The sequence below is a fragment of the Archocentrus centrarchus genome, chromosome 11 (genome assembly GCF_007364275.1).
Source record: "Archocentrus centrarchus isolate MPI-CPG fArcCen1 chromosome 11, fArcCen1, whole genome shotgun sequence".
Lineage (NCBI taxonomy): Eukaryota > Metazoa > Chordata > Actinopteri > Cichliformes > Cichlidae > Archocentrus > Archocentrus centrarchus.
The window spans coordinates 17,121,258-17,243,153 of record NC_044356.1 but is presented as its reverse complement, the minus strand read 5'-3'; the positions used below and the strand labels follow the sequence as shown (position 1 = coordinate 17,243,153).

General features: G+C 43.2%; 1 protein-coding gene across 2 annotated transcripts; it reads right to left on the bottom strand.

Annotated features, from left to right (window-relative positions):
* Positions 1-1,098: 1,098 nt before the first annotated feature.
* On the bottom strand, positions 1,099-111,997 carry jarid2b (jumonji and AT-rich interaction domain containing 2b). 2 transcript variants are annotated; one of them, XM_030740533.1, is made up of 18 exons: positions 111,453-111,997; positions 60,913-61,039; positions 53,039-53,165; positions 38,905-39,128; positions 26,279-26,491; positions 23,077-23,321; positions 16,389-17,847; positions 13,890-14,494; positions 11,603-11,695; positions 11,197-11,315; positions 10,951-11,021; positions 10,658-10,772; positions 10,377-10,482; positions 10,072-10,254; positions 9,267-9,397; positions 8,272-8,458; positions 4,994-5,101; positions 1,099-3,687 (listed from the first exon to the last, which is right to left on the bottom strand). In XM_030740533.1, the coding sequence occupies exons 1-18, from the start codon at positions 111,495-111,497 to the stop codon at positions 3,460-3,462; spliced, it is 4,386 nt and encodes a 1,461-aa protein (XP_030596393.1). In that variant the 5' UTR covers positions 111,498-111,997; the 3' UTR covers positions 1,099-3,459. The 2 variants fall into 2 exon arrangements, with proteins under 2 accessions (XP_030596393.1, XP_030596394.1); XM_030740534.1 differs by having other exon boundaries at positions 13,953-14,494.
* Between the last annotated feature and the right edge of the window lie 9,899 nt (positions 111,998-121,896).

Genomic DNA, 121,896 nt, shown 5'->3' with positions numbered 1-121,896 from the left:
TCTCGCCAATCCACAGAGCTCACGAGCTTTAGATTTGACTGGAAAAAAGTTCAAATAAAGACCATCAGAGAAACCATATGTATGTTCACGACTAAATTGGGTCTGTAAGTAACAATATTTTTAATATTAATAAATCTGACAGCTAGTACTACAGAATAGTAATAAAAATATTAAATATATTTCTAAGAATTCAGATTTCTATGGAAGCTTGTTTCCATCACTGAAAAAAAAAAAAAAATTTTTTATTCCTGCAAATGAAAAAAAATTTAAGTCAAAATTTTCATCCCAAATTTTCAATTTAACTCAAATTTAAGACTTATTTTAAATCAATTTATTTCAAGTTATTTTCTCAGCATTTCGAGTTAGTGAGTCTCAGACCAGCCCTAACCCTAACCTTGAGTTTCAAGATACCCAACTCAAATTTTCGAGATGATAATCCTAAATTTTGTCTTAAAAAAAACAAACAAAAAAAATAATAATCCCCCCCCCCCCCCCCCCCCCCAGTGGTGAAAACAAGCTTCTGTAGAATTCTGACTTTTTTGCTTTTCTCTGAAAAGAAAAACAAATATTGATCCAAACCCCCACCTCACAGGCCCTAATCCTTCCATATATTACAGTATGCACCACAGTAAACAATTACACACTCTGTAACAAATGCAAAAAACTATTTTTTTTTTTTATGCACATGAAGTTTCTGAAATGCTGTGAAAAGATTTTGTTCACTGAACCAAAAGCCTGCAAATATTAACATATGCTTTAAAAATGTTAAATTACAACTGATTATCTGTCAGATATCAATAACTGAATAAGCGGTTTAGCTCTTGGACGAATACTTCTTGGAGGTAAGTGAGAAAATGCCGTCAATCCATCCGTGGTGGGGAGCCTATTCCAGCCGGACTGGTCGCCTGTCGGTCGCAGGGGTCTCGCTTTTCTGTATCCCTAAAGTATAAAAAAAAAAAAAACCCCAAAACAAACAAACAAAAAAAAAAAACCCCGAGAAGTGTAAATGAGGCCATTTGAATAATTTCTTCTAGCCGTCATGTCATAAATCACCACACCAAGAGACACATGAGCAAGTTGGAAAGAAATGACAGTGAATTGTCAGTAAGTTTTTATTAAACCTTAAGTACAAACTGCAAAAGTAAAAAACTGGTAATATAACCAACATGAGACTCTCTTTCCGAATGGTGGGAAAGGCCGAGTGACATTACCAATAAATTAAGTCAAAGACCCCACTGTGAGCAAAGTAGTTTATACTGTAGAAAATGGAAGAAAAAAAAACAAAAAAACAAAAAGAGAACTGAAGGACAAACAAAGAAAATCCCATCTGAATAAAATATATTGTAAGGCCATAAAAACTTGACAACCACTTTTTTATATTGAAAACACCCGACTTGGTATGTCATTAAATAGTCCTAAAACAGTTCAGTCTTCAGCAAGGGACAACAACCAACAAACTGGATTATAGGATTTTTTTTTTTCCTTGACAGCCATCACTGGCAAGCTCAGTGCAACATGAGTAGCTACTACATTTTTGTTGAATTTTCAGTAATGAAAATGTAAAAACCCATTTTTTGTGAACATGTCTTTTTTTTCCCTTTTCTTTAAAAAAGTAAAGCTAAACAAACAAAACTAGGTCGGGAGGGCGGGGGGCAGTCGTTGGCTACTCAATATCTTCTTTCTTAATGATATAAGCAGCACTTAAAATTTTTATACACATTTACCAGAGCAACCCTGTAAGCATCAAACTCACATGGATGAAGAAAGGGAAATGTAAGGCTTTTTCTTCATCGAGCACTCTCTTCTGCAACACTTTCTCTCTCTCTCTCTCTCTCTTCTATTCCTTCTTTTCTTTCTTTCTTACTTAAACCCAGAAAAAGGCTCAAGTATTTAAAGAAATTTACAGGATTATGTACAAAAAAAAAAAGTTGATGTTTGTTTATGTTGGACTTTTACCTCTTTAAAAAAAGAAAATCACTCCTAATATATTTGGAAAAGGGAAAAAAGCAAAAAAAAAAAAAAAAAAAAAAAGAAGACAAAAGAAAGACAGACTTGGATTTGATATTTCACATTTTACACTCTTTGACTAGTGGCTCTACTTGAGATAACACATCAGATCAACAAAATAAAAAAAATAAAAAAAAACACACACACACAAAATAATAATAATAATATAATATAATAATTAATGTTTACTGGTACAGATGAAACAAGAGGACTGGAAGAATGGAATGTTAACACGATTGCACATCTAGAACCAGAAAAGGCTGGCAGCCTTTCTGCCCTGTTGGGTGGGGGTGGCGTGAGCTGGCTAGACTTAGCTGACAGCAGGCGCCAAACACCCAGATTTTTTTTTTTTTTTTTAATTTTGTGTTGTTCTACAGTAATTATAACCAACAGCACCAATAAAATGGATCTCCTTGCTAAGTATCAGGCACCATTTTCATATGCTAATGAAGAAGGTATCCCTCCATACCACAAGGAGCAAGCAGCTGCAGCTCTGCCCCTCTCACATCCGCCAACGAACGTCCACAATGATGACAAAATAAAATACGCAAAATTCCTCACAAAAAAAACAACCTAGTGACAAACAAAGCTAAAATTCAAAATAGAACTTGGGGGAAAAAAAAATTTTTAAATTGTAGCCAACCAACAGTAAACCAACATCATCTGTCTTTCAAGTTTTTTCTTGCATCTCCAACCCCCATTTCAAAAAATGGAAAAAAAATATATATATATGCAGGAACTGCATCAAGAACACATTAAAAATTATTCCTCTTCCTCAAACCAAGGACAGAGAGAAACTTTGGGCAACTACTTGATGTCATTTTCATTTCATAAAACCATAGGAGAGGGGGCAGGGGGGAAGGCCGCCTTTTCATTCGTCCTGTGTTCACAGTTGAGGGACGTGTGACGAGAAGGGATGGGGGTTCAGTTTTGGGGGCAAGGGGGGGCAGGAAAGAGTGATGCAAGAAAAAGGTAATTATTGTAACCTCCTTTCAGCTGAGGAAGGATGGAGGTGGAGCTAAAGGGTAAAATGGGGCCTGTAAAGCCTGTGAACGTTACACTTAATGCTTTTCATGTTGACTCAGAGAGAGAAAGGGGTGTTTGTGTGTGTGTGTGTTCTAAAATCATCCAAAATAAAAAACAAATTCTTTCACACTAGTGCAAAAATGACATCTTGCTTTTCTTTTTTAGTTCGTTTTTTAATAACAAGCCTGTCATTACTAAAGGAGAGGAGAATTTCTTTTTTTAGAGATGGAGACTGAGGTCAGGCGAGGGGATCTTCAAAGCTCAAAAACAATCTCTAATATTGGGCGTAGGAAAAAGAGCGGTTTGATAGTGATCCTGCTTAATGTGTGAAAACAAAACACGGGGTTCGGAGGGGTGGAGGGGGTGCAGGTGTGGTGGGATGTGGGCACAGCACACAGGGGGGTGGCAATGTTGAGGCTTCCCGCCTCAGGACACAGCGGCGGCCTTGAGCATGTGGCTGGACGACAGACGTGCCACCTCTACAGTGGCGCGTTTTCGGGGGCCTCGCTTGGTCGGCGATGCTTTGGCAGGGCTTAAGCCGTGGCACGGGTCCCCTCCTCCGCCGGTAATGATGACACCTCCTGCGTCGGCGCCTCCTCCATTCTTCAACAAGGCCCGTCCGCAGACCTGGTTCACCAAACTGTTGATCTGCTCCTGTGCGGCAAAAGGAAATGTTTGGAATTAAATAAATGCAGACAAACGAAGACAGAAGGTATGTGTGTGGGAAAGGGAAGAAAAAGTGAAGGTGTGTGTACTGTTTATGAAACACACCTGCACTTGGTTAGAAATTCTGTTTAATAAAAAAAATCCCCCTTTTGAATTCTGAACTGTCTTAATTCTTCATGACACAGGTTCAACAAGGTGCTGAAAACACTCCTTAGAGATTTTGGTTCATATTGACATGATGGCACGATGACCTGCAACTGCGTGACAGGAAAGCGCGACGCTTTCCTGTCACACGGTTGCAGCAGATTTGTTGACTACACATTTGAGCACAATGAACTCAGTCTCATGTTCAAGAAACCTTTTTAAGGTGGTCTGAGCTTTGTGAAGTGGTGCGTTATCCTGTTGGAAGCAGCCATCAGTAGATGGTAAACTGTGGTAATAAAGGGATGGACCAGAATACATTTTCCAGTCTTCTGTTGTCTGACAGGAATGGTGTGGTCTTCTGCTGCTGCAGCCCATCTGCTTCAAGGTTCAACACGTGCATTCAAAGATGCTCTTCTGCATACCTTGGTTGTAATGAGTGACTGAGTCACTACTGCTTTCCTATCAGCTTGAAGCAGTCTGGTCATTCTCCTCTAACATCAATGAGGCATTTTTGCCCAGAGAACTGCCGTTCACTGGACATTTTCTGTTTTTCAGGACATTTCTGTAAACCGTAGAGATCCCAGTAGATCAGAAGCTTCTGAAATATTCACATCAGCTCATCTAGCACCATCAATCATGCTGCATTCAAAGTCACTTAAATCACCTTTCCTCGCCATTCTGATGCTCACTTTGAACGTCAGCAGGTCATCTTACAGTCTACATGACTTCTGGTTGAATATATATTTGTATTTAATGAGCAGGTAAACTGGTGTACCTAATGAAGTGGCTGGTGAGTGTATATTCCTATATGAAAAGTAGGCACAGATTAAGTATAATAATGGGTATGATTGTTTGTCTACAAAAAAATTCATTTGCTTATTGCTTTGCAAGATTTGATGAACATGTCCTTTGCAGCACATGGTCTAATCAATTATTATTTTATGAAAGTTAGTTTATGTTTTTCCTTTTAACACTCACAGATATTTGATAAATTACTCACATGCACTAGAAACTACACCACAGACACAACAGAGTGTAAACATTTTTGGTAATCATCTGCTTTCAGGAGCAGTGAAAACCTAGCTGATGTCTCCCCCATCTGGACAGAGAGAGAACTGAAGCATAGCAGACCCACACAGCGGCAGCTTACCTCATCGTATCGATACATCATCTTAAGGCCTCTGCAGGATTTGTGCTTCTCCACATAGCGCAGGGCACACTCCAGACAAAAGACCACATTGTCCGTCTCCCGAACCACCTAAACAGAAAAAAAGGCTTTTACAAAAAAAATTCTCTTCATGTTGAGAAAGCGGGAATACTGATAAACCTGTATAATGTCTTCCACGCATACTCATCATACTACTAGTAACATAACTGTGAGTAAGTATGTTCAGTACGTTAACCTCTACTCACTATGTTAAGTTACAGAGCATAATGGAGAAATTATACCTACAAACTTAAAACTAAACAACTCAGTTTCTATTCAGGTTTATTTATACAGTGCCAATTCACAACGACAGTTGCCTCAAGGCACTTTATACTGTAAGGTAAAGACTCCACAATACAACAGAGGAAACCCCAACAAGCAGATGATCCCCTTTGAGCAGCACTTGGCGACGGTGGAAAGGGACAACTCCCTTTTAACAGGAAGAAACCTCTGGCACAACCAGGCTCAGGGAGGGGCAGCCACCTACCGCGACCGATTGCGGGGGGGAAAAAGATAAGGGAGAGCACAGAGACCACGGAAAAAATACAAGCTACGGGAGAGAACAGACAAAAGTTAATGAGATACAAAAATGGCAAATAAATGCATCAAAAAAGTTGAATGGAGGAGAGGTCCCCCAGCAGCCTTCAGCAGCATAACTAAGGGATGGGTTCAGGGTCGCCCGATCCAATTTGGGAAACTCTAGGAACCACAACCCAGCCTGCACTCTGAGAGCAAAGTGCTCTATTAGGATAATAAGACAATATAAATATACGGGAGGGCCTGATCCTTCAGAACTTTGTGAGGAGAAGGATTCTAAATTCAACTCGCGATTTAACAAGGTGCCAATGAAGAGAAGCCAGTACAAAAGAAATATGGTCTCTCTTTCTTGTCCCTGTCAGTACTCTTGTGTGTTTAGCATCAATTGAAGGCTTTTCAGGGAGCTTTTAGAACAACCTAATAATGGATATGTGTTTAATGTGCAAAGTAAAGGACATATCCTGGTCAAAAATGACCCCAAGATTCTTTAGTGTTCCTGGAGGCTGAGGTAATGCCATCTAAAGTAAATAACTAGCTAGACACCATGTTTCTGAGATTTTAAGGCCAAATACAATAACCTCAGTTTTGTCTGAACTTAGAAGTCAAAATTAAGACATTACTTAATTGATTTGTATCATCTGGCTAGATAAATATGATCTGCATAGCAATGAAAATATGCAGTGCTTTCTAATAATATTGCCTATGGGGAGCATATATAATGTAAAATGTATTGGCCCCAGCACAGAACCTTATGGAACTCCATTTTTCTGTAATGGTTAAAACTGTATTTGCAAAGAAATTCCTGGAGTCATCACTACTGAGAGTTAAAGAAACATGGAGTTGTTCCTGTTTTCCTCTTGTCAATGACAAACAGTGAGATGTCCTAGTTTTATGGAGGACTTTAAAAAAAAAAAAAAAAAAAAGTATCAAGCTGCTTTTTCCAGGCCTTCTAAATTAGAGGAACACAATTTTCTCTCCAGTTTGTGTGTCATCTGTTTGAGGCGCACATTTTTGTGAACTGTACCAGGGAGTCAAATCTCTTTGATTTGCTGCTCTCTGTTGCAGTGTTGTATGCACTGAGGCTGCAGCACTATTAATAAGATAATTAACACCTACTACATAAAAAATATTTTCCCCAATGCATTGTAGATCATTACTGTAAATGTCATTAAGAAATACCACTAAATGTTCAGTTCCTATGCCATATGTCAGGACAAGATGAAGAGTGTGATTAAAATGCCTTCATTTACATTAAAATAAACTATATTCAGGTTTCTTAAAGACAGGTTAAATCAATATGCTGATCAATTATTACATCATTTACTAACAGGGTCTTGGAAAGAGAGACCTAATGTTAAAAAATATGTATTTCACATTTAATTTTTTTTTATTTTTGGGGCTATGGAAATAGTTTTCATTTGGTCTCTGAAGCTGCTGAGAGACGCGTGACGCTGCCTACACACTGGAAGTGATTTGCTCGTCACTGACAGCTGAAGCTGACAGCTGGTCGCTTGCAGACGTTCCAGTCTCCAGTTGCCCAGGTAACCCTCTAACATATTTACTATCAGGTCATATGTCAATCAATATCGATATTCTTGACTTTCATTGGTTGCCTCTTCAGTTGCTCGCCTGGAAGTTGAGAAGAATTTGTTGCGGGTCTTCACACTTCAGTCACCAAATATTGTTCACTTTTTAATTTTTTATGGTCTCTGATCACCACATTGCTGGGAATCACTTCCAGTGAGTACGTAGCTTAAGACTACAGCTCTGCTTCCTGTTCTCAACTCTGTATAGACTATCCAGAATCAAGAACAGGCAGCATGACTGTCAACTCTGGAGTGTCGTATTTTTGGCTGGTTTTATTAATTCAGCCATATTTCTAGAGACGAGAGCTGCACCATCCATAGTAGGAAGGATGCAGTCTCTCCGAATACAATCATGTTTTCCATAAGTAGTTTTCCAGTTGCCTATGAAGCCCACATTGTTTGCTGGACACCAACCAGACAGCCCGTGATTGAAATACGACATGTGCCATCACATGGTCAGCTTGGGGAGTGGACCAGAGAAAACTACGAAGGCACTGAGACATTGTTAGTAAAGTTACACACTGAACTCGTGCAAACAAATGCTCTGGCCGCTGGAATACATGTGACTACGGGTGGTTCATGTTTCAAATTATGGAGCTGCCAATGACAAAAAATGCAAAAAATGGGTAGAAACGTGAACATGCTGGTGGTGTTCCAAGGGCTTCTCTTTTGGACTATGCTTCCTCCAAGCAGTCACCCAGCCGGCCTTTCTTCCCAGCAGTTCGGGAAGACCTGCTGAGTGACAGCTAATTGGTGCTAAAACCTTCTTTGGCCCGCACTGGCTCAAGGGGTCTGGCTAGCTGTTGTGGCTGCAGGCTTATTTTCAACAGTGCCGAGCTGTGTCTCCAATTCACAAAGTACGGCTTCCAACACTATAAAAAAGTTACAATTATTATATGTAGCATTATCACTAAAGGACACCAGGGAGTAACAGACCAACAATTACAGCCACTCTGACTGGATCTAGGATTTCATTTATAAATATTTAGCATGAATATGTTGACTTGAAGGAAGGAAGTCCTTTGCAGGTAAAATGAATCCAAACCATTTTACATTTGAGACACTGCCATGTTAAACCCCCGGGCCTTTTGCTCTCACCATGGACAGATAGCAGAGATGTTGACAGATCTGGCAGCGCCTCTCTGAGGACTCCAGTGTCAACCATTTGCCACGGGGCTTCTTACGTCCCTCGATGGGTCCCAGGCTGCCATCATGTGTGCCATAACGGGCAGAGGAGAGCAAACCTGCCTTGTAAAGTTCCCGACGTTGGTGCATCTCTATGTTCCTGATGAAAAAGAAACACAATCTGTGAGTAAGAGCAAAAGACTGTTTGCTGAATGAAAACGGAGAAGAAACTATCAGGGTGTATTGTATGGTTGTTACTGTTCTGGGTAAATAGTAAGAATTGAGCCTGAAAGCTTACAGAGAACGGCATTTTTTTAGGGTCACAATACATGGTAAATGGTAAATGGACTAGTTCTTATATAGCGCTTTTCTACTCAGTCAGAGCACTCAAAGCGCTTATACAACACGTTTTTTACATTTACCCATGCACACCCATTCATACAAGCACTTCCATATTAACTAAGCTAAGTGCTTTTTAATTATATAACATCCACACACATTCACACTCCGACGGAACGGTCGGAGAGCAACTTGGGGTTAAGTATCTTGCCCAAGGATACATTGGCATGTAGCCTGGAGTAGCCAGGAATCGAACCCCTGACCTTCCGATCAGTAGGTGACCTGCTCTACCTACTGAGCTACAGCCACCACATAAACACAATCGATATAAAGGTATCACAGCTAACTTCAATGACACTTTCTTCATGTGCTTTTACAAAACAGTACTTTTAGTCATTACAAGGTGAATTAGATCAAACCTGTTTCATCAAACTAAAGTGAATTGACTCAAACAAAACATAGCTGCAATACATCAAACTTAATGAAGTCTGATAAATAATAAGCACAGGTCTTTTTAAAAGAGGACTGAATTACGGTTTATGTGGAGATCTTTAGAATGCTATTAGAACTGGATTTATGGCATTTGGTGTGCTTGCTGTTTGTATGAGTGTGGATTTGTTGCATCATACCTGAGGTCTTTGAGTAGGGTGGAGATGGTGGTGAGGAGAAGGCCGTTGTCCCTCTTGGACTCAGCTGTGGCGATCTGATACAGTAGCTTCTCCATGGAGAAGGGTTTGGCTATACAACGACATTTCAGGTCCTGTGGACGGAGAAAAACAGTAGTTTATTAACCATTTTTGGCCATCTTTCAGTGGGTTACACTCAATCAAAATTATAAGGTGTGGACTGATATACTCCGAGAATGCTGACAATGTCGTTTGGTGTGTAACGATGAGAATATTCGCAGCATACCCAAGGACTCTGCACACAGATTAATTTTCTTGTCCTCTCCTATGATTCCTCAGTAACAGGAATAGTGCATTTCAGGCAGTGCGCCACAATGCAGCACATTTTATGAGTGTCACATTACCCTTCAGGGTAATCTTGATGTGGCTATGGGTATGATAGCATTGCTGAAGTTATATGTACTTCCATCACCGTAATGCCTATAATGACAATAGGGAACATTTCCTTCTCTTCTATTACAGCTATAATGAAGTCCAATTGTCCAAAGCTTTACTCAGAATATCTCTCACACACTCGCAAACACAGAGCAAAATAGACGCACAGCTCCAAGTTCAAAACACTGGCTCAATCAAGGTTCTAAGTTCATTTCAGTGTTAATCAGCTCTACCTAAACCTGTAACAGCTACATTCCACAGCACTGATGTGCTACAAAAGTTGGGGTGAAATAAAAACAGTCATGTAAAAGCTGTCTTTATTTATCTAAACGTCCTTTGGTTCGGCTTTGTTGGCCCTGATTTACATGCTGACCTTTGCGGCCTGGTAACCCAAGTTCATCCAGTGTGGTGTGGCAAAGTGCACCGTCTCTGACACGCTGTAGCCACAGCACACTTTAGAGACAAAGGCACCGGGGAAGCAGACCACAAACTGGCCACTCCGCTGGACAGTACGATGAACCTTGATGCCTTCGCGGCACAGCACCTCTGGAGAAATCTGGAAGGGTGGAATAAATAGTGTTACATTTCCAAGAGACGACAGAGTTTTAAGATCAAAAGCACCACTTACTTACAGTGGATATATAAATTATTATATACGGCTATATTTTATACACTGACCATGATATTCTTCTCCAGCATTTCTAGTCCTGGTGTGCCATTGGCCTGAAGCAGTGTATGGACCACCTTGTCCAGCTTAGCCTTCTCCTCAGCAGGGATAGAATACCTGTCCGAGGAACACACACACACACACACACACACACACACACACACACACACACACACACACACACACACACTCATTTCTATTGTTGTCGTAGCTAGTTTTACAGATTTTTAACATGTTTACAAGTTTTTACTGTACAAACGTATACTGAGGGAACACCTTTGTGCATACTTACCAAATGCAATCAGCACCAGTGTGTAAGTAATCAATATATGGAAGGCGATTTTGGTCTCGAGACCAGCATGAGGTAGAAAAGACCATGCCAATGTTTAGCCAGGGAATGGTCACCCCTGTAGAGACAGGAAGGATAAGTGAAAGAGAAACATCATTAATATCTGCAGGCTAAACAGCAGAAACAAAGACATACAGTGTCTTTGTGAAAAGATGCCGCTAGCAATGTAAAATTATTTAAATTTTTCTAGTACAGAGCAACATTTACAAAGTGTGCAGTGAAAACACAATTCTCACCAGGCACAGCACCCAGATGCCTCAGTATGGATCCAGAGTTATTTGGGAGGACATTGAGGTTCCATCCATGTCTGAGGAAAGGAGACAAAGAACACGTTACTATCTTCATGACTTTTGAGGAAGCAGATAGTTCTACTGTTAAAGAGTCCTCTCCCAAATTCATCAGCTGACCCGTGATCAGGTAAAGACTTGTACTGCAGGCAGAATAATTTATCCAACCTCAGGAGACAGATGAGAGACACTTACTTTGAAAATGGCTCTGACTTTCCTGTGGGGAAACCACTGCCATGTGTACTGGTGTCCACCTTCCCACAATGCACTGCCACGTGGCAGTCTCTCTGCTCCACAATCCTCCAGTACTCTTGCTGCAGGAGGGGAAAAAAAAAAAAAAAAAAACTGGTGAGAGAAAGTATGCATGAAACAGGGTAAAAGGTACGTGTCCCTCATGGCCAGCCATGCTGATAGCTGATTATCGATGAGAAAACTGAACTTTTTAAAAATGATTTTAATCTGCCTGCACATTTGATTCAGCAATATGTTGTTTTCACAGGGCAATGACTAAATGTTTCATCATTACAGCAAACACATTTAACACTAGAAGCTACTGTAGAGAATGTATAAATGTATTTGATTAAGGTGATGGCATGCTTACCTGAACCTCAGCAGCCGATGGTTCCTTGTTAAAGCACATGGTCATGGTGTTCCGGGCTATCCTGAAGAAGTTGGTCAAAGACACCGATTTCCCCTGCAAATCACAAAGAGACATTAAACATCACAAAAATGCTCAGATGGGTGGATAAAAGTGCACTGTAAATATTTATGGTAACGGGGCGGGGGGGGGGGGGGGTGAATTAAAAATTAAAGAAAACATCAGCGAATTCTCCTGTTCCCCCACCTCATGAGTCAAGAGGGAACCACAGGGGATTATGGACAAAAGATTGCACGCCTGACTGCGTGTTTCAACAAGGATCTGTGCTCCGCCCGTTAGTCTCAGACAATTCCCCTGGACTTGACCCTCTCCCACTGACACCCCTGCTACAGAGAATCTTTGAAGGTGACCATAAATCTGCCAGCTCTAAACCTGAAGATGTGCCGACAGGGCTGAAAGATGACCTTGCTCACAGGTCATCTTGCTCACAGCGACAGTTTGTCTTGCTTTTCTTCTTTTTCCTCCTTAGGTGTTTGCAAATAGTATCTGACTTAGTTCTTTTTATTATTACACTAGCTTCAGGGTTGTGAAACAATGCAGTTAAATTACAGTGTAGTGCGCCAACAAGACTTTTTGTCATTCGGTAGCAGCACTTTTCCGAGCTTTTCCTGGCGTAATTACAGTTAATTACACCCTTGACATGCACTTTGTCCTCTTGATGGAAAAAGTGAAACATAAGCTCCTCCTGGGGGGGGGCACTTGTGATGAATAATGCCCGCAAATCTGAGTTGGGCAGAAAAGTGATGAGTCATATTTTGACAAGACTGCCATTTCACGACAGTGACAGCCATTCACATGACACTGTGCACTGAACAGTACTTGTATAACTCAGGGGTCAGGTTTGTTGACAGTTCTTCAGAGGGAGGTCATACAGAGGGATTCGGTTACCAAGAGGAATTGGGAAGGAGAGGAAGAGAAAAAAAAAAAAATCAAATGAGATCCAGATTTGAGATGGGTGGAGTATTGTGCAGTGTGAAGAAACAAAGTCATTTTAATTACAAAAAGAATAACAGTTTCAGTTCATCGAGGTGCTGCTGCAAAACAAATGCACAGTCAGTCACATGGCATACATTTTTGTGCATGAAGAAGTATGAAAAAATTGGAATTTCCACATGCACACAAACTACTGGGGGTAGAATAGCTATGCAGAGCATTTGGCAAGAGGGAGAGAAAGAGGGGGGTGGGGATAGGATTGGAGATCTGGGAAACAGCTAAGAGCAAGGACATGGGCTGAAGGAGAGAACCATGAGGAGAGGGCTGGACCGAAGGAACTCAAGTGTGGTGAAAGCTCAAGGAGGCGGGGCTTTGGGGGGTGGGGAAGGAGTGAGGGGAAGGGCTGTTTTGGGGGCTGCCATTTCTCTGACCTACATTTCAGCCAGCCAGAATCAGCATGGCTGCAAGCAGGCTGGGAAAGTGGGAAATACATCTCATGTAGTCCACAAACACACAAGGAACTCTACATACCACCTTACCAAGCGCAGCTGCATAGCAATATTAAACAATCCAAGAAAACAAAACTGCTGGTCTCTCACTTAAACAGCGGAACACAGGCCTTTGCGATGGCCCACCTATTTCTGCATATAATCAGGTGTGCAAACTTTGCTTAAACAAACCACAAACTGTGGCAGTTAACAGCATGATATTATTGCCAAGAACACAGTAAGAATATCAATAGGCATTCAAATTGTGTGGTTAACAGCACCCCAACAATGTCCCCCGAGTGAAATCCAGTCGTAGTTTGTTGAAACAATATAGAGCGAAGCAAACAGGGATGCATGTTTGAACTGAAGTGACAGAGGAAATAGTCAAATTAAGTGATGACACTACAAAAAGTGTCAATTGTTTACACCCCATGAGCGATATTAGTCGATTCACTGCAAAGCAACAACGCCTCTGAGAGGCGCTCCGGCACTGACAACAGGCCAGAAAAGATGGCTATAACCACACAGTTACCACATAAACAAGACAATGGACATCAGCTTTGACCGAAGGACTAAAACAAACTTGACAATGGCTACCAAAAAAGTAATACAAGCAAACAAATGAAGGAAACTTTATAAAAATAATAGCAAGGGCAGCCATAATAACAAGCGACACCCACATGTTTCCATGATCTTTAAACAGTAAGTCAATAAGAGATAAACTGTGTAAACAGCACTTAAAGACTTATCATAAGAAAAGAGCAGAGAAGCAAAAAATATGCATAAATGATAACAGAAGATAAACTTACGTGACTCTTGTCTGTATGCTTCAAATGTGTGGCATAAACAGCAAATGTCGTCTTCATCCTCACCTTGTAAATACATTTGTGCTGGTCACCGAGAACACCCCTGTCCTCCTCCTCCTGCTCTTCCCCATGCTGCCTGTCCTCTTTGCCTTGTTTTTCCTGAGCGAAGAGCCGGCGCCGGCCCGCTTTGACCTGAGCCTCCAGTTCCTTCAGATGCTGATACACTCCATTGGTGCGGTGGTGCCCCGTTGCCCCTCCCACTATCCCACCCACGAGCCCATTTTTGGGCTCGTAGCGTGGCAGCGAGAAAGCGCTAGGTGCTGAAGAATCCGCAAGGCCCTCAAGAGGGCCACGGCGAGACTCCAGGTCCTTTTTCTCCTGCAGCACCTCAGCCTGCAGCCGGAGGCGCTCCTCAGCACTGAGCGAGTCATAGGACAGGATATACTGGAGGTAAGCCTCCTGCAGCTTGGCCAGCCGGTCCTGCGCAGACTTGGGGATGCGCAGGAGGTCGGCGAGCTTGGTCCACTTCTTCAGGTCCATCACCTGCTGCATGCCGCCCATGTCATTGATGAGCTGGAAAAAACGTGACAGGTCCACTTCACAGCCACCTGGATGGAGACGGAGCAGAACAAGAAGATTTAATAAGAAGAGAAGAAAGTAATGAGCTTGCAAACAAAAATAGTGGAAAGTGGTGGTTTTGGACTGCTTTCAGCAGAACATTTCTACAAACTAACATGAAAATCAATCAAAAGTGATCTGAAATAACATAATTCTGACTCATCCAATAATGTTGCGTGTACATAAAGAAGTTGTCTGTCCTCACTAATATAAACTCGGGTTTTTAAAAGATGCAGAAACCAAAGCTAATCTAGAAGAATGCCATCTCGGGCCATCTGCTCCTTTGGCTAAATATGCCATTTCCTCCTGCCCAGTTCATTTTATTTGAAACAGCCAATCCACCTTTCAAAACTGATCTGAACTCTCATTGTGCCAAACACAGACACAAATTACTGTTAATGTAGAACTGATCTGCTGGGGACAGTAAAGGAAGTCATTTGGAACCGGGATACCCTGGCTGGCTCTGCTGTGGACTGCTGGCTGCCAGGATTCTCTGGCCAACAGCCGCAGACCAACAGTCCTCACACCGGCATAATCTGTATTCAGCCATATATGAAAGCTACACACAGTACAACAGATAGCACAAATTCAACCAGTGTAAAACTACCGGGTTTCAACAGCCACTTGTTTGCATACCTGAGAATTTGCACATACACAAAGCTCACACATCAGATTTCCAGCCTGACCCGAGGCTCTTTAAATACTCATAAAACGCTGATGTCATTGTGAGAAATGGAAGGTGACGGAGCAATCTGAAAGAAATATTGTTTTCACTGGCCGCCAGGCTCCTTTCTGAGATGTTCCACATTGTTACTGTCGCCTATAAACGGCAAGATAAAAATCAGGCCAAATGCTGCTGAAGCTCTCAGAGCCCTGATGACAACAACAGAAACAATAAGAAGTGCATAAGTGTCACAGTAAATAGTTTTATAGAGCAAGGGAGGCAAATCACAGTTAAGCTGCAGAATACCGAGGATGCAAAATGAAGTTTTTGCAACTGTAAATCATCCTCTTTTGCCATACTGCTACTGGCTCATCACCAGAAATAACAGCGTGGAAGTGCTCTGGATCACAGAGAAATTGAATTAGAAAAGTTTTGCACCATAAACCAAGCTGTGTGCGTTATATCTTCTGAGTCGCAAAAGGACTTTTTTGCCATTTTGTTTCCTGTAGTTTTCCTGTAATTTTATCCTATATAGGACTTGTTTATTGAGGGATGTGGATGGCCATGTTCAGACTGGGAGGAGTGTGGTTGTGTTTGTCTGTCTGCTTGCTTGCTTGCCAGCTGATAATATTTCTAATAGAAGGGGGGAAAAAAGCTTAAAGTTTCTTTAATCGTCCACTCCTGAAAAACCAAGTCTGCTCTGATTGGTCAGCTGGCCATTTGAGCATGAAATGAACGAATAGCGGTTACATACAGTAATGCAGATTCTATGAGTGTAGGTGTAGCTGCCAGCAACAGAAATCAGTTACAGTTTTGATACATTTTCCAAATTACTTCGACAAATCCTACCATTTACTCTTCAAGCGTACACAAAGAGAGTGTTGGGGATTGCTTTCAATCTTTCAAATCAGCATAACAACCGTATATCAGGCGTACGTGAAGACTTTTGCATTCAGTCTTGTAGCCAGCAACAAAACATGTGGTGTTATGATAGTTTTTAAGAGTTAGAAGCAGCAGCTGTAAGGGGGGTGGGGGGGTGGACTACAAGGCAGCTGCTTCTTGTTTGTGGGCACCCTAGGCTGGCATTTTTGCAAATGTGTGGCAAAAGACATTAAAACTAAACGTAACTGCCTTGCATACAATACCAGTCAAAAGTTTGGACACAACTTTAGGCTGGTACTGTACATTCCCATTTACATGTGTCTGCCTGTTTCACTTACCAATGACCGGTGGCTCATCCATGGTAATGCCCTGAGATTTAAGGTGCTTACGGATGCAAGCCAGCCGCTGCACATTGGGGCCCCAGCGCCGGCCCAGCATGTGGACCCTCTGCACCTGTGTAACAAAACGCATCTCCTCGCTCAGCTTACACTCTGGTCGCCAGTCTGGGGGCGGCACCACACGACACATGCCAGACATCTCGGCCTGTTCCCTCACTGCATCCAAGTACACCAGGGGGTCCTGAAACTCCCTTGGACCTGGCCGGAAAACAGGGACTTCACCTAAGGCTGCCCAGCCTTCCGACTTGCTCCGCTGGCGATCCCACTCCTTCTCTTGCTCGCGTTCCTTCTGGCGCGTCAGCTCTTTCTCACGCTCCCACTCCTTGTCACGGTCAGCAGGCCGCAATGCTGCTGGTTTAAGCTGTCCAGGGCTGTTGGTGGAAGTAAGAGGAGAAGAGGTGGAGGAGGACACAGAGGTTTGTTGGGGGTCTGAGGTAGTGCTGGCATGACTGGGGTTCGGTGAGTGATTCTGGCCTAATGAGGGGGAGGAAGAAGAGGAGCTGCGACCATGAGACCTGCTCTGCTGCTGCTGTGCTTGTCGTATCAACATCAGCTTGCCAGCCGATGCCCGCTTAGGTCGCTGGTTCACCGGCTCCACATTGGCTGCTGGTGTAGAAGGAGGCAGGGTTTGTTGAGCAGGGAGAGTAGAAGATGGAGGTGGGGTAACAGGTGGAGTTTGTTTAGGAGAAGGGGGTGTTTCTGATTCATGTCCATTAGAAACTGGAGTGGTAGGCGAGGTGGTTTGCGTGGTAGCTTTCTCTTGATTGGCCACCTTCTTGCTGCTGCTGCGGGTCTCCAAAGGAGTGGACTGGAGCTTGGCCTTCTTGGCCTCAGTGCCAGGTGTTTTGGCTTTTTGCTCAACAATCCCTGTCCCCACGGAGTTGAGCACCACCTCCAGACGCCGCTTGGAGTTGCGCAGTCCTTCTCGACCTTGGCACTCCCCCTGGCCCTGCTGGCACGTTTTCTGCCCATCCTCCTTGGCCAGGGTGTTGTGCCGCTGCCCATTTAGCCTGCCGTTTGGACGGCCGCCGGCAGCCACATTGTGCAGCCCATTGGATAGTAGCACCTGTTTGCGGGTTTTTGCATTGCTGTGGTGGGCTGGTGCCGCTGCTTTTCCTGAGTTGGCCAGCCCGTTGCTGGCTGCTGGCTGGCTGTGCTGATTGTGATTGTTCGCTGACGATGGTGCCGTGGCGGCGCTGTTGTGTTTGTTGCTGCTGTTGAGTTTGGTTTTCTTGCCCAGTTCTTTCTGTTTGGCTTTGGTGTAGGTGACGTGGCCCTTGGACACGGTGGCTGTGTACTTCTTCACAGTTTTGGAGGGCAGTCGGAAGTCGCGGCTCTTTTTGGCACCACTGACAGCTTGTGCCGAGCCCGCCCGTGTCAGCCCGTTTACTTTAGAGACCTGAGATACACACAAAAAGCAGGGAGAGAGACAGATGAGCCATGTTAGACACACAGAATGAACCATTTTAAAACAATGACGTGACTAAATCGGTTTTAGAAAAAGGAAAGCAGTGAAACAAAAGTGGGTGGTGTACTGACCGAGCTTAAATCTGAAAAGATCCCGCTGCTGGTTAGGTCACATTCCTTTCATTGTTAAAAATACTATTACAGCCAAGATAGTATAAAATGATTTTCCCAAAATGCACCCACACAGAAAATAAAATTATCAGAAAGTACAAGCCAACACATGCACGGGGCGTGGGCGCACCCACACTCCTCTACGAAGAGGCCAAACACTCAGATGCTAGCTGTGCAGTAAAACATTTGGCTGGTCAGACCAAAGCTATTTGTGGAAACCTTCACTATTCATTAGGGAGCCAATCAACTGTCTAGATTACTATACTTTCAAATGCACTGCACTTTTGCAAACTGCAGCTCAAACTGCTGTCAACACAATGGCTGAGATTTAGAAAAGGATATGTGTAAACCAAAACCAAAGCCACTACATCCTGAGATAAACAACAGTTTAGCTCGAGTAGAGGGGAAAAAAAAGAGAGAGAGAGAGAGAGATGGCAGAATGAAATGGAAAGCAGGGATGGCTCTTTGGTTTCTACTAGCAGATGGCTGGACAGTATGAGGTAGAAGGTGGGGTCGCTGGAAATAAAATCCCATCCGGACATATAAAAATAGCCTTTTATTGGCTATAGCTTTCCTTAAATGCCATAATTAATTTTTTGTGTAATGACTAAAGGTGTTTTAATGTGCAAGATGGAGAAAAGAAGCAAGTGAGTGTGTATTGAGCACATGTGTGTGTTAAGTCTTTAAACCCCAGCTGTAGATGTGAGTGTCTAGTTCCACTGCTAGCTTACAGGGATGCAGCTGTGGGAAGGAACACAGCCACCCTCTCCCTCGGTTCAAAGAGCTCTACAGCTGGCTGAGTACACGTTAAAATCCACTGTGTTTTTGGGGTCTGTTTTCCTATTAGCGTCAGCTTTACAGTATGGCTCTTTCTGATATGCCCACTTTTTTTTTTTTTTTTAAACTCTGCTTTCATTCAGTTTTCTCTCCATCACTTCATTTCCTGCCTCTCTTTTCTTCCAAACATATTTCCTCTGTACACGTATCATTGTCCTCTTCTGCGTCTCATTCCTTCTCATTCCTTAGCTGACACATGATTTTTTTCCAAGACCGTGTGCCTACTAAGATAATATGACAATGCAGTTGAAAAATAATCTTGTTTTAATGTTGCAACAAGTCGGGGATCACTCGTTTTTATGCTCGACTCTGCTCGGATCAGCTGGTTGTTGCATTTGTGGCCTTTGTTTGTATGAATTAGTGAGCTGGAGATCATGATTAGGTAGCAAAAGCTTTTTTCAAATGAAAGCCAATATGATTTTACTGTATGCCTTTCTTTCCCAACTTCAAAGTCATGTATTCAAAGCATGGGCAGTCACATTTGTACTTAGCACATTACAGAGCCCTGGTTTCCATTAGAAAACATGAAAAACAAAGTGCATCTGTATTTTATTGCTGTCATTCTGCTGTGCCTGTCTGTTTAGACGAGCTGGAAGTGAACCACATGAGCAAGAAAAGCGGGAGGATGGGAGAGATGGAGTTATCAATCACAGCCAGGGCGCCACAGGAGGGAGGTGACAGCCGGTCCATTGACAGGTCCGCCTTTGAAGGGCTCTCGTGTCACACTTGTGTGTGTGTGTGTGTGTGTGTGTGTATGCGCGCATTCATGTATTGTATTGTGTTTGTCTCAGGTGGCGGGGGGGCCGACACAAAGACCAGGCCATTAAAAGATAAGGGGGGACTGAAACCTAACCCTGCCTCCGTCAATCACTCCCTGCTCTGCACACACACACACAGACGCTCCCTCTCACAATGGAGAGAAAACCCCCACCCCCCCAAAAAACCCAAAACAAAACAGGGTGACAAGGAAGAGGGAGGATAGAAGGGGTGAGGGGAGGAGGGGTGAAAGAGATACTGAACAGAATGCAGCAGTGATAGGGGTTGATAAAGTAAGCCTGCCTGTTAAACAGTTTTCAGGAGATTTGCAATGTGTATTAAATTTAAAAAAAAAATGTTATTTAAGAACTCTCAAAAACTCCAGAGTTTGGCTACTAAAATAATAAAAAATAAGGCAAATTTCATGTAACAGATTGTGTAGCGTGGCAACAATGCGGAAACAGCTGTCTGAATATCTAACATGTTTATCCAGCAACTTTTGCTGACAATGTGACTCAGTAACAAGCTGTCATGACCACTTCCTGCCACAAGAGGGCTCAGAGGACCACCTCTTTTAAGTGGGGGGGGGTTCTGTTAACATATCTCCCTCACTTTTCTCCCTTCAATTATTTGATGTGGTGGAAAAGGAGGAAGGCATGAGAGTGATGACAACGGAGAATACAAGAGAACGATGCAAACAGAAAGAAAGAAAAGTTCACTTCTAACAGCGACTGGCAGAAAGAGAATTTGAACAGAAATGAAAAGGACGACGAACAGAATAAGAGAAGACAATAAAGCCAAATGGGGGGAAAAAAACAGAACACACAGACAGACACACACAGAGGTAGGCAGGCTGCCGGAGACTGTTCATTCGCACGTGAGTGGGAAGGAGAGGGAGGGAGGGAGGTGGGTCTAGATGACATCATGTGTTGCTATAGCCCAGCTGAGGCCTGCCAGGAAGATTTTTAACACACAATATCTGCATGAGCAGGCCATGAGAAGGCGAGGGAGGGGTGGGGGTGGGGACACAGACAGCAAGAGGAGGCCAGCCAGAGGATAGAATAAGGCAGCAGAAAGTTTAACCCTTGCAATGCTTTGCTGACTCATAGAAGAAAGGAGACGGAGGATAGGCAGCAACTGCGGCCCTATGTGCAAGATTATTGTAGTCATCAAACACTTAAACCATTTCATGTTTTGTGTTTGGTTTTTTTTAATCAGGGTGTTCTAATCACTCGTTAAAAATGTGTCTGTGCATTTGGATGACACACATGCTGACAGTGACTGGTGAGATTTAGCAATTTTGTGTGTTTTCTGATGTTTATGGGTGTTCAAAGCAAAGGCAGTGTTGAATAAAGGGCTAGAAACCATCACCAGGAGTGACAGAGAGCGAATGGCACACAGCGTACGACGTATCCATCAAATGTTACAGTGATGCAATGACAACCAGTGGGTTAAATCCTATTCTGAACTATAAACTGACTCCTATGCTGAAGTGATTTATGATGCAACCACCAGAACACCTTAAAAGTGAGGCATAAATCTGACTTAAGTCTTCCATTTCCTCTGGCTTGCAACGCAATGCGATGAAATCCAGGCCTGGGCGAGCTGATTTTTAAGCAGCTGGAGAAAGGTCACTATAGCCCGGCACTAACAACGTACAGTCTACTAACCTTGCTAGGAACTTGCTCGAAACAATGCAGCTTGAAATAATGGCTTGATTAATGCAACATGGGAATATGTGCAATGGAAATAAAGAGTGGAGGAATAACCTGATTCGGTATTCAAAAGTGCAATCTGCATGCATCAAACTTGATGCCCTACCCAAGTTTATTATATCAATGTTGCACAGTGTGGCTAATAATGACCTTATAAGATTGCTGAAATCTCACGGTGCGTAGGTGCATTCAGGTAGGTTGACTAAATAAAAGAGTCTTCTCCCAAACGATGCAGAGTCGGCTAAATGGTCTTCCGTGCATACTCCACGTGCTGTATGTGCAGCTTTTCTTTTAATTAAAATGGATAGAATCATATTGTTTTTGTAAAAGGTGCATACGGAGTGCTATTAAATTAGGGAGAATCATCCTGAATTGAATTATGATAATACCTTTACCCCAGAGTTTGTTTTATTGCTACATAATCACTTAACCTTTTATATGGCTTAGCCTGTACTCTCACATTTGGTCGTGTGTATAAATGTGTGTGTGTGTGTGTGTGTGTGTGCGCGCGTCTTGAACACACGTGGTTAACACACATCCTGTTCATGATAATTGGAGGGGGGGCTCTAATCTTCCCAAATGACTGCAGCCATGTTTGTCAAGGGCAAGATCCGTCTGTCTGACACGGGAGCAGAGAGAGAGAAAGTGGAGCACGAAAATTTGTTTAAAAAAAAAAAAAAGGAAAAAGAGAGAAATGCTGAATGAGAGTACATGCGGAGGAAAACCAAAATACACTGTGTGAGAGAACTCAAAAGAATCACACCGGGTGCCAGCAGCGTGTGAAACTGAAAGAGAGAGAGCAGAGGAAGAACAGTAGAACAAAGACTGGTGGATAAGTGAGGCTGAAGTTTGTCTTGGCAGGCAGTCACTCTCATTGAGATTCCTTGTTGGTTTTACTGGACAATTCCAGCCACTTTAAAAACCTGAAGCACATGTCTGTGTTTACATCGGCGGCAGCACGATGCAACAACGAGAAAACACCACCACTTTAAAGTGTAGGGAAGAAAGCAGAAAAAGAAGACGAAAGGAGGAGCCAGAGAGGAAAGCCGATCGAACGTGGAGCCTGCTTTTAATTAGCTAATGTGGTCAGAAGAATGCCACTTCTCAAACTGAGGCCATCTCCAGCCTCTCTCTTCATGCTTTTCCTCCTTCACTTCGTGGGGTTCCTTGAAACCTGCTAAGTGCCATGGAGAGGCAGGCAGGATTTCACAGCCCCTAGCCAGCACTACTAAATATAGCTGCAGTCGCAACAGGCCCAAACACAATCATTACTCTCCCAGACACAATGGATGGATGAGAAGACAGGATAAGAGAGGAGAGCAGAGGAGAGGAATTAAAAGTAGGGGAAATAATAAGACAGGATCTGTAAGGAAAGAGTGAAGTAGGAGGGGGGGGGGGGGGGGGTGTGTGTGTGTAAAGAAAGCAATGCAAAGCAGCAAACTGGCACTGAAATCTCAGTATACAGTAGAAGGTAGACAAATACAGCACAGGAGCAGTTAGGAGAGACCACAGTAAGCAGGAAAAAAAAAGAAGGTGGCAGATGGGTAAATTTAATATCAAATGGGTATAAATAGCCAAATGAACACTTTCCACAATGCTACTGCCACATTTTCCAGGCCCTTGTTGGCAATCTATAGAAATATTTCCAGTCTTTCCTGTCTCCTTTCTATGTGCCAATCAGCATTTTCACATTTGACACATTAATGAAAGTCCAACACTGAGCACTTCTAGCCACACACTACCTGCTTGCGTAGGTCCTCAGAAGCTCTCCTCAGTGGCAGCCCGTTGGCTGAGCCTCGACTGTTGGCCAAGGCCTGCTGCTCCCTCGCATGCTCCCGCGCCTCCGCCCGCTCGCTGCGCTCTCTCAGGAGGGGCGGAGGTGGAGGTGGAGGGGGTGGCAGCGGCGGGGCAGGCGCGTCCCGGCCATGAGTACCCGCCTTGGGCCTCGGACTCTCTCTGGTCCCCGTTTTACTGTGGCTGTGAAAAACTGGAAGGGGGGGGGGGGTCAAGAGGAAATCGAGATTTAGGTGTTTTGCTTTTGTGATTCTTAATTTTAATTATTCTGTCATCACAATATTAGCTGGCTTTCAACATCTATGTTTTCTTATGTGTCAAAGGAAAATCAGAATGAAGAGAAGAGAAAAAAAAAACAGATCTCTGCTTTTGAAATTCTGGAGCAGAAAATTCAAGTGTGTGCGAGCCAAAAGCAAATAAACAAATTAAATAATTAACTACTGCACAGAATGTGGAAAGTTCCAAAAGTACAGACACATTATGTATATATATATATGAGACATACAGTATGCTACCGTCTACCTGTGCCAAAAAGCAGAATGGGTTTAACCGACTGGGGGACTAAACCACAACGACCACATAGAAAAGCCTACGCAAACATTGAGGTGACAGGCTTTTGGCAAACCTATAGGCCCCAATCAGTAAAATATGCATGATTTAAAGTGTGCATGAAAACACCTTTGTACTACGTGTCAATGAACCTGTTCAAAATAAACTTGTGCTGCACAAACCCCCCGAGAAGATGCTAAGCAAGCCCAAGAGGAGAGAGGCAATTAGCATACACTGAATGGCTCTCTCTTCAGCTTTTATGAGGCTCAATTTAAAAAGTTTTACAGAGTCTTAAAATCAGCTACAGCATGAACACGTGCACTGCTCAACGTACACAGTATGGTGCATGTATATTGTGAACAGCAAGGCCCTGTTAGCTGCATTGTTAGTTGATCTGTATGTGCAGTTTTTTTTTTGTTTTTTTTTTAAAACGCAACAGTACATGTTGACGTACGCAAATGTGTGCGTGCTTGTTATGCTGCATGTGTGCAGCTCAGTGAAAAATGAGAGAAATCCTGACATTTTGAGAAGTGCGCTAAGCAAGAAGCGGAGCCCAATAAAAGCTGTTTAATTTAGCTATGTCAACATGGCACACGGCCGAGAGCGAGCGAGAGAGAGGGGCAGAAATGGGGAGACGGCGCCTGATGAATGGCCTACAATGTCAGGCCTTTCCTGTCTCTTTACCTCCCAGTTCAAAATGTCTCTCTCTCCACTTCACCATTTCAATTTTGCCTCCCCCTTCCTTTTTCCTCTCTCCACCTCCCTGAGAGCCCATATAACTGTCCTCCTGCTGGAGAGTGGCTCGAGCTGCATATTAAAGTGTCACGTTTGACACCAAACTTAATGCCACAAAATGTACTGAGGTATGAGTGTGTTTTTCTCCATGAGCTTAAACACTGTTAAAGCCAAAGCAATGACCCAGTGTTGACTGTGTGCGCACACCTATGCGTGTACACAAAATGCCTGTTTCGGTGTCCTTAACCCCCTCATCTAGAGCATCCCTTACAAAGTTTATCTACCTATTTACCCCTTATCTATTTATTTAGCATATCACAGTGAAGGCGCCGAGGTGCTTTGCAAACAGTGTTTGAATATGAGATAAGAAAGCAGAATAAGCTGTCCTCCTGCACAGAACAAGCCTGGGTCTGTTCAAACAGGTTTCACTATCCTACTGTATGCGCTACTTATAAGTGCCACACACAGTATAGTTTGTTTAAAGCCGCAGCTACAGATGTTATAAAAAGGATGAGGGGGGGGAACATCTGTGGAGGTAGGAGAACACCGGAGGCCGGCCCTGCTTGCCAGCGAACAACACAAAGGCAGCGCAAAATTCACAGAGAGTTCAATGTTAGAAAATCAACGAACCTCTCTCCGTCTTTCTCTTAATCCTACCAGTCGTCTCTCTCCTCTTTCACATTCCAATTGAGAGGATGGAGGGGGGGTGTGTGTGTGTGTGTGTGGGGGGGGGGGGGGGGGGGGGGGGGGGGGGCTGCGCAAAGCGTTCACCTTTAAATCCTTTCTGGCGGTCCTTTTACAGACTTAGAAGGGAGTATAAGTCAGGGATGGTGGAAGTGTGAAACTAGATATCTGGTCCTTGTTTGGCCAAAGGGATTTTATATCTGGAAAGACTTTAAGAGAGGGCCTCGAGGTTAGAATCTTATTGCTAATGCTTTGGGGGGAAAAGTTTCAAGATGGGTGTGAAGCATGATGTGGTACAGAATATGTTAAAAAATAATGTTAGTAATGTTAAAAAAAAATAAAAGTGGACAAGAGACATTTCTGGATTCTTTAAAATCGCTAAGGGTAGAGTGTATTTATCAATGATTGATCGCTGAAATTATTTTGTGTCAGTAGGTTTCTGAAACACACGTTCAACTCCCACTGGAAAATATAAGAAGACCACTTGTTAATTTGAAGATTTCTATGTAGCATTTCTGTGTTTTGCACAACTCCGTATGTGTATTCATCCAAATGTCTACTTGCCCCAAGGGGCATGCTGTAACTGTGCTGCGTTTGTGTATCGAGGGCCCCGGCCAGCTGTTGCAGTGTGTGCATAAACACCTTGTTAGGGCTTAGTAAGCTAAGTGTTAATTGGGGTGGAAAGAGTTGATGCGCCACTCCACTATCCCCATGTGACTTCCCCCTCCTCTGCAGTGGAAAACAAGAGTACTTAGAAAATCGCTCGCATGCACACAGCGAGGTACGCACACAAACACACTCCTGACATGAACTATAAAAATCTGTCTTTTGTCACACGAATCACTCTGCGCTCCTGCATTCACTGAACCCCCCCCCCCAAAAAATATGGAGCTTTCCATTTCTCTGTAGATATTGCAGGGGCACATCCTCCACCTCCCCCTTTGTTCATCCATCCCTCTCCCCCCGCAGTGTCCCATCTTTTCCTCCTCTTCCCTCGGTTTCGTCTCACAGCACCACTTTTATTTTTCCCTGTTCCCTCCTCCATTAACTCCTCTCACCGCGGTCTTCGTGGTGCATTAGACCAACAGAAAACACTGCCTCGTTCAGCGCGTCAAGACAGGAGATGCATTTTGGTAATCAAAACATGGCGTGCTTTGTTTCGAGCTCCGACGCCGTCCTTACCGTGCCCATTAAGCGGCTGCCTGGCGGGGAGCTTGCCCTTGCGGGGTGTCGAGTGGCAGGAGGAAGAGGCCGAGGCTTGGCTGCTACTTCCCACAGAGTGTGCACCTCCTCCGTTCCTCACCTCCTCCTCCTCCTCTTCGACGTCTTCCTCCAGGTCCTCCTCCTCCTGTGAGCTTCCAAAGTAGGCCATATTACTGGGCAAGGCAGATGAACCTGAGTGCAGAGAGGTGGAGGAAAGAGGTTAGTAATGGGAGGAGAAAGGAGTGTGAGAAAGGAAAAGGCGGAGGAAAATAATTGCAACTTCAAATCAAAAAAACACTAAAAATACTGCTTTACCGGAAGTTGAGTCTATCACCGAGCTACTGTGCTATTTCAACACAATACGCCTCACAGACCCCCAGGTGCATTCTAATCTCAGACGTTACAAAACGAATCGACATCAGCATGTGAGTGGTGAAATATTATTGCAAAAATAGAAGTTGCTCAGGGGTTTAAGAATAATGGGGATTGTGCTGCTGTTTTTCATCTGTTATTATCCCAGTTGGTGGCCTATTGATGCTTTGTAAACGGCTCTGCACAAAGCAGCGCCATTGTCACAGACTGTCTCACAGAGAAAAGCACAAACACAATTAAGGAAACGTATAACACAATGTCAAAATGATGACAGATTAACAGGATTATTATTGAATCGAAATCAGGCAAAACCCCTCGATACATTCTCAATAGTTTATTAGATCGCATGTTATCGGCTTCATTTATGAAACTGTCATTTATACAGTGACCTGGTCATTGGGTTAGCTGACCTTTGTTTATGGTTTTTGTCTCGTAAAGTTCTCAGCAGGGCGAAGACATCGGTAACAGCTGCTGTGGTTCTAGCAACAGATTCATACACTATCACGCAGTGCGAGGGGAAAGGGAGGGAGATGACTAGCAACAATTTTATTGATAGCTGGAAGCAAAGCCAGAGCGCCAAGAGTACGCAACAAGCTGTCTTTCCGCAGAGGCTCTTGATGGTGACAGTTTTATTGAGAAATATATAATGTACATATCCAACTCCGTAGAAGAGTTACTTTAGAAACCAAAGAGCCCCCTCTCTCTCTTTTGTTCTAGCCGCTGAACTAATCCGAAATCTGTCGCTTTCACTCGTCCAAACAGGATTACTGTCAATCTCCGACTCTACTGGAGAAGAAAACCAACTTTCTTTTTCTTTCCTTTTTTCTGTCACACTCAATCACTTTCATTGACATCTGAGGAGTCTAACTCAGTATGGTGTTTGGCAGTGGGCTGCCTATAATGTTACCTCAGTTAGCTTAATGCAGACATACAATCGCTCTCACAAAAAAGGTCATAAAGCCCAAAGCTATGTTGTTAAGTCTCATAATGTTGTACTCGTAAATCAGCGTGCAAACAGCTGGTTCAGTCATACACATGCAGGAATATAAAGACTGTAAGGGAAGCACGTAGAGTGTAACAGCAGTAATGTCTGTTAATACAGAGACACAGTGAGAAATCACTTTGGACTTTTTTTTGCAGTTTACGGCATAAGGCCTCAAACTGGATCCAGAAAGAAAAACTAAATATTTAATTTTATTTCTGAAGATGGGATCGCATTTAAGAGCAGAACATGAGGACACGGCAGCAGAGGCACAAAATCACCTGAATGCCAAAGCATCTTATCCGCTTTCACCGCTATAATCTACAACTCTGAATCCCAGTATGGACAATGAACACCCTATTCTTTACTGTTTATTGTAATAAACCCCTCCTGAGTAACAAACGCCTGTGTATGCGACATATGTGAATGACCTCGAGCGGCTAGAAAAGAAGAGCGCACTTTAAATTTAAAACAATTTTCAACTTGCAGAATTAGGCTTTGTAATTTTATAACTAAATGGTTGTGATTGTCGTACTTAACGAGAATGTGTGGTTATGCAACGTTCTCACAGCTTTAATTAAATCTGGCTGTGATCGGGAAACCATGGATTTTTACTAATTTGTTAGTCTTTTATGACTCAATCGATTATATAGCATGAGCAAACACTGCGGTTTTTATTACCCTTTTTAGGGGCTTCTGTGTTTAAAGGGCATTAATGGAGGGTAATACACCAATTACAATAATCTTAATCCTCTGAGAAATAGACTGAATTCAAATAGCCTGCCTTAAACTATGGGCCTACACTTATACTTAAATAGTCAATCAAAAATTAGTCAAGCAAATTATTTGACTGGCACACTTGTTTTTGGAGAATATCCTTAATAAATGTAAGACTATTTTAAATTTTATGCATGTAATACATTAATAAGACAACATAAGACTTCTTGAAGGACATTCAAAACTCTTCTTTGCATGTTGGCTGTCTTTTGTTCTGTTCTATGTCAATATGATCCCACACTGCTTCAATAATGTTGATGTCCGGGCTCTGAGGAGGCCAATCCATGACCGATAGTGTTCCATTGTGTTTTTTTAATCCAGGTATGCTTTTACTGCATTGACAGTGTGTTTGGGATCATTGTCATGGTGAAAAATGAAGCAACTGCCAATCACATGCTTTCCAGATTGTATTGCATGGTGGATCAAAATCTGATGGTGCTTTTCTGCCCAAACCATGACAGAGCCTCCACAGTGAGTCCAGATGGCTGTAGACCCTCACTGTTGTACCTCCTGACCTCCTTCATACATATTAATGATGATTTGAATCAAATATGTAAAATTTGCATTCATCGCTCCATCAGACCTGTTGCCACTGATTATCAGTACAGCTCTTGTGTAATTTGGCATACATCAGCTTTTTCTCCCTGCTTCTCTTCCTTAGCGTGGCTTCTTGACAGTCATCCTTCCACTGAGACCATTTCTGATGAGGCTTCAGTGAACAATAGATGGATCAACTGAAGGTCTAGATACAGCTCTCAGGCCCTGTGTCAGGCCTTTCCTGGATTTTTTCCCTGTTTCTTAAGGACATGACTTTCAGACATCGTTCATCTGTTATGGATATATTTTTTTAAGGCAGGACACTTCTTTTGTCCTCCACTTTTCCAGTTTCCACACATTTTTTTAAGGACATACTACACACTGTGCCAAGATTTGCCAAGTTTTCAGTTAAGAGGTCTTTGGGAATCACCTTGTTAAAACACAAGTACTATTTCATGCCTGTCAAACTGTGTGTCAGAAAACCTGGAGAACTATTACTCAAGACCATTTTTAAAATGACAAGAAAATCTGGCTCCTTGAAAGCAAAACACAAAGAAACGAGGGGTGGCTCAAAACTTTTGCACAAAACGTTTCTTTTTCGTCTTTTTAATTGAGCTCCTCTTTTGTCTATTAAAAAAAAAAAAAAAAAAAAAAACTTTCTGTGCTATTTTGTCCTGTGATATCATATGTTTACCTTTATATATTGAGTTACTGAAAGTTGTTTTTCATGCTTTGGCTTCTCCAACACAGCCAGCTTTTTGGATAAATAAAGTTTTCTCAGTGCAATGCATCCCACAAAATGCATTCACAACGCCATACTGTTACATCCTGAGGAATTCCATTTTAAGTAACCATCGCTGCAAAGTAAAATGAGTAAATAATATGCCTCAGATTGCTGTAAACCAACAACTTACGCTGACATAGATTTGATAGCATCTTTTTTGCTTTGGAGAACAAAAAAGAACCAGACTCACTGAAATCGTTATCCCAACTTTCCAACTTCCTTTTCTGGAGCATATACTACATCTTTAAACGTAGATTAATTTTCATTTCAAAGTGCAGTGACTATTATTGGCCAGTAAGAGGACATGTGGTTAGCACATGTCACGTTACATTTATTTTGAAAACTCAGTTTAAATAGCACACACATATCAAAGCTTTCCAAACACAAACTAAAGCCTGGTAATAATAAATCTTGTTGTGCTTTGGATCGTACTTTTTACACAGCATCTCTGCCAGTTTCTAATTATCCCCTTAGAGAGCAACAGCGAGCGAGAGAGAGAGAGCGAGAGAGGGGGGGGGGGGTCTGTAGTAGCAGCAGATTCCCTGAAAATTGTTGTTTTATCTGCTCTCTTTAACGTCATAAAGAGGTCTGACAGGCATGAAGCATCTGTTCTGCATAGTTAAATATGGTCATTGCATTCATCCATACAGTAAGGCTGCTTGTGAGTCTCAGTTCGCACACTCCAACCGATTAAAGTAAGAAGTGAAGACAACACATGTCCAGAGTGCGCTTATGCTGCGGTTTCTCGAGCATATGAAGTAGGATGCAGACAATTATGAGTAAATAGCAGTGGCACTTTTTCTGCTACATGTTTTCTGGCTTGTAACCTCTGGATCCGGCCTCTGGTGTTGGCTGACCGCAGCGCGCACACACAAACCAACAAGATCCAAATAGCCACACACATATGTCCCTAATGCCACACACACACGCAACACGAACAAACGCAGAGCACACACACCTCGTTTATCTTGGCGACAGAGCAAACGCTCCTCTCGCAGACCAAACAAACGCTCTGAGGCGACTCGCACACCGGCCCAATCAGCTTCTAATGACTTGCTTCATTAGCTAAATGGTTGTAATTTACTGCCCTAAGCAGGGGTCAGCAGGCCAACGGCAACAGACCACAGGGGCACCTGAGGGCAAAGATGGGGGTGGGCGCTTGTTTTGGGGTTGCAGGGGAGTCGAGATGAACCACTGAAAGCGTACAAACACAATTAACTGTGTACAAACATTTCATTCCTTATGTGCACCAATTTAATGGAGTTATGGTAAAATAGCTGTTCATATGGAGCAGCTATTTAGCTCTTATATAGAATCAGTCAGATTTTTACAAGAGGGGCTGAGCAGTTGAGAGCTTCTTGTTTTTCTGTGTCTGTTTAATGCTGAAAGGGTCTAGTTTAGCCCAAATCATGAGCCAGAAAACAGAAAATTGACAGAAAACGACTTTACTTTGAAACTAACATGCTTCACACATATTTTGCTGTGATGATGCGCTGGAAATAAGGAAGCGAGCACAAACTATAGAAGAGAGGCTTAATGCCAGCTTTAGACAACAATCAAGATACAACAACAATGCAAGTGACTCCTCTAAGGCCTCAATCACACAACTGGTGGGGAATACACATTTTTCCCTTGTGACTGGTGGTTGCTACTCTCTAGGCCTGTGTGACTGGGGCCTAATATATTCAAGATCCCCAAAATAATACTGTCTAGGATTTTGGATAGTGGCAGAAGGGGCAAAGAGAGACAATTACACAGACTGAGTCTGCCAAACACACTCAGTGATCCAGTACTGACCGCGGGCATCCTACAGCAGTGGCAACAATACTTCTGGAGCTGATACCAGAAATTTATAGCCCTCATCCATCAGTGCCTAAAAATTGTACACACACAGTTATGCACACATGCACACAAGGTGACGAAAACACCGCTCATTCCTTCCCCAAGATCTCCAACAGGGCATGTGCCCAATCCCCCAATTACACCAGTTTTTCATCCACCTCATTCCTGCCGCAGACAAATCATAATTAGGTCTGAAAGAGTCTATTAGGATTGTCATTTTTAACAGGGCTCTTGGGTGGGGGGCATAATTATAAACCCTCCATTCTCTGGCTACCCTTCTTTTGTCCCCTCAACTGGAATTGAAACAATGAGGACAATTTAAATAGTCAATCAGGAGGGTTTAGCTGCCATGGGGACATGTGGTTGTGCTGACTTAGTTCTAAGTGCTGAATCTGTGTTGAGGAAGTATGAACATTGTTTTTAAGAGGAGGTAGGAAAAGGAGGCAAACACAGGTTCTCTGGTGAGAACTTACAAGCGCTGAGCTCTGCCAAAACTCTTCATCGTTCTCCTTGAGGAAAAAGGATTAGGAATTACATCTCCAATTGACATTCCTTTATGTCAGCTAAACCATTAACTCCACAAACAGCGGCTCTGCCTTTAGAAGAAAAAAAGCAGACTCAGTGAGTGCTGCATGAGGAACTCCTCCACAGAGTCATTAGTGAACAGAAAATCACAAATATATACAAATGTACTGTTTTCAGTCTTAAATGGAACATCATACATTTGGAGGAGAGAAAAGTGCATTATCCCTGAAGGAAATACAGCTGTCACAGCAGCAATGCACTTAAAACACACGAGTAGCTGTCAGACATGAAATCTTTTTCCCACGAGTTAAAATGTGCTTCTAGTTTGGCAAACATTTTCTGGCAATAATAAAAAACAAAACACAAAAACATGTACAAACATTATTAAATCTAACAATCTAGCCACAAAGATAAAGATCCTTAGTGTCTCTATTAGAATTAGCTGTCCATTTTTAAAAAACAGATGTGAACACTCCACGGTTGTTTCACATGTATAATCACGTATAGAGACTCTGAGGTCTTTGGTTCACTAGGTCAGAGCTGGGAGGTTATGTAAGCAGAGCAGAGGGATTGGCCTCACTGAACCTGAGGAGAGGCACCACACCGGGGCTGGCAGGCAGAGGAGAAAGCCCACAGGGCAAAGAGCTAAATACTGCCATGGCGTGCGCACACGCACAGACACCCACACACACATACGCACACAGGAAATTACAAAAAACATGAGTCTTATGTAAGAGGGTCATTTGCAATTGTGTGTGTGCACACAGTTATTAATTTACTCCCTAATCGTTTACCTCATCTTTGGTTCTGTGTATACTCTGTGTGTGTGTGTTTGTTCCTCACTGAAGTAAATGGAGTAAATGACATTGTATCAAAATGCATCACATGAAAGGTGAAAGTACTCAAACAGCTGTCATATCATTTACAAACCCATCAGCATGGTCTGAAAACGCACGTGACGCACTCAGCGTTTAGAAAACTGTACCCTCTAGGGCTTGTTCTTCAACAAAAGCTAACAGGTACAATCTGAAGATTAGCGGGTAACACGTTAAACAGGTTTCACAGGCAAGACGTCACAATCCTGTACCAGATTCCCACCAGAAATTTGAGAAGCACATTAAAGTGGTGAGCAAGGCTCCAAAAGCAGCATCTACCCTGACCAAACCTCTTATAAAGAAATGCAATCAAGCACGGCTGTATGATTACGGCCAAAATGCTTATCATGATAAAAGTCATGATAAAAGTCTTTACCGCACTCTCACAGAAACGTGCTGATGCGCTTTCATGCGGTGCTACATTCCTGTTTATGTACAAACCTTTGCAACAAAATAAAATTCGTCCTTTGTATTTCACCTTCAGAGCATCTCTCACAGGGGGGAAAAAAAAAAAACAGACATAAATATACCGCACCAAAACTTAAACAGGCCACTGCTTTCACTTTAACATTTTCTACATTCCCATTAACTAAAACATCTTTGCAGACAAATAAGGTGCTTATTTACCCTGCCTAAGTGCATTTCCCAGAAGTAAAACACAAAGTCTCACTTCTTCTTTCCTTGTACCTGCATGATGGCTGTGACTAAAACTTGTAGCAAAGTACTTGGCAGCTGTGAGATCTCTCCCTTTTTCTACTGTAAGGCTTTGCATACAGCGCAGGTTTTGGAAAAAAAAAAATAACTGTGCAAGGAGACAACAGCTTTCGTCCAGTATGTTGACCTTTCCCCTGAAGTATTCAGTACTGGTCATTTATCTTTGGCCGTGCTGGTGATGTGAGTTGCACGGATACGCTGAAGCACGTCTGGGTTGATGGAAGATTCACACTAGCAACCACTGTATTGTTTTTCTTGGCCTTCATGCATTCGTTGTACTGCAGTTTGTGGTGTGTTTTCAGGCAGTTGAGTAAGTTAGTTGTGTTGGTTTGCAGGACAGACCCAACTCCACAGAACTCTTTGCATATGATTTATTCTTGGTTAACATCGCTTGCCCTAAATCCAAGAATTTCCAAACAACATGTGATGATCCGCTTCGATGAACAAGCCCTTCGCCTTCTGCTGTGCCAAATATTTGATTTTTGTTATGACACCTTGTTATCTGTTGTATATCTGTCTTTTAATGTAGTGTTCCTCGCCCAGACTAGTCCAGGAAACTTAAAGCTGTGCGGTGCAGGGAACAGCTGTGATTGGCACAGGCAGTGATTTAGGGAGCGCTTGGTTTATGTTTGCTTTGTGTTCTGTTGGCCGAGCACACGTTTCCAATATTGGTCGTGGGAAGCCAAAATCCATCCATCCATCCATTTTCTTCCGATTATCCGGGGCCGGGTCGCGGGGGCAGAAGCCTAAGCAGAGAAGCCCAGGCTTTCCTCTCCCCAGCCACCTCCTCCAGCTCATCCGGAGGGACCCCAAGGCGTTCCCAGGCCAGCCGAGATACATAATCTCTCCAGCGTGTCCTGGGTCTACCACGGGGCCTCTTCCCGGTGGGACATGCCCGGAACACCTCACCCAGGAGGCGGCCAAGGAGGCATCCTAATCAGATGCCCGAGCCACCTCAACTGGCTCCTTTCGATGTGGAGGAGCAGCGGCTCTACTCTGAGCCCCTCCCGGATGGCCGCGCGAGAAAATCTTGATCCAGATTAAAATTCGATTCCTTGTGCAGCCCACAATCAATAAGTATTTAAATATTTTTAACCAGGAGAATGGTCATGTGAAATCATTGGCACTTTTTTCTTTTAAAAATAAATTTGGGGCGTTGATCATTTCATTCAAGTTTCTTAAACTCTTCTATAAACACAGGCTCCTTGGAGTTTGGGCTAACATGCAGCGCATCCAACAGTTTAAGATTTGGACAAAAATCATCTGCAGAACTTAAAATGAGCCCTTACTGGGATCATTTTATATTCCCTGTGGTACTTTACCGTGTTACTGTTTGCATGGCTTTGCTTGCATTTTCTCGTTAAATCCCATAGTTTGGTGCTTTCAGTGTAGGCAGTGATTGTTGAGTTTGTTTTTTACAGTCTTTGGTGTATTTGTTATTTGTATGTGATAAGAATGGGCAATGCAACTTAGCTTTGGCTATAAATGCTGTTGTGTGTTAATTATGTTTGATACTTGATGTTAAGTTTTTATCATTTTAAAGGTGAGAAAGCAAACAATACCAATCAAAACCATCCCCAAAAAAATCATTCTGACATGGACTGTGCTATAGTGAGCATCTCTATTTAAAATGAACACTTTATTATAAGATGCAGCTTCTCTCTGCTCTCCTCAGTGTTGCCCTCACCCTGCAGCCATCAGTACTACACTCCAGGTTACAACAGGCAGACAAGGCCAGAGGCAGACTGTCTGGCTACCACCCAAATGGCTTTCTCCATGGATATAAACAGCCCAAGTACAGGCCTGGACCACACATAAACACCATTTTGAGAACACGGGCAAGGACTGCGCACTCTGGCTTGTGTGCTAGGGTGTGTGTGTGTGTGTGTTTGCAGGAGAAAGAGCCGAACAGTGGGATAAACACGCACAGAACACAGGCACAAGACAGTGTGGGTGGTGAGCATACATGTTGTGCATCCTTCTATACAGTAGACAGAAATCTTTGTTGTTGTTGTTTTGTTACTTCCCCGTCCAGTTACTCCCACGTTGCATCAGAATAATCCCAGCACCCCTGCTCCCCCACGGAGGAATTAAAAATAACTTTTCCTCAGATACAACAACACCAATACCACCACCAACCAGCAGTCAGCCAATTCATTATCATAGGGAAAACAAATCCCACAAGAGTAAGACGGTGTCAATAACAATCTGGGATTGGATGAAAAGGTGCATGAACAGCAAGTTAGTTGCGATTTCACAATACAGACTGACACAAGAGTCCTGCTTTCACAACATTCGTTTCTTTTTTTGGGTCGCTCACTTTATCGCTTCAAATCTTTCATCTTTTAACTGCTTTTATGTAGCTGTCAGAATGAGTGATGGATAGAAGCCTTTGGGTGGATGCTTAATGTTTGCCAGATAAGATAAGCAAACAACACTGCAGTGGTTAGGGGGGGGGTGGCGTGCAAATGTGTGTTTACACACTGAATGTTTGACCTGGGTCACACCCCAGAAATCACCACCGATGGAGATTCAGGGTAGGAATGTCACTTAATGCCCATTACGACCTGTTTTAAAAAGCTAATAATCTGAATGAAAGGAAAGAAAATTCAGGATATGATGGATTTGAGATTTCCATTACATTGCTGGAGATTCTGTCAGAGACATTTTGGTAGCTGACATGAAGGAGCCTAATGTGTGTGATGGTCAGATCACCAGAGACATGTATCAGAATCTTAAAGGGGACTGGGGCTTTCAGACGATATCAAAGACTTGAGTCCCTTTGAAAAGATTAACCAGGCTAACACAGATGTCCTCGTGGGCTATATACCCTGGACGCTTTGTGCAGGTAGACACACACACACACACACACAAGTATGCAGAGAAAATGATATGAGGACACACAGGAGATAAGCAGGACAGGCCACAATCAGTGGTTGATGTGGATTCTCACACACACACACACACACACAACCTCAAGGGCTCTGCTGACATTCTCCCATGTCCCTCTCTTGGTAAGGGTCCCTGCATATGGGTCACATGAGAGGCCAAGGGGAAAACGGAGCAGAAGAAGCCCTGCAAAGGAAAATGTCATCCTCACAGCACGGCTAGAGCACACATACACACACGCACGCGTACACACGCACACACACAAAGAGCCAAACTGGGTCTATAAATACAGTGGTAAAACAGTGGAAAAAAAAGCCTGTGGAAAACTGTTCAATCATTAGCTTAGCAGCCTAGCCCTAAAATTAACATTGCAGCACAGCGGAGAGCAGCAAGCCCTGCTAAACACTTGCTAGAAATCAGCTCGCAAAACACCAATTCAAACCTTAATTATAAAGACCGGCAGCGGCAAAACTGAGTCAGAACAAGTCACCTAGGCTTCATTAGACTACAACTCCTCGTGTGCAAGAGATGGCGTTAGCTTAGCGCCAAGTGAGGAGACTAATTTCAGCTTCAAAGTATATGGGACACTGCATCATTAGCCTATGTAACATCATGGCCTATATATGTAAATCAAGGCTCATCACGCAGAAGGCTCGAGTCCATTTTAGCAACCTCCAATTACACGTTATTGAATGAGCCCTGTAAGGTTAAAATGACATTCCATAATAGGAGTATTCTCCTCAGAACAGGAACATATAGCCACTACGCCCCAACAGACTTTAATCTAAATTTTTTCCCCTACTGAGTTTTGAGCGGACTTTTGTGGGATGGGCAAAGGTTAATAATGATAACGGCAAATTAATCTGCAGCAAGGCGTTTCTGTCTTTCAAAGGAATTAATTCTGGTTGTGAGGACCTGTTAAAGAAAAAGGGCGGGTGAGATGTTCAACAAAGGATAAAAGGAAGATGGCAAATAGAAGTCACAACCAAGGTTGTTTGAGAAAATGGACCTAAAATTTGAAATATTTGGGCCCTGGATGAATGTGTCACTCTCTCCCCTCACAGAGAGTCACTGTCATATCATACAGCATCCAGACAAGAACTATAGCAGAGTTAGCCATTTTTGTAGTCATCAACATGTACATTACCATGTAAATAGGGAGCAATTTACAGAGAACGCATGCATCAGATAAAGCTCGAGACTGTCAAGCTGCCTCTATATGGAGCCATGATTATTTCTCACTGATTAAAGATCATATCTGCCTTGAAATCTTAAAATCTTGCATACTCTTGCAGAGCTCTGCAAGGTAAGACTGCAGATTTTTATAGAGGATTTATAGGTTTGGGTCTTCTAACCCTGGCCTTAAACTGCAATTCATAGCTGTGGCAGAACAAAAACTTATTGCAGCGTCCTGGCAGAGGACTAACCCACTCTGCATCCCGGCCAGGCAAGCATAGATCATAAGTAACATGAGCCCTTCATTAACTCACTAGGAAAAAAGAACAAGAGCTGTTTAGTAACCTTGAGTGTCGAGGGTGTCTGGGCTAATTTGAGTGACTGTACCACTCAGTTTATGGGGGTGTGATCAGGTATTGCTGGCTGTTTTTAACCCAAATAGTTTACAAGACACTCAATAATCAATGCTGCTGTATGAGACAAAGAGCAGCTGTGCACGCGTGCACACACACATACACACACACACACACACACACAAAACAAAACTAATTTGGCTGCTAATTGCTCTGCCATGGCTTTTCCAGTTCATTTGACATCAAAAGTGCTACATTGTGTCAATGAACCTGTGCAGAGTTTGTAGTGCAGGGTGTGTGTGAGTACTCCATGTATGAACAGCTGCTGTAGTAGAGGGTGATAGGCAGGGTGTTAAAGAGACAGGCAGTTGTTGAAAGGTGGGAGGGGGAGATGTGTAAGCTGATGAAATACAGGATAATCTTAGCCGTGGGCAAGTATGCAGTTAGATGCAGCATGCGTGAAGGGTTTTGTATGTGTGTATGAGTGGGAGGAGGGCGAGCAAAACCTGACTTAACAAAACCTATCCTAAACTCCCCAGGGTTGCTTATGCACGTATCGTTATGTGCATAGAGCCAAACAACAGGAAAATGCATTTCAGTGTTATAATAATTAATATGTAGCATCTCTTTCTAGTATAGACCTCAGTCCTGGACCCGAATAAAAACCTCTAATATCATATCTGCAGCTTTCTTGTTAAACAACATCCCTCCTGCTCTGCCGAGGGTTGTAGGCATGCATGTAATTATGTCTCCATCTGCTCCACTCTGCTGTGTCTTACCTCTGAGGCAGAGGAAGGTGAGAAAGTCCTCCGTCTTGGGCTTGCGCCTGGACAGGTCCTGGATAGAGGAGGACAGGGATGAAGAGGAGAGGGATGAAAGGGATGTGGATGGCACCGTGGACAGGCCGGCGTTCAGGCCGCCTGGGTCGGCCACTTTGATGGGCGTAGTGCTGGGCGAGTTGGGCTGCGACTGGGCAAACTTCCTCTGGGCCTGGAGCCGTGGCCTGAGGGGGGAAGAAAACAACAGGTTAGATGCTTGGTTCATGGGAAAATTAATACTGCAGGATTTACACGCAAAAAATTTTACATCCTTCGCACATACACACAGAATTATGAGTATAACATTTAACCCCATGCAGCTCAGTCTGCAGCTGACTAAAAACACAGTGTGGCTCTTTTGCATACCTGCAAACCCACTCTCATAATTTTTATTACTGTGGTCCACTGGCTATTGTTTCACTGCAGGGAGGTTTACCGAAACAATTACCCTCCGGTGAAGAATTGATTGCTCTGCGTATTCGTGTGTGTGTGTGTATTTGGTCAGCGAATGGGGGTGAACCTATCATGATCGCTCTGATATGCAGCTAGCACACATTTAGTAGATGACTTGTCCATTCACTGACTGTGTGGGTGTATTCAAATGTGTGCATTTACATGAGTAGACTTATGTTTTCACACATGTGGTAGGAGTTCCTCTTTATATTCCTGTTGAGCACTACTGAAAAAAAATGAAGCAGCCTATAAGGCAGAGCCTCTGCTGTCAGTGGCAGCTGATAATAACCGACTACACAAGAACAGTGTGCCAAAACAGTCACATGCTAACAGGCAACAACTTCCTTCATCTCCCCATCTTTCAGTCTCTTAATTTTTTTCTCCTATCTCCCCCTCACTTCCCACCATTTTATTTCCCCCCTTCTGTTGCTACATTGTACGTGCTTTCCTCTGTGATGCACAAAGCCTTTGAGATGTCTCTCTCATTTTTCTCTCTGCTTGTCTCTTTTCTGTCTTTATTTCACAGTGTGTGCCAGCGGAGGCGATGGTAAGAGCAGAATATTAAAGAGGTAGATGTCTCAGAGAAAGCAATGGACTTGCTTGTCACACTGCCTCCTTCATACACAACACACGCACACGTGGACGCGGACACTCCCTTTCCGCACACACTTAAAACGTGGGCGCACGCTCGTACACGCACAAAGTGTAAAAGCCGTAGACTGTCAGGGGCCCACGTGAACCGTCAAGTGGCCTCAATCGATTAGCGCTGCAGTGTGTGTGTGTGTGTGTGTGTGTGTGTGTGCGCGCTACACTATAAGTGTCGAGTAGTAATAGAAGCAATGCGATATCCTGGTATTATTTGTCAATTTGCTGCGGACTGGACTGAGGTAAGGGTAGATAGGATCATGTCTAGAGAACACCCACAATGCATTTGGCGTAGCCACTGAAAGGTGCAGAGCTCCGATTACACTCCAATCAGAGAACAGAGCTGAGTCAAAACGTGTCAATTTCCTGCCCTGACATGGGAGTAAGCTCAATATGTGGGAAATTGAGAGATGATTGCTCACATAAAGCCCTAGATTTGGAGGCAAGGTGTGAGGAAAAATTGCAGTTTGTTTACCAACAAGCAGTAAACAACATGAACTCTTATCAGTCTGGCTTTTCATAAGATGAAATTCATTAACACACAAGAGCTCTTAATTTAAACTGAACCCAATTATCTTTAAATTAATAAGTTTTAAGACTTTTAGTGCTTGAATAAATGCGGCACAAAGAGGTTAGTCTTTTCACTAAATACAAGGAATTATAATACCACTTAATTTTTATATTTCTTTAAAAGCCATTTTCCTACAGGAGGTACCATTATTATTAATTGCTACTCAACAAAGAGCATGACTATCAAATATGCTACTAGTGTTACTGCTTTGTGCTAGTGTGTCTCTTCCAACCAATCGTTTTGCACTTTACATCCACATATGTCCAGCAATCAAAGGCAACCATCATCAATTCAGCCCCTTAAACAAACGTAAATTTGTCAAATAATGCCTAAAAACATGTTTATGCAGAACAAGATGACTTTTGACCTTTTGGATATCAGATATCTGTTTTACCCTATCAGACATTTGTGTGAAATTCTGGCACAAATGACATGAATTCTGTCACCATGACCCTGGCTTTTGGTCACCAAATTCAGATCAGTGACAATTCAAGTCAATGTTTCTCCTACATTTAAAGAAATTCCCTCAAGCTGTTCATTAGAACGCCATGGAAAGATGCATGGATAGACAACCCTGAACACACAATGCCTCCAGCCTCAGCTGTCGCCCGCACAGAGGCATTAAAAAGGAACATGACTATTCAATAGGCAAAAACAGCACACTGAGGACAGGTGTCACTTCACACAAGGGCTGTGATCTACTTGCAAAATATGAAAATATGAAGGGGAAAAAAAATGCATGGGGCAGAAGGGTAAATGAAGTGTTAATGCACAAGTAAAGAAAAGAGCGGCAAAAATTAACCAAACACAAACCTGGGACATGTAGTGAATGAATAAAAGAAAAATCAACACACGCACGAGACTATAGAGGACTTTTAGAATAAGTGTCATAAAGGAACTGGAACTGGTTCCAGTTGGTAACTGGTACCAAATTATCCAATTCTTCAAAACTATCCTGCTCCAAGTTTATCAATACCTTTAGTCAATGTTGGCATAATTTCCGACTCTTGAAACGTGCAACACAATTAGGTCAAACACATGAAAGTGAAGAGTTTGCACACTTGCGTCACATGCAAGCCTGTTTTCAACACTGCCTTCAGACCCAAGAGATATTACAACTGTTGTGCTGATGCTGAAAACCAGTGTGGGCCCACAGAGAAATTGAGAAAAGAACTGAGGAAAGCACAAGACTTACAAGCACATTCGAAACCAGCGCTGTTAGCAATAAAATGAAGCTGAAGCCACGTTTGTGTGACAGCAAGAACGGGAACGTTACATTATGTGAGATACAGAGGAGTGTGTGTGTGTGTGTGTGTGTGTGTGTGTGTGTGTGTGTGTGTGTGTGTGTGTGTGTGTGTGTGTGTTTATGAAAAAGGGATGACTCGATCATAGTAACTTTATCCAGAAACATGCCACTACATTAAATCTGAGCACTGGAACATTCAGGCTAAGAGCCGTGTTTGCCATAAACTGTTACCCAAAGCACGAGTCCAAACTTGGCAAAGCCCACAACTGTTTCCATCTCTTGTTTCATATCATGAACAGTCCATCTTGATGTGATTACAGCATTCGCTATAATTGATATTGTGCTGTGAACACTTTCTAAATAGTAAGCAGAGGGAAGATTGAGCTCTCTATAAAAGCCTCTTAGGTAAGCTGAACCCTGCAAAGTTTTATTGCTGTAGCCTTATATAAATAGGATCCTATTTAACAGCTTAAAGAGAGAGAGGCAGGGAATAACTGACAACGAGAAAACCAGGGATTATGACAACGTACATAAAACACAAGCAGTTGTGCAAATGAATACGGATGGAGACAGATGAGCTAATAAAGTGATGTGCTTACTACATCCTGTCTAGACAATCAGCCACAGCCTCTTTAAATAGGTTCGTCTTCCTCACCCGATCCACAGTTATCTGTTACCTTTTAACTAACATCAAAGATGCTCTATGCTACCACTGAACTATCATTGGAAATACATACAAGCAATACCCCACTAATTGGGCTAAATTGTGTATTGCCAATTCTAGTCCTCCTTTCCCTTTTTTATTGGTCTGCCAACAGCAGAGATATGGCTAATAAAAAAGGTAATAAAAAAAGATCTGCTTCCCCGATGATGTGATAATGCAGGGTTACGCAGAGAACATAAAAGCAGGGGGGGAGAGACAGATAAATAAAACCACAGCACTCCTATTGCAAAGACTACATTTCAGCTAGCAAGTAATTATTTAAAAGATGACAAGCGGCTCTCTTCCTCAAAAACAGCCAAACAGGATTAGTGTTATTATCATTATTAAAAGGTGCCAGGAAATTAGAGCATGAAAAACATCTATACCAACAAGTTCAGCCAATTTCCAACCAGTTTTGCCACTGGAATAATGCAGATCACGTCTCTTTAGCAGTCACAGATGATCAAACATGCATGAGAAAGGCTTGAGCACAGCTGATGCGAGCGCACGCGTCCAAAAGACCGGGGATGGTAACGCTGAGAAAGGGAACAATTTGCAGTGACTTAACTGTTTTACTTCATGAGGCGCTGCCACTGCGCACAGAGCTGAATGGTAACATGAGCCCCTGATTTAGCCCTCCGTCTGCCCAGTGGAGGGTAGCCTGCGTGTGTGTGTGTGTGTGTGTGTGTGTGTGTGTGTGTGTGTGTGTGTGTGTGTGTGTGTGTGTGTGTGTGTGTGTGAGTCAGGGTACATCATGTTCCCAAGCGTGTTGAGCTATAGAATTCTCACTGGTATGGTGCCACAGAAAGAAAGTGAAGCTTACGCAAGTTAAAATTAAACTGATTGCCCTGATTGACGGAGAGCGAGAGGCGAGCCGGAGAGACGCGAGGAGGGAAAGAGAGGAAACTGGGCTCCAATAGCGGCAGAAAAAAGCAAAGCGATTACAGCAGGATGTCCTCATTCATCCCTTTCTAATCCACCTATCATCCATCCCTTCCTCCCTTTATTCCTTCCTGCTACCCCCCCCCCCCCCCGTCTACCCTTCAAAGGGCTGCTCTAATGTCTAATATTACACATGCCACCAGAGGCGCGAGAGCATTGATTATCACAGAGAGGCAGAGTGAGAAAATCTGACGACCATGTCAGCCAGCGATCCCGGCAAAAGAAGGGGGGAAAAAAAGGCAGTAGAAGAAGAAAGGAAGAGAATAAAGCACCATCTCACTAACATATATGATGAAGTGAAAGGGGGGGAAAAGTGATGATGCGGGAACAGAGAGAAAAATGAGCCACAGCTAGTTTAGTGTGCTTCACTCAGCCTAAAGAATTCCACTCTGTTTAAGCAGTACAGCTGCGGACAGTTGACACAGATATCACCAGCACATGGACCCTGTCAGTCAACCGTGGAACGACTTCAAGCTCTCTTCTTCAGTCTCCATCTTATCAACATCCTTCCAGTGACAGCCATTTCCATGGGAGTTTCTAAGATGGCTGGGCTTCTCTGTGTGGTCAGACTCGGAGGGTGCTGGCAAGCTTCCCGCCTGCTGAAATGGCACAGAGCAACGCACTGGCTATGAGCTTCAGCAACTGATCCCATCTCTGACCTGTGCCACTGGAGAAAAGCCAGTAAAAACTGAGTTTCTTCTTCAAACTCAGTCAATAACTCAATAACGTGCAGAGTAGCAACAACAGAAACCTCCAGCTTGAACTGGCTCCAGCTTCAGCACTTCAGCAGAGCACAGCGGGGGAAAAAAAAGATGACTAAGCAAATGTGCCTGTTTGTTTCTATATATGAAACCAGCTGACTTATTAAACTGCATATCAACTCATTTGTTGCATAAAAGACTAAGAATAGATGCAAAAGAAAAGAAGTTAAATGCCAATTAAGCAGGACTGCTGAAAAAGCAGTCGCCCATGCACATTTTAGTCGTTGAATACACTGTAGCCTCAGCATCTTTCCATTCTTCGCATATATTAAATATTGATGAATATGTGTGAAGCCAAGCATTATTTAGTTTTAGTATCAGGAGAAGAGTCAGAAAGACAGAAGCAATTTAAAGCATGCTCTGAATTTCACCAAAAAAGGCCCCAATCTGAATGACTGAGGAGTTTCATGTAAAAAAAAAAAAGCTCTTTAATGGTATGTGTGTCTGTGGACCAGAGGTCACATAATGTACACAGTGTCCCTTGTAGTGTGTGTCGGGAATCTACACAGCAGAGCTTTGGCCATGCGGTTTGTTTTCAGACCTTTGTTGCACCACTGTAACTATATTTGGATGAGGCTAGTGAGGGAAACATGAGCTAGCAGTCTGTGTGTGTTGATCGTCTACTCTTAATACTGTGAAGTTTTTTGGGGGGTACAAGAAGTCACCAGTAATACCCAAAAAAACAAAAAAAAACAAAAACAAAAAAAAAACACAGCACAATTACTTGGAAATTAATTCTGAATTTTAACTGCACTGGTTCCTAACCGCCACACTTTGAAAGAGAGAGAACACAAAGACTCAACTGATGTCAGACACTGAAAATCTGGGTACTAATTTTTAATAGTCTTTGACACAAATATGAGCACATCTGGAGAGACACTTTCTTATCCACAGTATCTGTCTGGGCTGCGCTCAAGACTTTGCCTTCACTCCCCTGATAAAAGGTTATAGTTTGAGGAGAAGAGAACTGATCCAGAGTCTGTACCTTAGGGGATGTATTAATTGGCTCCAGATGGTCCACATGGTCCTGATAAAATACCACCTCACTGCAGCTGGGTCTGTGAGAGCGTGCACACACGTGCACGTGTGTGCGTGTGTGCACGTGTTTGAGTGTGTCTCAGCGGATTTTGTCCGCTTAAAAGCAACACAAATTTACATGTTTATGTACTTAAGCTCCACGAATGTTTATATGCAATTTGTGTGCTTTTAATCAGCTCCTGTCTGCTTTGAATTATTTTTGGTGAAAGTTTGTGTTGTATGGCACCCAGAAATGATTATATGAAGAATTCCTTAAGCCCGTAAGATTTTTCAGTCATGAAAACGCAATGAAAACAGTGATCACACTGTAATTGTTACCCTGTGTATGTGCGAACCTGAGTGTGAAAGAATATGTATGACAGAAACAAAGTCTAAAGCGACACTGAGGAGTGGAGATGTGGACATTACTTTTATTTTTATTACACTAAAAAAAACACGAAAACAATGTCAAATCCAAAACCGCATCCAATTGTTGACTTCAATCTCAACATCGACTCTTTGCAAGCATCTGCACAGACAGCACGCCAACACAAAGCTGAACCGGAGTGATGTTAAAGCTGAGTGTATGCTGACCCCAGCCCAGCAGCCCGAGCCTGATTTTCAACAGCTAACCAAAGCAGTGATAAGCAGTCAGGTTTGTAGCACTGTAGACTTCATCTCTACCTGTTTGTGTTTCTACAGCAGAATCGCTCTGGCGGACGCCTCTTTCGGCTAGATTTCAAATTTGCTTTGTGTCGTCGGCTTTGCCCTTAAAAGGCTAAAGGACGGGTGTTTGGGTGAGCCTTCATTAGGAAAGGGATTTGTGTGTTTGTGTGACTTAAGGTTTATATTGTTCTGGTAATTATGATGATGCTTTTTAGGACATGTTATGAAGTAACTCAAAAGCAGTTTAACAAGTAGTGCAATGAATTGTAACATGCTAATTCTGAGGCTAATTTTGAGTAACATGCATGCATTAAATATAATAATGCAATTCAGTTAATGGCTTTTAATTTTATATTCACTAAGGCTATGTTTTAGCTTTAGTGAAGCAAATATCTCAGAGTGACATATCCAACTTGTAAGAGCTCATTATAAACAGATTTAAGTGAACACTCATTTAACTCCATGTGCTTATTGCTTTTCTGTCTGTGTGCATTTAGGGGAGGGATGGTACTGCAGTGAGCTGACCTGTCGACCCCGTGACCTTCGCAAATACAAACAGCCCACCCATAGACTCCAGTCACATAAACGCTGAGCATGTGCACGACAAACACAATCATTAGCTGTCATGAAGACAAATATGCAAACTGAAGTCTACCACCTATTTTCGTTCTTGGACAAAGCAGTAGTTCACTAAAACAGGCCGTTAATAACCACAACAGTGGTGCTTATACCAGCATATTGTTTGCAACGCTTAACCGCATTGTCACAACATCAGGATAAATAAAGAGTGTTACTGAGGTAGGTAGGTAGGTGTGTGTGTGTGTGTGTGTGTGTGTGTGTGTGTGTGTGTGTGTGTGTGTGTGTGTGTGTGTGTGTGTGTGTGTGTGTGTTTCTCGGTTAGGGAGCTGTGGTGGCTATATATGCTTCAAGCAGTCACAGGCTGATATTCATTTGAGATAAAAAGATATAGCAGGGCCTGTGTACACATTTAAATATAACCTTGGCCCCAACACATTTTTTTTGGGGGGGGGGGGGGGGGGGGGGGGGTGTTAAAAGATGGTGTGATAAGCAAAAGTCATCTCAACAATAGATTAAGCCAAGCCATCTCTGTGAATATATAAATGATATATTAGGTCAGATGGAAGTCACCCATTGTCCCCTTTGCCACAAGCGAATGAATGAGTGGTGCTACATTTAGGCTAAATGCCACTGAAATAACCACCTTGACAAAACACCAATGGATTCAATAGCTTATTGAGAGTGATCACATAGCAGACAAGATTAAATAACATATTTCTTGCTTTTCTTCCTTTTTTTCCTCACGGCCAACAAGATAAAGATGAAACCTTGTACTTAAATGTTTCCTTTGTTGGCAGCCATGGTCTATTGTGCAGGATGATTTGCAAAGCCACCCAGACTCTCCCATCCTAAGGCCTCAGTCACACAGGCCAGCGACTCCCCGGCAACCTCTGTTCGCTAGAGCAAAATGTGTATTCCCTGACCGGTTGGTGAGTGGTTCCCAGAGGTCACCGGCAGTCAGTAGATAAAATCTGTTGCAAATAAGTTGCTGCACCACAAATGTCCTTGTGACTGCTTTGGTCGCTAGCAGATTGTCGTGGTCACCCATAGTTTTGCATGGAAGGCATCAACTTGTCCGTAAACTCTCACCAACTACAAGCTATGCAGTAGTAAAACTTGAAAAATTTTGGTCTTCAGAGCAAAAGTGGTGCCTCACTGCTGCAACAAACACATTTCAAAAGGTGCAACTTTTACTTTCAAGCCGAACCTCCAAAGCCCTGTTTGTGTTGCATGTTCCAGTTTCATTACTGCTACCATTCAAAGAGTAGTTGTCCAGGGTTTGCAGACAAGTTGGTGTCTTCCATGCAAACTTTACTCAAACGCAGAGTTCTGTTAGTTTCCAAAGCAATTGCAAGGAGGTTGTTTTGCGCAGCACAGTGCACCTCTTTGCAACCAATTACACCTAGCAACTACTAGCAACCTCCACAACATATTAAATATCAGGCATGGTGTTAGCTGGCCATCAACAGTGAGATTATCCAAGTTCAATAATGCAGACCTTCACAGATCTGATACAATTTACACTACTGTCACAGTAATAAAATGACACCTGAGGAGATAAACCATACAGTAAACATTTGACTGCAAGCATTTTCTGCTATGTAGATTGCTGATTTTGAAGTACTGTGTACACACGTGCCCATAAGCATGGTGACCTAAGCATGTGTGCGCACGCGCACACACACACGCGCACACACACACACACACACACACAGATTACTCCTAAATGATCCATCTCCCACTTTTGTTTCCAATTTACAGAAGATTCCCAGGTTGAGATGAAAAACTGACCCTGTCTATGGTTCACTGCTTTCCGCTGCAGATCATCCCTGTCAACACGCTGCAAACCCCCCACCCCCTTCATTCACAACTTGCAACTGAGTCCTGGTTTCAGTCTCACAAGAGTCCTATATCTTGCATATGAGGTCATGTTTATCTAAATTTAGAGGTTCTTATCAAATCATACACTTATTTTAATATGCTGACAGTAAACAAGTACTCATGCCTACAACAGTCTGAGATGTCTTAACATTTTGGCTTACAAAAGATCAAAGTAGTATTTTACGACTGCGTAACAGTAAATCCCAAGCAGCATTTAGATTTTGTTGTATTATGCCATAAGGAGGACCATGCAAACCAGTTTTCATATGCTCAATCTGTGCTACAATTACACTAGTATTTGACAGTGATTACGGGAGCGAGTTTGTGTGTTGAGTGACATTATGCACTGTGGCGGATGGTTAATACTCCTTCACTCTGCCATTTATTTCAGTGGCAAGGAAGGCTTTCATAAAGCCTCGGCAAGGCAGCGACAATGAGAAGAGAGTTTAGAAGAGATTTTGGAGACTGACACGCTGAAATGCAGGGTGAGTCACTGACAGAAAAACCAAAAGAGACCATTTAAACTGCAATGGAATAAGCAGAGACATCATATTTCCTTGTGTTTCAAATTTCACTGGGATTTTCAAAAGGCAAACACAGCCACAATTTGACAGAAAAACCAGAGAGGCTGACTAACTGTCCAGCGTTGCCTTATATGCTGTAACTATATTTGAATCTGTGCTATTTGTGTAGCAGCACAACAGCAAAATGCAAAGTGAACACTGTTATTTATCCATTAGGTGTTGGTGGTACAGTTTGGTGCTGCGGTGCATTTAGGTCGCTACCCAATAGCATCTAAAGCAAATGAATAAGCACATTATGGCCCTCACTGTGTGCGTGTGCGTGTGTGTGTGTGTGTGTGTGTGTGTGTGTGTGTGTGTGTGTGTGTGTAAAGGCCTGTGTGCACATGCATGTAATCCCTCATAAATGGAAACGGTGATTATGCGTCACTGACAAGAGGCATTGGTTATGGTAGACAAGACAAGTGTGTGTGTGTGTGTCTGCGTGCCTGTGTGTGTGTGTGTGTCTGTGTGCCTGTGTGTACACACTTGGCATTCATTAAGTCGAAACAAAACAAGCGGCAGCAGCTGAGTGTGTGTCTTGGCTGAGACAACAGAGAGAACAGATTCAAAGAGAGCCAAAAGTGGGGTGCAGTAAAAAGAGGGTGAAAAAAGAAAGAGAAAAGGGGAGCAGAAAAAAAAAAAAAAAAAAAGGAGTGAGAGAATACTAAAATTAAGCTTAGATGTCTGTCTAACAGGGGTACTCAACTTCTGATCCACACACACTGCCCGAACTTTTGCCTTAAAAGTTTGTGTTTGCATTCACACACAGTTGAACTACTTGCTACGTTGCTTTCAGGGTAACACAGCATTAATCTGCCTTAAGTAAACTGGGTTCCAAAAATATCAAATATCAAGAAACAAAAACAATAAAAAACATGTTTAGCAAAACTTAGAAATGGATTTCCTACCTACACACACACACACACACACACACACACACACACACCAAAGTATAGAAAAACAAGCCACAATATTGTTCACGTCATTTAAAAGAAAACCACACTGGAATCCGGTTTTGACTGTATACCATGAAAGCGGCAACACAAAATTAAAACAGAAAACAAATACTTGTGGACGATTTACTCATTTCACTAAGGACTGAACCAGATTTATTGGATGATGACTAACTGCAGTTATTATCTGAGGGGAAGCTCCTGTATAACAGGAGGATGTAAGACTTTTCGTATGAAACAACAGCCTCTTTGTTATTGACAAGCAAAAGACACATTTATCGACCTAAGTCAAATATGGGAGAGGAACAGAAGTGTAGGAAAATAACTAGGTCAGTAAACCGTGGCGTTAAAGAGACTGCACTGGGTTGTCAATCTAAGTGTGTGTGCGCCTCAACTCAAACTTGGCAGGGGAACCCCATTTGTAGAATATGGTCAAGCTTGTAAGAGAGGGCTACAATGAGTTGGCATGTTTGAAGGGATGTCCTGCCAGTCTACCCACCAATCTCAGGAGCATGGGAAGGCAAACACAGAGTTGATCTCAAAGACTTCTAAAGAGGGCTGCTTCCTGCCAAAAATCACTCGCACCTGTCCTTCTGTCTCTGCCACTCTTCCTATCGCTCCTCTTCGCGGCTCCACCCAGCCTCTCTCTGTCTACACTCGATCCCTTCATCCTCCCTCCACAAACTTTTCCTTCACTCAGAATTGGATGCCGACGACACTGCTCCGCCCTTCTGTTTTGGCCAGTGCCAGGTGTAAAAGCTCCTGGCATCGTCACAGTTAGGCCTGTTTAGGAACAGTGCAGGGCACCCACTGCCAGGGCACTGGAGTCATGCTTCAAGCATAAAGCACACACACACATGCGCGCACACACAAAATAAGCTTTTTAAGAGAGCATTAGGCACTGCCAAGTACTGGCTAGGCTTGTGTTTCATTAGCATCAGATAGACAGCCTTTCTTCATTTAGTCCCACCATGTGTGCATGTGTGTGTGCATGTGTGTGTGTGTCGGTTTATGTGCATCTATGTGGATGTGTGCGGTGAACTAATGAAAACCACAGAGCAAGCTGGCCTCTAACTGAACTCCACTCAACACAGAGCACTACAGGCCATCAGAGCAAGAGAAAATGAAAATCTCTCTGTTATAACTGACTCCTTCAGTGCTTCTCTTCCTACAGAGATGAGCATTTATGCTTTACTATCATTTAAGCCACATGATCCTTTGGTTATAGCCTGGTCAGGCAGCCCACACTGCAATTGCGACTGTACAATTAAATCCTAGTTGTTGTGTCTGACTTCAAGTTCGACTCTTAGCAGAAACAAGCAGCCCGAGACCGCATGACTTCACCGAGGCTGAAAACTCCCTTCAAACCCTGTGACTGAAATCAGCCATATGAATCCATATTAGTGTGACGCTTTCTTGAGAGCATCAAAACAATGTCTCATAATTTTTCATATTTCAATTTGACATCTTTTTTTTTTTTTTTTTGGACAAAATTCGGCTCCATCTTGCAAACCCTTCCAAATAAATGCCCAGATCCAGATCTGGATTGATTCCAAAATTTAAATCACTTCCACACCAAGCCCCATCTCTGGTAAAATGTCCATGCAAACAAAATGAATAATCGAACTGATGGGATAAGATAATAAAAAAATAAATAAAAAGGAGCATTGTTTTCTTTCTTTTATACTTTTATCTTGTAAAGTTGGCCCAGAGGCCACCTGCTTCAAATCCAGGTAGATGAAAGCTTGTAATCACCAAAGTGAGATTTTGAGGTTACAGTATCGAATGACAGCTAGGAGGACTTAGGCAGGTGCTTGACGCGCAGTGAATGGAGCCTGTATGGGCTGCTCATTACAGAAGGACATCTGCTGCTGTCCAGCCTGCAGACTCCGCCTCCAGCTTTACACTGACGCTTGGATGCCGTGTCAATGCGTGTGAGGGACCAGAGGCAGAACAAAACCACACACACACACACACACACACACACACACACACACACAGAGCAGGCATGCGCTCTTACTCACAGTCACACCTGCCACCGACAGTAGCTGTCAGCTCAAGAATAAAAGTATAAATAAAAAAGCTTTATGGCTGCTGCTTTTGGACACAGAAATATAAGGAGGAGGAATGCATGATGTTATCTGTGTGCGGATGTGTTGTCGAGGCAGAGGAGAAACCTAAGATTCGAGGCACACACCAGCCACTGTAAATCTGCTTAACACTGTAGTGTTTGGTTTATTTTAATCTTATTTCAACGACAGATTTCAAACCTTTTTTTTTTTTTTTTTTCATGCTGAATGCATTAAAAGCATTCTCCAAAGATCATTACATCATTTTCCACCAGAATATTTGCCTTCGAGAGCAGGGTTTTGTTTTTTTTTTAAAAACCACTCTCTCTGAAAATGACTGTTTTTCCACAGACATAATCATTTTTAATAATTCACGCATTATATAAATGCCTTCATAAAAAAATGATGCTGGCCAGAAATTAACAGCTTTTTTTGTACTCAGCAATTCCACATTTGGAAATGCATGGAAACATTCTTTTAAGTGGCTAATTATAAATGACTGAAACTGCATTAAAAGATTTTTTGGGGGGAGGGGCTCATTAAATATCTCAGCACCATTTAAAGGCTGATAATATTTACACTGCTGTCACAGAACTCAACTTGCTCCTCTCTAAACACTTTACTGCACACACTTGAAGGGAAAAAAGGGGAGAAGCCAAGTCAGGGGAGCAAGAAAATATGACAAAGAGGGTGCACACAGCAAGTTCATAAATCAGCGCAATGAACAATGTTGCGCTGAAATATTTTGAACCGATTTTTGCCAGGGATGTTGTAACGGCGTACTACAAGGGCGGCATGGGGAGAGAGATCGAATAAATTATGGAAAGAAAGAGCAGATGAGAGAAAGGGGAAGATGAAGCATGTGTCTAGAAAACAATGAAGAGAACTCAAAAGTAGCTGTATCATGTGGCAACTTATGAAACCTCAGCGCTGAGGAACGTCAACACAACTCAGCTGCACTTACAATTTATACCCTGTGTGAACAGCATGCTCTCACATTCTCACAGTATCCTTTCTGCACACACACACACACACACACCATTTACCTCTTTTTTGCAGGACCGTCCTCGCAGTATTCGCTGCTTCCATCGAGGCCCTGACAGCGCAATGACCCGTCTTCTTTGTGGCTTCCCTTTGACCCCGGTCCATTCAGCTGCCCATTGGCTAGGGAACCTGAAAAAAAAGAAAATGGTTACAGCCTGGCCAGCACACATTTTCAAACCTTCTCCCTCCACTTGTATGAAATGGTTCTTTGTCAATTAACAATTCCAGGGACCCTGTATTTATTAAGCTACGTCTCCGGGGAATAATCAGAGTTTTCATCTGACGCTGTTAATAAAGCCTTTTGTTGTCATCTTTGAATTGATGCGGTGGTAAATGTGCCTTTTGATTCAATTACAGTACTTCATCTGACAGTGTGGTGCACAGAAAAAGAAATGGCAAAAGGGGGATGAACACAAAGAGAGCGCAAATTATTCAAACATCTCAACTGTGCAAATACACCTGAGCCGGACATACCTGCAGTCACTGGTAATGCTGGAGCAAATTTTTTTTTTTTAATATACTCACATACAGGACTTCAAACCTCATAATGCCGCATCTTTTGCAGCATCATGGGGTAGTTTCGAACAGGATCCAAAGTTGTTAAATCCTACGACACTTGTAGTATAAAAAAACAACTTTTATTGCTTCCCCAACGCACACTTTGTGTGATGAACCTTCTTAAGTGTCATCGCACAACATATTACAGACAAGGATAGGCATAGAGTCGAAAAATAGAAAACAACATGCATATCCCCACACACACCTGCCGATGAGAAATCAACCATGATTGGTTGATTGTGTGGTTTGGAGTCAACCATTGCTCCTGGCAATACCCGGGGCGGTACCTTTTATAGCCATAAGCTGGAAGAAGTGCAACTGAGGGGTGGTGTTTAAGTTTTGCCCCACAGAATCTCATATGAACCTACTTAAAAAGCCATTAAAAAAAATATAAAAGATTAAAGAAAAAAATATCTGAATTGAAAGAAAACTTTTATACAACAGGAAAAAAAAGAAACAAAACCACACACACACACACACACACATACACACTATAAGGTGGTTAATAAAGGATAAATCATATAAATAGAAAATCCAAATCCATTCTAAAACCATAAGAAGAAAATATAGAAGAAGGTTCTAAACCACTATAAAACCACCAATAATTGCCCCCCGGCCAGCTTTGGAGAGAAAGGTACTGAAACCCCCTTCTTATCGACATTTCCCCAAGAGCAGCTGTTGTTGCCTTTGACATACAATATGCGATGCTTGCCCTCTGACAAAGACTTTTTATAAACAACCTAAAGGCATTCGCAGAAAGGGTTATTGCTGGGCTTGACATTCTCGGTGAGCCCAATTGACAGAGCCCTAATTAAATATTTAGCAAGCAACTCACACAAAACAAAATAAGCCCCCAGACAGATTCTTAAATCAAAAGCAACAACAGGCACAGAGAATTCAAATTAGGTCAAACGGAGGAGTTGAAGTCAATGGTAATTAAGGGAGACAACCAAATTAAATAGATATCACAAGACCTGGTTTCCTCGTGTGCAGTTCTTGCAATCGTTGGAACGTGCACAGGGGCTTGTCTGAATTAACAATAGAGCGTGAATGGGCTAGCTTATCAGGGAAGCAACTGTACAAGTTTAAAGCTTTTCAGGGTCATTAGAAAAAGGAAAGCGCTGCCAAAGAGACCAACCAACTGGAGACAGAGGGGCAGTAACATGTTTAAAAATGTACTTCCCCTGCCAACTCAAGTGTCACTTTGCAGGGCTGAAAGCTGAAGATTTATATCAGTGAGTAAAGCAATGCCGCAACCAAACATTTGACACTGGGGATAATTCATCAAATTTGACCTCCTTTGACAAGCATTTGTGCCTGACTGGACTTTGGCATGGCAGGTTGTTAAATTACTCACATTCATATTTTTTTTTGAAAAGAGCAATGATGACTCACTGAACACTCAGTCTCACAGGGGGTTGTTTAACAAGAACTCATAAACTCTTTCTTTCACTAAAATAAATAAATAAACAAACAACAACTCTCCCCACTGGTCTGTCGCTTTCCCTCTCGCTGAATAACTCTTAGTTTTCTCATCGCACCCCAGCAAATTCCTTTTGACTGATGATTTCTGGAGTGCGCGCCACTCACCCTGCACCCACCTAATAGTGGGTGTCAAAAAGAAAACAAATTATTAGAATTATCGCAGAGGATGGGTTTAGAAGATGTGGCAACTTGAATGATATCCTGTTAGCAAAGACACAACTGCTGAACAAGCCCGGGCGTTGTGTCATCTGAGAAAGATCGGACTTGAAGCGGGGTGGTGAGATCAAATGATAATGTAGGAGACAGGATGCAAACATATGATTTAACTGAGATTTATAAATGTACTTTGGGCTGAATGAACACACACACACACACACACACACACACACACACACACATACACAGTGACACTTTCTCATTACTGCATAAACAGCCCGGCTGTTGGGTTTGCTCACACACGCAAGGCAGGTCAGCACCTGACTACGGAGGTACAGTCATCAGACACATCGTTGCGGTCGTAAAGTTAACAAAGACCACTGCGATGAGTAAGGCCATCGCATTGCTGCTAACGCTTTATACGTTGTTGCTGGCCCGGGGTGAATCACTGCCTTAAAATGTCTTGGTTGGCACGAAAGGCTGACATTCATACTCCCTAAATGAATCAAGGCCTTTGAAGTTTCCTCCTTTCAGTAAAAGTACTACTTTATGAAAAGGGGATAAAACATCACGTTAATTCAATCAAATATTTCCTTCATCCGCATTTAGGGTAAATTCCAAATATTTAAGCAAATTGAGACGTCTTTCAGAACTTAATATGCTGGCATGAAAACTAATATTTGCAGAAACTTGGGGGAAGTGATATGAAAACGGAAAGAGTCTCATTACAACTTCTGGACAGGGGGACTCGCATCAGAGCAAACACAGAAATAGCTCATTAACTTTAATTGTGCTCAGAAAATGACTGACGCGTGATGTCCCCACAGAACACAAACAAACATGCAGAGGCCCATTTCACCAGCTCCTCTCTGGCTTTTCCCCGCATCTATCGCTCCCCACCCCCGCATTCCTCCAAAGAGTTGTTCAACATATGCTGGTTGCACATGAGTGCCCATCTGAGGGACAGAGCTGAGCATCTTGGGAAAGAAGAGGGCTGGAAATGGGCAAGCGTGGCAGAAAGGAAGGAACTGGATCCTAAGCTCAAGCCCCTGGAGCTGCGGAGGACCATACCAGTGTGATATTCCAATAGCTGGTCCTATGGGGAAGGAGGTGGGGTCTAATCAGATTTAGGCATGCTTAACTAAGCCCATCGCCGCGCTGCGTTCACCTCCATGTCTCGAGAGGACACGAGGCAGCGAGCAGAGGTACGCAGCGTAACGTGGGATAACGCAGGGCTGAGAGGAGAGTGTGAGCTGCAGTAATAAGTAGAGCCATAGCTGCAGTCATGCCATGGAAAAGACAACCAGGGGCAGAATGCTGCCCTTACAAGCACAAAGAAGAATGCATGAACACAAGCTTTATGTGAAAAATCAAAGAAGTGGGATATAGAAGAGAGAACCCAATAAAGACCTTAAATACAGCTATGAAGAAATTCTCACTTGCTTCTCTGTTAGCGGACATATGGGAGTAATCTGTCTAGTGACTTCCTAAAATTCTATATTATGCTGTTTATTCAAGTAGCCCGCCATGCCTGTATACAATTAAAGTGTGGAATAAAGTAAAAAGAAATGATGGGCAGCTTTATTCTAGGAAAACTCCTTGTATTATCCCTTCCCAGACTTTTTTTTTTTTTTTTTTAAAGAGTAGAAGCACATACCAAAATTGACTGCCTGGCAAGATGATTTGAAATAGCCCCAAATATATTGCTCTTCCTTCTAAAATTGGACCTCATAACACAGCTTGACACTTACCACAAGCCAGAACAAAAGCTCACAACTATGTGCATTTCTAACATAGCATCTGCTTTGTGCTGTTCAAGGCTATAACTCTAAAGCATCAAAGGCAAAGAAGGGATGCTATCATGGCTTGAACCACTGTGGGAAGAGAGCATACGAGGGCAGAATAGACACAATCTCTCTGCCTCACTTGATATCTAAACTCGCCTTCTTCCAAGCTACTGTGATTCTTTCATCGCTACCTCAAGCCTCCTCTCTGTGCCAGTTTACCTCCTCTGTCCGGCATGTTATCACCAGAGAGAGAGAGGTCCCACACAGTGCTTCAGCTGCCACGGCTTCCGGTCTGGCCGTGCAAGCCGGTGGCAGCATGGGAAATGCAGACAGACAGCAGAGTGGCAGCAAAGTGAGAGCTGAAGGAAAGGGCATGATGTGCATTAAAACGGGTAGGAACAACAAGTCGTGAGATGGGCAGACAGACGGGAAGAAAAAGAAGAAAAAAAAAAAGAGAGAGAGAGTGAGGGGACAGTCGAAGAAATGGGCAAACAGGAAACCCTCTCTTCAGCGCCTCCTGGAATTTGGCCAGCAGCCAATTCCTCCATCAATGGCACTCAGGGAAATGGAGAGGGAGGAAAGGAAAGGGTGGGTGGGGGTGTAAGAGCGATAGCAAGGTAGGGACGTAGCTACGGAGAGATAGCTTTGACAATTCAGGAGAAGAGGAGATGAAGGGTGGGAAACAAGGAAAGGATGGGAGGGTGGCAATGGAGGAAGAATGGGAAGGGGGGGGGGTGAGAGGGTTAGGGTGACAGATAGTGTAGATAGTTAAGACAGATGGGGTAGAGTACAGGAAGGACAAAATGGAAAAAGAGGTAGATGGCGAGAAAGACAGAGACAGATGAAAGAAGCTGTGGGAGAAAAGGGGACTGTGGGCGTGGAGATACATAATTGAGGAGATTGAGCAGCAGGCGGGAGAGAGGAGACAGGAGCTTGTGGAGAAGGCAGTAACCAGAGTCCTATTGATGTGTAATGAAACCCTGCGTTGGGGGAAGAGACAAACGGAAGGACAAACGGATGGAGGGAGACAGGGAAGAGAAAAAGAGGAAGAATGTGGCTGTGATGCGTGGATTAATAAGCAGAAGCTGGGATGCAGAGGGGCATAATGCCATTTGCTAAATAATGCAGGGAAGGAGCACGAGTGGCAGGAAGTGTGATGGACACAGAGACGGATGGCTGCCAACAGCAAAAGGTAAAGTGGCTGGGGAGATGGCATGATTGCCGGTTATGGACAGGGAGAAGGCTGGGGTGGGCGGGGAGATAGACTGCCACACACTGCTGATTGACAGGCTGCCACACCCCCCTTAAAACAGATAGCCACTGCTGCCACACAGTGACAGAGGAGAGAGGAGAGGGAGAGAGGTTGGGGATGGAGAGATGCCCAATGTAGGGGCAAAAGGCTGCTTTAGAAGCTTGGCTTGATTAGGACCAGATGCAACGCTTTCAATCAGATCTGAAGTAACATTAAGTCAATAGTTCATTGACAAAAATAATCTGCAAAGATTTTTGTTTTTAGGCTTTTTGACATTGTGATGAAAAAGATCTGCCAGGCTAAAGAAAGTAATGTTTTTTTTGCTCAACTCATCACACAGTTTTATGGATTTCTATTTATAAATTTCTGTCAATCAAGCAAACAAGCAAGCAAGCTAATCCATAATCATTTCCTATGATCGTTTCATCACTGCACTCTCTAAAATGGCTGATACTTTCACAACAACGCCTGAGTGTCTGAAAAGTGTGGCACATGTCTGGCCCCAAAATAAGCCCAGACTCTCTAACCCACAGTCCTCTAAAACAGCAGGGGCTGCCCATTCAGGATGTAGTGCATGCTGAGTGTGATCCTCCAAAATGGCTGACAGTTTCACCACAATGTCTGTGCGAGACAGGAAACTGTGCCGCTCGTACTGCCTCCAAAGCCTTGCTAACCCACGGTGCTCTAAAACAGCAGGTCCCGTCTATTCAGCCGGGCTCTCTTTTGTGTCAGCGCGGGCTGCTGTCGTTACCCCCGGTGCGACAGGCTGCCAACGCTTTCTAATGAGTCATTTTTATTCAGGCGATAAGGTCAGCTACCCGCGGCGGCTTAAAAGGCCCCGAGGAGCTCTGGAGTGGCAGCTATGAGATGCCAGACAGACGCATGGAGATGTACTAGGCACACAGGGAGGGGAGGGGGCACTCAGCAAAAGCAAAGAGAGAATCACTAAAAGCTGCAAAAATCTATGTGTTTAATAAAGAAAACACGGCAAAATGAGAAAAGGAAAAAAAAATAACAGGTTTAAAAGATAAGCTACATTTCAAAAGAAACTTCCCTCCCCTCTTTCTGTCAAGCTGGATGGCTGAAAGACTGGGCGTGAACTTTCAGAGGCTCTTTTTTCCTCCTGGTTCCTTTCTTTCCACGTCTGGGTTGTGTTAATGTCAACTGAGAATAGCTTCTGAGGCACGTGTGAAGTTCAAATCTCCGCTGTTGGCTGGCTGAGGGGCTTTTTTTGTGTGTGTGTGTGTGTGTGTGTGTGTGTGTGTGTGTGTGTGTGTGTGTGTGTGTGTGTGTGTGTGTGTGTGTGTAGGAGCACCAGTGTCAAACAAAGACATGGTGGCAGCTTGGTTCAAAACAAGCTGTTCATCCCCCTGCGCTCTCACTCTTCTTGTGTTGTTCCAGCTTTTTACACACAAATTCCCTCAGCTGTTATTGGAGCGGGCTTCAACCTGGGATTGGATTTCTGTGCTTAGTAAGCAATTTCAAGTATTAACTCATGTCGAGGTTTCTAATAGCTCATGTTTTAATGAGCCCTGACCCCAGGGTGGGTGTAAATGTCTAAGCTGGAAAGAAAAGATTAACACCACCTATACATGTGTTTTCTTGTGTGTGGCACTGCTGGAGTTCTCGTCAGTGTCCCTCCGTTTGATGCTTGAACAACTTTTAGAAACAAGAGGGACATACTTCCAGCTTTGAGGATGTGAGATTGGCCCAAAAGACGGGGCAATGATCCAAAACAAAGAGGAGAATGAATCACCTCCTCAAAGACTGTCATACATGTGTCTAACATAACATTTACCCCTTAAAACATGACCGCACACATTCTTTGCCTTTGATTTTTGCCAGAACAGCGTGACAGTTTTCAGCTTTTTTACACTTTCTACAATATCCTTTTATTGTGGCAAGCTGTTGACAGCACAGTAATTGGTGTAATTTCTTTATGATGTTTAGATATACCTGTTTGCAAAGTCACAGACTACATAAAGATCAGCACAAATGGGATGGGTAAAAGCCAAAAGCCACTTTTCCACTACAGGAATCGTTACCCTGGAGTAGGAACCTTGGAGGAACCCGGTGCATTTCTACCCAAAAAGGCCCTGCTCGGGGAGTCGTACTTTCTAACAGTTCTGTGGAGGTGATGCTGAAGTGGCACCTGTGCCTCGCGTTATATTGGATCGTCAATGTTCTATAATTTTTCTTTGCATTACTGCCATCTACTGGACTGGAGTGGAGAAGTTTCTTGGAAAGATAATCATGTATTAAAAACAGCCTTTGCTTTTTTCTGACCAGTTATAAAAGTTCAGAGCTGCAGTCTCCAATTACCTGAATTTTCAGGACTATTTTGAGAAGTAAATAATTTCTCTGACCCTTTATTTAGACCCTTGTACCTGTAGCAGAAACACAGCAAGTTCCTCCGAAAGGTTTTAACCTACAGAGCATAAAATCAGTGAACAAATAGGTCAATTTACTTTATTTCACACTTTAAGTGTTACTGTGTACATATACACAGATACCCATCTGCTTTTTTTTTAGCATCTAACCCAGGGGGAAAAAAAAAAAGCATTAGTGCAAAGACGAACTATACATTCATCTCCTTAATGCTCTCCTTAGAGCATTAAGGAGATGGAATTAAACCCACCATTAGAGTTTGTGGTTCCATCACCATCCAGCTGCCGTTTCTGTGCAGTCCTAAACTCCTTTAGGGAGAGGTAAAGCACCTTTCGCATAACCCGCTCCTCCGACCACGGGATCCCATCACTGTCATCCTGTGAAGAGATCAAGAGGGTGAAAATGGATTAGTATAAGCCCTCATCGCAGAGAGAAACCATGAGCATTGTTCCTTTCCCCATTTCTGTAACCATTAACTCCATTTCTGTTCACATTATGTTTTGTTTTTTTGTTTGTTTGTTTGTTTTTTTTTTTGGGGGGGGGGGTGCTCCTGGCAGACAAGAAAATGAATAGCACATATTAAAGAGAGCATATTTGTACGTTTGACAGCTGTTTATGCTGAGCGATTTCCTTTGTTTCTTTTGCAAGACAACAGAACTTCCATAACAGTTTGGTGTGAGATAAAGGTCAGGAAACATTCACAGGCCGGCCAGGTTCAGTTTTGTCTCGGACATCTCAACACAAAAGAAAGTTTAAACTAAATTCAATGGAGTCTGTAAATTTTCACAGTTTTCAGAAGAGACGCCCATATAATTACCCTGAACCTTCTATGTAGCATGGAAACTTCAAAAATAGCCTAGAAATTTTTTTTTTTAAAAAGAAAGTATTTTTCAGCTAAAATGACAATAAAATACAGAAACAAAGATATCGTAAAGAACCCAACTGCCAAATAATAATGAATAATAAACTAAATTATTTTGTTAAAAGTATGGCTAGCAGATACCTTGTTGATTGAGTGTTGATTAACTGTTAAAACTGCACAATACAAACAAAATTTAGCTAAAACTTAATGGACAAACTTGCAAATGTGGCCACTGAAAACACTAAACATAATGGGTGGTTGAAATGACATCCATCCATCCATTTTCTTCAGCTTATCCAGGGCCAGGGCCTGGGGACAGCAGCCTAAGCAGAGAACCCCAGATTTCCCTCTCCCCAGCCACCTCCTCCAGCTTATCCGGGGAACACTGAGGCATTCCCAGGCCAACTAAAATATATAACCTCTCCAGTGTGTCCTGGCCTGTCTTATGCCTCCAGCCAGTAAGACAGACCCAGAACACCTTGCCGAAGAGGCGTCCAGGAGGTATCCTAGTCAGATGCCCAAACCTCCTCAACTGACTCCTTTCAAAGGGAGGAGAAGTGGCTCTACTCTGAGCCCCTCTAGAATGACTGCACTCTTCACCCCATCTCTAAGGGAGAGGCCAGCCTCCATTCGGAGAAAGCTCATTTCCGTCAATACCCAGAGCTCATGATCATAGGTGAGGGTAGGGATGTAGATCGACCAGTAAATCGACCGCTTCACTTTTATGCTCAGCTCTCTTCACCACAACAGACTGGTACAGCTTCCACATCACTGCAGCCGCAGCCCCAATCCATCTGTCAGTCTCCCATTCCCCTCTTCCCTCACTTGTGAACAAGACCCTGAGATACTTAAACTCTTCCATTTGGGGCAGCAACTCTTCCCTGACGCGGAGTGGCCATTCCACCCTTTTCCAGCTGAGAACCACGGCCTCAGACTTGGAGGTGCTAATTCTCATACCCTCCACATCATACTTGGCTGCAAACCGCTCCAGTGTGAGCTAGTGGACACCATCTGATGAAGCCAATAGGACCGCATCATGTGCAAAAAGCAGAGATAAGATTCTGAGGCCACCAAGGCAGAAGCTGTCCGCCACTTGGCTATGCCTAGAAATTCTGTCCATAAAAATTATGAACAGAATCAGTGACAATGGGCAGTCCTGGCAGAGTCAAACACCAACTGGAAATGAGTCTGACTTATTGCTGGCAATATGGCCTGAACTCTCGCTGCAGCTGTACAGGGACGTGGCCTGTAACAACGGGACAGACACCCCATACTCCTGCAACACCCCCCCACGGGATACTGCGAGGGATGCAGTCAGATGCCTCCTCGAGAGGATAAAGAACTGCTCCATCGTTCTGTGACCGGGTTGAAATGGAAAAATAATGTCTGAAACAATTGTTGAGGGCGCTAAAGGTACATCAAATGAAAAAGATGTCATTGTGCAAATGTATGACAAGTTATGATAGATTTAGTAAAGAGGAAAACTTTAATGTTTGAGTACAATGGGGAATCCCTTCCATATTGTTCTTGTTGCATCCTACCCAAACATTTCTCACTACACAGCAGCATTAGCATGACACAACATTAGCATAACATAGCATTAGCTTAGACACAGGGCAACACATTACCATAACAATACATTAAGGGACTGCATTTTCCCTACAATGCCGTGATCGGAGAGTGTTAGAGCGATGAATAGGTAGGAAGCAAATGAAAAAAGCATCATGGGACTGCGAGGTTGTGTGTTGCTAATCTCTCCCAGTGAGAATGAGACAAAAGATGTTATTGTCAAAGAGGTCACCAAGAGTCACTCACACACACACACACACACACACACACACACACACACACACACACACACACACACACACACACACACACACACACACACACACACACACACACACACACACACACTCATGCATGCACAACACAGCCTTCTCGAAGACATGACCCAGTCAGACGCAATCTGGGCAACAAAGCACAAGATGGTAGAATGTGCAACGCATGGAAAGAAAGTTATTGGAAACACTCATTGCTCACACTGAGAGTTTTAACGGCTTATTAGAAAAATATTCCAGCGCAAAGAGCATTCTTAAAAGGGTCTTTCGTGAGTGTCCAACAGCAATCACCATACTTCTTTGCTCCCTTGCTGCTTACACTCATTGCTCTGACAGCTGTGTTTGATGTCGAACAACGCTAATGACTAAAGGAAATGAGATTAGGACATGCGCAACAACAAAGAGGTATTAATAAATAATGGAAGCTGGAAATAGCTTTTTGCTAGTCGAGCCACAGGGCGAGTGGTTCTCAGCTGTTAAGTCTCAGAAAAAGGAAACATTTGCTGCCTTTATGTAAAAAAGAGGGGGGAAAAAAAAAGCCTAATGTATGCTAATTATCTGAATTAAAAGCACATTTCTGGTCCTGTGGACTCATCTCAGCGAGCACATTTCCTTCTGTCTAAGTCAAATGTAATGGAAGAGGTAGACGTGAAAAGCAACCTGTGTGGGAGCACTGTTCTGATCACACAGTTGACTCAGATCACTGGAGTTGGCTCCGCTAAAGTGGCTGGTGGACACCACGGCGGCATCAGCACTGGCCGGGTGCATTTAAAAAAAAAAAAAAAAACTCAAACGGATTTATAGAATAATCACACTAAAACGTTGTACTGCTGTTGTAATAACTAGATAACACTCACAGTATTATGTGAAATTCTCAAGAAAAAGTCCCAAAAAAAGAAAGAAAAAACAGAAGCAGAGGAGTTAGCTGTGGGAACACAAATTGTATTTGTGTGTGTGTGGAAGAAAGACAGAAATGTAACCTTATCCTAATATTATGGATTCTCCCACAGGCGAGTGAATAAGACTCTTTTCCCAGGGTTGGAAGTGTTCTCTGCACACACACTCAAACATGCAAGTAAATAAGATATGATAGGATTATAGGCCAGATAGCAACTTCATTCTTATGGTGTCTAATTTAAATCTTATTAAAGGTTACAGGAGGCAAGAAATTATTTAGCTATTAGGGAGTGTTTTCTGTTGATATGACAATACTGACAAGACTGAAGAGTTTCTTTGCTGTTTTTGTCCCTTCAGTGGATAGAAATAAGTGATCGCCTTGTTTTGATTTCTCAGGTCTGCCCAGGGACCTGTGGGGAAAGAACTCAAGAGCTGGTGAGCGGAAGGTGGGCAAAAATATTAAAACCTGTGTGTCTGCACATGATGGAACTGATGGGTGACAGCAATGTCTGCCTCCATACAATACGCATGCTGGCACACGCACACGCACGTGCACACACACACACACACACACGTGCACACACACACACACACGTGCACACACACACACACACGTGCACACATAAATGCAAGCAGACCTCCCAGTGCGCACTGATGCTTCGCAGCCTCTGACAGAGGTTGATAGGGTATTTTTAGGGTGTAACATGCAGTCAGTCATTACACTGTCACCCATGACCATGCCTGCGTGTGCACGCACACACACGTACACACTAGAGAGACAGGTAGTGGAAGTATTCAATTATGCCATTTTCGCCTGTAGTTAATGTCATCTAATCCATTCACTGTGTGGGCACACGAGTGTGTATATGTGTGTGCGCGCGTGCAAAAGCCTGCCAGGTAAGCACCAATTACCTAGACAGCTCACTAGCATTCTTTCCCTCATGGTGTGGCACAAGGCCAAATGTACACTGAGACACACAAGACACATATAGAGCACTGACAGTATATCTCAGGGTTACAAACGCTCTCACATATACAGATTCTATGGCTCAACACACACAAACAAGACACAGCTGTACCGGGAGGGGAAAAAAAATGACCTTAAAGTTCATCTGTATTTCTTTTTCTCTCTGTTTCTCTGTGGTTCCCTCACAGTAGTTGGCAGATTGCCACAGATATTTCCTGCACTGTGTACACATGTGAGACCTGGGAAAAAAAAAAAAAAAAAAAATGTGGGGAAGAAATGCTGACACACTTTTCACTAGGGGTGGGGGGTGGGGTGGGTGGGGTGGGGGGTGGAGTGACCGTTAAAGCTGTGCGCTGCTACAACTGCTCTAACCTAAATCTTTTAAATACTTACTCATAACTTCTCAAGATCAATTATATGGGTTTCCGCAGCCATTTGTCTGACCTAAGACATAATGGGCCTTCTGTTTTGGGGCTCAAGTGGTCACAAAAAGCCAACCTCTGCCTTTTATGTGTGTGTTTGAAAAATGTTGGTCAGCAATGGCTTCTGGAAAAAAAAAAAAAAAATTCCTCCAGAGCCATATACATTCTGCTGCCAGAGGATGAGTTTAGCACGAGAGAAGACGGGAAACATCCACTCAAATAAGCAACAAAACCAAAACGTGCTGCACTTCGGTTTCTCAGACAAACATCAGTGTGCATGTGTGTGGCTGTGCTTGTGAGGCATTGCCAGAACTCTTCAGAGACAGCTTTTACACAGAAAGCTACCTGGCACTGACACACACATCTACCCTACAACTAGCTCCCACCAGGCTAGTGGAATTCCACTAATGAGCGCGGGGACCTTTTCACTGCACACAGTGCGTATGTATAACCAAGTGATGCCTCAGGATAATTGTGCGCCTACTGTCACCGAGCAACCCCACCCCCAGCTCTTTTGTAATACACAGGTAAGCCATCCTACAAAAACACACACGCACGCACGCACAAATGCAGGCACATAGGTTTAAAGCATGCATAGGGATAATATGCTTGAAAAATATGCCACATAAGATCATTACATGTGTTATCTCCTGTTATGTTGCTCTCAATTTAAGTATGAAGTACACCAAAAAGAAAAAAAAGAAAGGGAAAAAAAAATAACACTTAACTACTGGGCTTCTTAAAATACTTTAAACACACCTTTACTGCTCCATTTACATTTTCCTGACATTATTCTGCAGCAGGCTTTAAAGGCTCAAAGCATGACTAGAGCCCATCTTAAAGGCAGGCCAGTGAAAAGCTAACCAGGCAAAACTAGAGTTTTGCCAGCAACCGAATAATCACGGTCAACACAGGTGAATAAACAGAACTGAGCAAATGTTTAAAAGCAGTCTGCACTCTGCCAGTCATAAGCCCTCAAGAGTCTGAGCAGGATTACATCTATCATTGCATCAGCATCAGCTCATTAGCTGGATAAAAAGTGGCGCCGGTTCCACTTCGTAGGTCCAGCCCCGTTCAAATGTTCCTCTCTGCAAAGCAGGCAAATCCAATAACCCAGAATGGAGGCTGAACACGTGTTCTAAATGTAGTATTAGATACCAGGGTGTGTGGACGGAGTTGGAGGATGGAGTGCTAAATCTTCAGCACGTCCACTGAGAAACTTGGAAAGAATAAAAAAAAATCTCATTATCAGCGGCAAACATCTGATTTGAGCATTCAGTGGGAATGAACGGAGAAAAACACAAATCTCCTCAGAGACCATATTTAACTCCCATATTAGAATATTACACGCAAACAATGGATTAATTTCACACAACAAAGGCGTGTTGAACACCAGCCCAGTGCGATTTCATTACCAGCATAAAAAATACCCAAGTGCCAAAAACTCAAAGCAGTACTTTGCCAGTATTTTGTTAAGTACTTTTTGGAAGAATGTGTGAAATTACTTATTACAGCATTAAGCAGAATACGCACACGAGCTGCCTTTAAACGCAGAGAGACTCTGTGTGATGTGCTCACTGCTTTTCCCCCCAGTGCTGTTACACAAGAGATGATTAAACATAATACATGTTTATCTGTTTGTTTACATCGAGATGGGATAGGGTCCACCCCACCCCCACCCGCGACCCTGAATTGGATAAGCAGAAGAAAATGGATGGAAGATGATATACAATTCATGAATAACAACTGAAACAGAACAGAGCCACAGTAAGTGAAAATGTTCACATGTAACCAACACCATTACTGAATGAACAAAACTCATTAGCATTTCAATCTGTGCATACATTTCTATGCGAGAGAGAGTGTGTGCACGCGCGCGCGTGTGTGTGTGTGTGTACGTACAAGCTAGCTGTTCTATAAATAGCGCTATGCTGCTGCCGACTGTGCGGATGTCACAGCAGAGGAATGTGGGCCACGCGCCAGCTGCGATCTGCTCTACAAAACTGGCCCAAAATCTGTTATTCTAACACATTTCCTGTTGGAGTGAGGATGAAGCAATGGAAGGACAGATAGATGGAGAAGAAATGTTATTTTAACAAAGCCCGGGATGTTGTTTTCCAGTAGTCGGGATGGTCCCTACACCACTACTGCCCTCTCTTTTCCTTTCTGCACATGTTGAGCTTTCTTACCATCAACACATGGTCCCCAGATGACTGCAAGGACTCGACTGCTCAAGGTTCACAAGCAGTGCAGATGACGTTGATGACAATTATTTAATGGCCAAATACATGACTGGAGCCTTTCTTACAGTCATGACTGAGCATTTCTGGATTTGCAACATTTGTGACAATACAAAAACCAGCTACAGAGTGTTGATGAAGACAAAAGGAGGCAAAAGGTTCAAATTGTGCCTGACTCAATGCTGCGGGGACCCCTCAGATCGGTTTTGTGAGTGAAGGATTCATATGCAAATAAGAATATCCAAGCAGCACAGTGAGTCACCTTTTATTAAGACGTTCTGAAGCCTATCGCCAACTTTTAGTGTAAATGCTGACAGCTGTTCCCCAAAAGCTCCCTGGTCCTGATCCTACATCAGCAAGATCAACTCAAACCAGGCCAGCTTCCTTAAGTATGAAGCACGTGTTTGCACTGAAAATTTACATTCCGATCCTAACTACATCCTGGTCCCCACTTCCCTTACAGCTTCAAGTACACCGGATGCTTAGCTCAGCTTGGACCTCAGAGAATAGCCGAATGGAACAAGGTTTCTGGGGTTGCCGGGGACAAGGGGCCCTATATAAATCGCCTCATTATACCACAAGCTCACTGCAATGGAATGCGTGTCTGTGTGTGCACATCTGTGTGCAGCCGAAGGGGCCTTCCCTTTAAACTAGTCATGCTGGGATAGCCCCAGCACTTTCAGAATATTTCCATCTGCAGAAAGAGAGAAGGGAAAGGAATGCACAAAGGCTACAAGATACCTCCTGCGATATCGTGAACCACTTAAATCACCGTCTTCCCATGAGCAGAAATCCTACTGAACATAACTTTCGTAACATTTAGCAGATAAAACGTTTCTCCAAGAGAACAATGCCTTCCGTCTGGTCACGGCGGCCTCTTGTGCTGAGGTGGGCTCAGGATCAGACGCGCACCAACCTCCTGCGTCTCCCTACTGTCAATCATATCAGCTGTCTGCATTTCCACATTCATGCACGCATGCACCGTCTAAATCTGAGCGCACATAAGTGACAGACTGCCAGAGCTATTCAGCCCCGTCGAGCATTAAATGCTATCAGGCTGGTAAAAGTAGAGCACGGAGAGAGAGAGATGGAACAAGGGAGGGCGCTTTTAAACACAGAGTGTGACCGAGCTTAATTTGACTGAAAGAAATGAATGTCACAGAGGTTTGAAGAGCCTGCATGTGTGTGTGTGTGTGTCTCTCTCTCTGCGTATCTCCATTAAGCCCGCTAAATAAAATGCTTCTTCTCAGTGATGGCGGGAATGTCTGCACGCACTTCAGTCCACAATAAAATGTCAGCCACTGAAAATAAATAAAAAATAAGAGGAAAGAAGAAACAGCAGGTCAGATTATATACAGATACATACAGATTATAGCAACACCGACTACATGAGCAGCTGACCCTTCTTCTGACCCTTTACCCCAATGCACAAAAAAAGTCCACTGCAAAGCTGCCTAAAAACAGAAAATAAAAGGAACATATGAACTGTTAGCTTGAGTCTTATAAATCTGGAACACCGACTCTGTTTGCAGCATGTTATCTAACAGCATGTGGAAGGAGTTTAAGGTTTTCTTCCGGTCTAAGTGCGCGGCACACCACACTGGAGGAGCATTAGCCTTTTAAAAAACAAAAAAAAACTGCATTTAAAGCAGCAGTTTCCTGTTTTTTTTTTTCCACTGCTGCCAAGCTGAGACAGGACAGTGGAATTGCTGTTGAGGGAATTTTAAGTGTCTCTCATAAAGTGAAATGCTCAAGTAGTGGCATGGTATCAACTTTGCAGTGGCGTCTCTGCTGGCTTCATAGTCTTGTTGCCATAGCTTTTAGGGCGCAAATGAGGAACAGTCTTCATACTGTGAAGTTACATTTGGCAGACTCAGAGCGCTGAGCCACGTCTGGTCTTACAATAGATGAGAATACAGGCCTCGTGATGGAATTGCCCATTAAGATATAATATACAGCGACACTTATAAAAACAGCCTCACTCAAAACTGTACTCTCCAACTCTGTCACAATATCATTTGGCTACACACCACTGACCAGAGGTTTGACTCACTTCTGTACACACTCTCACACATACACACACACGCGCACGAGCTGCAGTCACGTGCAGTAAGGTCCGATCAATGGCGCTATCCAACATGCTGTCATTCATCATGGCGGCTGCTACATCGTCCTCTCCCTGCTGTTCCGCCAGGATCCCTGAAGAACCCTCCTGATGATCGCGCCTGACAGAGCTGCATTTCAAAACCACAAATTTTAGGTATGGCTTCTTGTCAAGGGCACCAGCTTACCCTAATTCATTAATTAAGGAAATGTGCTCTTAATTGTTGATCAGAATGCGTGACAGTAGGAGCTGAGTGAGGAGCATTTGGTGGGACATCTATTTATTTATCGCACGGTCAAATCTCAATCATCCATTTCAAGATGTGGTCAAAATCTTGTTGTAAGAGGCTACAATATGGATGGATAGGTAAGGGCTCAGGCAGCCAGAACAGTTCTTAGAAATTGCTGGAGGTGTTAAAGGGTTAAAGACGCTGACTTTAAAAGGTAAAGGGAAATAAAGCCTGCGCACTGCTAAACTAAGCCTGAGGTGATGAGAAGAATCTTAGTTAACTCAGTTATTAGATAATCGATAAAAAAAAGGGAAGAAATGCAAAGCGTGGGATCATTTTCACAGGTGAACATTCCTCTTAGCACGGCTGCTTGCCGCGACAGCTTCCGGCCAATTACTGCTTCTTCTGCCGGCGTTGTTAACAAGCAGCTTGTTTTTGTAAATTTATCATTTACAAGCTTGTACTTTTTCTGGATTCTCGTAATTGGTTTTGGAATTATTTAATGCTCTCTAGGGTCAAAAACTAACTAGGCATGAGTCTCTGAAGATGAGTGACCAAAACTAACCAAAAAAAACAGGAGGAAAAAAAAAATCATCACAATCAACACACACACACACACACACACACACACACACACACACACCTCCCTCTGTTCATTCATTTGACTGCAGCGATACAGCCCATCGCTTTTCTGGCTGCCAGCTTTAATTTGACAGATTCCAGCGCTGTTAGGAGCTCTTATGATACTACCAGAGACATATCTTGCTAAATACTTGCTGCAGTCTGGTGTGTGCATGTGCATAAATTCACAGTGTTTATATATATATATATATATATATATATATATATATATATATATATATATATATATATATATATATATATATATATATATCATGTGCATGAAGATACAGTATATTAGACTGTATAGACATATCATGCTACAGAGCTGAAGTCCTCCCCCTCGCACAAACACAAGGAGGGGACAGGAAGGCAGAAACAGGAAACAGAGTAACCTCATTAGCCTCATGCCTCGTCTGACAGGAACAGCCTGCAGGCTTGCAGGCTTGTACGAATACACAGAAAACCACCAGCGTTCGGTCAGTTTATGCAGCACCCGTCTGCTACTAGGGGAAGACGCCTTCTGTAAGAAACCGAGATGGCGTGAGGGCAACACCCGAGGGAGACTTTTGGGACATCTCCATGTTAGCCTTGGATAGCCAGACTCAGACAGCACTGCAGCATTACATCTGGAATCCAGTTCAGCAAGGCTGTAAACAATCAGACAGGAAGAAGCACACAAGTGCCATCAAGCACAGGAGCACTTTAAACAACAAAAACAACAACTCGTGCCCCGAGGCATGAACCTCATTTAGTCTTGCAGGATTCTGCGCAGGCACGGCGAGCTGCTTTTACTAGAGAGATGCATTAATTCCCCCTTTCCACAACTAGTGCACTGAAAGGATATTGAGCTTGTGAAGGAGACCACAACTTGCCCACATGAGTGAAAAGCTACATGATGTGTGTGTCGTAGGAGAGAGTGAGATTAATCCAAATGAATATTTGCCAAAAAAAAAAAAAAAAAGCCTCTTCAGAAGGATCTCTTAGGAGTCACCTACATTAAAAAAAATAAAAAAAATTTCAGTATCTGAATTCTGCTTGGATCCCTTTTTAAATTCGACAAATGTGGATGAAAACAAACAGATGACTTCTGACCCTTTTTTCGCTCATCTTTCATGCCCTTCTCACTTCTCTTCCAACAAAAATAATCAGCATCTGATCCACTCAAAAGGTAGCATCTTTTGATGTGAAGTGAGTTGATTAAGTCTTTAAAAAGGTTGTGTTTGTGTGTGCTGCTGCACTACAGTAGTAGTAGCCTTGGCCAGGCTGGTGAATGAAGTCAGATGCTGGTATTGTAGCCGCAAAAGCGACAAGAATATCTTTTTTTTTTTTTCTCCCCACACCTTCAACGCGCTCGTGCTCTTTCACACTCGCTGCGCTACACAAACCGTTTGTATGTATTGTGGCTATTTTTTCTTTAAAAAAAAAAAAAGAAGAAGAAATAAAAAGCAGCCTTGTGGGTTAAAAAAAAAAAAAAAAAAAAAAGTTTTGTTTAGAAACGTGTCCACTTTTGGGAGACAAATATTTTGCATGTGCTGATAATTAAGTGGGTTTGTCAGTGAATTCAAGGGCTTCTGGCTCACACTCAAAAAAATAAATAAATAAAAAAAATCACCTAATGTGCTTCAAATTGCTGAATTAGAAAAAACTGTTCTACAAACAAAATTGCTGTTATTACTTTTAGAGTGTGGAAACAGTCCAGCGATGATGTAACACCCTGATTTTGGCTTGGCCTCGGTGCTACATCCTTTTTCACTCAAGCCATTTTTCACACTGCAGTGAATGTGTGAAAAACAGCTTGCAAGAATGAAAATGTCCTACGTAGTCACATGGATCTTTAACCTGCCAACTCCCTAGTACAAAGTCAGTGTGAGGTCTGATTGTCCTGATCTGCACTGCAAGCAATAGTCCGGAGTATTAATAGTTTGCAAGTGGTCATATTGTGTCCTGCTTCCTGCATGCTCTGCTCAGGCAGTGAGCCATCTCCTGCTTCGTGCTACATGTGAGAAAGGACAGCCTGATGCTCTCGGTGTTTTCTCGAGTTCATGTGCGAAAATAGCTTCAGTTAGCATAGGTATCATATGCTGTGTCAAATTCTGAGTGTATGTAGATTGGTCCCTCTACAACCTCGGTGACGTTTACCTTGAAACCCTTGTTCAGCATCCTTATGCAAAGCAATTAACCTCTATATTCATAGAAGCACGAATCAGTTTTTATGCAGTGGATTTGTCAACAAACACAAGAAAAGACTGAGAAACACATCGCCAGGAAAGGTGTAGGAGACAACTGAGCAAAGGAGAAATGGAAGGCCTGCTTTTCTGTTAGCCTGTCATACACCCTTCTGTTTCTGCATCCTGCGATACTAGCCAATACACTGCTCAGTGTCGTTTATTAAGATGGATGGTTTATTAAAATGGCCTGGATCTGTGCTTTTGCGAGAAGAGAAGAGAAGAGAAGAGAAGAGAAGAGAAGAGAAGAGAAGAGAAGAGAAGAGAAGAGAAGAGAAGAGAAGAGAACAGTGACTCTTGTGTGGCCACTCTGGGCCTGGTGCCGGTTGGCATTGGTTGGCATCACCCCCTCTGCAGCTGGTAGCAATATTAACCCGCCTGTTGGCAGACTGCTGGTGGGGCCGCGCAGGCAAAAAGCTAGCCAGGCAGGAGGTGGGGTGAGTGTGTGTCCTGAGTTGCCCTCTGTTGGCCCTGATGCGTGTGCACACTTGTGGGTAAGTCACTTGAGGGTTAGTCTGACTTTGTGTATCCAACTTCACAGACATGTTCTGGGTGTGTGGCTATGGGAGTCTACATGTAGCTGCTTGTAGTGGTAGGTGGCGTGAGGATCCAGACCATAAACAAACCAGGCTGAGATGAGAACATGACAAAATATTGGCTAAAGCTCCAAAGTCCCATTTAAAAAAAAAAAAAAAAACAACACACACACACAAACACACTGCAAAAATCCAGGGCTACATGCAACACGCCAACTCACAAAAAGCTCCAGCCCTACCTTCTCTGAAAGTTTTTTCTTGTTTTTTTGTTTTTTTTTTTTAGAGAGGAGAGCTTTGTTTGATATGAGATGGCATCATGGTTTGCTATCACACAGGGTTGTGCAAATACCTAAGATTGGCAGATACAGTGGTATGTTCAACAATACCACTACCATTAACACGATTCCTTTAAAGTTTCAAAAAAAAAAAAAAAAAAAGAAAATAAAAAAAAAAAATAGAAAGAAATTGACCGTTGCTAAAAAAGGGTAGAGTGGCAATTTAAATTCACCTCTACACAAAGTAAACTTGTCCTGGGAAAACAATCTGACACTGATAGTATTATTTAGCCTGATATCACATGCCACTGAATGTAAAGCGGCGAAGAAAGAAAGCCTCTATGCTAGGACTGCTTTTCAAAGTAAAGAGACCCATTTTCCACTCGTGTGACTGGGGCTGATGACAGCAACAACAGAATAGCTTGTACAGACCATGTAAGGTCAAGTCTCTCTCTGGCTGACAATCTCACTAACAAGCCCGTTGCAACACAGCGTTCTTTTGACACTGTACACACGCACGCACGCACACACGCACAAAAAACCATTTCTGAAGGACTTACAGGCTCACACTATACAAGTGCTTGTCTGGATCATTAGACAGACAGACCATGTACTGCTATGTGTATATATACACACACACACACACACACACACACACACACACACACACACACAGTCAAGGCTACAAGGTGCACATCCTATCAGCTACAGTACTGTGCAAAACTCCTGAGCCACCCCTCATATCTTTATATTTTGCTTACAATGAGCCAGACTTTGTAAGTGGTCTTGTACAATAGTTCTCCGGGCTTTCTAGTTCATAGTTCACCAAAGCTGAAAATCAGTGCAAACAGGTCTTATGTGGTGATGGATCCAAATTTCAAGTTTTTAGTTCAGGTTGTCATCAGTATGTACAGAGGTCAGGAGACAGGCACAACAGTGAGTGTCTACAGCCACGTGTAACACACAGCAGAGGCTCTGTCATGGTTTGGGGCTGCATATCAGCCAGCAGTACTGAGGATATTTCTTCTGATTGGGAATAGCTTCATTTCTCAGCATGTCAATGATCCCAAACACACTGTCAATGCAGTAAAAGCATACCTGGATAGAAAAAACACACAACTGCCCTCCCCAGAGCCCAGACCTCAACATTATTGAAGCAGCATGAGATCATCTTAACTTACAACATCCAAAGAAGAGCTTTAGATGTCCTTCAAGAAGCCTGGAGAACTATTCCTAAAGACTTAAAGAGATGGCAAGAAAGCTGCCTCACAGAGTTCAGACTGTGGTGAAGAATAAAGGCGGTCGTACCAAATATTTCAAGCTCGTTAGAACGGTACAAACTGTTTTTTCCCTGTATGTTTACACGTTTCAATAAATCACTACACCTATTTCCGTGCAAAATATAAAGACATGAGGGCTGGCTTGAGACTTTTGCACAGTACTGTACTCGTCACAAGGACATCAGAGCCGTGTGTGTGTGTGTGTGTGTACATAGGTCTCAATGTGTATGCAAATCTAAAATTGTGGGCTGCTAATTACATGCCTTTCAATAAAGCCTCCATATGACTCAAAGAATATATACAAGTTAAAAAGGCATAAGTAAGGACACTGAAAGCTGAATGTATGCTAACAGAAATGCTGAATAAGACCAATTAAGATAATATGTAATGTGTTTACTCAAGTCTTGGGTAGTCAGAAGTTAGTATTTTTGATGACATGCTATTAACTTTCCAACAAAGCAATAATTAGTCTAAATAACTATTATTCCATAAACAACTATTATTTTTGCAGTGTTATACTGCTAAATACAAAATAAAAAAATTTAATCAAACTATTGTGAGTGAGCCACAAATACCAGCTGGGTGACAAGTTAATTACCCAATTTAACAAAGCAAATAATTACCCTCTGGCTCTGAACTAGTCTACGAACTATTTTCCTTATGGAAATGAGCCTGTCTGTGTGTGTGCGTGTGCGTGTGCGCATGCGCGTGCGCATGCACAAGCACACACACACACACACACACACACACACACACACACACACACACACACACTTGCATTGCATTGAGGGGGGAAACTAACATCAGCTGAGCAATTCAGAGAAGAAACATGCAGATGCTCCAAGATGAGTCAATGGTTGAGGCCTGTTTTCAGTTTGTTGCCTCTTCTCATTAGTGAAGTAATCAAAGACAAACTCTGAATGAGAGGAAGCATGTGTTGAAACGCTGTTAGTTTCTGAATCAACTCATGTTCTTTCACAAACTCACACACACACACACACACACACACACACACACACACACACACACACACACACACACAAAACTAAGGGGAATCTGCACTGGATGTAGACTTGCAAGTATTTAAGTATCTATCCATATCTAGTCCCATGTTAAAATATAAAAGAATTTGGCATTAAAGACCAACTCAGTCATGAACTTTACAGAAAAGGCAGCTGTGACTATTGTGCAAAATCCTCAGTAAGTGGTAATATCCAGCAAGTAGACTGAAGTGAACTGGAGCAAGAACAATCTCATATTTTAATACTGCCAAAGTTAGAAACATTCAACACAGTTAAAAATAAATAAAAAGTGAAATAGTGAGAGCAAGCAGTAAATAAGCATTGCAAAGTGCTAAAAAAAAAAACACTGTGACCAATCTAGAACCATTCACAGGGGAATGGAAAAATCTACGCAACCTCCTATTCACATGACCTCTCACCATTTGACTCTATTTATTGCAGCCCAGATGCATCTTGTTTATTTACCCAAACACCGTGGCCCAATTTAGCCTGAATGAGGCAAATTAAATCAGCCCTTGTGAAATCGCTTCACTTCCCTGCCCTCGTTTCGTCCATTAAATTGTCATTGTTGGCCAGCCTTTTACGAGACGTGGTTAAACAAAGTGCTCAAGGAGAAGAGCGGAATGCCAGAGAGCACAGCAGACACTGCAGCCCACTAGGATGGTGTACCTGGACTAAATGAGAATTCATTTTCTGGAAAATATGCTTACATGCATCGAAATCTCTACTGGTAACATAAGGTTATACAGGTTTAAAAAAAAAAAAAAAAAAAACAGCGTATGGAAAATTTGGAAAAAGAAAATAAAAACTATATTAACAAAAGCTTATTTGCAAAAATAAGTGACTAATTTCCAATTAAGGACCAAACTGGCTTCGTGTCCTATATATTTAAAAAAAAAAAAAAAAAAAAAAAAAAAAAAAAAAAAAAGGTGTCCAGCTAAAAGGTCAAGGGTCGAGGGCAAGCAGGTGGCCAGATGGGGTCAAAGTTGACCTCCTGGCAGTCACGTCAGTGGGTGGGTCTAAGCCACTCTGCTCAAAAGGACCTGTCAATCACAGTCACTCATTTATAATGCACTGATTTCTGGTGGCCCCAGGGATCCAGCCAGCTATTCCTCTCAGACCCTTTACCCCCATCCAGAGGCAGATAAGGGCCTCTTTACATGACAAAGTGCTGTGGAAGACCAGGACAGAGAAAAGAAAGAGGTTCCTTTCAGTTGCCAATGGGGGAGCAAATCCAAAGCCTGCGAGGGGTTTTGGTCACATGGATCTTATTTTAAAATGAAAGGTGAAACTGGACTATTCATTCATATTAAGTAACTTGAAGCAGACTGACCTCAAATTACAGTCGAGCAAACCCATGCTCTCAACTTTCTAAGCTTTAAAAAAAAAGCAGCACCCTTAATGATACTCCATTTCTTTAGGTTCCAGCTGGTCACAACTGCTGGAACTAATAATCACTATTTTCAAGTCAGCATAACAGCAAATATTCTGCTCACTATAATCCAATCAAACTGGGATGCTCTGAATCCTAAAACAATTAATTAATCCAATTTTAGATTGCAGCTGCAAACTTTCACCTTGCACTGAAGCTCGCCCTCATTAATGATGTGCAATGTGTTAAAATTGCCCGTGCTTAAAAGCAAGACAACGCATCATCTTTTGTCTTCAAATGTGTGCTGGAATCGGCGAGTCGCTCTGGCACGTGGCGTGGAAGGAGAAGAGGAGAAAGAAGATGAAAAAGGGGAAGCCTGGTTTCCATGGTTTACAGAAACTGGCTGACTAACAAAGCGTCTGTTGTTATGAGTAAGATTTAAAAAGGAAAAAAAAAAAAAAACACAAAAAGAAATATATTAGCACAGAGAAGATGGGGGATTTGGGGTTCAATTTTGTTTTGAGTCGGAGCTGGAGAATCTCCCGTTCGAGCCATCTGCCCATGTGAAAGCAATCGTAAGAGTCAGACAGTTTCTGCCAGCAAGGGGGGGGATGAAGAGATGTCACAGGGGAGTTGGTAGGAGAAAAAGAGGGAGGGAGGACAGGTAAGCATTGTGTCTCGAGTTTCCCTTTCTATTCATTCACCCTGCTTCCTTTTTGGCCTCTTGGGGGAGATGGTAACTGAAGAGGGTGTTAGAAATGTCTTGCTGCTCAGACGCTGTCATCTGTGGACAGAGGAAGTTTTGTATGCAGCGCTCTGTAAGGATGAAGGAATTCAGTCGGCTACCATCCATATAGGACAAGAGAGCGGATGAATATCAACATTTCCGGCTGAACGTACACAAACGACGCAGCAGTATCGTCAAGAAAACGAGGCCCCAGAACAACCGTGATTCGCCCGTTTAGGGAGTTTGTTTCAGTCGAGGTGAGGGTGTGATGGAAGGTTGTCCCACAGGCCTGCTGGCGTTTCTCTCCCTGGGGAAGCTGATTTTTTTTTTTTTTTTTCCCCTTTTTGTTTTGTTTTGGTTTGTTTTTTTTAAACAGCCTGCCCCCCCCCCCCCCCCCCCCCCCCCCCCTCCCCCCTTCCCCATATTTCACACACATTTTCAAATCCGCACAAATCTTCATCCATCACTGACAGCGAGGCAAAATAAACAATCATACTGTACATCAATCACTGTCTCTTTAATGCTGCACAGCTCTGCAAGGTGGGGACGCTGAACGCAGCAGCGTGTGCGCGCTCACATATATTTTGCTCAGTACGCACGGTGTTCTACCGCTGCTTTAGCTTCCTCTGATTGTGTTCTTGCTACCAGAGAATTTCTTTTGTGGATGACGAATCTGATCCAGCAATCAGTGAAAACCCCGCTGAGTGTGGCCAATATGAGGCCAGCGGTGCACTAGTCAAAACTTCCTTTTCACATTTGGTGAAATGACACAATCGTCTCACTTATTGTCCGTCGCCTCTGAGGGAGCCGACATGAGTTACATTTTAATTTGGATCCTGCCTACCAAGACGTCTCTGGTGTCCCCCCGGCAGCCAGCGGTGAAACAGAAACATTAAACACTACTGTAAATATAGGCTACCGAGAGGAGCGTCAGGCCCGGTGCTGATATCAGTGCTGCCAGGGACTGATCCTGTCTTTAATCTAAACCTTAGATCTGAGCTCTCAATCACAGTGTCTGCTTCAGACCCAAAGTCTACTGGCCATCATCACCTGGCCTTCCCTCCTCTCATCTAACACTTCATAAAGACCATTCATCCCACCATCCTTTCATCCGTCTATACCAGGGGCCTCGTTAATCCTCCTCTCTATCCTGACCCTGTACCACTCTACTGGACTGGGACAAACTTCAAAGAGGAAGAGAAAGGGGGAGCTAGTATTTGCGTGTGTGTCTGTGTGTGTTGGAGTGTGAATGTGTGCATGTGTGTGAGAGCGAGAGAGGGACAGATTGGGTGGGTGGGCAGCTGTGTTGTGCTTGGCCTACACCACAAAGCCTTTAGAGGACAACGGCCCACACACACACACACACTCTCTCTCTCTCTCCAGTACTAGTTAATCTTTGAAGAAAATGAGTAACTAGGCATGGTAAAGCTGGGCCAATTCACCACAAACCTGGCGCACAGCAGAGCAAAATAGCACATATTAGGCCTGCATTTAATTTATGATTTCATGCCCTTCATTAGTAATCTGTTATTTAATTTCTCAAGTAATCAATAAGTCATTTGGTGTTAAGAAGGTGGTAAATAGAGAAAAATGATCTTCATAAGGGTCAGTTTCAACATCTTTGAGAAAAACCTGAAGATATTTACTATCATAGAAGACCAAGAAAAAAATTTATATTTGGCCATATTCACAAAAATAATTCTATATCTATACCTTATTAACAAGTAATGGCGCTGACCAAAAAGCTCAGATGGCTCTAAACACTATGTGATGTCAATAAGGGTGGATACTCTTATTATGGTCATTTCTGGCTCAAACCGTGTGCTTACGAGGGGCAGCCAGTCAGGCTTAAAGTGGGGGAGGCCTTAAAGTGAGAGGGGCTGCACAAGCGCCCAGTATATGGCTACTTTAATAGAGTCAAAGAATAAAGATACGGCATTGAAACATGTGAAAACACACACAGGTGCAACTGATTCTAGCCTGTAGATTTACTCATTGTTAGCTCAGTACATTCTGACCATTCGCAGCTATCAAACGACAAGGAAGCGTCACTTTCCTGCAGGAAGACGCACCATTTAACCAAATAAGAGTAGAATTAGACAATATTCCCTCAGTGATGAACAGGCATTAACTGGTCTGGTACACAGTGTGCTAAGCTAATGCCCGCCTCCATATGAGATGCAGTGTGCCTTGGGAGGGGCACTAACAGAGAGAGGGATTTGACAGACAAGCCCCAGCTAAAAGTGACAGCCTATGTAAGTGGGGGGTGGGGGGCACTCACACAAACACACACACATCAAAAAACACACACACACACATACACTTACACAGTGCTGATGACAGCTAAGGGAGCCTGACATGCCTGCCACCTCCACTGGTAGATGTATGTTTATTTTATTAACCTGCCACAGACTCGGCAGGAGGGGGGGGAGAGGAAGAGGGAAAGAAGGAGAAAAGGGTAAGAGTGTGTGTGTGTGTGTGTGTGTGTGTGTGTGTGTGTGTGTGTGTGTGTGTGTGTGTGTGTGTGTGTGTGTGTGTGTGTGTGTTCATGCATGCTGTGACCTGTTAATGTACAAATCAGTTGAATTAGGTGCATATTTATTTTAACATTTCATTTCTTACAGGCTACTTAAAATGCTTTCCCTCTTTTTAGTGCCTACAGCACAGCCTCATGTGCAGGCTTTTCCCCCAGTTGGGGGTGGGGGGTGGGTATATTTCATAACTGACATTTTACCTTGTGTCTGACTCTGACCTATTGTGTCCACATACAAACACGAGAGAAACCCGCCCTCTTACAACTGAGGCCTGACTTTACTGTTGTGGAACAAAGGGCTAAAACAAGTGAAAACCATGGGAGCAAACAGACCACGGCACTCAGCTGGGATTTATTTTTACCAGCATGTTTCGATTAAAATTTCACAACCGCGTTAAGCAGCTGGCTTCATAGCATGTTCTTGAAGCACTGATAAGGCCTTTTTCTCAGCATCTGCTTAAGACAGTTATTAGAACGTGAGCGACTCACAACAACTTCTGAAAAGATAAGCGTTTTATACAGAAATGAGCCATTCCCGTGTCACCTGCCCATCTTGCCAAACTGCATTTATGACGCAGACCCACAGTATCGACCTAACTGCCTCGCTTTATCGCTACAGCATGGTAACTGACACCCACTGGCTCATGGCACGCCCCATCTTGATACCAGCCAGTCCTGCTCTGCTTATTATTGACATTGGCTCTTTTCCTGCTGAGATTCTGCACACAAGTGGTAAAGAGTGTGCATGCATCTGCGCCGCGGCTCTTAATTGAGTCATGTACTTTAATTTAAAAAAAAAAAAAAATAATTAAATTAAAAAAGAAAGGGAAAAAAAGCTCCAGCGCTATCCCGCCTGGAGGAATGCACCTGTCACATAAAATCAGCAGGCACCGGGTGAGAACACGGGGCTTTTAAGGTCCCGTGCAGCAGCAACACGGACACACAGATGCACAGCAGAAGATCGTGGGTAGGAGAACAGACAGTCACGGCTGATGTTGCTCTGCACATGAAAAATATGTTGAGGAAAAACATGCTCTTCTGTGGAGAATTGGGGGAAAGGAGCACTGGTCAGTTGTTGCTTTTTGGACCGATTAACATGTACAGCCCAGTGGTTCCATGACACAGTGATGATCTCCTCTCGCCCTCTTTGTCACACACTCACACACACAGTTATCATATAACGGTCTGTTGACAGTGACAACAGCAGAAACACACATTTATGTCACGAGGGTCCTCGCTCCTTCACTCAGAAAGTCCTTCTGGCTCAGCGGTTTTCCACTCACCTTCCAGCACTTCCAAGAAATAAGCTGCCATAAGTCTAAGTGCCTTAAATTGTACCCAACGTACCATTTAAAGCAAAGCTTGTGTTTTTAAATGTCCTGAGCCGAGTTGCGTGATTTACAGAGCTCTCATAAAATGTAACATTTAATTTAAGCTGATGATCTGTTAGCAAATGCTCACAATCGTTTTCCTGTAGCAGCTCAGCGAGGGACCTTTGCCAGTTTTATTTCTTCTCCGTCGTTTATAACTGGGGATCGGAAAAAGAGGAGGGAGCGAGCGGAGGGGAGAGCGGTATAGAGAAGCAGAGGAAATACACGGGCATAACTGCACGCCACTTGCAATCAATTTGAACTCTGCTTTTGTGCTGCTTTTGAAATTAAAAAAAAAGCCCGCACATGTTAAAGTCATCAGAAATATGGAATCACATCAAAATGCTGTCCAAATTTTCTCACCACCACTACCAGCCTTTCCTCCCCATTTTTAGAGCAACTGTCAAGTTACATTAAAGAAAGACTGAAGCCAAGAAGAGGTGAAGGGGCTAAAAACAATAAAAGAATATTTGTCACATTTGGCTGTGCTGGCTTGGGTCTTTCATGATATTGTTAATAACTCAAATTGTGCGAACACTCATTCAGGTACAGTGCCATGCCTCTTCTCCTAAAATTATTCAGCCCTGGGTATTCAAAACATGAAAAATCAGAACCAGCACAATTTCTCAGCACTGTTCTGGTCAATTTTAGGGAAACCTTGTTTCTGCAATTCTACCAGTTTCAGCTTTCTATCCAACAAAGATCACCCTTCACAGTGATGCTCACATTTTATTTCCTCCCTTCTGATATATAAACCCTTCTAAACAGAGGCCAATGCTGGGTGTATATTTAAAATAATAATTTAAATGCATATGTAAGGGATTTTTTTCCAAGCAATAATGAAATGTAGAACAAATAACAACCAACTTCTGTTTGAATGGGGCCCAATTAGCAGAGGGTTAAAACCTACAACGTGAGACGAGGCAGGCAGAGATGCGTGTGCCAAATCACGAATGCTTGTTCAGTTCCTCTCACCTGCCAAAAAAAATGATCGTAAATATTGCTGTAGGCAGGTAGGGCTGGCCGGGGAGCAGCCTGAGGCTCTTGGGCCAAATAGGCCACTGGCCTTTACAAAGTCTGGTTGTTTTCTACCCCAAAACATGCCCTTCCCAGCCTGACTGACACTCAGCTTTGTGTCTCTCTTCTGAATAGTGCCACAGCAGAAAACAAAAACATAATCCAGGGAGTATTCTCCTACTCTTCAACATGTAACTGGGTATAGGTGTTAACCCCCCAACCCCCCCAATACACCAGTGGAATTTTATTAAAACATCCCAGATTCCTGAGAGTTCAAAGAAAAGGGGGAAATACATTTCAATAAGCTAAAAGTGTCAATTATAAGTTTAAATCTAAAGATCACAAAACTTTCAAACTAATATATATATAAATAATATATATATATATAAATAATATATAAATAATATATATATATATATATATATATATATATATATATATATATATATAAATATATATAAACACACACCGATTTAAGATCAGTTTATATTTTATATTTTCATCATCTCTTTCTCCTCCTATTCTTCATCTACCTCCTCCACCACTCCTCTTCCCTCATCTCCACTGCATCCTCTTCTTCCTCGATCCTGAAGCCTCATCTCCTGAACTAAAGTTAGGGCTCTAACATATGTGCATAAACATTCAGCAGATTAGACACACAATCCTCCTGTCTCCAGATAGCTGACAGCAGGCCAGCTAAAACAACGACAGCTAATGTTAGGCTCAAATGTCCTTAAAAAAAAAAAAAAAAAAAAAAAAAACATAAGCAGTTTGATTACATTCTCACTCTATATGAAAGTTTATTCAATAATTGTCTGAGTCTGGCAACATTATATTCACTTCAAAGAAAGTTTTTAACTTTTTAAAAACCAAGTTACATTTAAGAGTAACAAAACAAAATGCATCACATTGTGCTGAAGACCTCCTGTCACTGCCCCCTTGCTTCAGGAGACACTGGATGCTTCAGCTGCCCACAACTCCCTGTCCTGAACATAAATGGTCCAAATCTATGTGCAGTCTCACACGTATACAGATACACACACTTGAAGTCTGACAGCCTGGCGCCTGCTGCCAAAGGTACGGCAGAAGCGGCAAAGGGAAAGGAGAGACAGACAGACACGACATCCAGAAGGCGCCGCCACAAAGCCCTCCTAAGTGAGGTCATCTTTTTCCCATGGCTGTCATTTCTATCCATTTCTGAGACAGCCGCACCTTCACTTTAATGCCTTCCAATAGATCCATTATCACTCAGTGTATCTAGATGAGAGCAACTATATATAAACTGAGATTATTCGTGCACCTACCACCACCCATTTTTTTGGGGGGGGGGGGGTGCTTCTGCTGCTTAATGAGATTTGGGGGAAGGCTGGAGGGGATGAATGAGCTGTGAAGCCAAAGCGGCCGACCAATAAACTTCTTTCGCGTTTCAAAATTTTAGCCCTGGGTTCTTGATAAATGAAGTGTCGAACACCCGCCGGTGGGATTTCCTGTGTGGCGGCAAAAGAAATATTCAGCAAATTTAGAAATTAACCTTCTCGTGGGCGGGCTATTGCTTTTAAAGGTCACGTCAACCGCATGGCCGAATAGCGCGCGCAATGAAATCTGTGATAGGCTTTGACAGTGCTCTCCAATGTTTGTCGTAGCACAACACAACAAAAACGTTCTCGTCACGTGGATCTGACAGCAACTTTAATTCAAGGCTGATTCATCAAACAGGTAAGTAAGCAAAAGGTAGTAAGAGCTTGTAGAGCACCAACACAAGCTCGCACTTACATAAACAGAGATAAAGCACTCTGACCCTCTAGCAGGTAACGGGGCCTGTATGCTTCATTAAGCATGCTGTGATTCCCTTGGCCCTTTTACGTTTAGCCAATTTAGACAGGAAACGACACTGTTAGCGTTACCGAACCGGGGAGGGAAGTGTTTATGAGCAAGAAAGGGAGGGACCCTGTGGGTGGGGTGGGGAGAAAAGAAGTCAGCAAAATTAGATTTAGAACAGTCGGAATGCTTTCCATGAAATTGCAAAGAGAAAGTGATTGATAAAAATCAATTAGTGAATCAGCACACAGCAGCAGCAGCAGAGGTGCACAGGACGGATCTCCGGCATTGATGTTGTAGCTGAGGTAATGCAAACAGACGGACAAAACGTGAGACACACACACAGAAAGACAAAAGAAAACAGGATACTAGAAGCAGGCACACAAGCTTAATCACATTAACACTGACTGTAGGAAGGATGGAGATAGGAATGGGGGGGGGCAGACTGCTGTAAGACAAAGCCGTATTGGAAATCAAGTCTCGTTCTGTGAGCTAAAAAGGTCAGCGTGGTCACAGTGAATGTGCGCGTGTGTGTGTGTGTGTGTGTGTGTGTGTGTGTGTGTGTGTGTGTACACACACTTAACAGGTTGGGGCCACTGGAGAGCCCAAGGTCTGCAAAGTAGAGGAGGTCGATAGTGCATTACTGCAAGAGAGAGAGAGCTGCTGTGTGTACAAGGTCCTGTCTGTCTATTTGTACTCTGCAGCAGTAGCAGAGGCACCATCTCCACTGGGAGTCAACACCCGCCTGAGTCGGTATGCATGAGTTTGACACGAGGAGGCTGAATGAATTGGAAAGCTACTCGGCTTTCACAAGTGTCTTCAGAACGGTATTTATATCTACACCTACTTCCCCAAAATACCAACTGCATTTGCAATGAGGAGAGCAGAATTTTTGATACAGACGTGCAGTCTTTCAGCTTTAGTCAGCGGGTTGCCTCTCTTGGCAGACATTACATCATGAGGCGTGGCCTGAGAATGATGTGAGATAGATTCTCACATTCAGATCCGGCACTCGTCCAAATCCCAAATTCCCATCCTTCCATTTCGGTGTAAGTAGCAACGCTCGTGGATTAACGTGAAGTCTTACTAATGAACGGCAAGATGGGGACGGCTGTAATTATACCCTCATTTTCCTGCGTGGAACTTCGCTGATTTGATTAGGATTTTAAAGGCGGCGAAAGGACAGGCAGAAAAAGGAAGCGAGGGAGGAGGAGGAGGAATGGTGAGAAAGCAGAAGAGACGGAGATGCGTGGGAGTGTAGTCACAAACTGACTGGCAGTCCTGCTGAGGGCTAGCAGGAGGTGCACTCATGCACACACGCGCGCGCACACACACACACACACACACACACACACACACACTTATTCACACAAACACACATGCAAAAATGGGCCAAGGCATCTGTGCTGGAGACCTGTGTGAGTCAGGCCGACGAGATGATGAGCAGCCGCAGAGAAAAGAATCAGACCCGAGTGATGGAGAAGTGATCTTGATGTGCAGCCAGCAAATGTGGCTTCATCACAGCAGAGCTCAGGAAGTACACAAATGTATCAGACGGATACATTCACTGAAACATGTACACAAGCGCACACGCAGAGCACAACAGCACAAGGTTTATATAACTGTTTGCACTCGTACACCTCAGTGTAGTACAGCTGGGACATCTGATCATCTCTTCACGAGCACATAAAGCCACATGAAAACACACAAATACACGTAGAAAGAACTTCTTCAGCCTCAACAAGGTATTTTGGCAACACTAGAAAAAGCTTTGTGTCACGCAGCGCAGACTGTGTTACTGTTGTAAATTTGGAGAGCACCTGCATGATAAATGTGCCATTCTATACAAATCAAACATATCTGTTTCACTGTCCCCTGCATATGCCTCATCTTATACCAAAATCGTTTCCACGACGTGATTTGCCACCTTTCAGGAGCGAGATCCCACAACTCCCCTGCAACTCCCAACATTTTGCATTCCTTGGCTAACAAAAAGCTTTGGCATAATCCTCCCTCTCTTCACTCAAAGCTCTGCTCCATGCTGTAAATCCAGAACAGCAGCATTTCCGCATTGTAGTGTAAACTGCATTCCACTACTGCCCTCGATGTCCCCTAAATGGACAAGACACTCTGGCTCCAGCTCTGGTCATCCATCTCCATTTACTTACCACTATGGAATCAGTCTAGATCTTTTTTTTTTGTTTTTTTTTGGTTAGAATAACCAACTGAGAAGGACACATGCATTTATCTCCTTTCACCGCTTGTAAAGATTTGACCAAAATCTACCATTAGATACATCAAACTCCCTATTGAGATGCATGCTGACACAAGTTATGGTTAAGGTCTTGCACACATATACACTCGCAGACAACTTTGTCCAAACTCTGGAGCCGTCTGCTTAATCATCCACCGTGTGCGTGGGGTGGGGAAGGGTTTAGTCAACAGGATCAAAGCAAACCTAAATAACCAGAGGACCACGGTCGGGTGAGCGATATGGCATCCTGACTTCATTAACCCCCCCCCCAAGTTACAAGCCACTTTATTGGGTCTCCACAATGATTCCAGCCAAATGGACTGTTAATGAAACACAGAAACCCAATGGGAAAGACCTATGCAATGTATATACACTGTCACTGGTGAGTAAGTTGAGCCTGTGCTTTGATAAGGCTGAGAGAAACACCAGCCAAGGATTGAGGTCAGGTTCATGTGAACAGACAGTCTGGTTAAAGGTCTACAAATGCTTAGTTTAATATGTCAGTTGAGACCACAGCGTGAGATCTCGAGTCATCCAAGTTTGCTTTCAAATCCCCTCTTGCCCAGCTCCTTGCATCACCGTCTTAAAAAAAGAAACAGCTTTGTCAAGTTACCCATTTGAAATGTTTCCAAGAGTGAATAAGGTGGTGGCGTCTCTGTCTTTAAGTCTGACACAAAAAAAAAAAAAAAAAAAGGGGGGGGGGGGGGGGGGGGGGGGGTGTTGCCGTGACTCAGACAAGCTAGAGAGACAGAAGCAGTCTGAACCACAAATGAGATTTTGATATTCACCACAGACCAGGCTGCAACAATCTGTTTAATATCACCAAAAAAATAAAAAATCCTGTGCTGTGTTTCGTCTGTTTACTGCAATTCTATCCTGTTTTGTCTGGTCTGGTGTGCCCACCCAATGATAGGCTGTTCTCTGGCCATAATTACTATGTGTCTTTAGCTGGGAAATTGTATACTCAAGAGGATGGTCGAACCACAATGTCAAACCGCTGAGCTAATAATAACGAAAACAGAAAACACGTTTTAAACCAAAGCCAGGGTTTCATGTTTATCTCTACAAGGCCTGACGTTTGATTGAGGGGGGGGGGGGGGTTGTCACACCACAGGAGTTCCCACTTCGTCATCAACCTGTGCCCTGAGTTTAGGAAATACCTCCCAAGCTTGACTTGTGTTTGTCTCAGGAAAATGATGCTACTGCAGCAACCACAACAAAGCCTTCATCATCATTTGGCTGACTCAAATCTGTCTCTTGGTTATGGTGCAGGGAAACACTATGATTATGAAGCAGGGGGGGGGGGGGGTTGCTAACAGAGTAAATGGCTTACAATGATGCAAGGCTGGGGGAAAAGAAGAGAGGGAGAGTTAGTTGGTGGAGGTAAATCCAGGTCTGAGTCAAAATCCCCTGAATCACTCCTTCATGTCAGCGTCATTATTTAATGAAACCCAGAGGAGATTTCTCATGAGGAAACATTTGTGTGCAGCAAGCAGGCGAAGTACGCTGGAATCAGCAAAATGGACTAGAAAAGAACAGCTTCAAGTGAGCTAGGGGGAATTTTTTATTTATTTATTTTTTAAAACGTGGACTGTGTGGGTATTGCTGTCGTCAAGCTTTGAAAAACCCGAGCTGACAGGTTTCTGTGCGAAAAAGGAAAAAGTTCCATTGCTCATGTGTGCAGCTGCCAGATTTTCAAAGCTGGCGAAAACAGCAACAGTCACAATGTGCTAATAAATTACGAGAGCGTCCAGAGACCCAGGAAAATCTTAAATGCATCACTGGGAGTATGTGCGCGTTCCAAATTTATCTCCTGCCCTAACATTAATGAAAAAAAAGACATAAATCTTTGATTTAACCTGGCAATGACCCCTTTTTCCTCCTGATTGTTGTCTTCCTTTCCAGAGGAGGAAACGCCAGTCTCTCTGTCCTCGTATCTCCCCCCCCCCCCCTTGTTGTAATCAAGACCATTTTTCCCCTCTCCTTTTCGTCTATCACAAACACGCCCACGCACAGAAACTGGACCAGTGCCAGCGTCTGAGAGCCGAGGAGCACGTTTCAGCAGGGCAGAACACGTTTAGGGCTTCAGACGGCGACTTAAACAGATCTACCGCTAAAACGTCACTTTGCATCGGCCCCGACTTCAGATTGTTGTTCATAGATTTTTAACCCTCAAAAAAGGAGCCGAGAGCACATAAAGACAATCAAAATGTGCGCTTGTGTGCACTTCGCTGTCTGCGTCCTTATCTCTGCTGAGCAGGAGGAACAAGTTCAAAATGATTTGCAATGCATTTATCCTGCCCTAAAAGCTTAAAACCCATGCGCGCCGTGCGTACGCGCTCGTTTCTCTTTTCGACCTAAACAAAGGGTCACTGAAAGCAGTCGGTCACAGGGCAGCACCGAAGAAGAGTGTTTGCATTTGCCTGTGCATAAACAATCAATCTTAATCCATCGAGTCCCTTCCATTTCACATTGACAGAGGGAGTGGAAGAATACCTAAATCAATACAAGAGAAATGCGATGTGGTGAGAATGATGTGGCTTTAGGTGTGTTTCTGCAGAGATGGACCTCACTATGAGGACATTCCTGGGATTCTTGAGGTTAAGCATTTGGTTTGACCTGAGGAACCTGACGGTAGAGAGAAGAAACCCTGGGGAAAATCTTTAAAATATGGCAACGAATAAACACAAGCACTCTTTGACAAATTGGCGTCAGTATTGTAACACCGAGCTTAGTGTAACGTTAGGCTGGGGGTGAACTCTACACACCCATGGAGATGGAGGCAATTGGGGTGGGGGGGGTGGAGGGAACACTGTGACTCTGATCCTCTAAAACCACAAGTCCCAGGAGGCACTGGGGATTTATTGACCACAGGGGCAGTCTGGGAGTCTGGAGCTAACACAGTCTCTAACCAAAATAACTGGGAAAAGAAGCAGAATTAGCACAGGAAAAGCCACAGGGGAGTGTCTGTGTGTGTTTAAATGCGTGTGTGAGCTTGCACAGATAAATGTTTCTGTGCAACGGAGGCAGGTTAACTGCCAGTGTCTGCTCGCAGCGGAAGGCAGGCCAAAGAGCTGCCGCCCCAAACATCCGTTATTTAGGGAACAGGCATTGATCTCTCTTCTTCCTGCCCCTCGTCTCCTATTCGCTCTCTCCACACCTGCTCCCTCTCCCTTCTTTTCTTCCCCAGTCTCCTTTCACCCACAACTTATTCTGCCTTTCCCTCCCTGCTGTCACACCATACCTGCGCCCTCTCTTTTTTGCCAAGCTCTGTCTGTCAGCAGCTGGACCACCGGTAAAACAAAACAAAAACAAAAACAAAAACTTCTCACTGAAATTAAAGGCTTTTACGTCCTCACCCTCCACCATTCCAGTGTAAGTGGTGGGTTTGTGGTAGAGGCGAGATTTTTGACTCAGGCTTTGGCATTGTGTTTTTGATAGCCACACAAACCACTTGCACAACATGAAAAAAGGCCTTTAGACCCCCCCCACCCCCCCCCCCCCCCCCCCCCCCCCCCCCCCCCCTCAAAACCCCTCCATTTCCCCCCAATTTTTTTCCCACACAGTCAGTCAATCCCCTTGCGTTTGTGCAGAACGACACAAACCTCAGGAGGTCTTCTCTTCTAGCCACAAAACCAACAAATGATACAGGAAATTTTAAGGTTCCCCCCCAAGTTTGCAATCATCAGTATCCGGGTTCCCATTCCCACTAAAGCCTCAGAGCGCGGGGGAGGATGATATCCTGTCAGAAAGATTTTGTATTTCTCTGTGCGAGCACTCAGTACAGCGAGGACTCAGTAGGAAGAGAGGCCGGCACACTGAAGCTTTTGTAATCCAGCCAGCCACCCACTCGTGGTGCTAGGCTGGCGGATAGACTCTTGTGACTGGGGAGACAAGGGCAGCGTCTGAACGATACCACTGTATATGGTAACACAATGTAAACTCCTTATTACATAGGCCGTTTGCGCAATTAGCGCACCACCAAACATGAACTAAGCTGTGAGTCTGGAATAAGGCTACCAATTAAGGAGAAACCTACACAATTTCCCACTCTTTCACACTCACTTTTAAACTTTTTTTTTTTTTTTGCCAAGAAGTTTCTCGTTTGTTTCTCCATTGTCCACATTTTGTTTCCAGCTCTGTCTGAGCTTTTCCATTTCTTCTGTGTTCTGCATTCTGACATAAATCAAAAGTAGAGTTAAAGGGAAAAAAAAAAACAAAAACAAGCAGCTTTAGTATGACTAGAATACTCAGGTTTGCCACTTCACACTCAAATCCTGCTTAAAACTCATATGCGCAGTTTCCATGGGTTACACTCAGGGTTACACTGACTAATGAGAGCCAAAATGCAATGGAAAAGAATGCTTTGAAGAACCATTATCAAACTCAGATGTCACACTCTTTAGGTGTAGCACTTTTTGGTGGTGTGATCTAACCGTGTAAACATGCACTTTACCACATGAATGCACTCACACACTCGCCCGCTTGACTCTGGGCTTTGCATTCAATCTGCACAGCTCATCACAATGGAGGAGTACGCGAGTGTGCGGCTTTGCATCATCTCAGCTTTGCTTATCACAATGGAGGAGTGTGTGTCAAGGCGCTTACTTTTGTACCAGCTCTGCTGGCTCTCGTTTTCACGCCTCCACTCACCGCCGAGGTCACACCTGCCACTTTTTCCCGGTAAAGTGAACAGCTCCTAAGTCGATGGAAGACCTGCGCGCCGAGCGAGAACGCGGCCCGTCGGTTCAAACAAACGCCACCTCCCATCAGCTCGCGCACACCTACACATGCTGTCACTCACTGTGCCTTGCATACGCAAACACGAGCTCTCAGAAATTACCATCTAAAAGATGTAATGATGTGGCTTGCCATATAGACACACAGCATGGTGCCGTTTTTCTTTTGTAATCCACAGATAAGTGGGATCAAAGACAGAAGCACGGTACTGGGGCAAATGTCAGATTCTGTTACTAACTAGTGCTTTAAAACAGTGCGACTATGTACAGGTCTCTATGGTAAATTCAACGCATAAGAACTGAATGGGGGTGGGGGGGGGGGGCTACGTGGGATCTAATTTCCAGGCAATCAAATGTAGCGCTGGAGAACTGACTGGACCAAACGTAACAGATTGTGGATGTGACTACTTTTTGGAAAACCAGTGGTGACATAATAAGATTTTCCCCTTCTTTTAGCCCTTGATGTTTATTGGTGATGGAGGCTGTTCTTGCCAGCTGTGTAATAATGAAACTCATTTGAAATCAGGTAGTCTTCCTGTCAATACTGCTGAGGAAGAGGAGGAGGTGGTGGCGGTGCAGGGGAAAGTATACGGATGACTAAGATTAAAATATGTGAAAGTAATGTTTCACGCAAGTATGACACGCTTGTAAGACTGAAACCAGAGATAGAAGTAGCTTCATAAACATCTGATAGGCGCACACACATATTCAGAAAGACAAATTTAAAAAAGAAGAAGAAGAAGAAAAAAGAAGAGGGGGAGGGGAAAAAATATCTTGTACTCTGTCACACTCTGCATCGTGATGGTAAAGATAACCCTTTTTGCCTTCAGATCCCAGCACTATCATTCAAAGCAGTTTGCATGTTGAAACTGCATGAAGGCCGAGGAGGAGGCCCCTGCTCTATCCCTGGGGAAACCCTGTGCATGATTGCATGGCAGCCAACTCTCCTGCTGGTTTGAATAATTAACTTGAGGCCTGTTCATCCTCTGGGCTCATTCAGAGCTGCTGGACCGTTGGCTCACCCTTTTTAAATCCATCGAGTTTTTACTGTTTTTTTTTTTTTTTTTTTTAAAGGGGCGGGGGGGGGGGCAGCATTGGGCATTATGGGAGTCTGCTTAGACATGCCACATACACACTTTCTCCTCTTCAGGGTGTGAAAGTTTGTGGTTTGTGGTGACTGTGTCATTTCAGAAAAAAAACAAAAAGACTGATACACAGCTTCTCTGATCAGTTCCCAGTAACCCAAAAGATGGGGATTTTTGCTCAATGTGGACGTTCCTTTGAGACGCTTTCAGGGGGTATACCTATATATACAGTATATCACAGAAATGATGAGAAATGTATATGACCATAGGTGACAGTAATGGAAAACATTAAGAGTTAGAGTAACAGTCACAATGAATGGAATTTGACAGTCATCTTCTAAATTCTCCAAAATGCTGAACTTTTTAAACAGTCCATCCTGTCAGGTTAAAAGTATGGATGGTTTTAAGGTTTTTAATGGTACTATTAGCTGTACTGCTTATCAGCCCGGAACTTTAACTGTATTCTTATCAGTACTTTTTGGGGCCAAAAAGAATGAAATTAAGAACAGATCGTTCACGATTTTGTCACGTATGATCTGTCCAGAACGCTCAAAATGCAAAAAATAAATAAAATCTTTAGAGCCACCAGATAAAATAAGTGATAATTTGTATGTGTGTGTGTGTTTTCTCTGTACTTTTTAAAAGATGTTTAACAGTTCGCTCAAGCCAAAGACCTGTTACATTTGTGGCAACGAGCGCTGTCAGTGTCAACTCTGGTGAAGTGCAACCATACTTCACCGGGGGGGGCTCTCTTCTGGATGGGGAATCGTCAAAATGCATCATAGATTAATTTCTTAATCGGTAACGGAGGTGGTCAGATAAAATGAGAAAGCTCATCTTTTGCACCAATAATAAATCTATTTTCTTCATTTCTCCACTACCAAAAACAGTACAGAGCTTATTGATACTCAGGCCTCTAATAACTTAGCCCTGGGGCCCAAGTTTCAGTACTGTCCTGCCACACAATAAGATAAGAAATGTTTTCTCCAATATTTGGGTAAATTCTTTAAAAGTTAGGAAAAATGCTTAAGTTTTCCTGACCTGAAGTCCCTCGGCCAAATGCCCGCGTTTCCGAATCAATGATTTATTGATGGGCAAGTGGCAAGCAGCGACTTTTATTGTATTTGGCAGGTCATTGATTTGAACACGTCCTGATCTCTCCCCTCATTTATATTCATCTGGACACTTAGGATGTCTTAGGGAAACTGAAGCAAAAAAAAGGGCACAGAGGCACACACGAGCACTGATCTTATCATGGTCCGACTCAGAGATCTGTGCCTTCAGTTCAACAGAATGCTGTTGGCACATACTTTTACTGCCTGTGTTCATAAAACACTAGCACAAAGGCGGACGCTAGTTTCTAAAATCTCCTGGCAGAAATATTGAATAATATCTCTATCTCAAATATATTAAAAGTATGTACAAAGAGTGTAAACGCTACATTTTTAAAAAAATATATTTCTGCTGTTGCAAATAAAGCTTAACAAAATGCAGCTCTTGTATAATGTACAACATACCCAAGGACATAGCTCAGAAGCCATTACGGAGCAATCTCCAGCTCTGGTTTCACTTCCCATTAGCCATTCAGAGCCATGACAATACCCAGGGGGCAGAAGGTGCAGCCGTGGCGTTTCCTCTCTCTCAAGGCCCTCACATCAGTCAGTTGCTTTGCCCTCTGTAGCCCAGCAGTCCCACATTTTGCAATATAATTATATGATAAACATATTTTTTGTTTAAATGTTAATTACCCTTCTTATTCTATCTGTTGCTGTTATAAAAGGGAAATCTGTATGAGAATTAGCAGCCAACCGCCCACCTTTGCAATTCTGGGGAAACAGAGTTCGAGAGGTCACGCTTGGAAACAGATGACACATGTTGGCTTTAGTCTGCACATTCAGAGTTACACATTACTTGCACAAAATCCTTAAAGCAGTCCAGGTAAAAGTGACCTGCGTTCTTTAATCTTAACTCTTAAACCTAAACTGTCCATGTGTTTCCTCTCAGCTGTGCTACCGCAGCCACATTCTTGTCCTGTACAACTGTCCCAAGTCCCAGGTTAGGCTTACTTTACTGCTGCCCTGAGCCCCAGCCCCAGATTACCCCATCAATCCCATTTTATTCCTCTGGCTCAGACAGCCCACCAATCAGATGGCAGGATGGGGAGGAATATGATAGTGGATTGGCTCGTGGGGGGGGAAGGGGTGGAGCAGCTCAGCCATCCCCTAACAACAGCAGTGCACTGTGAGAGTATGAGAGACATAATTAACCCTTCCAGTTTTACCTCTTCCTCTCCATTTCTTTGCCTGCCTTTCATGCCAGTGCCCTTCTTTCTCTGCAATCCTCACAAACACTTGCTCCATCTTAAAAACTGCTCTCCCTGTCCAGTCCAGGCCCCCCCACCACCACCACCACCACCACACACTCTCAGCTGTCAGTCCGCATATGACTGCTGACTCTGTTGCTTGCAGCGACACTGAGCAGAGCTCTGCCGTGGCTTCGCTGACACACACTCACACACACAGACACACACGCACGCATGCAAAGTTGCCCAACGCTGCTGAAGCCGAAGGAGGTCAGGCTGGTTCCTGGCGGAAGGAAACAAATTACACACTCTGTGCCCACATGAGTGCATATGCGCGCTCACACATGTATGCAATTGCACACGCACTAGTAGCTAAGCTCGAGTTGAACGGGGTCTTTTCGCTGACCTACTTCTTTACCGTAGCACAGAGGGAAACACTGGGCACACTCAACATAAACTGCTGTTCACATGGCATCAATGTTCAGGAATAAGAGCAGCTCCTAACCCAAGAGCCCCCCCGCCCCTCTTTTTCTTGTGGTTAGGAGATGGTGAAGAAAAAAAAAAAGGTGCCCCCTATGTAGACTGGAGGTGTTAACAGCCGGCTCCAGCCTCAAGCAGCCATCTTGTCTGTTTGTGTACGTGAGAAGAATAGAATGAGAGTAAAAACGAGAAGCAGAAAGATCTCTTATCACAAAGGCCCCTTTTAAGTTTTAAGGCCTCCACTGTTACCGTTTTCAGTTTTGGTATTTTGAGATCACATTTTTAATTCTGTCCTGTGATCCTCAAATGACAGTGACAGATTCGTTTTTTTTTTTTTTCCCCCACTGCAGCTCTGGACGTCTCACAAGGCATCTCCATTCAGAGTGTTTTGAACTAAAAATGGCCTTGATGTGCTTTCTGCACTGCTTTAGAAACAGAAAGTGTTTGTCCAAAACTGACAGAAGGCAGCAGAAGTGCCAGTATCTTTTTTTCCTGAAATGATATGAGAGCGCGCGCGCGCGCACACACACACACGCACACACGCACACACACACACACGCACACACACCACTTCTAGGGTTAAACTCATCTCAGCTTCTGTTCGGGTCCTGTTGTTGGTTACAGGTTATTACACCTGAAAACGTAACTAAGTCCTGTAGTAATAAAGGTTTCTACAAATACTTTGACCACTGCTCAACAGTCAATCAGCCTTACAGACAATTCATGGATTACAGCCTATGAATACAGAATAAAGTCTATGACACACCATAAAAATAGTTCTGCTTCACATTTATCAAAAATAGCAAACAATGAAAGGTTAGCAGGTTCACACTACATGTGCAGAAAGGCCGCTCTCTTGCAGACCACTTGCACTAAAATTAAAAGGCATTCTAATTTAAAAGCTTAAAAATTTAAAAAGGTAGTTTCAGGTAGTTTCCAGATAAAACCTGATATATTGATATAGATGAAATCTCTCTGGCTAAATCACATAAGTGTAAAATTACTCCACAGCTGTGTGTATTTTTTTTTTTTTTTTGAATAGTGTTGCGGTTTGCCACGGTCATGGTTGATCTTAAATTTGCCATAACACCTGCAGCTAAAACAGGTGAATATGAGAGAGGAAAGAGAGGTGCTTCCCAGACTCACAAAGGCCTTATCACACACCTCCAACCATCTCACACACACACACACACACACAAGACACAGGAATCCCTCAGAGGGGGAAGCATGTGCCTATTGTTGAGGAAGGGTCTCATGAGCCCCCCCCCCCCCCTTAAGCCCTGACAATAGCTGCATTGGAGACATCTACCAGCTTGTGAGATGCTAAAGGAGAGGGCGAAAGAACAGAAAAGGGACAAAGAGAAGCAGAAAAAAAAAGAAAAAAAAAAGGTCACTGCAGCCTCTAAATGGATATGCATTCACTTCCTTGTCATGCAGAACATTTGTCCCATAAGGAAAGCGAAGTCTTGTGTCAGCCTAACTTTATTTTCCTCCTCTCGTGAGAAATGTAAAAAAAATAAACAACTGATTCCAAAAAAGGTGAACTACAGCGAGATGAAGTGGAAAGAGAAATGCATAACTCAACCACCCTGCACTGGTTATTAGTCAGTCATTCAATATGCCAGTTAACTTACGATGGGCCAGGTTGGGCCCGAATCACAATAAACTCTTCCTGTGAGTGACAGCCGCCTTCGTAAATCAATCCATCTGACAAGTTATTCATACATCAACGCCCTCATTTATGGAAATGATATGCAAACTCGCTGTCAAGCAGTGGACGCATTCACGAGGGCCGGACTTCTTCAATTCTGCCGACAAGATCGTTTTCTGTTTTTAACTGCAGGAAAGAGATAATTTTTTCCTCTCGAGTATACTCGTGTGCCATTTATATTACTGCAATAAGTGAAATCCACTTCTCTTTACAGCTGCAAAGGAGGGGGGGAAGGTGTGTGTGTGTGTGTGTGTGTGGGGGGGGGGGGGGGTTAAACCTCTTGCAATTTTGCAACCACATGCACAGCTAGGAACTCTGGGCCTCACGTCTACAGCTTGCTCTGGACTTGAAACAATAAATATCTAATCCCTGTCATGTTACAGGGTCCCTGTGCAGCACTGGGCCCCACGAATCAATCAGGGTTTAGCCTGTGCTGCAGATGCAGTAACAAGTTGAGTAACTGCATGAGTTACATGTCTAATTGAATAGTTTGCATCGGAGGAGAGTGAGCAAGCGCCTTGCTTAACAACAGGAACGCTAACTACGCAAAGAGTTAACCATGACACCACTATGGCTGCTAGCTCCATCGATACAGCGCATCAAAGGGTTAAACTGCTCTGCTGAATACTGCAAACTGTCGGGGGGGGGGGGTGTCAATGGGTCTGACCTTAGTTAAAAGAATGCTCCTGTAAAAGCCTCAACCTTTTGTGTTTTCCAGTAATGATACAACAATTTAGTGATAGCTTAAAAACAATCTCCAGACTTGTCATGTTTCACTACACTAATTCAGTGCTACGAGGCACCGAGCAAACACCCTCGCTCCAGCTCCAGCAGCACTGATCACAACGAAGAGTACGTCATGTAAGCCGGAGTCGACATGGGAGATTAAAAATTCAATATAGGCCAAGTCACTCGATATCACAACCATCATATTTCAGCCGCACTAATCAAATTCACAAGCATGACCTCTGGGGTATATTAAATGTGTATATACAACATGTGTCATCTCTCAAATGTTTTGCAGGGGAGATATCCATCTACAGTGGTAAATACAGTGCGAAGGAGAGCCAGCAGCAGTCACAGTAGCTACAACAAATTTGCTCCCCATAAAAATGAGCAGTGGATAGATTTCAGCGTGCCGCTTGCCAGAACCACGGGAGGGAGACTAAATGATTATGTTACAACAACACCGCTCCAGCTCTCAGAAAACAACAATCACGGTCTAGGTAGGATATTGCGGCTGAGTAAAATTAAAGGGGAGTGGGAGCGAGACAGACAGAAGGAGGGAGAGTGGGAGGCAGGGTTTTTTTTTGTTTTTTTTTTAAAAAGTGGTGATCATCAGGGGCTGCAAGCACGTTTGGATATTTGTCTTTAATTGTGCCGCAGATTGAAGCAACGAGCCAGCGGGCTGCCCTGAAATTCATACACTCTCTTTTTGAGTTCATGGAAGGACGAGGGGAGAAAGAAAAGTTCCTGCGTTCAAACAGCTCTGACAGCTTCATCCTGTAAAGAGTTTGACATGTCAGTCAAACTCGATTTGGGCCTTTCCAACACACCAAAGTTCAAACCCCAAAAGTCAACATTTCCTGTCATCATTCAGCACCCTTAGCCCATTTTTTTGGGGAGGGGGGCTGCCTGTACTGTGGCCCGGAAAGGGTAGATGGAGCCGAAAGCGGATTGGCAGGGAGATAAGGCTGCCAGCTGATGGTTCGTGTAAGCCACCATAGCTCTCCACGGAGACTTAACAGGAAAAGCAGGGCCTAACCACAATAACGCAAATGATCCAGTGTCACAGTGACACAGGTTCAACCAGCCACCATGGCTAATGTGGATCTTCCTCTTGGCCTACATTTAGCTCAATCCACTTATTGACTGTCGCACATCAGGCTCTAACCTGCAGTGTCCAGAGTTCTCCAAACGCAGCTGCAGAGGTGTGAAATGAGCCGAGCGCAATAATCACAGCCACAGCACGCTCTCATTTACAGTCTGAAAAGTGTTCAGACAAAAGGAAGATGATCTTCCAGCTAAAGCAAAATGAGAAATGTTGCTTTTCAGGTTCCACTTTCAAGACATTTTTCGCCGAAGTGATACACATACACGGTTTTAACCGAGCCTTACGCGACCAGAATCACAAGTTCACGAGGATTAAAGCCAGATGGTGTTTTCACGAGCAGAAAGGAGAAACTGCTTTGCAATGCTGCGATAATTTTGTAAATAAAATTCAACAGCCGTAAGAAGCTATAGGGTACAGTGTGGCATCATAACATGCACACATTTTTCAAAAATAATATGGCTAATGTGTATTACTAAATCTAATTCCCGCATGCAGGGTGTAACATACAAGACATGTGACTGTGAAAGCACAAAACAAAAGCAGCACCTGCTCAAACCTTTCACCAAAGTTCAACAATAGCAAAAACACAAAGATACCAACTGCTAAACTAACAGCGCTCACACTGAACACAACCGCTCATTTACGACTCACCTGCACCTCAAAGTGCTGCATCCAAAGCCTATTTTCTTTGTATTCTGCTGTGTCCAACATCTTGAACCCTTTTAAAGCTTCTGTGTGTGTGTGTGTGTGTGTGTGTGTGTGTGTGTGTGTGTGTGTGTGTGTGTGTGTGTGTGTGTGTGTGTGTGTGTGTGTGTGTGTGTTGCTGTTGTTGTATGGCTGCAGATTACAGTATATCCAGAAAACGTTATGAAACAAAGCCAGGGCTTAGGCAAGGGAGTTCCTCTGCTTTGGGACCTGCAGTATAGGCTCAGGAGTCTATTCCCCACCACAATTACAAATACAGAAAAAAAAAAAAAAAAAAAAAAGGCAATTAAGAAATGATTTTCAACTCACAGTTTGGGACAAAACCCTTGAACACCCTACCACCACCACAGCACACACATGCGCACTTGCTCCAGCTATCAAACACAAAGGCAAATTTGGGGGCCTGAGGGGCCCACAGAAAGCAGGGGGGGGGGGGGGGGGGGGGGGGGGGGTTGCAAGAAATAAAAGAGGACATAAATAAAGTGTGCAGATGTGTGTTAATGTGAAGGAACAGACAGCGAAGGTACAAACAGAGTGGAGAGAGGAGTTTCAGAAAGAGGTGAATAATGGTGTTGGTACAATGGGGACGGAGAATGAAGGTGATGCATGAGGGGCTATTAGATGGCGTCGGCTGAGCTAGCACCCTACAGGAGAGCGAGGCGCCCACACTCTTATATCAGAGTCTATCTAGCAGTTGACCTCAAATAGAGTCAGATTGGGAAGTGAAATAAATTAAGGCCGAGCGGAGAGGAGAGAGACAAAGTTAAGCCAGCTAAAAAAAAAATGAAATAAATTAAAGCTGAAGTACAAGCGCAGCGACATTATTATCGAGAGATATTTTGATATTTTGCACTTAAACAGTTGCTGGTTTGATTCTGACTCACCCAGCAGGGTGGCAGTCATGTTTAAATGAGATAACTGCATTACTGGATGCACTTGTCTGAGTCAGCCTTTCAAATAAATCCATTACTGAAGCTCTCGGTACTAAAAAAAAAAAAAAGCCCACACACATTGAGTTCAATAATGAGCTTCTCACGCACATTACATCAATGTTGTAAAATCTGTTATCAGTAGTTGATCGTGCAGTGCATCAAACCTCAAACTGTAGATCACCATCAGATGTGTCATCACTTGTGGGCAATGCTTAATCACACTGGTTGCATGTTTTTCCTCGATTTTTCCATTTTGTTTGTGACCGAAATTTTCCAGCGCATGTGAATATTATCGTCTAATCTTCAGAGACAGTCTTCATGTCAGCAACATAACAGCCCCGCCTAACAGATTTAATAATATAATAATTATGTGACCTTGATTTTTGAGCTCATCTCTGCATAATGTCTTGATATGGAAAATAATCACGCAAGGTTTCATCAAAATCCTTCAAACCATTCAAGATTTAACCACATGACCTTGACCTCCAGAGGTTGATCACTACACATTATCTTAATATGATGAACCAGTAAAGTGCGATGTAAGTAACAGTGACCTTGATCTTCACCCCAGTGGCCTCATACACAACCACAACCTTGCTTTGGTCATAAGTCATCTACCCATGAAGTTTGGTAAATGTGAACTGAACGGATCTCGAGTTATTGATCGGACACGTCGACGGACGGCGCCTGACGGGCGTATGAAAAAGTGCCGCCTGCAAGCTTCACAATAATTTTTGCGGCATATGGTTAGGTTTTGGTGCCATGCATGAAATCTGACTCAACTTTGACACATAAAGATACACAGCTGCAAATTTAAATACAGCTACAACACTTGCAGACATGCAAACCTCAAGAAGCAAGAAAGAGAGAGCGAGAGAGAGAAAAAAAAAATCTCCTGGAAAATGAAACAATGTTGCGGCGAGTAAAACCATTACATAATTTCACTGTTAATCAATATAATACGTTTTATGCAGCGATTCTCCACCATGGGGGGAGCCAGACAGGAATTAAAAACAATCGTCATATGTGACCGAGCAGTATGACTAATATGAAATTCCATTCTTGATTTCTGTGACTGAACGATGGGGCGCTTGTTCAAAATGAAAGTGACTGTCAATGGTTAAAACAAAGAAAAGACTTACGGTCAAGAAATAAGATGTTGTCAGAAATTGTGAAAGTCTAACAGTTTTTTATGACTATTGCAGTTTACGGAATATATCGCAAGATCTGGGTAATACGAGAAAAGGGATGACTAGATAACGCGTAGCAAAAAAAACAAAAGGACATTTTCTGTTTTACAGAAAGGGCCGACAAACAGTTGTTGTTGCATAAAGATGTTTACTTCCCTCTTTGTTTCCATAGCTTTCATCTACAGCAACTTAAATTTCTGTTTTTAAAAATACTCCCCTACCTTGGGCTGAAAAATTTTTTTTTCCCCCATCTCAACTACATTTTTTCTGTTTCATAAACGATTTACTCTGACTCATATCACTGCAGCACAGATCGAGTAACTTCCCCAGAATGCAACAAGCATCCAGAAGCCTTAACAACAATCTAGAAGTTCACAAAAAGGAAGAGCTGTTAGCTCAAAATAAATAAATAAATCATCTGCATGTCAGTTTCTATAACCTGTTGGTGGGATGTGGCATGTACACAACATATCACAAGCGCACACATGAGTAATGTGGCTGTGTGTACGCTACTCCCTGCTCTTTGGCTTACAATTCAGGTTTCTCCAGAGTTTGTTTCTACATTACTCATTTCAGTGTGTGAAAGTCGGCGTGTGTCTATGACAATCTGGCATCTAGTGGTTAGGTCATTTCCTATCCACATTCTCAAACATTTCTATCTAAAAGGAAAAAAAAAAAAGAATGAACACAGAGTGGAAGCTTGCGTCAGCATGTGCGTTTTCAGGAGCTTCAGTTGGTATGAACAGGCCTCGCCTTTAACTGAGATCGCTATGGATATTCCACTTGAAATGGTACCTAATTTGATTATTTCTATCCTCCTGGATTTCTTCTCCTTGACGAACACAGGTTGCGAATTCCACAGCTCACCCCCCCCCCCCACGACCACACTCCCTCCCCCGGGCCTTGTAACGTTTGATCCGAGGCCAGGGGGAGGCCGGCCAGACATTCAGCCCAGAGTCTGGCGCCCTCTCCTCAGTGCACCATGCACTATAGCTCCCTGCTGTGAGGCCTGGAGGAAATCACGCAGCCACGAGAATTGTAAAAGCCCTCATCTATTGAGCAGAGGTTAAAACGGGGGGGAACAATGCCTTTGACTCACATTCTGCTTCTCTCTGCGGAAAGCCTTAAAAAACACCTTGAAAAAAGAAGAAAAAAAAAATCAATGGGAAAAAGAAAGGAAAGAAAAATCAATATTCCTTCACTGACTTATCCATTCATACCTTCTTAAAAATGCTTTCCATTTATGGGAATAGAAAAAAATGATTCATGTAACTATTAAAAACCCTAAAAAAAATCCTTTAAAAAAAAAGAAAGTGTAACATCACACCCCAGAGACCCAGACTAAATGCGTGCATGCATGTTTGTGTGCTGCATTTGTGTCAGGCCGGGTGCTCACACAGATGTGTCATATCAAACTGTAGAGGACTGCAAAGTTTGCTTTGGCAGCGCAAATCAAAACAAAGCAGATGGAAGAATGCAAGATGTAAGAGAGAGCTGTGAAACGACCAACAACCTAATCACGTCGCTGAGCAGTCTGCTCTTTCTAACAAATTATTATCATATGCAAACACACATACTGTGCAAAATTAAAGCTGACTGTGAAGACAAGGAAACAGATCCCGACAATGCACGGGCTCCTCCTCTGCAACTCCGAGGCAATTTCACAGCTAGGCGAGGAGGGAAAAAGCCCCCTTCTCCTTCACTGGTATCTAACAGAAAGCTCCCAACACTTCTCTCCTCTCTCTGGAGCTGTGCTGAGTAATCGAGCAAATGAGCTGAGAGGGAGGAGGTGAGAGAGATCGAAGTGGAACAGATTCAAAAATTCCACTCTGTATTCCATTACAAGACAAGATGGGAGCTTGGAGCGGGGATAATGTGGGTCTCGTGGCGTTTTAGAGGACGTGGAATGTAAGAAAAGGTCCACGAAGAGAGAATGCGCATTTCACCTGCAAATCAAGTTTATCCTGCCTCTCACGCTCGCTAAACACCCACCCTTGCCCTTCCTCATTCCTCCTGTTTTCGCACATCCACGCTGACAAGGGAACCAGCGCATCCGACAACTCAGCAGCAACACGGACCCCCTCCCCCAACCGTGTTTCAGCATGGAAACACGCTCCGCTCCAGTCCTTTAAATACAGTTTGGAAGACGTAATTGTTGCAAGAGAGGGCCAGATGCAGTTAACACCTTTTCTCTAAGCAGTCATTTTACTCTAAATCAAGTCAAGATTTGCACTCACTGTTCTGCCTCTGCATCTTCTACTTTTTTTATATATTTAAAAAAACATCATTCTGCAAGAGCTGGAAAGTAGAGATTAGGCAGCAATAGTGGTCACCCAGCCACTTTGCTCCACTGGCTCATTACTGCCCATGGTTAGGGGGAGGAGTCTGCCATCCTGAATTAAGGCCTCCCCTCATGAGGGGCCAAATGCTTGGTTTAAAAAAGGTTACATTTGAGTGCTCTTTAACAGAGGGAAGGTCAGCAACCCATGTCTGGCCACACATGTTTGAGAGCTACAAATGGCTACAGTTTAAAAAAAAAAAAGGAGGGAAAAAAGGAATAATAAATGTAAAATATAAAAAAAAATGAACACTAAAAAAAGATTTAATGAGAGAGCAATGTGTGGGCCAAGTCAGCACTGTGCCAAAGAGGGGTCTGAATAGAGTGACCGGTGGCTTGTTGGCAGAAAGAGACAAGCTGCTCTATCATAAAAGAGTGATTCATAGATTACTGTGCTTAGTAGAAAGCTTGTGAGATTGTAAACGCATAACAAGAACAGCTATGAATGTACACTAAATGGTAAGAGTGAATAGGATTCCCGGAGCGATATCTGATGACACTGTGCAACCAGCTATCTTCACGGAAAATGTGATACGTCTGCATAAAGGGAAGCTTCGGGATTTCCTAATCTTAACAGCTCAGTTGAGATGTTTTGTGAGGTCGCGTACAGCCGCACATTTGACAGAGAAACTGTCTTATTCTGGGGAGAAAGCGAGGGGAGTAACGGAGGATCGATAGTGACTGAGCCTCTGCTCTGTTGCTTCATCCCTCGAGGCTTAATTCACTGGATGTTTAAAGGCGACGGAGTCACAATAGGGGATCAGATGGGATTGACCACAGGATGAAAATGTGAGGAGTGTTTATTAAACTGATGTAGTCGAGATGAAGAGTGAGGAGAAGGTGAACGCAGATCGGTCAAGAGGCGTACATGATGGTCATTAAAAGCTAATGCCGGTGTGAGCTACAGCACCTTGGTGATTTAAAAAAAAAAAAAAAGCATAAATTAAAAGGCAGAGCTGGAAACAAAAGCACCGTACATAACATAAAGGAGGTACTTAGAGAATGATGTCATAACTGCTGATAATTTACATTCTACTATTGCTGAATGTCCTTCATTGGCCTCCTTAGGGCGAAGGCCAAACCAAACACGAAGCTAAAGTGTTGATTCAGCTTCATAGGGATCCTGAACAGATAAGCTGTGGCAAACACACACATTCACACACGCGCACCAGTGAGCATGTGTGATCGAGTATATGCACACGCACAGCCACTCAGGGGCTGACCAGCTGTCTCACTCCCCCCGCCACCACCGCCCACTTCCTACCAAACCTACAGGGGCACAAGGAAATAAATCACTCAAATGAAGATGTGCACGAAGGGAACGCAAGTGGTGTACGTGACACACACACACACACACAAACCCCTCTATCTACATTGGCTTCTCCACAACTGCACGCTGTCCAACTATTGAAGCGTTTACTCCTAAAACACACCTACGCAGGCTTAAGCGCCCTGCTCCTGACCGACACACACACACACAGTATAACAAAGAGTGTCACACCCAGTTTTATGTCACAGCTCTTGCAAATAGCCCGAGCTGCTGATAACTGCGAGACACGTCATGAGGTTGGGTTTTAAAACCAGTTTCTCTCACCTAGTGACTGCAGGTGTACACCTAAAGACCTTTGACTGTGCGTGTTTGAGTGTGTGCGCCGGTGCCAGCACAGAGCCGGAGATTGTGCTCAGTGCCAACAGCTGATAAGAGAAAAGGTCGTGTTGCATAACAGGAGTTTGTGCTTCGCGCGTGTGTGACATAATACTGTAGAAAAGGAACGCAGGGAAGAAGAGGAGGTAACGGGTAAACGGGGAGCCCGCGTTTATGTCAGAGGAAGGAGCCGAGCTGCCGCACATTTGGCCGCCGAACATCTTTCGCCGGTCCAAATTGAAGCCGGTAACTCGCAGAGCGCCTCTAATGATGCAGTAAACTCTCTGTTGGCAAAGCAGACTTTATTTAAGCATTAAAAAAAAAAAAAAAAAAAACACACACACTGCCTTCTCCTTATTTTCAGCACAAACCTAATAAATACATAAATAATTTTTTTTTTTTTTTTAAAAAAAGGATTGGATTAAAATGAGGCTGGGCTAGCCAACTTCACTCCCTGAGATTTTTTTTTTTTTTTTTCTGGCAGCTCGTGTCAAGTTAGCAGGGCCTGCGAGAGGAAAGATGAGGCCAAAGGGATGTGAGGCTGGGCCTGCAGCGTGGGAAGGCTTCTTCTTCTCTGCTTCAACACACAACCGTTTAGAGGGGACACATTAACTAAAGCCCGGTGATGTGCGCATACCTGCCAACTCCAGCGCAAGACACATATGGCTGTCTTGCATGTTTTTTTTAGGCTTTGATTTCTCCACACAGTGCGAGTGACACACAAAGTCAGGATTTTGTTTCCGTCATTTTCCATTGTGTGCAAATTGCTGGTAATCTCCGTGAGGACTTTTATATTTTTGGCAGTTACTTTTATACCATGCTGTTACAGCCTGGCAATGTAATCAAAGTAGCCCAGCTTTTATTTTTCCCTATTGGTGAAGGAAGAAAAAACAAAAAACAAAAAACAAAGCAGCGTAATGATAGTTTCAGATTAAAAGAAATGCCCTGTGCTGCTTTTCATTCAATCCTGTCCCTGCAAAAAAAACTAGAAAATGCTGCCGTTTCAAACTTCAAACACTTCCCACCTTACGCCACTGCACGTTCTTGCATTCATAGGAATACTGCCAAAACATATGGAAAGCACTTTTATGTTTTTTTTTTTTTTTTAACTGTATCACCACATGGAACGCAATCGTAGTGAACGTAGTAAAATAAACAGGCAGTAAAATGCTGCTTTTGCCACAGTACACATTGCTTTTGCCCCGGTAGTCATAGTGACAGAGGGGTTGGAAAGTGAACCCTGCCATGTTGCACACGTGAAGAGAAGAGAGCTTATGAAAGAAGAATTTGCATTGAAACATAAGGTTAAATGAAGCGCACTGACGCTCAGGCACGGTGAAAAAACAACCCTGTGACCCTCTCTTCATGGTCCTACATGAGGCCCACATTTCATTTGGACAGCCCAAGAACGAGAGAGCGAGACAGAGGGCGAAAAAGAGGGAGATAAAGAGAGGAAGAGGAGGGGGAGAGTCTGTGCCTTTGCACTCCCCCATTCTGCCCCTGCTCTCTATTTTTGTTTCCTCTTTTTGTGCACGCTCAACGCACACACTCTCAGTGCAATGGATTTTCAACTTGGCCCTCATCAGTTGTGCGCCTGATGAAACAAACACTGACAGCCTCTTTACATTTGTAAAGGCCCCTGCAGCAGCTGTGCTTGTCCCACACACACCATGCGTGCACACAAACACACACACACACACACACACACAACCTTTGAATCAGAGGCCTAGCCCCAGCTGGGGCCTACAGGAAGAGCCGACTCTGCACAAAATGGCCTGGCTGCACTGAGCTGCACTCTGCCGTTCTCTCCTGCTACTCTCGCTTACACACACACACACAAACAGTGTGTCATGTTTCGTTACACAGAACAAGTCTGCCGCACATTAGTGATACCCCAGTCATTGCACAGCACTGACCTCTCAACCACTGGCTCAAAAGACACCAACAACAAATAAATGAAAATAAACCTACAAAAATAGATTTTTCTTTGCTGAACTAAAAGCAGGAGCACGGTGAGCACGCTCGCTCCTGCACTCACACTCAGTATTACATCAGTGAAAACGTGTCTATGGATTTGTCCTCTTAAACACTGATGCTTGCAATCTCCGGGCAAAATGGTGATTGCCTTGTTGTGTTTGTTTTTATTAAAAAGGACTCATCCCGCTATTTTAAAATCATTTATGACCGTTGAATTTTAGTGTCATTCCAGGTAGTGGGCGTTTGTTGGGTGCAGAAGGCAGGGGTGGCAACTCGCGCTCATGTTTCAGGGGAAATGGTTAAGCCAAGCATGTATAATTGTCTTACGCTAATTACCGGGGTGGGGGAGGGGTGGATCACTAAGGGCCAACAGTCCTGTCTCAAATCCTGGAGTGGGGGGGGGGGGGGGGGGGGGGGTTGGGTGTTGGGGGGGGGGGGGGGGGGGGGGGGGGTGATCTGGACTCCTCCAGGTTGTTGTAAATGCATTTGGGATCCTAGTTTGGGTCAGGCCAGACATTATGCATCAACTGCAGCTGCAGAAAATACATGACAGATGTGGCACACACGTGCACACACACACAGGACTGGGACATACATCCTGCAGTCAAGCAGGCACAGAGCCCCCCCCCCCAGTCTAGATGCTTTGTCTCCAGTGCTAATTATACAACACGTTATTAAAAGACCCCCCCAAAAAAAGCCCATCCAGTTTTAGAAAGCCAAAAACTGCTGGCTCATTTTTAGATGGGGACTTTTGTTTCACTGAGTCATTATTTCTACAGTTTCTACAGTACATCCTGTTTCCTCAATTCAGGGAGAAGCTTACAAATAAGTGGAGCAGATCAAAAACGTCCACTCTTTTGCAACACTCATCCCACTATTACAGCACACACACCGCAAAAGTATGGTCAGTTAACATTAATGTAAGTGAAACTACTTCAGGCTCAGAGGAAGATCAACATCACGGCTGAATATAAAAATTCACAGCTATAACAAAAAGCACTTGCGCAATACTTGTTATATACATGTAGTACTGAAGATCAGGAGACTGAGCTGCAGCGTGCCAGGTTAGAGTTACTAATTCAGTTTTTGCTAAGATGACTCACTTTTATGTTGCCTTCCAATGCCAATTCGTTTTTGGCACACTGCCTTCTTGTGCTGAAAAGCAACACAGATCTATGTGGCCCATGAAGATGTTTAAATAACAGTCTTTGTATTTAAAAAAAAAAGGGGGGGGGATCAATGATGTCAATTTTATCCTGATGCGAGACCTATTTTTAAACACTTTCTTCACAGGACACAAGAGGACACCCTCAAAAAAAAAAAAAAAAAAAGTTTATTATGATCATAAATGTTCAGTCTGTGCTTTGTCAGCATGGCTTTCACTCTACACTTGTTGCGGGGGCAAACAAAAAGCTCACAGCTGAATAACTAGCAAATCTTTTAACTGCACGAAAACATGCCTCCCTGTGTTTACCCTGAATGTTCACTTGCTCATACGAACCTGTTGCTCAGTTTGGCCTTTTGCAACATTTTCCTTCAAACTTTTGACATGATTGAGGATTTTGAATGCGTCCTGCTGCAAAACCAAGAGGCTTGCGAGAGGAGACTTTACAGAGGGGACACTCCGCATGGTGCTTTACTGGGAATAGATATGGGAGGGGGGAGGGGTTGCGATTGGCTCTGCTGACTTTAGTCTTTTGAGAAGTGGCACACGTGAGATGCCTCGTGCAATTAAACGTAACAATGTGTCCGGTGGGCTCGCGACGTTAATGCACGGCAACAAATCTGTACGTCAAAGAAGTGCAACAAACTTTAAGAAGGCCAGAGGCCCGGCCAACGTGCAGCCGACCAAAAACCACACATAGTAGCCAAAGTCGAGGCGCGCTGCAACATTAAATTCTTTGTTCATGTCATGCAGGTGGACAGTTGTTTATTTACCAAATCAAAACCTGAAGCAAGACTATAATTAAAGCCAACACTGAGGTGAGCCTATCCTTCGTTTCACAGCCCCTTCCCCATAAATTCACCAGTGCTACTCGCAGAGAGAGATAAAATGGTCGCTTCATACATGAGCCTCTGCAATGCGACTGAACACAGTCTCTTTAAAGAGATGGAACCGCTTAGAAACACTTGTCTCAAACAAGTAGCGTTGTGTTAATGCGAATTCAGCTGGCGAGGAGGACCTAAACGCTGGCTAGCTATGCTCCCCCTCCCCGTAGTATTGCAAAAAAAAAAAAAAAAAAAAAAAAAAAATGGAGTTATCCCCTCAGCGGGCTGCTGCAATATCTGCTCCTTCACAGAGGTCACACGGAGACCTGCAAAATTACCGACACCGGGGTGGACTTGTACGCTGGCATTAAGAGCAAAGGCGGGCGCGTAACAAACAAACCCAGAAGTGTGCCCGCGGCGTTTCGAGAGGTGAAAATTGAATGAATGTGCCGAATCGCATGACCCCCTTTTCCTCCTGCTCTCCCTCACGCTGCACGGAGGAAAATTAAAGAGCCACAACAGTCCGCGAAACATGTCGGTTCGTCAAGCCCCACAGAAAAAAAAAAAAAAAATACAGAAACAAAAACCGCTGCGGCAGGACATACACGCTACCTCGGGACGTGAACACAAACCGTGCGTGAGAACGGGTTAAAGTGAGCTATATATATTCTGAAGGTACAAGCTCGGTCTGAAGCGGGGATGAAATGCTCAGCATGGGACGAAATGAAGTCGCAATAGCCGAGCCATGGCCGACAGGCTCGTCTTCACGGCTCTGAATAGCAAGAAATGGCTAGCGAACAAAAGCCTATTCTGAAAAGTGTTTGCCAAGTCTTTTAATTTAAAACCTTTCAGGGCCTTCCAACACACCCGATGCATGCTATGCATCCCCCCATCACGCGTTAAAACGAGTCAAAATGAGCGAAGTAATCTACCCCACAACCACCACAGCAGCAGCACCCGATGTTCAAATAGCCTAAAACATGGTTGGTGTCGAAGAAACGTTGCAGCAGACATTGAATAAACATTGCTGTCTCTTTAAATAAAAAACACAGGTTATTGTTAACACGTCGAGGTAACTTAAAGGCGTCACATTTTGAAGGATATTTGACCCAAATAGAGCACAAGCTGCCTAATGGTAACCTTCAGCAGTCCATGATGGAAAGTTTATGCATTTTCATCGAGGCGAGCAAGGCAAACTTGAATAGGGCGATCGGTGAGCATTTCAGGCAAATACATGCTTTCACTTACGTATTTCTTTTGGATGATATTCCTCTTAGGTCGTTCCTTGCTCATTATGCAATCCCCAAAAAAATGTTTGGCTATAGAGAGAATGGCCACATGAATTTCTTTCTTTGACTCTCGCCTCTCCCGGAGCTCCACCGAAGGACGATTTAAATCCCCGGCTCTGTAAAGGAAAAGCTTGCTGGCTTTGCAGAATCCTCCTTCGGTGTTTCCCCCCTTAAAAGAATTCGGATTAAAATCCCCCCCCAAAAAATTCAAGAGTCGACGGCGAACAGAGACGGACTGAAGCCAAACTCACTTGGGGATAACATAGTCAAAACAAATGCACAACAATAAGTTCCATTCGCCCCGACAGCTCGGCTTCTCGTCTCTGCGCACTCGCTCCCGGCTCCTTTCAAATACATGAATATAGCTGAGGTGATGTCAAAAAAGTTACATCTTGTTTGAGGTGACGGGACATTGAGAAATAAATAAAAATTACAAAATAAAACGTTAGGTGTCACGTCGCTGTTCTTTTTTGGCTGGAGCCTGCGGTCGTCGACAGATCCAGCGGCAATGCTGTGCTTATTGAGAGCAGCTCCTTTCTTCCACAGCCTCCGCCTCCAAGCCCAACATCACCACCATTCAGCGGCAACTTCAAAATCCCTGTGAGACAACCCCAAGCACGTAGCTCTGCCAGATAACCCTATACCGTGTTCTTTTTATACGGATTTATAGTGTGTTTGTGGTGATCGTAACAAACATTTTTTAGTAATCCTACGCTAAATGGTGCGTTTAAAACTCCTATACAGCAATAGGCTTGCTGGGCCGTTTTAAGGAAACATGGGTGGTCACAATAAAGTATTTTTCTACTTCCCTGTGCTGGTAGGATTTAAGACAAACAGTTGCGTGTTTTCCATATGCCAGCTTTATCCACTGTGAAGAATTGCTATAAGAAGTTGTAGGGGACAAAAAAGAAAAAAAGGGGTCCCAAATTTGAATTCAAATGACTGCCTCCACCCCCCACACCACAACCTCGCAACCTCATAGCACGTGGTTACACATTAAAGCGCGACCTGAATGGTGGGAGATGCTCCACCTTTCGGAACTTTCCAACTGAGGAAACCTTGTTGTTTTGTTTTTCATAGCACATTGAAGAAAGTGTGCTTCAAAAGTCTCATCCTGTTTTCACAGGCCAGCAAGAAATAAATCATTTTCTCTGCATGCGTTAAATAGCTTCACTTTGTTTTGTTTTTTTAAACTGATGTCTGCTCATATGCTCGCTCTTGGATTATTTTTTAAACACTCTGCAGTGACTGTTAGCTGACTGGGTGTCCTCATCCCCCTCAGTAGCAGTGGGCTTGCTGTGTCATTACTCTAATGTACTGAGTGGGATGGTTGCTCCGTTTGAACCACAGAGGTAGAGGTAGTTGAAAGTAGTGTGTGTGTGTGTGTGTGTGTGTGTGTGTGTGGGGAAGGAGAGAGGAAGGGGATATTAACATGAATTTGTAGTCTTGTCTCCATGGTATATGAAGAGAGCTCTAACTGTATAATGATGTTTCTTTGTAAACTAGTTTGTCACTATGAGCAGAGCAGGTTCAGTAGAAACTGCACTTAGAGCATCAGAACACTGGCTGAAATATTTTATCCACTGTTTTTTATTTTCTCCAAGAGATTCACTTTTGAGGCAGCACAGTGGCATGGTGGTTAGCACTGTTGCCTCACAGCCAGAAGGTCTGGGTTTGAATCCACCTTGGCCCGGGCCTTTCTGTGTGGAGTTTGCATGTTCTCCCCATGTTTGCGTGGGTTTTACACTTAAAGTCAGGAGCAAAGCCAGCTGGATTCTGACAGATGTGCTTCACTTTTGGTTTGTAAAATTCTAGTATTTTATACACTCAGTGGTCATTTTATTAGGTACGTCTTGCTAGTACCGGGTTGGATTGCATTTGCCTTCAGCTTTCGAGGCATACATTCAACAAGGTGCTGGAAACATTCTTCAGAGTTTTTGGTCCATATTGACAAGACAGAATCGCACAGTTGCTACAGATTTATCAGCTGCGCATCCACAATGCCAATCTCTTGTTCCACCACATCCCAAAGGTGCTCTATTGGACTGAGACCTGGTGACTGTGGAGGCTGTTTGAGTACAGAGGGCTCATGATCAAGATAGCAGTTTGAGATGATTTGAGATTTGTGACGTGGTGCATTACCCTGCTGGAAGCAGCCGTCAGAAGATGGTACGCTATATTCATAAACAAAAAGACATTGTAAGCAACAATACTCAGGTAGGCTGTGGCATTTAAATGATGCTCAGCTGGTACTAAGGAAATATCCTCCACACATTACACCGCCAACAACAAAAAAACTGATATAAGGCAGGATGCTTTCATGTTGTTTATGCCAAATTCTTACCCTACCATCCAAACGTTACAGCAGAAATCAAGACTCAGACCAGGCATTGTTTTTCCATTCTTCTATTGTCCAGTTTTGTTGAGCCTGTGTGAATTGTAGCCTCAGTTTCCTGTTCTTAGCTGACAAGAGTGGCACCCAGTGTGGTCTTCTGCTGCTGTAGCCCATCTGCTCCAATGTTTAGCGTGTTGTGTGCTCAGAAATGTTCTTCTGCATACGTTGCTTGTAATGAGTGGTAATTTGAGTTATTGTTGCCCTCCTGGATAGTTTGTGTTTTTCGGGCCTTTCTCTGTTGGTTTATGACAAAATACCTGCACAACTGAGGTCGTTCCCATCAGCTGCAGCTATTCTTTGTGTAAGAAGTTTGCACTGACTCAAAATACTATTATGTAATTACAGTCTAACTGATCTGCTAGTGTGGCAGAGAACCTTGTTTTGTCAAGTCTTCTCGACTGGTCAAAGTTACAGTTGGTGCAATCTATCTTATTTGCCTGTGCTTGATTACATATTAGGACATATCTGTGTGGGTGCTCTGGCGTGAGTCAGGTGGTAAACTGGGTGGGATCTGAATATGCAGACAAATTTCAGCAGACAGTGTTGCTTCAGTTAAACTTAGCAATTATCCTCATAATTCAGCATCATCAAGGCAGACGGTGATTGCACATGCAAGTCAGTGTGTTAAAATGTGAGGCCTGTTAGCCCTGTTACAAGTCTTTGCTACACTTTCATTAGACGCAGGTCCATCCCAGTGCACACACTGGGTCCACTGGATGAGTTACTGGGTTGGCATTAGTTAAATATACAACAACTCACAGTGTTGACAGTGGCACTCGCATTTAGACTCAAATTCACAACTACAAGCAGTTTTTTTTTACTTTCCAGGTCTTTGTAGTGTTTTCATTGTGGGAGGAAGAATGACGTCCAGGTACAAGTAAGAAATCTTAAAAGAAGACTCAGCATGTCCCTAACTCACCTAAAAGCTGGAGTTTAATCAATCACCACCATCCATATAATCATGCTGATTTCATTATCATTCATGTAACGGGGAAGAGCTATTGATTCCTCTTCTCTGTTTGATGTAGATTCAGCGTAACGCACCAAATGATCAAAGCACTGAGCTTACCCTCAAATGCATGAACAAAGACGCCAAATCAATAGTTCACAGATCAATAATTCTAAGCATGGCTTGCAGATGACATGATATTTATGTATCCCCCTCCCATCACGACTCCTATTACAGTTATGTTGTGAGGAATACGTGGGTGAAAGGGATAATGGTATGTAGCTAAATGTACTTTTTTTCTGTGCATTTAAAAAAAAAAAAATCAAACTCCTTTTCCCTTAATCAGTCGTGTCGAGTGCGCTATTTTGAGACGAGACTATGGAACGCACTGCTTTTAGCCCCCCGTCACCTGCACTCTCGGGGGTGGCGGTGGTTATCGGGGTCTTCTGCCCTGCTGGTGCTGACATTTAGGCCCACATGAATCAATAAGACAAGCTGAAGAAGGATGCCTGAATTTCGCAGCAGTTGACCTCACAGTTCACATTTAGCCCACAGGCAGAAGGGTTCCAGGGTCTTCTGGAGACATTTTGAGTCTGATTTTGTTTTTCCATGTACAGATCTGTAAAACATGGCATTATCTTCTTGTTTATAGAATATTTCAAATATATACATTTATATTACATAGCGATCATGTATGGTAAAATGTGTAGTTGTGCTCATAGCGTATGCATGTTAAATGGTGGAGTGCATGAAAGCATTGGAATTTATTATAGTTGATGAAAACTAAACCTTAAAACTGAAACTAAATCAAAAAATTCAAAGTGCTGTTATAGTAAAGTCAGTGAACAAGCATGTGAAGTGTGATGGGTCTAGCTTGAACAATATGCATCTGTGGTGTCAATTTGAGCATCCTAGGTGAGACTGTTCTCGAGTTATCACGTTCCCAAGACTTTCAGAAAATCTTGAGGTCAAGGTCGCCGAGATTTAGTTTTAGTTGATGCCTCCATGGTGCAAATTTGAATGTTCACTTCGTTCTCGAGTTATGTCCAACGTTAAAGTTTTTATGCAATGCCAACACCGACGCCACGGCTATGACAATAGCTCAGCTTTTTCCTTTAGGAAAGCCAAGCTAAAAATTTGAAACTAATTAAAACTAATGACAAATAAACTGTAATAACTTCTCTGTGGAGCTTTTTTTCTGGCCAAAGCTGACCAATCTGTTTTTACTGATAACTTGTGCAATAAAGGCATAAGCGACAGAGACAGTGTTATCAGTGTCAGTGATTGTGCGTGCTCTTAATTAGGCCTAAGTCTCTCATTTATTATACACTGAAGGATTAAAAGTAATATTAAAGGTTATGTTTAAACTTGCCCGAGTCAGTTAAAAACTGGTTTACAACAAGTTCCTGTTCTGCAGCACATAAAAAACAGAATCACATTACAATACAAAGTAAAGCAGAACAAAATCAAACACTTAAATTACAGAAATTGATTAAAAAAACAACAACAACAACTTCACAGCAGAAGTGCTGTTTGGACTGTCTCGCTCTCTCTCTCTCTCTCTCTCTCTCTCTCTCTCGCTCTCTCTCTCTCTCTCTCTCTCTCTCTCTCTCTATATATATATATATATATATATATATATATTTATATAAATATATATATATATGGCAGAGACATTTGTATATATTCTGTGTGTGTGTTTGCTTGTGTATACGTGTGTGATGGAGAAGGCCAGGGATTGATTAGAGCTTTCACTCTCAATGTGGTTAATTGCCCAGTGAGGCTTAGCAGACGGTGCTGGCTAGATTGATGTCCGATAGCCAAGAAGAGGGGGAGTGAGTGAGTGTGTGTGTGTGTGTGTGTGTGTGTGTGTGTGTGTGTGTGTGTGATGGAGGGAGGGAGGGAGGGTGGTGTGGTGTGGTGTGGTGGCAACAAATCCCAAATTAATGTTGAAAGATTGAATGGTTAAATATCGTATACTGTAGAAATAAACCCAAAGGAGTTTCCTTTCAAATAAAGGGAAAAAAAAAAATCAAGTCATTGTAATCACATCTGCTGAAAATAGAAGATGTAGTGAAATGGGGGGGAAAAAAGAGAGAGAGCCATGTCACCTTTTGTTTTGTTCATCTGTTAAGTAGCTCGAAGCTCTCGTTGGACTCAGTTTGACAACATCTTGATGTTTTCATCTCTCCTCGGCTCCTCTGAACTTGCTTAATCTTTAAAAGCAATAGTTTTATTCTGGCGCTGGATCAAGCAGTTCAAATCCTCGTTAATCTATCGCTGTCTTTAAGTAGATATTAGTGAGCTTGCCAGAATGGCTAAAACAGCTCAAATGGAGCTAGATTTTAATCTTGTGGTCAAAAGTTCCTGGAAGTTAAAATATCCCTGTAAACGTTGGCATTCAAGACAAACAGAATAAGTCTTGGAAGAAGAATTTGATTTGCTCCTTCTCTTGTGAAATAATAATAATTGGATCTTTCTTTCTTTTATTGTCTGCAGGGCTCACAAACAATGTTTATTCTTCAGTAAGAGGGGTATGTATGTAGGGAGGGCTGGTGTGATAGTGTGGGACAGCAACAAGCAAGCCTCAGTGCTGGCGGGGGGTTGGGTGGCTAAGGAAGCAGTAAACCCATGGATGGCTTATACAATCCTCTCCTTTTCACGCAGGCTATTGAATCTCTAAGTAATACGAGTACTGGGGATATTGAATACTGCACATAAAAGAACAAGAGGAAGAGAAGAATAAGGAGAAGGACAATGAAAATACTTCATATGATTATGTACAGTATCAGTCAAAAGTTCAGACACATGGGTGAGTGTGTCCAAACTTTTGACTGGTACTGTATATGAGCACTTACTACTAATGGCAAGACATCTTAATTCTTTTTTGTTAAAATTATTTAAAACAAGATACAAGAGGCCTGTTTGTCAGTGTGTCTGATAATCATAAACAGGAACAGGAGTCAATAACATCTTAACAAGTGGAACAAATTCTTCCAGTGATGTAAGTTTATTGAAACCTGTTTCCAATAGAAAATTGGTCTCGAGAGTTTTTGAGAGTTAACATAGGACAATGTCGATGGCTGCTGTGCTGGCAGAAAAAGGGCTGATTTTATTAGAAAAGCACAGGAAACTGTTTGCTTTTTTAGTGAAGCTCCTCAGAACAAACGTGAGAAGACCTTTTGTCATATTTTAGAGCTTTAATTGAAGCTCATTTTAATCCTAGAATCAAATACAATAATAATTTAGAGCCCTTGAACTTGAATTTAACTTTAATTTCACCGTTAATATTAAGCTGAATATCCACTTGTTAAGTGATGACATATCAGCCCTGTTTCCGGATCCAGACGTCCACTGCATTGATCAAGGCTGTTATCTTTCTGACACGTTGTAATGCTTTGTGTCTTGTTTTATTTAATATAAGCTAGCCACAGTTTTTATTAGCTCTCTTCACGTGCTGCACATCTTTAAGTGAAGTTTTTAAAAACTTAGGATCAGGACTTTTCCCACAGTGATTAATCCAAACCACGCAGCAACATATTAATGACTAACCTCATGTTATGAATGGATTATCTCAGATGTTCTCTTGGCTGAAGTTTGATTTCTGTGTCTTCATTCTGCCATATGATGACGTTTGCATACAAGTACGTTTCCGCCACTGAAGAAAAAGTATTTGGCTGTCCGTAAGTCAAAAATTTGGGTCAGTATCTCAAAATTCCCTGTGCTAATGTATTTTGTCTGTAGCTAGCTTCCAGACTGGGGTGGCTGTAGCTCAGTAGGTAGAGCAGGTCACCTAATGATTGGAAGGTCAGCGGTTCGATTCCTGGCTATTAAAGACTGTATGCCAATGTATCTTTGGGCAAGATACTTAACCCCAAGTTGCTCTCCGATATAACCGTTGGAGGATGAATGTGTATGAATGTTAGATAATTAAAGCACTTAGCTTAATTAATCATGGAAGTGCTTGTATGAATGGGTGTGCATGGGTAAATGTGAAACATGTTGTATAAACGCTTTGAGTGTTGTGACTGAGTAGAAAAGTGCTATATAAGAACTAGTCCATTTACCATCATCATGTCAGCTAGCCCCACTTCACTAATCTTCCTGCTATTTAGCTTTCCATCTTTGTTTACTCCCAAAGTGCATTTTCCTTTTTTTAAAATACAGCAGTCAGCAAGCTAGGTGGAAACTAGCTTGCTAACTTCCTGCTAACTTCTGTCGCCGCTAACCCTTTTAAATCCTCTTTTTTAATGTTAAATTTTATTGGAACACCTGGGAGAACAGCCTCACTGATTATTTGCTTGGAGCTGACTGTTTTTAACTCTCAGCGGGGCCTCAAAGATGTTAGGCAGACTGGAGGGTTTTGCTGTCTTTAAATTGCTCCCGCCGAAATTTGAATCTTACAAGTACGCTCATTAAATGGAGGTTAGCCTTCTCCATAACCACCCCCCACCACCCCCACCTCTCCCTCTCCACTGTTAAGGGACTCTTTGGGATCACAAACAATTTATTTTCAACCGCCCTTCCAACACACACTGCTCCTTCTGAAGGGACTTGACAGTCCCAATTCTACTAGCGTGGATAATTGGACACCTTCAGCATGAGAAATCCCTTGCTGAAACAAAACATCCACCAACAATGTGTGCAGACTCGTATCAGGTTTATCAAATAAGAGCACAATGGCGAGGATGAGACAGACAAAGACATAGACTTGACTGAACTTTACCTACAATCTAGATTTGAAAGGTACACAAAACCCCCTTTGGCAGTGGTTCTTTCTGATGCAATTCACACACTGAATATCTTACTTCCTGAGCTGCAGTGTGGTATATGGCAGGATCAACATGACGAAGATCCACACCCTCAGGCTCCACGGTGGAGTTGTCCTCGGGGCATGTAACTAAAATCAGCACGCTCTTTACTGTGCCCTGCATTGACCCATCTGGAAGCTAAATGCAAAACTGTGTGAAGATCAGAGCTGAGGGATGACCTGCCCCTATTTCTGCCCCCAAGGCTGTTGTTGTGTTTTACTAATGAAGCAAATCTTCCCCAGCTCACCTGGCAACTGCAGTCCAAGAAAATTCTAACCATTTAAACTGCAGACCTTAAGAAAAAATAGATGGGTCTTTTTTTTTTAACCATGTTTGGAAATATATAGTGGTCTGGTCAAACTTTGGTGACAATATAGAATAGCCATTGTTAACTGATTGTTCTTTGAACGTCAGTAAAAAAGTTGTGTAGCTGTTAGATAATTGACTGACCAAACATGAAACTAACTGACCTTGCAGTCAATGAGTCGACCGTGAACTCCTCTGTATACCAGAGTATTCTAGAATCAAATGCGAGGCCATCTGTGCGACAGCTAAAGCTTGGCCAAAACTGGGTCGTGCAACGGGACAGTGATCCCAACCACAGCAGCAAATCTACAACAGATAGGCTGAAAAAGAAAATAATCAAAGTGCTGCAATGGGCCACTTAAATGTCCGACCTCATGCTGTGGCAGGAACTTAAGAGAGCAGTGTATGAATGAGTGCTGACAAACCTCAATGAACTGAAGCAACTTTGTAGAGAATGATGTGAGAGACCGACAAACAGAAAATGATTGCTTCAAGTTATTGCTGCTAAAGGTGGCTCTGTAAGCTGATGGATCATAGGGTGCACTTAGTTTTTCATAGGACTGCACAGCATCATGTGGAAAAAAAACCAAAAAAAAACCTCCATTATTTTTCACGTGATTGTTTGTGGTACAGTCTTCTGGGTCCAGTTTCCTCATTCTGTTTGCCATCATTCAACAGTTTTGTTCCCCTTTTCTCACCTCAAACCAGTCTAGACTGGTGTACGGCGTGGATGAGTAGCTAACCATGAATCACTCATGAGGAACAAGCGGCTCTGCAGCATTGCCAGGTCTCTTGTGTGTATGCAGCGACACAGAGAATAATAGCTTTAATAATAGCATTCAACCACAACGGTTTTACACAGAATGACTGGCTGACTCATGTGGGTCAAGACCTGCCACAGGTGGGGGATCCCAGGCTGAATAAACTCACCCCCTGACGGTAGACAGCCACAGCCTCCGCGGCCCCCACCCACACACCCACCCAGGACACCTGCACTTGATACAAAAGCCATCCTTCGCCGATTCTTTTAGGGCATGAGCAGAGAGAGGAAAAAGACATGGGGTAGAACAGCGCGAGGGGAAAAGAAATGGGGTTGGATGGGTTGGGGAGGGGAGGGGAGGGGAGAGGAGGGGGGCACTGCCTCAATCGTAACCACGAGGAAACAAAGTAACACAAACTCAAGCCACAGCAGGGGAACAGCTGGAGCGCACAGACAGCTGTCTGGGTGGTCCGAGAGGGAGCGAGAAAGAGATTGTGAGAGCTCGTAGGAGAAATGAGCGAGAATGAAAGACTGAGAGAGGGTTTGGGTGAGGAGAGAGATGTTTAAAATAGAGGCTATTAAGGAGAGGTAGGGCAGGACAAGAAAACGAGAGGCTTAAAACAAGTGAGGAAAAGCTGCTACTTGTGAGTTTTCCCTTCATCCCTGCAATTATGGCAAATCAATATGAATCCATATCTAATTACTCGAAGAGACCCTTGCACCAACAGCCATTATTAGAAGCAGAGATTTCATTCAAAGAGCAAGTGAAGTGTGCAAAAACAAACAACTCACAGATTGTTAACAGCTCCAGATAGAAATTTGTGCTAAGTTTGATCTCTCTTTTAAAAAACAAAAACAAACAAAAAAGCAGAGCAGTTACTATTCAAGCAAACTGAGCGGGGCCGACAGCTCTTCACCGTCCTTCTAACTTTCACAGCGGCTGTGTTAAAGGTGTTCCAATTCAGCTGCTGTTATCAGAACAGTTTCCTTAATCCTTTCACACGTGCAAAGTTGAGTTGTTGGCTATTAGGAAAGCATTTGATAACCTCATCACAAAAGAGAGGCATTCACTTGCGCACAGTGAGCCAATATCCCTGTGCTTTCTCTTACGAGGCTTATCACACCGACATGGCTTGCATGATAATAAAAAAAAAAGAAGGTAAGTCATGCGGGAGGTCCTGC

Coding starts and splice junctions, on each gene's coding strand:
- jarid2b (XM_030740533.1), bottom strand. CDS start 111,497: ATGAGCAAGGAACGACCTAAGAGGAATATCATCCAAAAGAAATAC. Junction 11,696..13,889: donor AGCATACAGACAAGAGTCAC/GTAAGTTTATCT, acceptor TGTGATTTGCAG/GGGAAATCGGTGTCTTTGAC. Junction 11,316..11,602: donor CATCGGCTGCTGAGGTTCAG/GTAAGCATGCCA, acceptor CCCCTCCTGCAG/CAAGAGTACTGGAGGATTGT.